Source organism: Lynx canadensis, chromosome X (assembly GCF_007474595.2).
Source record: "Lynx canadensis isolate LIC74 chromosome X, mLynCan4.pri.v2, whole genome shotgun sequence".
Classification (NCBI taxonomy): domain Eukaryota; kingdom Metazoa; phylum Chordata; class Mammalia; order Carnivora; family Felidae; genus Lynx; species Lynx canadensis.
In genome coordinates, this window is record NC_044321.2 from 121935865 (window position 1) to 122080043 (window position 144179).

The following is a 144179-nucleotide window of genomic DNA, read 5'->3' on the forward strand; positions in this document are numbered from 1 at the left end:
GACTATAAGTGTTTTCTTTACCATTGGCAATAGACTCATTAGTAACTTTAAAACTAATGAGACCAGAGAACAAATTCCAGAAACTCCAGAACCAAATTTAGAAAATTCATTCTTAAGATTCTGTTGCTTTAGGACTTTTCTTACTATCAAAATCTGCATTAGTCAAAATTCACCAAAGAAACAGAAACAAGGGTGTGTCTGTGTGAGTGTGTGTGTATGTGTGTGTGTGGAGGGGGGGGGTTGGTTCAATCAATATTGAATCAATGAATCAATGGTTCACAGTATCATTGAATCAATGGTTGAATCAATATTGGTTCACAGTATTGTGAAGGATGGCAAGACCAAAATTTCCAGGCTGGGGTACAATGCTGGAGACTTAAGGAAGAGTTGATGTTGCAGTTCAAGTCCCAAGAAAGTCCACTGACAAAATTCTCTCTTCCTTGGCAGACGTCAGTTTTTTTTTCCAGTTTTTTTTCCTTCAACTGATTAGATGAGAAGCACCCACATTATGGGGAATAATCTGTTTCACTGCAACTCTATTAATATACATATTAATCTCACGTAAAAGTACCTAACACCTAGAAAAGTGTTTGATAAAATAACTGGGTACCATGGGATAGTCAAGTTGACACATAAAGTTAACCACCAGAGTTCCTTAGCTAGGGCAGCAAAAGCACAGCCACAAAAGAAGGGGGGTGGTGCAAAGAGGATAAGTTGTACACCATCCAAACCAAAAACTTTTGTGCATGAAAGGACTCTGTCTAGAAGGTGAAAGGACAAAACGCACAGGATGGGAGAAGCATTTGCAAATCACACATGGGATAAGGGTGTATTTTCCAGAATGCATAAAGAACACCTACAAGTCAACAATGAAAGCACGAACGAACAACCCAGTTAAAAAATGGGAAAGGACTGGGACAGACGTTCCTCCAAAGTGGATGTGCAAATGGCCAAGAGGCACATGAAAAGACGCTCAACATCATGCGCCAACAGGGCGATGCAAATCACAACCGCCATGAGGCACCACTTCGCAGCCAGTAGGCTGGCTCTTCTAGGCACAAGAAAGCAAAACAAAGGCAAAAAGACGAGTTCGGGCGAGGGTGCGCAAGGACCGGGACTCACACACTGCTGCTGGGAACGCAAAGCTGCTGTGGGAATCCGCTGGGCGGCTCCTCAGTAAGTTACCGGCAGAATTAGCACCCGACCCCTCAATCGCAGTCCCAGTGCAATTTCCTACCCTAGGGAATCAGAAACAGGTGCTCAAACAGAACCCTGTGCAGGAAATGTTCGGCGCAGCGCTGTTCACATCTGCCGCAAGGTGGGAATGGCGGAGCTGCCTGTCAACCCATGAACTGGGATAGGCCGCCACGCACGGTGTGTCCCTGCGGTGGAATATTACTCAGCCGTGAAAAGGCTTGAAGCGCTGACTCACGCTCCCACGCGGACGAACGAACCCTAGTGACAACGCTGCGCTACGGGAAAGCAACCAGGCACAGAAAGCCGCCTATTCGCCCAGCGATCCCGCGTGCAGAAAGAAGTAAGTGTCCGGGACAGGCGAACCCCTATGGGCAGCAAGCCGACTAGCGGTTGCCTGGGGGCTCCCGAGGACGGGGGTGGGGGGGAGGGGGGTGCGGTGAGGACTGGCTGCCTGACACGTACAGGGGTTTCTTTGAGGGGTGCTGCCACGGTTTGGAACTAGACGGTCGTGGTGGTCGCCCGACCCCTCTAGTGTATACTCGGGGCCGCTGGCTCCTACACGGGTGTTGGGTGTGCACAATGCGCCCGCCCAGCCAAAAGCCAGCGTTCCTTCAAACAGGGGTTCCAGGGAGCAGGCTCCCGCCCAGCACTGCTTCTCTGCAGCGGGGGCCCATGGGAAAGCAGTGACTTCACCGGATGTACGTGTCCCAAAACGCGCACCCGACCAATGATGGGGTCGGTCTGTGATCTCTAGGATACAGAGTAGCGGCTTTGGAACCCTGCCGGTCGGAAACTTCGGGCCAACTGGCCTTTTACACCGCTTCCCGCCACATCGCACCATATCCAGCCCCATCCGACCGCATCCAGCCACACCCGACCGCATCCAGCCCTGTCCGACCGCATCCAGCCGCACCCGACCGCTTCCCGCAGCGCACGCCAGACCGAGGCCCGTCCGAGAAAGCGCAGCCGAGGCCCAGCATGCCTGTGAGGAGGAGCCGTCGAGGGTCGTCCAGTGGCCAGAGCCGGGTCCGCTCCCGCACTGCCCGAGCCGAGTTGACGTTCTCCGTGAGCCACGTGGAGCGCCTCCTGCGGGAGGGCCGCTACTCGCAGCGCCTGGGCGCGTCCGCCCCGATCTTCCTAGCGGCCGTCATCCAGTCCCTGACGGCCAAGGTCCTGGAGCTGGCCGGCATCGAGGCCCGGAACAGAGGCAGGAGGCTCATCACCCCGGATGTCGTGGACATGGTGGTCCACAGCCACCCGCCGCTCAGCGCCTTCTTCCAGTCCACCATCATCTCCCAGGCGGTCCCGGGCTGGAACTAGCTGTCCCACGCGACGTGGGGTCCGGCAGGCGCCAGGCCTACTCATGGCCGGGGTGGGCCCCGGCCGGCCTGGTGCCTCAGGCAGTCGCTGAAAGCCAATAAAGTGTTTGGAGAAACCCGTGTGAGCGCTTCTGTCGCTGGTGTGTGGGGCGTGGTCGTGGGACGTCCCTCGTCGGGGGTGGGGGGGGGGGGGTGGGGGCGTGGGGCGGGGGGCGTGGTCGGGGAAGACCCAGCAGAGCAGCTTGTCTCGGGGATCATGCAGGCGGTGGCCCTGGGCGGGAGAGGCTGGCTCGGGTGGAGGCTTTGACGGGAGGGGTGACGAGTGACCGGGGCGGGGGGACCTGGCGAGCGAGAACCCTGCCAGGTTGGAATTGGGGTCACGCGGGACGGCGAGCTGGGTTTCGGGCCGGTTCGGTTGCAGATTCTGGGAGACGCCTTCGGCCACGCGGGTAAACAGGCCGTCACCCAGCCCCAGGGGGCACCTGGCCAGGCCCCGCCCCAGGGTCCACGATTTGCACACACGACCCGCGCGGGGCGAGGCCTCTCCTGCGGGCCCCGTCGCTCGCGTATCACCGGGGCAACGGGGCGCCTGGCTGCCCGAGCGCGGACGCAGGGCACGTCGCCGCCGGGCGCCCGCACGTCCGACCGTCCGCGTCCGCGTCTGCGTCTGCGTGTGGCGGCGAACATGGCGGCGTCCGCGCCCGGCCTGGGCGGCGCTGCGGGCCCGGGCCCCGAGGCCGGGGACTTCTTGGCGCGGTACCGCCAGGTGTCGAGCAAGCTGAAGAAGCGGTTCCTGCGGAAGCCCAACGTGGCGGAGGCGGGCGAGCAGTTCGGGCAGCTGGGCCGGGAGCTGCGCGCCCAGGAGTGCCTGCCCTACGCGGCCTGGTGCCAGCTGGCGGTGGCGCGCTGCCAGCAGGCGCTCTTCCACGGGCCTGGGGAGGCGCTGGCGCTCACCGAGGCCGCCCGCCTCTTCCTGCGGCAGGAGCGCGACGCGCGCCAGCGACTCGCCTGCCCGGCGGCCTACGGGGAGCCGCTGCAGGCCGCCGCCAACGCCCTGGGCGCCGCCGTGCGCCTGCACCTCGAGCTGGGCCAGCCGGCCGCCGCCGCCGCCCTCTGCCTGGAGCTGGCCGCCGCCCTGCGCGACCTGGGCCAGCCGGCCGCCGCCGCCGGCCACTTCCAGCGCGCCGCCCACCTGCAGCTCCCGCAGCTGCCCCTGGCCGCGCTGCAGGCGCTTGGCGACGCCGCCTCCTGCCAGCTGCTGGCGCGCGACTACAACGGCGCCCTGGCGGTCTTCACGCGCATGCAGCGCCTGGCGCGGGAGCACGGCAGCCACCCGGTGCCACCGCCGCCGCCGCCGCCGCCCCCGCCGCCGCCTCCGGGGCCACAGGTCGGGCCCGGCGCGGCCCCGGCCCTGCCCGCCGCGCTGCTCCCTGCGAACGGCGGCCCTGCGCCCGCGCCCTCTCCCGCCACGCTGGGCGCCTTCTCCGACGTGCTGGTCCGCTGCGAGGTGTCCCGCGTGCTGCTGCTGCTGCTGCTGCAACCGCCGCCCGCCAAGCTCCTGCCGGAGCACGCCCACACTCTGGAGAAGTACTCCTGGGAGGCTTTCGACGGCCACGGGCAGGAGAGCGGCGGCCAGCTTCCTGACGAGCTGTTCCTGCTGCTGCAGTCCTTGGTCATGGCCACCCACGAAAAGGACACGGAAGCCGTCAAGTCGCTGCAAGTGGAGATGTGGCCACTGTTGAGTGCCGAGCAGAACCACCTCCTTCACCTGGTTCTGCAGGAAACCGTCTCCCCCTCGGGACAGGGCATCTGAGGACTCACGTGAACGAAGGCACTCGTTGCTTGCTACCAAACGTCGTGCGTCTCCCTTGGCGTTTCGGGGGGGAAATACAAGTCGTGGATGCCGGCAAAGTTCTACCTTGGTTTCTCGTACTCCTCTGGCCACTGTAGCAATATAGTTCACTGGGAGGTACCTGTGTCCCAAAGACTGACTTCCATAACGGAGGGAGGGAAAAACAACCAGGACAACGTGATAGAATCAGAGTGGAAGACAGGGCTCTCTTCCCCAAGGCTGCAACATAAGAATGAGAACCCTCTTGCGGCGCCTGGGGTGGCTCAGTCCGGGGTCTGATTTCAGCTCAGGTCATGATCTCGCTGTTAGTGAGTCCGAGACCTCCCCCCACCACCTTGGGGCCCTGCGCTGACAGCTGGGAGCCTGCTTGGGATTCTCTGTCTCCCTCTCTGCCCCTCCCCTGCTGCACCCATGCTCTCTGTCTCAATAGAAGTAAAAAGAACCCCGTTTATCCCTTACTTCTTCCACCCAACTCCCCCTACATCTTTGTGGCAGAGGATTTCATGTTTCACAGTTCTGCCTAAATACTTAAGCTATAGGATTTTTTTTTTTTATCGTGATCTCATTTCTTAGCGTATATTGACGTCCATCTGTGGGATCACCCAAGTAGTTTCATCTGCCCCATGCATATTTGTGGGAATCATTTGATTAGTACATTGTTGTTGCTCCAGCCCTAAATCCACAATAAAGCCGTCCTGATGCCCCTAACCTGTGGTTTAGCTTTACTTCATCTATAACATGGGAATAGCTTCTCTGCCCATCCAGAAGCAGGAGGTAGAAAAACAGTTCTCCTTCAGGTCCATGATGCATTCATTCATTTGAAATGGACAGTGTGCCTGGGATTCAGGCTGTGCCCCGCAGTGAATCTACAGAGATCATTTGCGATGTGGTGCTTAAGTGGTCCTTACTTAAGAGAGCTACCATGCAAATGTGTCTGGTGCAAGGTTGGGGGTGGGGCGGGAATGTTCTAACAAATGTGTTTAGCAAATGTGTCGGTGTGCATTGGAATTCACAGTTCTGGTTCCAGGTTCTATTCTGAGAGGTATGCCTAATCCACGTGACAATCCTGTATTTGTAGTAGGGACCTTTCTGTACCTCTTATTTAACTCCAATGTGTAAAACCAGCACGGTTCTTTGGTATTGTGTGGTCATGTATGTGAAAGACAGTGTCTTTGTTCCACAAGAGCAGGGTGGTATCCCATTTCAAAATACTGCATTTCCAAAGCTTTTTGGTCCAAATGTTACATGCAGACATTACAGTCTGGGGGCTTTTTCAATTCCATTTTATTTTCTTCGCGGTGTTGGGAGCGATAACGAGAAGTCTTCAGAATAGAATCTTCTCAATCATTCAGGTTTGGGAAAATGCATCCTTTACGCTGAAGTTGTGTACGGTACTAATATTTTGGAGTGAGATTTAAGGGCACAGCTTGGCGGTAGATTTGCCTTATTTTGTGTGCATTGCAGGGGATATGTACAGGTTGTCACCATGAGTTAAGTGCCGCAAAAGGGGCGGGACTTTTAGCGTATTCTTTCCTACTTCTGTTTCAACAATGTGGGAGCAATAGGTAAGGAAATGTGGGACAGGCCCATCTGAGACAGACTCAGCCAGCATTCCTGTGCTCTCAGTTGTCTGCCAGGAAGGGTCTTTCGGAGCCCTAAAAACCTCATCCAATTTTTTGCAAAAGTGGCTAGGGTATCAGACACATGGCAAGATGCTCAACATCGCTCATCATCAGGGAAATGCAAGTCAAAACCACAGTGAGATAGCCCCTCACACCTGTCAGAATGGTTAAAATCAAGAGCACAAGAAACAACATGTTGGCGAGGATGTAGAGAAAAGGGAACCCTCTTGCACTGTTGGTGGGAATAAAAACTAGTGCAGCCACTCTGGAAAACTGTGGAGTTTCCTCAGAAAGTTAAAAATAGAGCTGCCCTTCAACCCAGCAATTGTGCTAGTAGGTATTTACACAAAGAAAATGAAAATACTAATTTGAATAGATATATGCACCCCTATGTTTATTGTGGCATTATTTATAATCGTCAAAATATGGAAGCAATCCAAGTGTCCATCCATAGATGAATGGAAAAAAAAGATCTATGTATAGAAGCACACATATGCACACACACACACACACACACACACACACACACTGGAATATTAGCCATAAAAAGAATGAAATCTTGCCATTTCCAACAACATGGATGCATCTAGAAGGTATAATGCTCTGTGAAATAAGCCAGTCTTAAACTGGAATTTACAAAGAAAGTTGTTAGGTTGCATGCTCTTTCCTGCTTTTGCTTTTCCTGGTGTATTCCTCTCCATCTGTGCTACGGGCCTGGCTGGCTGCCTTACTGTTTTATGACAAAAATGTTTAGGAGTTATGGAATGTGGCAGGTGATAGTATTTGGATTTGGGCTCCAGGAAAAGCCTCCTTAGGCCTCTGGTCTAACTCCTTGCCTTGAGGAAGTGGCAGGGAAGGATTACTAGAAAGCTTGGTGTTGGATGTATGAACAACATTAGAGTTCTCCAGAGAAATAAAATGAATAGAATCTATGTATATGTGTGTGGATACTTACATATGTTTATATACACATACATATACACATATATATATGTTTGTATGTACAAACAGAAAGATTGGTTTTAAGGTATTGGTTCACAAGACTGTGGAGGCTTGAAAAACCCCAAATCTTCAGGATAGGCCAGTAGCCTGGAGACCCAGAAAAGAGGTGCATTTGGAGTCCCAAGGCAGTTTGCAGGCTTAATGGCTGAATTCCTCTCTTCCAAGGAAGTCAGTCTTTTTCTGTTAAGGCTTTTTTTTTTTCAACGTTTATTTTTTTGGGGGGACCGAGAGAGACAGAGCATGAACGGGGGAGGGGCAGAGAGAGAGGGAGACACAGAATCGAAAACAGGCTCCAGGCTCTGAGCCATCAGCCCAGAGCCTGACGCGGGGCTCGAACTCACAGACCGCGAGATCGTGACCTGGCTGAAGTCGGACGCTTAACCGACTGCGCCACCCAGGCGCCCCAAGGCTTTTTAAAAAAAATGTTTATGAGAGAGAGAGAGAGCACAAGCAGGGGAGGGGCGGAGAGAGAGGGAGACACAGAATCAAAAGCAGACCCCAGGCTCTGCTCTGTCAGCACAGAGCCTGATGTGGGGCTTGAACTCATGAACCACTGGATCATGACCTGAGCCAAAGTTGGATGCCCAACAACTGAGCTACCCAGGTGCCCCTCTGTTAAGGCTTTTAATTGATTGGATGAGACCCATTGACATGTGGGGGGGGGGGGTAATCTGCTTTACTCAAGGTTCACTTATTTTTTTTAAATTTTTTTAATGTTTATTTTTGAGAGAGAGAGAGAGAGAGTGGGGGAGGGGCAGAGAGCGAGGGAAACACAGAATCCAAAGCAGGCTCCAGGCTCTGAGCTGTCGGCACAGAGCCTGACGCGGGGCTCCAACTCACAGACCATGAGATCATGACCTGAGCCAAAGTCGGGTGCATAACCGACTGAGCCACCCAGGCACCCCAAGGTCCACTTATTAAATGTTAATGTCAACTACAAAATACCCTCACAGAAACATCAAAAGTAATGTTTGACCAAATGTCTGGGTACAGTGGCCTAGTCAAGTTGACACATAAAATTAACCATCACAGGTACACCCTTTATCAACTTGGCACCAAGACCCATCTCCTTAAAACATTCTTAAACTCTTAATAAAGATAATAACAAGATTCTACTTAGACCTAATGTGGTACAACGATCCTGTGTACAACCAAAACTACAATACCCCTTTCCCCAGTAGAGGATGCACAGTCCTTCAGTAATATTTGCTCTTCTCCTTGGCATCCTGGAACTTCAGTACTATGATGTAAAGTTAATACTTAAATACTATGATATAAATTCAATGGACTCCATATTATAGGAGGATAAGTGAGGGAAGAAAGCACATTTTAGGCATACAAACTTACAAACATTGATAACAAGAGAAGAAAAATATTCATGTCAATTACAATCCCTGTTTCTGTAACTGATCACATAATCATAGCTGGTATTCATAATGCACAATTACACTGACATGAATAATCTAAAATAGTCAAATTGATCAATGGTAGTTACCAGGGCCTGAAGGGAGGGGGAAATGGAGAGTTACTAATCAACGGGCATAAAGCTTCAAATCAGCAAGATTAATAAGTTCTAGAGATCTGCCATATAACATTGTACCTATAATCCATAGTAATGTATTATACACTAAAGAAATTTATCAAGGGGGTAGATCTTTTAGGTCTATCCTAAATAGAATAAAATTTTATAAAGAGATACTCTTAAATATAAAGACACAAAGATTAAAAGTAGAACAATATTTTAAAAAGTCGAATACATAAATATATATTATAAAAACAGAAGGCATAGAAAGTTAGAATGGTTATTCAGATATTAGAAAAATTCCAATCATGTTAGAGATTTTAGCATCACTCTTGTGGCAAATTGAAATGTGCTCAATGATCTTTTATCATTAGTTAATTGCAAAATAAAGCCACGATGAGATATCACTATTTATCTACCTGATGTAGAATGGCCAAAACTAACCAGCTGGCAACATCAAATGTTGGCAAGGATATGGAACAACTGGGACCCTCACACATAGTGGGAGTATAAAAGGGTACAAAACTCTTTGGAAAACAGTTAAGCAGTTTCTTATAAAGCTAGATATACACCTAACCTATTACCTAACACTTCCACTTTTAGGAATTATCCAAGGGAAATGAAAGCATATTAGCACACAAAAACTTTAACACACATATTTATAGTAGGTCTTTTTGTAATAATAAAAAACTAAAAACAGGCCAGATGTCCATCAAAAGTTGAATGTATAGGGGCGCCTGGGTTGCTCGGTCGGTTGGGCATCCGACTTCCACTCGGGTCATGATCTTGCGGCTCGTGGGTTAGAGCCCCGCATTGGGCTCTGTGCTGGCAGCTTGGAGCCTGGAGCCTGCTTCAGTTTCTGTCTCCCCTTCTTTCTGTCTCTCTGCTGCTTGCTCTCTCTCTCTGTCAAATATGAATAAACAATTAAAAAAATTTTTAAAAGTTGAATGTATAAACATAGTGTGGTTTAATAATACAGCTGAATAACACTGATGAAAAGGAATGGATCATTAATACATGCAAAATATGGTTGAATCTCAAGCTTCACTGAAATTAGTTACACTTTTGACTCCATTTATCTGAAGTTCTAGAACTTCAAGACTAATATGGGGTAGGAAAAAATAAGATCAGTGGTTGCCTATAGGAAATGAGGATGAGACTAATTCGGAAGGGGCCCAAGAAAACTTTTCATGTGATTTATCAGTCCAACTCTTTAGTATTTAGCCTAGAGAAATGAAAATTTATATTTATACAAAAACATGTCCATAAATGTTTATAGCAGTTTATTCAAAATTTCCCAAACCTGGAAACCAGAATGTCCTGTAATAAGCAAATGATTAAACAAACTGTGATATACCCATATAATGGAATAATACTTGAACATAACACATAACTATTGATATATTCTAGTTGAACAATCTAGATAAACCTGGAAAGCAATATGTTGAATGATAGCAGCCAGTTTTAAAGGTGACATACTGTATGAATATATTTACAAGATGTTCTGGGAAAGGAAGTTCTACAGAGATGGAGAACAGAGCAGTGGTTATTCTCAAGATTAGGTCTGAGGAAAGGGTTTCGCTAATGTTGAGTTTAAACTCCTCCAAAATACAACTTCTTCAGCATTCATTTTATGTGGATAAGTGACATGCAGGGGTCTTGAGAAAACAAGAGCCTACCCTCAAGTGCATGCCCTAGATGACAACCAGCTGAGTCACAAGTAAGGGTAAGAACCTGACAAGACTTCCCCAATCACCCTAGTGTTAGTCTCTCCTGCCTCCCAGGTCCTCCCTTTGTGGGTCCCTTAGATAAGACTTCCACAGAGCTTAACAAAACACCATTCTTTTTTGTTTGTTTTGAATTGGTCAATCCAGCCTGAGCCTGGAAACCCAGAAAGATTTCACCTATGAACCTTAGTAAAGGCATATGCCCAGTTCCTGTTGCCCCCTCTCTGCTTATGCCCTGCCTTGACCTCCCCATGTGGCCCGCCAGGCACGCTGTGTACCTCTTCAGGAGCTACCAGTAATACACCTCTCCGTTTCACTTTCCCTTTCAGTCTCTGTTGAAACTTGGCTCACCATCGCACACACTTACCCTGGGTTCTCCTTAAATTTTTTAAGTGTATTTATTTTGACGGGGGGGGGGGGGGGGGGGGGGGAGAAGGCAGGGCAGGAGCAGAAAGAAGCCGAGAGAGGGAGAGAGAAAGACACTCGCACTGGGAGCTCAGAGACCCATGTGGGGCTCGATCTCATGTACCCTGAGATCATGACCTTAGCCAAAATCAAACTCCCACGCTCAACGAACTGAGCCACCCAGGCACCCCGGGGCTCTCCTTAAAAGCGTTAATTTAACAAAAATCACAACTAAAAAGGGACAGTAGTACCAAATCAGAAACTATTCTGTGTTGATGAAGCTGTTCCATAGCCTGACTGTGGTGGTGGATACACATATGTATACAAATGTTGAATTCATAGAACTGGGCTCCAAAAGAGGTTGATTTTTTGTATAATGTAAAACATAAAATAAAAAACAGAAAAGAAATAACAGCATCATGGATTGCATACAGTATCATCCCTAAGATTTAGTAAATTCTTACTTTAGCATAATTTTATATATATATGCATATAAAATTTTACACATTTAATTTTATTATATATATACATAGGTATGCATATAAAATTTTATACATTTAATTTCCTTTAACTCTTCTAATCACTGTTCTAAAATGGAGGGCAAGTATTATGCTCTCATTATAAAAATGAAGAAATTTAAGTTTCAGCGAAACACCAGTATCATAGCAGGAAAGCAGTAGGCATAAAATGTCTTACTGATCAAATTCAAACTACATAAAGCATAAAGAAATAACACTAAAAAATGTAGGACTCACACTTAGCCATTATTCTGGCCTTGAGACCCTATGGTCTAGTGCAAGATACTTATGCAAATTAACGGTTTTGGGGCAAGAACTTTTCCAGGGGCAAAGTTGATACATAAGAAAGCCAAGGAGTGAGGCCTTGCCTGGTGCCAGTCTTCTATGCAAATCGTGGACCCTGGGGCGGGGCCTGGCCAGGTGCCCCCTGGGGCTGGGTGACGGCCTGTTTACCCGCGTGGCCGAAGGCGTCTCCCAGAATCTGCAACCGAACCGGCCCGAAACCCAGCTCGCCGTCCCGCGTGACCCCAATTCCAACCTGGCAGGGTTCTCGCTCGCCAGGTCCCCCCGCCCCGGTCACTCGTCACCCCTCCCGTCAAAGCCTCCACCCGAGCCAGCCTCTCCCGCCCAGGGCCACCGCCTGCATGATCCCCGAGACAAGCTGCTCTGCTGGGTCTTCCCCGACCACGCCCCCCGCCCCACGCCCCCACCCCACCCCCCCACCCCCGACGAGGGACGTCCCACGACCACGCCCCACACACCAGCGACAGAAGCGCTCACACGGGTTTCTCCAAACACTTTATTGGCTTTCAGCGACTGCCTGAGGCACCAGGCCGGCCGGGGCCCACCCCGGCCATGAGTAGGCCTGGCGCCTGCCGGACCCCACGTCGCGTGGGACAGCTAGTTCCAGCCCGGGACCGCCTGGGAGATGATGGTGGACTGGAAGAAGGCGCTGAGCGGCGGGTGGCTGTGGACCACCATGTCCACGACATCCGGGGTGATGAGCCTCCTGCCTCTGTTCCGGGCCTCGATGCCGGCCAGCTCCAGGACCTTGGCCGTCAGGGACTGGATGACGGCCGCTAGGAAGATCGGGGCGGACGCGCCCAGGCGCTGCGAGTAGCGGCCCTCCCGCAGGAGGCGCTCCACGTGGCTCACGGAGAACGTCAACTCGGCTCGGGCAGTGCGGGAGCGGACCCGGCTCTGGCCACTGGACGACCCTCGACGGCTCCTCCTCACAGGCATGCTGGGCCTCGGCTGCGCTTTCTCGGACGGGCCTCGGTCTGGCGTGCGCTGCGGGAAGCGGTCGGGTGCGGCTGGATGCGGTCGGACAGGGCTGGATGCGGTCGGGTGTGGCTGGATGCGGTCGGATGGGGCTGGATATGGTGCGATGTGGCGGGAAGCGGTGTAAAAGGCCAGTTGGCCCGAAGTTTCCGACCGGCAGGGTTCCAAAGCCGCTACTCTGTATCCTAGAGATCACAGACCGACCCCATCATTGGTCGGGTGCGCGTTTTGGGACACGTACATCCGGTGAAGTCACTGCTTTCCCATGGGCCCCCGCTGCAGAGAAGCAGTGCTGGGCGGGAGCCTGCTCCCTGGAACCCCTGTTTGAAGGAACGCTGGCTTTTGGCTGGGCGGGCGCATTGTGCACACCCAACACCCGCGTAGGAGCCAGCGGCCCGAGTATACACTAGAGGGGTCGGGCGACCACCACGACCGTCTAGTTCCAAACCGTGGCAGCACCCCTCAAAGAAACCCCTGTACGTGTCAGGCAGCCAGTCCTCACCGCACCCCCCCCCCCCCCCACCCCCGTCCTCGGGAGCCCCCAGGCAACCGCTAGTCGGCTTGCTGCCCATAGGGGTTCGCCTGTCCCGGACACTTACTTCTTTCTGCACGCGGGATCGCTGGGCGAATAGGCGGCTTTCTGTGCCTGGTTGCTTTCCCGTAGCGCAGCGTTGTCACTAGGGTTCGTTCGTCCGCGTGGGAGCGTGAGTCAGCGCTTCAAGCCTTTTCACGGCTGAGTAATATTCCACCGCAGGGACACACCGTGCGTGGCGGCCTATCCCAGTTCATGGGTTGACAGGCAGCTCCGCCATTCCCACCTTGCGGCAGATGTGAACAGCGCTGCGCCGAACATTTCCTGCACAGGGTTCTGTTTGAGCACCTGTTTCTGATTCCCTAGGGTAGGAAATTGCACTGGGACTGCGATTGAGGGGTCGGGTGCTAATTCTGCCGGTAACTTACTGAGGAGCCGCCCAGCGGATTCCCACAGCAGCTTTGCGTTCCCAGCAGCAGTGTGTGAGTCCCGGTCCTTGCGCACCCTCGCCCGAACTCGTCTTTTTGCCTTTGTTTTGCTTTCTTGTGCCTAGAAGAGCCAGCCTACTGGCTGCGAAGTGGTGCCTCATGGCGGTTGTGATTTGCATCGCCCTGTTGGCGCATGATGTTGAGCGTCTTTTCATGTGCCTCTTGGCCATTTGCACATCCACTTTGGAGGAACGTCTGTCCCAGTCCTTTCCCATTTTTTAACTGGGTTGTTCGTTCGTGCTTTCATTGTTGACTTGTAGGTGTTCTTTATGCATTCTGGAAAATACACCCTTATCCCATGTGTGATTTGCAAATGCTTCTCCCATCCTGTGCGTTTTGTCCTTTCACCTTCTAGACAGAGTCCTTTCATGCACAAAAGTTTTTGGTTTGGATGGTGTACAACTTATCCTCTTTGCACCACCCCCCTTCTTTTGTGGCCGCGCTTTTGCTGCCATATGTAAGGAACTGTTGTGTAGTTAAAGCCAGGGGGATTTATATCTATGTTTTATTCCAAGAGTTTCATAGTTTCATCGCTTACGTTTGGGTTTGTGATCCGTTTTGGAATTCATTTTCACACGTGGTGTGGAACTGGAGCCCACGTTCATTCTTTTTTCTGTCAACATTCAGTTTTCCCAGCACCGTTTGTTGAAGAGATTGCTCATTTCTCCATTGAACGGTCTGGGCCCCCTTGTTGAATATCAACTATTCATAAATCTATGGGTTTATTTCTCACTGTAAATTCAAAAACATTGACTTACATGTCTACCCCTATGCCAGTACCACAGTTTACGATTGCTGTAGTTTTGAAGTAAGTTTTGAAAGTGGCACGTGTGGATCGCACAGCTTTGTTCTTCTTTTCCGGATTGTTTTGGCTGTCTCTGTCCCTTGCATTTCCATATAAATTTAGGATTGGCTTTCACGTCTGCAAAAGGTCACTGAAAAGGTTTTTTAAACGTTTTAAATGTTTATTTACTTTTGAGAGTGATAGACAGAGTTCAAGTGGGGTAGCAGCCGAGAGAGAGGGAGACACAGACTCTGAAGCAGGGTCCAGGTTCCGAACTGTCAGCACAGAGCCTGATGCAGGGCTCAAACCCACAAACTGTGAGATCCTGACCTGAGCTGAGGTTTGCCACCTAACCAACTAAACCACCCAGGCTCCCCGATCATTGAAATTTTGATAGAGACTGTATTGAATCTATATATTGCCTTCGAGATTATGGCCATCTTAACAATATTAAGTATTCATATCACTAAAATAGAATGGCTTTTCATTGATTTAGGCCCTCTTTAATTTCTTTCAGCAATGTTTTCCTTTTAGCAAATATAATCTTGCACATCTATTGTTAAATTTATTCCCCAGTATTTTATTATTTTCGATGATATTGTAAAAGGGATTCCTTTTAGCTTTTTGGTAAGTTTTTATTTAAATGTCAGTTAACATATGGTGTATAATTAGTTTCAGGTGTGCAATATAGAGATTCAACACTTCCATAAAACATCTGGTGCTCATCACTTGTGCACTCCTTAATCCCCATCACCTATTTAACCCATCCCCCCACCCATCTTCCCTCTGGTAACCATCAGTGTATTCTCCTTAGTTAAGAATTTGTTTCTTGGTTTCCCTCTCTTTTCCCATTCTATGCTTGTTTATTTTTTCTTTTTTTTAAACGTTTATTTATTTTTGAGACAGAGAGAGATTGAGCATGAATGGGGGAAGGTCAGAGAGGGAGGGAGACACAGAATCCGAAACAGGCTCCAGGCTCTGAGCTGTCAGCACAGAGCCCGATGCAGGGCTCGAACTTATGGGCCACGAGACCATGACCTGAGCTGAAGTCGGATGCTCAACTGACTGAGCCACCCAGGTGCCCCTATTTTTTTTCTTAAATTCCACATAAAAGCGAAATCATATGGTATTTATCTTTCTCTGACTAATTTTGCTTAGGATATTATTCTCTAGCTCCTTCCATGTCATTGCAAATGGCAAGATTTCATTCTTTTTTATGGCTCAGTAATGTTCCATTCTATTTATGTGCAAACCCCATCTTCATAATCCATTCACCAGTCGATGGACATTTGGGCTCTTTCCATAACTTGGCTATTGCAAAGAATGCTGCTATAAATATCAGGGTGCATGTATCCCTTGAAATCAGTATTTTTGTATTCTTTGGGTAAATACGTAGTAGTGCAATTGTGGGATGTAGGGTAGTTCTACTTTTATTTTTTGAGGATCCTCCACAATGTTTTCTAGAGTGGCCTCTCTGTTACCCCCATCAACAGTGCAAGAGGGTTTCCCTTTCTCTGCATCCTCTCCAACACCTGATGCTACTTCTGTTGTTAATTTTAGCCTTTCTGAGAGGTGTGAGTTGATCTCTCATTGTAGTTTGATTTGTATTTCCCTGATGATGAGTAATGTTGATCCTTTTTTCATGTAGCCATCTGTATGTCTTCTTTGGAAAAACATCTATTCATGTTTTCTGCCAATTTTTTAATTGGATGATTTGCTTTTTGGGTATTGAGATTTATAACTTCTTTATAGATTTTGGATACTAACCCTATATCAGGTATGTCGTTTGCAAGTATCTTCTCCTATTCTGAACACTTGCTTTTAGTTTTGTTGATGGTGTCCTTCACTGTGCAGAAGATTTTATTTTGATGAGGTCCCAGTAGTTTATTTTTGCTTTTGTTTCCCTTGCCTCAGGAAACATATCTAGTAAGAAGTTGCTATGGCCAGGGGCACCTGGGTGGCTCAGTCAGTTAAGCGTTCGGTCTTTGGTTTTGGCTCAGGTCATGATCTTGTGGTTTGTGAGTTTGAGCCCCACGGTGGGTTCCATGCTGGCAGCATGAGGCCTGCTTAGGAGTCTCTCTCTCTCTCCCTTTCTCTCTGCCCCTCTTCTCATCATGTTCTCTCCCTCTTTTAAAATAAATGAATAAACTTAAAAAAAAAAAAAGAAGTTACCATGGCCAATAAAAGTAGTTATTGCCAGTGTTCTCCTCTCAGATTTTGATGGTTTCCTGTCTCATATTTAGGTTGTTAAACAATTTGAATTTATTTTTGTGTATGGTGTAAGAAAGTGGTCCAGTTTCATTCTTTTGCATGTTGCTCTCCAGTTTACCCAACACTGTTGAAGAGATTGTCTTTTTCCCCTTGGATATTCTTTCTTGCTTTGTCAAAGATTAATTGACTATAGAGTGGTGGGTTGACTTCTGGGGTTTCTAATGTCTTCTATTGATCTATGTGTCTATTTTTGTCACAGTACCACATTGTCTTGATTACTACAGTTTTGTAATATTACTTGAAGTCAGGAATTATGGTGCCTCCAGCTTTTCTTTTCTTTTAAAAGGTTGCATTGATTATTCGGGGTCTTTTGTGGTTCCATACATGTTTTAGGATTGTTTGTTCTAGCTCTGTGAAAAGTGCTTTTAGTATTTTGATAGGGATTGCACTGAATGTGTAGATTGCTTTGGGTAGTATTGACATTTTACCAATATTTTTTCTTCCAATCAATGAGCATGGAGTGTTTTGCATTTCTTTGTGTCTTCTTCAATTCCTTTCATAAACTTTCTATAATTTTCAGAGTACAGATCTTTCACCCCTTTGGTTAGGTTTATTCCTAGGTATCTTATGGTTTTTGGTTAATTTGTGAATGGGATTGATTCCTTGAGTTCTCTTTCTCAGAAAGAGAGAGAGTTCATTATGAACTGCAACAGATTTCTGTGTGTTGATTTTATATCCTTTGACTTTACCGAATTCATGTATCAGCAGTTCTAGCAACTTTTTTGGTGGAATCTTTTGGGTTTTCTATGTAGAGTACCATGGCATCTGCAAAGAGTAAAAGTTTGACTTCCTCCTTGCATTTTGGGTGCCTTTTATTTCTTTCTGTTGTTTGATTGTTGTGGCTAGGACTTCTAGAACTATATTAAATAACAGTGGAGGAGCCAACATTCCTGTCTTGTCCCTGAACATAGAGAAAAAGCTCTCAGGTTTTCTCCATTGAGGATGATATTACCTGTGGGTTTTTCATATTTGGACTTTATTATTTTGAGGTACGTTCCCTCCAGACCTACTTTCTTGACAGCTTCTATCATGAATGGATGTCGTACTTTGTCAAATGCCTTTTCTACATTCACTGGAACGATCATATGGTTCTTATCCTTTCTGTTATTGATGTGATGTACCACATTGATTGATTTGCAAATACTGGACCAACCTTGCCTCCTAAGCAAATCCCAGTTGATTGTGGTGAATGATCTTTTAAAATGTATTCTTGGATTTGGTTTGCTAGTAGGATTTTTGCATCTATGTTCATCTGGGAAATGGGCCTGTAGTTTTCTTTTTTAGTGCAGTCTTTGGTTTGGGTATCAGGGTAATTCTGGCCTCCTAGAATTAATTTGGAAGTTTCCCTTCCATTTCTATTCTCTAGAATAGTTTGAGAAGAATAGGTATTAACTCTTCTTTAAATATTTGGTAGAGGGGGCACCTGGGTGGCGCAGTCGGTTAAGCGTCCGACTTCAGCCAGGTCATGATCTCACGGTCCGTGAGTTCGAGCCCCGCGTCAGGCTCTGGGCTGATGGCTCAGAGCCTGGAGCCTGTTTCTGATTCTGTGTCTCCCTCTCTCTCTGCCCCTCCCCCGTTCATGCTCTGTCTCTCTCTGTCCCCCCCAAAAAATAAATAAACGTTGAAAAAAAAAATTTAAAAAAAAATATTTGGTAGAATTCACCTGTGAAGCTATCTGGCCCTGGACTTTTGTTTTTTGGGAGATTTATTACTGATTGAATTTCTTTTCTGGTTACCAGTCTGTTCAAGTTTTCTAATTCTTCCTGTTTCAGTTTTGGTTGTTTATATGTTTCCAGGAATTAATCCATTTTTTCCAGGTTCTCCAAGTTGTTGGCATACATTTTCATGATATATTCTTATAATTGTATTTCTGTGGTGTTGGTTGTTATTTCTTCTCTCTCATTTGTGATTTTATTTATTTTGGGTCCTTTCACTTTCCTTTTCAATAAGTATGGCTAGGGGGTTACCAATTTCATTATTTTTTTTCAAGGAACCAGCTCCTGGCCTCATTGATCTGTTCTAGTGCTTTTTTATTTTCTATATCCTTTATTTCTTCTCTAATCTTTATTATTTCCCTTCTGCTGGCTTTAGGCTTCATTTGTTGTTCTTTTTCTAGCTCCTTTAGGTATAAGGTTACATTGTTTATTTGAAATTTTTCTTGCTTTTTAAGGTAGGCCAATATTGTTATACACTTCCCATCTTGGGACTGCTTTTGCTGCATCCTTAAGGTTTTGGATTGTTATGTTTTTTCATTCGTTTCCATGTATTTTTTTAATTTCTTTGATTTCCTGGTTGACCCATTCATTCTTTAGTACTATATTATTTAACCTCTATGTATTTGTGGTCTTTCCATTTTATTTTCTTGTGGTTGAATTCAAGTTTCACAGCATTTTGGTCAGAAAAATATGCATGGTATTATCTCAATCTTTTTGTAGTTTTTGAGGTCTGATTTGTGACCTAGTGTGTGATGTATTTTGGCAAGTGTCCCATGTGCACTTGAAAAGAATGTGTATTCTGCTGTTTTAGGATGGAATGTTCTGAATATATGTTAAGTCCATCTTGTCCAGTGTGTCATTCAAAGTCATTGTGTTCTTGTTGATTTTCTGCTTAGATGATCTGTCCATTGATGTAAGTGGGGTGTTAAAGTCTCCTACTATTATTGTATTATTATCAATGAGTTTACTTATGTTTGTTATTAATTGTTTTGTATGTTTGGGACCTTCCAAATTGGGTGTATAAATATTTACAATTATTAGGTCTTCTTGTTGGATTGTCCCCTTTATTGTGATATAGTGCCCCCTTCATCTCTGTTACAGTCTTGGTTTAAAGTGTAATTTATCTAAGTATTGCTACTCTGGCTTTCAAAAGAAAGCCATTTGTATGATATATGTTTCTCCATCCCCTAATTTCAATCTGCAGGTGTCTTTAGGTCTAAAATTTATCTCTTGTAGGCAGCATTTCGATGGGTCTTATTTTTTTTTAATCCATTCTGACACCCTATGTCTTTTGATTGGGGCATTTACATTCAGAGTAATTTTGATAGATATGTACTTAGTGCCATTTTATTACATGTTTTGCCATTGTTTCTGGAGATTTTCTCTGATCTTTCCTTGTCTTTGTCACTTTTGGTTTCTCCTTTGCATTCAGAGAATCTCCTTTTTGCAGGGCTGGTTGAGTGTTCATGATCTCTTTTAGTTTTTGTTTGTCTGGGAAAGTGTTAATCTCTCCTATTCTGTAAGATAGCCTTACTTGATAGAGTTTCTTGGCTGTGGATTTTTCCCATTCAGCACGTTGAATGTATCATGTTAAGTCCTTCCTGGCTTGCTGAGTTTCATTGTGAAATCTCCAGCTAGTCTTATGGGTTTTTCCTTGTAAGTTAAGGAATTATTTTGTCTTGCTGCCTTTAGGATTTTTCTTTATTGCTATATTTTGCAAATTTAATTACAATATGTCTTGATGTTGGTCTGCTTTTGTTGATTTTGATAGGAATTCTCTGTGCCTCCTGGATCTGGATGTCTGTTTCTTTCCCCAGATTAGGGAGGGTTTCAGCTATTATTTCCTCAAATAAATGTTCTGCTCCATTTTCTCTCTATTCTTCTTCTGGGACTCCTATAATATGAATGTTACTATGCTTGGTTGAGTCTCTGAGTTTCCTAAATCTATTCTCATGTTCCATAATTCTCTCTTTTGTTCAGATTCATCATGTTCCATTATTTTATCTCTTATATCACTTCTTAATTCCTCTGCTTCTTCCATCTTGTGTTCATTGCATCAAGTCTGTTTTGAATCTCATTTATTGCATTTTTCAGTTCTGTTTTTTGCTCAAATGATATTGGTGATGATGATAAACAATTACTAAGTACTATTTATTGTGTACTGCTCACTATGGTACTCACTTTATACACATGACCTCATTTCATTCATCACAGCTTTATTAAGTAGATGACATTTTTAGCCCCACTTTGCAGATGAAGAAACAGAGGCTCAAGGAAGGAAAGTGGCTTCCCCAAATTTACCAGGTTAGTCAGAGGCAAAGATAGAATTCAAACCCAGTTTGGTTCAAGTCCATGCTCTTCCTATGACACTACTCTGCCTCAGTCAAGGCATCAGAGAGGGAGCTAGAAAGCAGAAGCTGAGAAGATACTGAATACCTGAATTGGATGGAGTGGCCATCATCAATGGGACAAAGGATCAACCATGGAGAAAGGTGGGGCTAGCAGAGAAAAACCTTCACTGACTTCACAGGTTCACCATAGCATTGACCCTTGTGATCTTCACTTGTGCATAGGATAAATTACTATGTTTATCTACCTATAAAAAAGTAGGTTAGAACACCACTATGAAACTAACATGGCTTACCTAACTTAAGCCACCAACATGGCTTAAGATGATTTTCACAATTGTTAAAGATGCCTTCCAGGAAGGAAGCTTGGATTCCACTAATCAAGCTAATACTTTATATTCTGGTCCAGAAGTGCTCTGAGCAAGATGGAGGACAAAAGCCAGACTCACTGCTTAAAGCCAAGGAGTAGGATAGAACTACCCACAAACCCACCAACCCCTGAATGTAAATCTGACAACAACGAAAGAGAACCAAAAAATAAACTACTATCATATCTGCCAGGGTCTTTGGCTGTGGTGAGCTGTAGGCTTAAGGAAGTGAGGGCACAGACATGGCCCAACTTTACAACTAAGCCACCAGCTGGCCCTGTGAGTAGATCTTCAATATGCCCTAGAGTTTCCTGGGGCAGTGATGGGAATATTTCCTGTAAAATGGTTTTGACCTAACAACTGACATATTTTGCACAGTGTAGAAAGAAGGAAAAAGTACTGAATGGATTGATTTCCTTCTATCATCAACCTTCTACCTTTGGAAGAAGTAAAATTAGAGAATGTGAAAAACACTTCTTTTTAAAAAGTGGGGGGGGGGGGTTGGATGTTTACAAACTATTTGTAAAACATCTAGATATTCTTATGGTTCTCTTAAGATTCTGTTGGAAGGAATTTAATAATGAAGATGATGATTACTATCTATGAATGATCAGCTAGACTGTAAATATGCACAAGGGAGAAGTAATTAATATTTATTTTGGAATATGGAATATTATTTTTTTTTGCTTTTTACAACTCACTTTTATTTATTTTTTATATTAAATATAATTTATTGTCAAATTGGTTTCCATGCAACACCCAGTGCTCATCCCAACGGGTGCCCTCCTCAATGCCCATCATCCACTTTCATGAATTAAAAGCAGTTTCTGTGGCCAGATTTTTGAGGTTCTAACAACCTCTGACACTTATTTAGCCATGTGATCTTGGGTAAACCACTTAATCTCTCATTGCCTCTATTTATTCATTTATAAAATAGGTTGCTATGGGGATTAAAAGCAGTTATAACAGTGTCTGGCACACGGAAAGCACTATGAAAGAGTTAGCTATTATTATTGGTCATCATTATATGCTGTAAACGTCTTATTTAATAATTACAAATTTGTTAGAAAAACCTGTGAGGTAGGTATTTTCCTTACTCTACTCATATGAGAAAACTTAAGCTATGAGAGGTCAAACAAAATTACAGAGTGACAGAGCCTTTAGATGTTGCCTAGTCCAAGGCCTCCCTCCATTTTAAAGTGAAGAAAAGGGGGTGTCCAGGTGGCTCAGTCAGTTGAGTATCCAGCTCTTGGTTTTGGCTCATGTCCGTGATCTCACGGTTTGTGGGCTCAAGCCCTGTGTTGGGCTCTGTGCTGGGTTGGAGCCTGCTTTGGATTCTCTCTTTCTCCCTCTCCCCTGTCCTCTCTAAAAATAAATAAATAAAGTAAAAAAATAAAGTGAAGAAGAGAAAACTGAAAAGCAAACTATAGCTAAAATAGAGCCTAGAACTCAACAACAAGGCTCTTCCCTTCAGTGATTCTCAAACTTTGATGGGCACCAGAATGCCCCAGAGGGCTTTCCAAAACGCAAACTGCTGGATTCTACCCCCACAGTTTTTGATTTAGTAAGTCCAGGGTGGGGACTGAGAATTTTCATTTCTAACAAGTGCTCAAATGATGCTGATGCTGCTGGTCTATTTTGGGAACCACCATAACACACCATAGTTTATCCATCTTTTTTCCTTTTCATCAAGGACTACACAGGTTGTGAGGGCACAGAGCACTCATACAGAAATGGGAACCAGTGATGAACCTAAGAAAAAGACATAGCTAGCAGCAAAAGGGTAGAGAGAACAATAGTCCTGGTTTGTGTGGTACTTTCCCAGTTTTAACACTAAGTTCCGAAGCCCAGGAAACCCCTCAGTCCTGAACCCTCCTTAATAGTTTGTTACTCTAGATGAAGGTAAACAAAAGTGCTGGTTAACTGCCAAACACAAAAGGACATATTTACTGAGAACATGGTAATTTCTGGTGAATTTATTTGAAAATGATTTATTAATTTATTCTTATTCCAACAAATTTGTATTATGTAGTGATTATGTTAGGTGCTATGGAACACTATGATAGGCGCAGTGCTCCTGACCCACGGATCCCATCCCACCTTAGCAAAAGGTAAAAGTAACTTCACACTGAGCTTGGTAGACAGAGACTCCATGCTTACATATTCAGGGACACAAGAAAGAGATGTAAAAAAGAAACATCTCACAAAGAAAGTTTTCAATGCACCATGGGCAATACTCAAATGATTACCTTCCTTCTTTCTTCCTGTGAAAAGAGTACATTGTAGAAAAGTATGGATTGAAAATTTAGGCAAGTGAGGGTGAAATAATTAATGAATCAAGGTCCTAGGTGAGACAGAAGGTAAAGGAAATCCTTTAGTGAGAAAGACTGATCTGTATCCCTGTCTCTCCAGAGCCCTGAATATGTGATTTGCTTGTTATAAATCAATGCTGACTGTAGTTAAAATATAATTTTCAAGGCTAAGTTAAGCAAGACTTCAAAAAAGGTAAATATCCTGATGAATACTAATGGTGACATATTTCAGGAGTATATAACAGTAGGGAGAATAGACTGCATGTTAAAGTGTTACTTCTGCTCTGATTGCTAACGGGTATATTCTTTAAAACCTAGACTTAATTATCAATCTTTTGACCTAAGGATGACAAATTTCATGAAGACCCTTAAAGATTCCTATATACTACAAATAAAATGGAGAAATATTTTGAGAACATACTTTAGGACACTGGATGAGTCAGTAAGATAATGCATAAATTACTAAATGTGAACTAGGGACTCTTTGTGAATATTAGATTAGACTCTACTCTCTATCAGAATATTGGTTTTGATTTGTGACTTCTATCCTCACTAATAATGCTTTTTTTCCTCTTGTGCACATAGTAGCCTGGATTCTCTTTCATCATTCTATAGTGGTCAATGAAGTTATTGTACAGCTTCACTTTCAATGAAACCTAGGGGAAAATAAGCCTCATACCCATCTCTCTGTCTCTCTACCCATATGTAAAGGAAGCCATTAAAAAAATAAAAGAAACAAGGTATTAAACTTAACCCTGTCAAATCTTAGCAATTAAAACGTGTAATATTTTAAGAGAAGAAAAAAAAGATCAGCAGAAATGGAGAAAACAGATTGCATCCTAAATTCCGTCAAAAGAAAAAATGCAAGTTTGGATAGTGATGTCCAATTCTTTGGAAGCACATTATCTATCATGATGAGTTCACTGAACAGTCTTACAGACTATCCCTCTGTACTCTCTTGTGGCGTATGTGTGTATATATGCATTATCATATGGAACCTCAGAAGTCTCTAAAAACTTTCTGTAATTATCCCTCACACAATTATTGAACTGATGGTTTTGTTCCACAGGAGCTATTGTGACTTCATAGTTTAACTCCTCAAGAGATGACGTGGATGGAGATAACTCTTCTTGTAAGATACAAACACGTGTTTGTATTTAGTTACTCCCTTATCACAGAGCTTGTGTTATGAAGCAATTTCTGTAGTATATGTAGTTATAGGACACTGTAGGTATAAATGTAGGGTTTCAGTTAAACTCTTTAATCCACAGGTCTATGTAAAGGACTGTCCTAAGGTATCCTTCAGCTCACTGGTTCTTAAAGAGTGGTCTGAAAACACCTGTAAGGATCCTTGAGACCCTTTTAGTGGGCCTGTAGTTTAAAAACTATTTTTATGATAACACTAAGGTGATATTTGCCTTTTTAACTCCCATTATCTCATAAATGTACAGAGGCTTTTCCAAAGGCTACCTGATGTGTGATGATGTCATCTCTCTGATACTGAGAGGGATGTGTGATTTTGTGTTCTTGAATTTTAAACATTTCTCAGTCTTAATATCTAATACAGTTAGTATCAATAGATATAATCCACATCCAAGAACTTTTTGGGGTCCTCAATGACTTTTAATAGTGTTAACGTGTCCTAAGACCGAACATTTTGCTTTATCCTGCTTTATAAAGGCTTTGGTATTCCTAAAATGCTTTCCTTTCTAACTGATCTAGTTGCAACTTCTGTTTTGTGTGATGAGATAAAGAGACAATTTGAAGTAGATATTGACACAATATTATTCTGCTGATATGAAATTCTGGTAGGCAGGGTGTCGGGTGTGTTCATAATCCTAATGCTGTCAATTTTAAGCCTGAAGCCCCAAGAGACGAGCAGTGTTTAATACATCATCCCTTGTTAAATAGCAGCCACAGAGTTGGCGATAGCCAGTGAAGGATTCCCTGCCATGTAGGACACGCCAGTTGTCTATAAATAGAACCTGTGAATGGGCAAAAACAGAGAATAAAACACCATCAGAACAAGGGCAGACCAAAGGAACTCTAAATCAGAAGAGATCACTTAAAAAAAGCTTTAGGTTGTTCTCTGACTACATTTGATGACATGTTTTTCTTTTTGAGATTAAACAAACATTTGGAACTTAGGATGTGCATGGCCCTGCAGCAGGCTGGGTGGAAGTTACAAAGATAAGTTACAGTAGGTAATAGGTCCTGCACTTGACAAACTTGTTTCTTGAGTATTCTTTTACTCAAGAATACTTGAGTATCTATTGAGTATCTACACTGGCTTCATTTTATTGTTATTTGACATCTTTAAATCAAAATTATTTGACATCTTTAAATCAAAATTATTTGACATCTTTAGAGTTTGGCACCCACCCTGCCAGGCTTTAGTTTGACCCAAAACTCATTCTCAGGTCTCCTCAACTCTACTGTCAGAGTCCGGTGTGCTGTATACCAACGATGGACAACATCATAAGGCACAGTATTGATGACAGCTCTGTCATAGTTGTTGTATCTAAGATGAAATCACAAGAAGAAAAGATATCCTCAAACACATGTTAAAGACACCTTTTGCTTATTGAACAATTCTATATAAGGCCTTTTCTATATTCATTACTTGTCCTAGATAAGGTGAGAATAAGTCAACGTTTTCTTAGGAATATAGGACTGTAGAGAGGAGCTCCACTGCCTATTGACCATATATATATTTTTTCTTTGGAGAATCTGGGGGTAGGAGATAGAAGTAAGTTCTAGCTGGTTTCTCTTCTTAGGATATGATGTTTTATCTAAAGTACATTCTCTTGGCCAAATTTTACAGAAGCACTGGGGAAATATCTGAGCTTTCTATTCATCAAGCTGAGGTGGGCAAGAGAGGTGATACTAACATGGCTTTATTTTTAACAGAATGACTTAGAACTTCTAAGTGTTTCCCTTTGGGGGGAAAAGCCAAGCTATAGCTTAGTGGACAGTTTACCCAGGGATCTTCATTAATTCATTCATGTAACTCTAACATTTATATGAGCAGCTCCTATGTGCTAGGCGATGTCAGGTGTTAAAGACACAATGATGAACATAGCAGATGTGACCCCAGCCTTTGGGGAGTTTGCATTCTATTAAGAAAGACAAATGAAGGGGCGCCTGGGTGGCGCAGTCGGTTAAGCGTCCGACTTCAGCCAGGTCACGATCTCGCGGTCTGTGAGTTCGAGCCCCGCGTCGGGCTCTGGGCTGATGGCTCAGAGCCTGGAGCCTGTTTCCGATTCTGTGTCTCCCTCTCTCTCTGCCCCTCCCCCGTTCATGCTCTGTCTCTCTCTGTCCCAAAAATAAATAAACGTTGAAAGAAAGACAAATGAAGAACAAGTAATAAATACATAGATAGTTACAGATGCTATAAAGAAAAAATACCGTAATGTAATAAAAAGTGATTGGGAAGTCTATTTCAGATGGAGTGTTAAGTGAGGACTTTTTTGAAGAAGTGATATTTAAGCTGGTACCTGTATGATAAGAAACCAACAATGTGACATGCTGAGGGAAGAGTGTTCCAGGAAAGAGGAATAGCAAGTAAAAAGCATTAGGATGGAAAGGAGTTTTATTATGTTTGAAGAACAGCAAGAGGGCCATGTGGCTGGAGCTAAGTAAGCAAGGGGAATAATAGGAAGGAATAATGTGGAGGAGATGGCCATAGGCCAGATCATGTATAACCTTTTAGGCCATGGTAAGGACTTTGGGTTTTATTCTGAGTACTATGGGAAGCCACTGAAAAGCCTTTGCTAAAAATATTGGATTTTTTTCTGTCTTTTTTTTTTTTTTTTTTACTTAAGTCAAATTAACCTTTTACTGAAGTATAGTACATATACACGAAAGTACATAAATCATAAGCCTGATGAATTTTCATGATGTGAACACATTCCTTCCCCTAGCATCCAACTCAATAAACAGATCATTACCCATATCCCAGAACACTCCCTTGTCCCCCTTTCCCATCTTGTCTCTCCCCTAACTCAAGGATAACTACCATCATGACTTCTGTCACCAAAGATTAGTTTTGCTTGTTTATAAACTTTATATAACAAAAAATACTACAGAATGTACTCTGCTGTGTCTGGCTTATTTCATTTAATATATTTGGGAGATTTATCATTGTTGTGTTATAGAGAAGTAGATCATTTATCCTTCATGCTGTATAGAATTTTATTTTGTGACTATACCATAATTTATTCATACATTCTACTGTTGATCGATATTTGAGTAGTTTCCAGTTTGGCACTTTACAAATAGTGCTGGTGGTGGGGCGCCTGGGTGGCGCAGTCGGTTAAGCGTCCGACTTCAGCCAGGTCACGATCTCGCGGTCTGTGAGTTCGAGCCCCGCGTCAGGCTCTGGGCTGATGGCTCAGAGCCTGGAGCCTGTTTCTGATACTGTGTCTCCCTCTCTCTCTGCCCCTCCCCTGTTCATGCTCTGTCTCTCTCTGTCCCAAAAATAAATACACGTTGAAAAAAAAAATTTAAAAAAAACAAATAGTGCTGGTGGTGTTGATCCTTGATGGCAACATAGGAAACTCCCAAACTCACCTCCCCCCATGCACATACCAAATCTATAGCTACACATGGCGAAACTTCCTATGAAAGAAATCCAGAAACTAGCTGAGTGACTCCTAAACATTGGGCAAATGAAAAAAAAAAAAAAAAACTCACATCAAAATGGGTGGAAGATGCTGAGACACAATCTTACTATAAACCCCACCCCTGGTGCAGTAATTAGGAGGGAACTCAATTCCAAGCTTCTCTCTGAGGACTGAAGAGTTAAAAGTTTCTTAATTGGCTGTCTACCCAAAGGCTTAGTGCAAGGGAGCATACAGATATGCTCAGATCCTGGTCCTGCCTAGAAAGAAATCTACTTGTATACTTTAAAAGCTGCTAACCAAGAGTCTGGCTTCTAATTAGTTTGCATCTAGGTGCTGACTGAGATCCTCCCTTTTGGGAGACTGACAGGTCTTGACACGCCATCAACTACTGGGAGGCACTAAGAACAAAAAAAAGTGGCTTAGACAATCATATAAGTTTGAGAAACAACCAAGAGCTAAGGCTGAGCTGATTTATGAGATCCATCTCCTACACAAGACCACTCTGTCAAGAGTGGGAGAGGTGGCTGTTTTATGTTATATGCAGGAACCAACACAGAGTGAAAAAAAATGAAGAAACAGAAGAATATGTTCTAGCAAAAGAACAAGGTAAAACTCCAGAAACAGACCTTAATAAAATGGAGATAAATGGTATATTTGACAAAGGGTTTTTAAAAATGGCCAAAAGATGCTCACCAAGGTCAGGGGACCAATGCATGACAAAGTGAGAATTTTAACAAAGAGATAGAAAATGTTAAAAAGTAACAAACACAAATACACGCTGAAAAATACAATAACTGAATTTACAAAGTTAATAGAGCAGACTAGATAAAGTGGAAGAAAATATCAGCAAACTCAAAGGCAGAAAAGTAGAATTCATTCAGAGGCACAGAGACCCCTTCCCCCTCCAAATCAACTCAAGGAAGTCCACACCAAGATACATAGTAATTAAAATGGCAAAAAAAAAAAAGAGTGATAAAGAAATTTTAAAGCAGCAAAAGAAAAAAGACAGTTAAATACAAAAGAAACTCCATAAGACTATCAGCTGATTTTTCAGGAGAAACTTTGCAGGAAAGAGGGAGTGGAACGATATATTCAAAGTGTGAAAAGGAAGAAATCTGCAGCCAAGAATACTCTATCCAGCAAGGCTGTCATTCAGAATAGAAGGAGAGAGAAAGTTTCCCAGATAGACAAAAACAAAAGGGGTTCATGACCACTAAATCAGCCCTACAAGAAACATTAAAAGGGGCTTTTTGAACAGAAAGGAAAGACCAAAAGTGAGAGTACGAAAGTAAAAAATAAAAGCATTAAAAATAAGTATTTCTCTAAAAATCAGTCAAGGGATTCATAAAAGAATGTAAAATATGACACCATATATCCAAAACATGGGGAAAAGAGGGGTAAAGAATTGGTTCAAACATAGATGGCCATCAACTTAATATAGACTTCAATATGCAGAAAATGTTATATACAACAAAATCATAACCACAAATCAAAAACCAGTAATAAATATGCAAAGAATAAAGAGAAAGGAATACAAGTGTATCATGAAAGGAAACCAATAAAGCATGAAAGATTGTTGTCTGATTGCTGAGGCTAAGACTTCCAGTACTATATTAAATAGTAATGGTAAGAGTGGATATCGCTGTCTTCTTCATGACCATAGAGGAAAAGTTTAATTAGTTCTTCCCCATTGAGGATGATACTATCTGTGAGTATTTCATATATGGCCTTTTGATGTTGAGTTATGTTCCCTCTCAACCTACTTTGTTGTGGGTTTTTATCAATAATGGATGCTGTATTTTGTCAAAGGATTTTTCTGTATCTATTGAGAGGATCATATGGTTCTTATCCTTTCTTTCATTAATGTGGTATATCACATTGATTGCTTTACAAATATTTAACCACTCCTGCAGCCCAGGAATAAATCCCACTTGGTCGTGGTGAAGAAGTCTTTTAATATACTGTTGGATTCAATTTGCTAGTATCTTGTTGAGAATTTTTGCATCCATGTTCATCAGGATATTGGCCTATAATTCTCCTTTTTAGTGGGGTCTTTGGCTTTGGAATCAAGGTAATGCTGGCCTTGTAGAATGAGTTTGGAAGTTTTCCATCCATTTTTTTTTGGACCAGGTTGAAAAGAATAGGTATTAATTCTTTATTTTTTAAAAAAAATTTTAATGTTTATTTTATTTTTGAGAGAGAGAGAGAGAGAGAGAGAGAGAGAGAGCGCAAGCAGGGAGAGGCAGAGAGAGAGGGAGACACAGAATCCAAAGCAGGCTCCAGGCTCTGAGCTGTCAGCACAGAGCCCAACATGGGACACGAACCCACAAACTGCAAGATCATGATCTGAGCCGAAGTTGGACGCTTACCTGAATGAGTCACCCAGGCCCCCCTTAACTCTTCTTTAAATATTTGATAGAATTCACCTGTGAAGCTATCTGGCCCTGGACTTTTGTTTTTTGGGAGATTTATATATATATAAAATTATAAATTTTTAAATAACATTTATATAATTTTATAAAAATTATAAAAATATATAAAATTATATATAATATAAAATTATAATTTTACAAAAATTTTAAAATAAAATTTATATAATTTTATAAAAAATTATAAAAATATATAATTATATATAATATAATATATATATATATGTAAAATTTATTGTCAAATTGGTTACCATACAACACCCAGTGCTTATCCCAACAGGCGCCCCCCTCAATGCCCATAACCCACTTTCCCCTCTCCCCCACCCCCATCAACCCTCAGTTTGTTCTCAGTATTTAAGAGTCTCTTATGGTGTGCCTCCTTTCCTCTCTATAACTTTTTCCCCCTTCCCCTTCCCCATCATCTTCTGCTAAGTTTCTCAGGATCCACATATGAGTGAAAACATATGGTATCTGTCTTTCTCTGCCTGACTTATTTCACTTAGCATAATACCCTCCAGTTCCATCCACCTCGCTGCAAATGGCCAGATTTCATTGTTTCTCATTGCCAAGTAGTATTCCATTGTATATATAAACCACAACTTCTTTATACATTTGTCAGTTGATGGACATTTAGGCTCTTTCCAAAATTTGGCTGTTGTTGAAAGTGCTGCTATAAACATTGGGGTACAAGTGCCCCTATGCATCAGCACTCCTGTATCCCTTGGGTAAATTCCTAGCAGTGCTATTGCTGGGTCATAAGGTAGGTCTATTTTTAATTTTTTGAGGAACCTCCACACTGTTTTTCAGGGTGGCTTTTTGGGAGATTTTTGATTACTGATTCAGTTTCTTTGCTGGTTATGGGTCTGTTCAAATTATCTATTTCTTCCTGTTTTAATTTCAGTAGTTTGTATGTTTCTAGGAATTTGTCCATTTCTTCCAGATAGCCCAGTTCGTTGGCATATAATTTTTCATAATATTATCTTATAACTCTGTATTTCTGTGGTGTTGATTGTGATCTCTCCTCTACCATTCATGATTTTATTTTTTGAAACTGTTCTCTTTTATTTTTGATAAACCTGGTTAGGGGTTTATCCATTTTATTAATTCTTTTGAAGAACCAGCTTTTAGTTTCGTTGATCTGTTCTGTTTTTTGTTTGCTTGTTTGTTTCCATATCATTTATTTCTGTTCCAATCTTTATTATTTACCTTCTTCTGATGGTTTTAGGCTTTATTTGGTGTTCCTTTTCTAGATGCTTTAGGCATAAAGTTACGTTGTATATTCGAGATTTTTCTTGCTCCTTAAGGTAGGCTTGTATTGCAACATACTTCCTTCTTAGGATGGCCTTTGCTGCATCCCAAAAGTTTTGGACTGTTGTGTTTTCATTTTCATTTGCTTCCATGTACTTTTTAAAATTTCTTCTTTAATTTCCTGATTAACCCATTCATTCTCTTTTTTGAATTTAAATTCAAGTTAGTTAACATACAGTGCAGTATTGGTTTCAGGAGTAGAACCCAGTGATTCATCACTTCCATAATACACCCAGTGCTCATCCCAACAAGTGCCCTCCTAATGCCCATCACCCATTTATTCTTTAGTAGGATGTTCTTTAACCTCCATGTATTTGCAATCTTTCCAATTTTTTTTCTTGTGATTGACTTCAAGTTTCATACAATTGTGGTCCTAAAATATGCATGGTATGATCTCAGTCTTTTTTGGTACTTGTTGAGGGCTGATTTGTGACCCAGTATGTGGTCTATTCCGGTGAATGTTCCATGTGCCCTAGAAAAGAACGTGTATTCTGCTGCTTTAGGATGAAATGTTCTGAATATATCTGTTAAGTCCATCCGATTGAATATGTCTTTCAAAGCCATTGTTTCCTTGTTGATTTTCTTAGATGATCTGTCCATTGATGTAAGTGGGGTGTTAAAGTCCCCTACTAGTATTGTATTATTATCAGTGAGTTTTTTTATGTTTGTTATTCATTGATTTATATATTTGGGTTCTTTCAAGTTTGAGGCATAAATATTTACAATTGTTAGATCTCTTGAAGGATAGGTGCCTTAATTATGATGTAATGCCCTTCTTCATATCTTGTGACAGTCTTTGGTTTAAAATACAGTTTTTTCTGAAAAAAGTTATGGCTATTCTGGCTTTCTTTGACATCCATTAGCAAGATAGATGGCTCTCCATCCCTTCATTTTCAATCTGCAGGTGTCTTTAGGTCTAAAATGAGTCTCGTGTAGGCAGCATATAGATGGATGTTTTTTAATCCTTTCTGACACCCTATATCTTTTGATTGGAGCATTTAGTCTATTTATACTCAGAGTGATTACTGAAAGATAGTAATTTAGTGCCTTTGTGTTACCTGTAAAGTTGGGTATTTCTGGTGATGTTCTCTGTTCCTTTCTAGTCTTTGTTGCTTTTGGTCCTTTTTTCCCCAAAGAGGCTCCTATAATATTTCTTGTAGGGCTGGTCTAGTGGTCATGAACTCCTTTAGTTTTTGTTTTCCTGAGAAACTATCTTTCCTTCTATTCTGAATGACAGCCTTCCTGGATAAAGTATTCCTGACTGCATATTTTTCCCATTCAGCACATTGAATATATCCTGCCACTCCCTTCTGGCCTGCCACATTTCTGTGGACAGGTCTGCTGTGAACCTGATCTGTCTTCCCTCATAGTTTAAGGACTTTTTTCCCCTTGCTGCTTTCACACTTCTTTGTGTATTTTGTGAATTTGACTATGATATGTCTTGGTGATGGCTGGCTTTTGTTGAATTTAACAGAAATCCTCTGTGCTTCTTGTATTTCCATGTCTTCTGTTCCCTTCCCCAGGTTAGGTAAGTTTTCAGCTATAATTTACTCAAATAATCCTTCTGCTCCTTTTCCTCTCTCTTCATCTTCTGGGACTCCCATTATATGAATGTTATTATACTTTAAGGAGTTGCTGAATTCCCTAAGTCTAAATTTGTGATCCAATACCTTTTATTCCCTCTTCTTTTCAGTTTCATTATTTTCCATAATTTTATCTTCTATATCATGCATACATTCCTCTGCTTTGTCCACACTTGTTGTCTTGGCATACATCTGGGTTTGCATCTTGGTTATAGCATTTTTAACTTTGGACTGACTAGTTTTTGGTTCTTTTATCTCTTCAGTAAGTGATTCTCTAGTGTCTTCTATGCTTTTTTCAAGTCCAGCTAGTATCCTTATAATTATTGTTTTATATTCTAGTTCAGACATCTTACTTATATCTGTATTGATTAAATCCATGGCCATTGCTTCTTCCTGTTCTTTCTTTTAGGGTGAATTCCTCTGTCTTATCATACTTTCAAGATATAAAAAGGAAACTAGATTATAGATGTGCTTTGGTATGCTTGTTAAAAGAAACTAGATTAAAAAAAAGGTTTTTCTAATTGCTTTTTTTGTATCCCAAGGGCAGGGGGAACCAAAGGAAGCTAGATCGTATTCCCTCTAGAACTGATGCTTTGTAGCACTCTATGATCAGTACACCTGGTGCCTGTGAGGGTTTGTGCTGGTCTGCTGGGGGTGGGGCCTTCTGCGCTAATTCTTAGATGGATTTGCCCTAGTGAGGATGTACCTGTAGGTTGCAGGGGGGTGGGGCTTGGTGTAAGTGGCTCTGGCCTCCACTTGGTGGCACTGTTTTGCTCATTGAAGTAGGTCAGTGCTGATGGGTGGGGTGAAAATGGCATCGCCCTATTTTCATCCCTGGATTGGGGAATTCACACCCACCTCTCTTCAGGAGGCCCTCACAGAAGAACAATCACCTCTCTTGTGTCTCTGGCTTCCACCAGATCTCCGCATTAACCCTGCTTGCATCTGAGCTGTCTGCCTACCAGGCAGCACAGCACTCCTGTGTTTTATCTCAGGCACACAGCTGGGTTTCAAAACTCCGTATTTTAGGGGCGCCTGGGTGGCTCAGTCGGTTAAGCGGCCGACTTCCGCTCAGGTCATGATCTCGCGGTCCGTGAGTTCCAGCCCTGCGTGGGGCTCTGTGCTGACAGCTGGGAGCCTGGAGCCTGTTTCAAATTCTGTGTCTCTCTCTCTCTGACCCTCCCCCGTTCATGCTCTGTCTCTCTCTGTCTCAAAAATAAATAAGCGTTAAAAAAAAAACAACTCCGTATTTTAGAGATCTGCATGGCGGGGACCCATGCTGACCCTCTGGGGGAGGTTCTTGCTGTGCTGTGGCCAGTGCTGGCTTGTCCCAGAAACCGGTTGCACAACCATGCAGTAGTTCAGAGTTTTTGGTAAAGCGTAGCAGAAAGCCAGCACAAAGGCTTGTTGCCCTCAGCCAGTGTTCCTGTTCCTATGTTAGTGAACAGGGTAGGTCAGTGGCGTCTGCCAGGTCTTTTGCCCCTAAAGAGGCTGTGCAATCTCTCCCAAATGCGCTCCAAGCAGGGTAACTGCTTCTCCCTGTGAAACCCAGGAGATCCTCAGACCACGAATTTTTACTCTCAGTCCTTAGATTTATTTCTTCAGTGTTCAAAATGATTTTCATTGATGACTGACATGAATATAAAGGATTTATTAAAATTTAGTACCCATTTATGATGTAAAAAAATCTCAGGAAACTTGGAAGTGAAATTCATCCAGAATATAAAAGACATCACCAGCACTTAAAAAAAAATTTTTTTTAAACATTTATTTATTTTTGAGAGTGAGAGAGACAGTGTGAGCAGGAAAAGGGCAGAGTGAGAGAGAGGGAGACACAGAATCTGAAGCAGGCTCCAGGCCCTGAGCTGTCAGCACAGAACCCGACATGGGGCTTGAACCCATGGACCGTGAGATCATGACCCAAGCTGAAGCTGGACGCCTAACCGACTGAGCCACCCAAGTGCCCCTAGACATCACCAACACTCTTATAGCTAATATCATACCGGGCAAAACACTGAACACTTTCATCCTAAGGATGTCTGCTCTTGCCACCCTTATTTAACATAGTGCTGGAGGTGCTAGCCAGTGCAATAAGGTAAGAAAAACAAATGAATAAGCATATAAATTGCAAAGGAAGAAATAAAACTATCCCTACAACATGATTTTGTATATAGAAAAATTTTAAGAAACCCCAAAAAACACAAACTTAGAACTAATGAATTACTTTAGCAAGTATATAGAATAAAAGGCTAATTTAAAAAGAAATCAAAGGATTTAGGGAAGATGGCGGCGTAGGAGGACGCTGGGCTCACCGCGCGTCCTGCTGATCACTTAGATTCCACCTACATCTGCCTAAATAACCCAGAAAACCGCCAGAGGATTAGCAGAACGGAGTCACCAGACCCAAGGGCAGACGAGAGGCCCACGGAAGAGGGTAGGAAGGGCGGCGAGGCGGTGCGCGCTCCACGGACTGGCGGGAGGGAGCCGGGGCGGAGGGGCGGCTCGCTGGCCAAGCTGAGTCTGGCTGGCAAAAGCGGAGGGGCCTGACGGACTGTGTTCCGACAGCAAGCGCGACTGAGCGTCTGGGAGGTCATAAGTTAACAGCTCTGCTCGGAAAGCGGGAAGGCTGGAGGACAAAGGGAGGGTGAGCTGCGGAGCCCCCGGACGACAGAGCTCAGTTTGGTGGGGAACAAAGGTGCTCGCCAGCGCCATCTCCCCCCCCCCCCATCCCCCAGCCAAAATCCCAAAGGGAACCGGTTCCTGCCAGGGAAATTGCTCGCTCTGCGCAAACACCCAACTCTGTGCTTCTGCGGAGCCAAACCTCCGGCAGCGGATCTGACTCCCTCCGGCTGCCACAGGGCCCCTCCTGAAGTGGATCACCTAAGGAGAAGCGAGCTAAGCCTGCCCCCCCTCCCGCCGTGCACCTTGCCTTCCCACCCCAGCTAATACGTCAGATCCCCAGCACCACAAGCCTGGCAGTGTGCAAATAGCCCAGACGGGCCACGCCACCCCACAGTGAATCCCGCCCCTAGGAGAGGGGAAGAGAAGGCACACACCAGTCTGACTGTGGCCCCAGCGGTGGGCTGGGGGCAGACATCAGGACTGACTGCGGCCCCGCCCACCAACTCCAGTTATACACCACAGCACAGGGGAAGTGCCCTGCAGGTCCTCACCACTCCAGGGACTATCCAAAATGACCAAGCGGAAGAATTCCCCTCAGAAGAATCTCCAGGAAATAACAACAGCTAATGAGCTGATCAAAAAGGATTTAAATAATATAACAGAAAGTGAATTTAGAATAATAGTCATAAAATTAATCGCTGGGCTGGAAAACAGTATACAGGACAGCAGAGAATCTCTTGCTACAGAGATCAAGGGACTAAGGAACAGTCACGAGGAGCTGAAAAACGCTTTAAAGGAAATGCAAAACAAAATGCAAACCACCACAGCTCGGATGGAAGAGGCAGAGGAGAGAATAGGTGAACTAGAAGATAAAGTTATGGAAAAAGAGGAAGCTGAGAAAAAGAGAGATAAAAAAATCCAGGAGTATGAGGGGAAAATTAGAGAACTAAGTGATACACTAAAAAGAAATAATATACGCATAATTGGTATCCCAGAGGAGGAAGAGAGAGGGAAAGGTGCTGAAGGGGTACTTGAAGAAATAATAGCTGAGAACTTCCCTGAACTGGGGAAGGAAAAAGGCATTGAAATCCAAGAGGCACAGAGAACTCCCTTCAGACGTAACTTGAATCGATCTTCTGCACGACATATCATAGTGAAACTGGCAAAATACAAGGATAAAGAGAAAATTCTGAAAGCAGCAAGGGGTAAACGTGCCCTCACATATAAAGGGAGACCTATAAGACTCGTGACTGATCTCTCTTTTGAAACTTGGCAGGCCAGAAAGAATTGGCACGAGATTTTCAGGGTGCTAGACAGCAAAAATATGCAGCCGAGAATCCTTTATCCAGCAAGTCTGTCATTTAGAATAGAAGGAGAGATAAAGGTCTTCCCAAACAAACAAAAACTGAAGGAATTTGTCACCACTAAACCAGCCCTACAAGAGATCCTAAGGGGGACCCTGTGAGACAAAGTACCAGAGACATCACTACAAGCATAAAACATACAGACATCACAATGACTCTAAACCCGTATCTTTCTATAATAACACTGAATGTAAACGGATTAAATGCGCCAACCAAAAGACATAGGGTATCAGAATGGATAAAAAAAAGAGACCCATCTATTTGCTGTCTACAAGAGACTCATTTTAGACCTGAGGACACCTTTAGATTCAGAGTGAGGGGATGGAGAACTATTTATCATGCTACTGGAAGCCAAAAGAAAGCTGGAGTAGCCATACTTATATCAGACAAACTAGACTTTAAATTAAAGGCTGTAACAAGAGATGAAGAAGGACATTATGTAATAGTTACAGGGTCTATCCATCAGGAAGAGCTAACAATTATCAATGTCTATGCGCCGAATACCAGAGCCCCCAAATATATAAAACAATTACTCATAAACATAAGCAACCTTATTGATAAGAATATGGTAATTGCAGGGGACTTTAACACCCCACTTACAGAAATGGATAGATCATCTAGACACACGGTCAATAAAGAAACAAGGGCCCTGAATGAGACATTGGATCAGATGGACTTGACAGATCTATTTAGAACTCTGCATCCCAAAGCAACAGAATATACTTTCTTCTCGAGTGCACATGGAACATTCTCCAAGATAGATCATATACTGAGTCACAAAACAGCCCTTCATAAGTTTACAAGAATTGAAATTATACCATGCATACTTTCAGACCACAATGCTATGAAGCTTGAAATCAACCACAGGAAAAAGTCTGGAAAACCTCCAAAAGCATGGAGGATAAAGAACACCCTACTAACGAATGAGTGGGTCAACCAGGCAATTAGAGAAGAAATTAAAAAATATATGGAAACAAACGGAAATGAAAATACAACAATCCAAACGCTTTGGGACTCAGCGAAGGCAGTCCTGAAAGGAAAATACATTGCAATCCAGGCCTATCTCAAGAAACAAGAAAAATCCCAAATACAAAATCTAACAGCACACCTAAAGGAAATAGAAGCAGAACAGCAAAGGCAGCCTAAATCCAGCAGAAGAAGAGAAATAATAAAGATCAGAGCAGAAATAAACAATATAGAATCTAAAAAAACTGTAGAGCAGATCAATGAAACCAAGAGTTGGTTTTTTGAAAAAATAAACAAAATTGACAAACCGCTAGCCAGGCTTCTCAAAAAGAAAAGGGAGATGACCCAAATAGATAAAATCATGAATGAAAATGGAATTATTACAACCAATCCCTCAGAGATACAAACAATTATCAGGGAATACTATGAAAAATTATATGCCAACAAATTGGACAACCTGGAAGAAATGGACACATTCCTGAACACCCACACTCTTCCAAAACTCAATCAGGAGGAAATAGAAAGCTTGAACAGACCCATAACCAGCGAAGAAATTGAATCGGTTATCAAAAATCTCCCAACAAATAAGAGTCCAGGACCAGATGGCTTCCCAGGGGAGTTCTACCAGACGTTTAAAGCAGAGATAATACCTATCCTTCTCAAGCTGTTCCAAGAAATAGAAAGGGAAGGAAAACTTCCAGACTCATTCTATGAAGCCAGTATTACTTTGATTCCTAAACCAGACAGAAACCCAGTAAAAAAAGAGAACTACAGGCCAATATCCCTGATGAATATGGATGCAAAAATTCTCAATAAGATACTAGCAAATCGAATTCAACAGCATATAAAAAGAATTATTCACCATGATCAAGTGGGATTCATTCCTGGGATGCAGGGCTGGTTCAACATTCGCAAATCAATCAACGTGATACATTACATTAACAAAAAAAAAGAGAAGAACCATATGATCCTGTCAATCGATGCAGAAAAGGCCTTTGACAAAATCCAGCACCCTTTCTTAATAAAAACCCTTGAGAAAGTCGGGATAGAAGGAACATACTTAAAGATCATAAAAGCCATTTATGAAAAGCCCACAGCTAACATCATCCTCAACGGGGAAAAACTGAGAGCTTTTTCCCTGAGATCAGGAACACGACAGGGATGCCCACTCTCACCGCTGTTGTTTAACATAGTGCTGGAAGTTCTAGCATCAGCAATCAGACAACAAAAGGAAATCAAAGGCATCAAAATTGGCAAAGATGAAGTCAAGCTTTCGCTTTTTGCAGATGACATGATATTATACATGGAAAACCCGATAGACTCCACCAAAAGTCTGCTAGAACTGATACATGAATTCAGCAAAGTTGCAGGATACAAAATCAATGTACAGAAATCAGTTGCATTCTTATACACTAACAACGAAGCAACAGAAAGACAAATAAAGAAACTGATCCCATTCACAATTGCACCAAGAAGCATAAAATACCTAGGAATAAATCTAACCAAAGATGTAAAGGATCTGTATGCTGAAAACTATAGAAAGCTTATGAAGGTAATTGAAGAAGATTTAAAGAAATGGAAAGACATTCCCTGCTCATGGATTGGAAAAATAAATATTGTCAAAATGTCAATACTACCCAAAGCTATCTACACATTCAATGCAATCCCAATCAAAATTGCACCAGCATTCTTCTCGAAATTAGAACAAGCAATCCTAAAATTCATATGGAACCACAAAAGGCCCCGAATAGCCAAAGGAATTTTGAAGAAGAAGACCAAAGCAGGAGGCATCACAATCCCAGACTTTAGCCTCTACTACAAAGCTGTCATCATCAAGACAGCATGGTATTGGCACAAAAACAGACACACAGACCAATGGAATAGAATAGAAACCCCAGAACTAGACCCACAAACGTATGGCCAACTCATCTTTGACAAAGCAGGAAAGAACACCCAATGGAAAAAAGACAGCCTCTTTAACAAATGGTGCTGGGAGAACTGGACAGCAACATGCAGAAGGTTGAAACTAGACCACTTTCTCACACCATTTACAAAAATAAACTCAAAATGGATAAAGGACCTGAATGTGAGACAGGAAACCATCAAAACCTTAGAGGAGAAAGCAGGAAAAGATCTCTCTGACCTCAGCCGTAGCAATCTCTTACTCGACACATCCCCAAAGGCAAGGGAATTAAAAGCAAAAGTGAATTACTGGGACCTTATGAAGATAAAAAGCTTCTGCACAGCAAAGGAAACAACCAACAAAACTAAAAGGCAACCAACGGAATGGGAAAAGATATTTGCAAATGACATATCGGACAAAGGGCTAGTATCTAAAATCTATAAAGAGCTCACCAAACTCCACACCCGAAAAACAAATAACCCAGTGAAGAAATGGGCAGAAAACATGAATAGACACTGCTCTAAAGAAGACATCCAGATGGCCAACAGGCACATGAAAAGATGTTCAGCGTCGCTCCTTATCAGGGAAATACAAATCAAAACCACACTCAGGTATCACCTCACGCCAGTCAGAGTGGCCAAAATGAACCAATCAGGAGACTATAGATGCTGGAGAGGATGTGGAGAAACGGGAACCCTCTTGCACTGTTGGTGGGAATGCAAATTGGTGCAACCGCTCTGGAAAGCAGTGTGGAGGTTCCTCAGAAAATTAAAAATAGACCTACCCTATGACCCAGCAATAGCACTGCTAGGAATTTACCCAAGGGATACAGGAGTACTGATGCATAGGGGCACTTGTACCCCAATGTTCATAGCAGCACTGTCAACAATAGCCAAATTATGGAAAGAGCCTAAATGTCCATCAACTGATGAATGGATAAAGAAATTGTGGTTTATATACACAATGGAATACTACGTGGCAATGAGAAAAAATGAAATATGGCCCTTTGTAGCAACGTGGATGGAACTGGAGAGTGTGATGCTAAGTGAAATAAGCCATACAGAGAAAGACAGATACCATATGGTTTCACTCTTATGTGGATCCTGAGAAACTTAACAGGAACCCATGGGGGAGGGGAAGGAAAAAAAAAAAAAAGAGGTTAGAGTGGGAGAGAGCCAAAGCATAAGAGACTGTTAAAAACTGAGAACAAACTGAGGGTTGATGGGGGGTGGGAGGGAGGGGAGGGTGGGTGATGGGTATTGAGGAGGGCACCTTTTGGGATGAGCACTGGGTGTTGTATGGAAACCAATTTGTCAATAAATTTCATATATATAAAAAAAATAAAAAATAAAAAATAAAAAAATAAATAAAAATAAAAATAAAAAGAAATCAATTTTTAATATAATGCAGCAGATAATTTGAAAATAATATTAAAATTTTATTTTATAATACCATCAAAATATAAAAATACTTAGGAATAAAATTAACAAAAGAAATATAAGATCTGTATATTCAATACTACACAACACTGCTAAGAGAAATTAAAGAAGACCTAAATAAATAGAAAGATAAATCAGGTTCATGGATTGGGAGACTCAAAACTGTTAGGTTGTTAGTTATCGCCAAAATGATCTATAGATTCAAAGCAATCCCAATCATAACCCTAACAGGCTTTTTCCTAGAAATTGACAGGCTGATTTAAAAATCTGTATGGAAATATAAAGAATCTAGAACGAGGGTTGGCAAACTATGGTCTGTGGGCCAAATCCAGACCACTGACCACTTTTGTAAATAATATTTATTAGAACAGTCACACTCATTCATTTATATGTTGTTTATGGCTGCTGTTGTACATCCACAACAGTATTGAGTAGTTGCAATAAAGACCATATATGTCACAAGCCTAAAATATTTACTATCTAGCCCTTTACAAACAAAATCTGTAGACCCCCGATCTAAAATATCCACAATAATGTTAAAAAAGAACAAAGTTAACAAACATATTATCTGACTTCAAGAATTACTGTAAACTTAAAATGAAGTACTGGGACCTCATCAAAATAAAAAGCTTCTGCACAGTGAAGGAAACAATCAGCAAAACTAAAAGGCAACCAACGGAATGGGAGAAGATATTTGCAAATGACATATCAGGCAAAGGGTTAGTTTCCAAAATCTATAAAGAACTTATCAAACTCAACACCCAAAAAACAAATAATACAGTGAAGAAATGGGCAAAAGATATGAATAGACACTTCTCCAAAGAAGACATCCAGATGGCCAACCGACACGTGAAAAACTGCTCAACATCACTCATCATCAGGGAAATACAAATCAAAACTACAATGAGATACTACCTCACACCTGTCAGAATGGCTGACATTAACAACTCAGGCAACAACAGATGTTGGCGAGGATGGGGAGAAAGAGGATCTCTTTTGCACTGCTGGTGGGAATGCAAACTGGTGCAGCCACTCTGGAAAACAGTATGGAGGTTCCTCAAAAAAATTAAAAATAGAACTACCTTATGACACAGCAATTGCATTACTAGATATTTATCCAAGGGATCCAGGTATGCTGTTTTGAAGGGGCACATGCACTCTGATGTTTATAGCAGCACTATCAACAATAGCCAAAGTATGGAAGGAGCCCAAATGTTCAATGATGGATGAATGGATAAAGAAGATGTGGTATGTATATATATATATATATATATATACACACACAATGGAGTATTATTCGACAATCAAAAAGAATAAAATCTTGCCATTTGCAACTATGTGGATGGAACTAGAGGGTAGTATGCTAAGCGAAATGAGACAGTCAGAGAAAGACAAATATATAACTTCACTCATATGAGGACTTTAAGATATAAAACAGATGAACATAAGGGAGGGGAAGCAAAACTAATATAAAAACAGGGAAGGGGACAAAACATAAGAGACTCTTAAATATGGAAAAAAAACAGAGGGTTACTGGAAAGGTTCTGGGAGGGCGGATGGGCTAAATGGGTAAGGGGCATTAAGGGATCTACTCCTGAAATCATTGTTGCACCATATGCTAGCTAACTTGGATGTAAATTTAAAAAAAAATAAAGAAAAAAATTAGTATAAACTTGCACTAGCTGAGACAGTGTGGAACTGTCATAAGGATCCACCAATACATAATGGAATCAAATAGAGGTCCCAGAGACAAACCCCCATTTACATGGCCATTTGATTTTTGACAGAGTTGCAAAGGCAATTCAATGAGGCTACAACACCTGGATACCTATATGTAAAAACTATGAACTTCTACCTATACCTCACCACATAGAAAAAATTAATTTGAGATAGATCACAGATTTAAATGTAAAAATAAAACTATAATACTTTTAGAAAGCATAGGAGAATGTCATCATGTCATAGGGGTAGTTAAAGATTTCTTATGCAGGTCATAGAAACAATGACTGTTAAAGAAAAAAATAATCAATTATATTTTATTAAACTTAAAATTCTCTCCCCATTAAAAGACACTGTTAAAAAATAAATAGGTAAGTTACAGCATAGAAAATAATATTCCTAAAACATATATTCAGTAAGAAATAGTGACCAGCATATATAAAGAACTCCTACAGCTCAATAATGAAAAGACAACTCAATGAAAAAATGGGCAAAAGATTTAACCAGATATTTCAGAAGATATATAAATGGCCAATAAGCACATGGAAAGATGCTCAACATCATCAGTCATCAAAAAAATGCAAATTAAATCCCAAAGAGATAACCTCCATAATGGCTAAAACTAATGGGACTGACAACAGCAAGTAGTGGCAAAGATGTGGAGCAGCTACAATCCTCATACACTGCTGATGACAATATAAAATCAAACAACTACTTTAGTAAAAGTTCTGGCAGTTACTTATGAAACTAAACACTCACCTACTCTATGATGCAGTATTCCACTTGTAGCTATTGACCTGAGTGGAATGAAGACACATATCTACAAAAATACTTTTCTATGAATGCTCATGGCAGTTTTATTCATAATAACCCCAAATTAGAAACAGCCCAGGTGTTTGTTAATAAAAGCATTTATTCTATGGTATGAATTTCTAGAACAGGCCAAACTAATCATTGGTGGCAAAAATCAAAACCATGATCTCCTCTGGGGTGGCTGTGCAGGGTTGGACTAGGAAAGAGTATAAGGGACTTTCTGCAGTGACAGGAACATTCTATATCTTGATAGGTGTTTGGTTTACATAGGTATATGCATTTGTCCAAATTCAGCAAGTGTATATTTGATATTTTAAAACATAATTTTATGTAAGTTTTATTTCAAAATTAAAAATTTGTAAACAAATATTGAACTTTACTTAAAGATATAAATGCTGAAGCATTTAGGGGGATATGTAGTCATATCTGCAATGTACTTTGAGATGCATCAAAAATGAGATTAATAGATAGATAGGCAGGCAGATAGGCAGACAGATAAGAAAACAAGCACATAGCAATACCTTCCTGGTAGAATCTAGGTGGTGAGTCTATGGGTTTTACTGTAAATGCTTACAACTTTTCTATATGTTTAAAAATGTTTCTCGTCAAATGTTGGAAAAAATACTGATTACCTGCTCACTGTTCTAAGCAACGGGGATACAAGAGAGGACTAAGAGAGAGTTTTCTAGAGGAGGTTATCCGATGGCAGTGAATTAGTATTTATGCAGCTCCTATTAAAATCCAGGGGCAAAGGCAGGAGAAACAGTTTATTTTTATATTTACAACTGGGTGTGGAGGAGCAGACTGAAATGAGTGGAGATGATGGGTTCAATTTTGAATATGATGTGCTTTATGATGCTATAAGATACCTAAGTGGCACTATCTAGTAGACTGTTGGATATACAGGTCAGGGGGTTTGCATAAATGTGGGCTACAGACAAGTGTGGTCATGATGCCTTTGGGTACTCTAGCTGTTTGGTCACTGAGCACAATTTAATCACTTTTTTGATTTTAATAATGTTTTCATTTTAAAATCTAGTATTCTTTACCTGTTGGCCTATTTATTATTCCATGGGAAGTATAATAACAGAAATTGTTAATAAAGAGACTTAAAATGGCAAGATTAAAATGTGGTCAGTATAAGGATTTTAGGGATTTTCATTACATTTGAAGGCTAATAATGGGTAAGTACATTACAGTGGGGGATAGTTCTTTGGTGCTCACCTGATCAAATACAGCTCTTTATTCCATGGGTAGGTATTTAAGACGGGCCCAACCCCAATCATGTGGTTGTGACATTCGCCAACATTTTCAATATATTCATGCCTCAGTGGCACTTTGGTGAGGAGTTCAAATTCCTCAGGTGCCTTTTGAAGTACCTGATCTGCTGCATAGAATCCATCTACCAGCAGTGTCCTGCCACCTGTTCCTTCATGCTTAAGACAGTGAAACACTTGAATGCTGAAAAGGGAAAAATTAGAGTCTTCTGTTCAGTGGCAAAAAGAGAACATATCAAAATTTTAGAAAATTATATACGAAATAATTACTGAATCTACTTGTGTCATTTTCATTTCCTAACTATCTTTCCATATAGCCAGTTGTACTTTTTTGTGCTTTGAAATACTAATACTATTACAGGTTTCTTCTAAACATATTCAATATGAATTAAAGCCTATATGTGACAGACCCTGGAAATACAGACATGAATAAGATATAGTCTCTGTTTTAAAGAAGCCCGAAATTAAAAAAATATGTATCAAAAATAAACATTAAAAATTATAAAAACTCAAAAATAAACATTAAAAGAATTTTTTAAAAATCTCAAAAATAAACATTAAAAAGTTTCTTATCTCAAAAAATAAACATTAAAAATTTTAAAAAATAAAAAATAAAGAAGCCTGTAGTTTAGTAGGAAAAGATGAAGCATAGAAATACCAATAAGATTATGATAGGAACTATAATACAGTTATATACAAGATATAGAGGGGCCACAAAGAAAGGACATTTTTTACAAGGTATATTCAAGGAAGAGAGCAAGAAGTGTATATCAGCATAGAACAGAGAATCACAAAAGGCTTTTAAACTGGGAAGCTCTATGGTCACATTAACATTTTTAAGACTTGATTAGGATGATAGTATGGGAGATGGACTTGTGGGAAGCAAGATGACAAAAAATGTAGAGAACAACTTGATGACTGAAATAGACAAAAATACTGAGGGCTTGAGCTTAAAGAAAGGTGTAGAAAAGACACACCAAAGAGATACTATAGTAGATTTGATGACTAATTAAATGTGGTGGACAAAGAACAAGCAAAAATCTAGAATGACTTCAGGTTTTTCACTTGAGTAACTTGTCATATGCAAAGATGGAGAATTGTAATTGGATTATAATGAGGGAGTATGAGGGGTTGAAGTTCAGTTTAGGGGCCATGTTGAAATAGTTGAGTCATTTGTGGCTGAAAATGTTAACAGGGAAAGGAAAAGTGACTTAATGGGCTAGAAAGCTCAACTAGAATTCCCAAATTAACAAGGGGAAGATAAAATTAATAAAAATTTAGTAAAATAATAAACACAAAAGTAAATAACAAAGTAAAATAAGTAATAAATATGAATGCAGATAGAAGGAATAAAATCAAGGAGAATCTAATATAAACACAATTAAAATGAGAAAGGTCAGGGGTGCCTGGGTGGCTCAGTCGGATAAGGGTCCAACTTCGGCTCAGGTCATGATCTCACGGTTCATGAGTTCGAGCCCTGCGTCAGGCTCTGTGCTGATGGCTCAGAGCCTGGAGCCTGCTTCGGATTCTGTGTCTCCTCTCTCTCTGTGCCTTCTCCACTCATTCTCTCTCTCTCCTCTCTCTCTCTCTCTCTCTCTCTCTCTCTCTCAAAAATAAATAAATATTAAAAAAATCAAATGAGAGAGTTCAGTTCTGGTTTTTGAGCTTTCTGTGAAACATCTAGGTCAAGATTGTTTAGTAGCTAGTTGAAGTTATTTAACTCAGAAGAGAGGTGGATTTTGTAGTTGTTGGTAGGTGAGAGCCAAAGCCAAGATCATGGAAGAAGTCATTTAGAGAGATCATTTCAAGTAAGAAATGGACCGAGGAAAAAAAGGCAGCACAGGATGCTGAGGAAAAGTGGTCAGATATAGGAGGAAAACTAAAAAAAGAAAGGATATTTAAGAAGAGGTAGTGGTTAATGGCATTCGCCAGGGGTCAAGTAAGATGTAGACTGAAAGGTACACCCTGGGTATGGCAATAAGTTTCTGGTGACTTTGGAGAGAGTAATTTTAATTGGGAGGGGGTTGGATGAACTAGCTGACTATGAATTTGAGGAATGAATGGGAAATGAAAATAAAAAGATATTGAAGGTAGATGATTCTTTTAATAAGTTTAGATGTGAAGGGGAGGAATAAGGCAGGGCTGTAACTAGAGGGAGACAGAGTCCAAAGAAGATATGAGAAGCTGATAGGAAGGATTCAATAGGTATGAAAAGGGTGAATATGTAGGAGAGAGAAATCTCCAAGGAGGCCGGAAAATATGAGATCCAGAGCAAAGGTAGCTTCAGAAAGGACAAGGCATATAACAATGTTGATGATGATGATGACAATGGCTAAAGTGATAATAATCATAGCTAGCATTTCATGACCACTTAATATGTTTCAGGCAGTATGCCAAGTGCTTTAAATACATTATGTAATTTAATCCCTGAGCAATACTAATGAATAGGTTTTATTACTAGTTTCATTTTACCAACGAGGAAACTGAGGCACAGAGAAGTTATTTGTCCAAAATCACAAAGCTAACATATGTGCCAGCTGGGATGCAGATCCAGATTTGTTGATGACATGGCCTGAACTCTCAACCACTCTTACTATACTGCTAATGTACTTGGTCCTTGTCATTGAATAGAAAGGGTTAAATTAAAGGCACAGACAACTAACTGCTTATCTTTGGTAGTGAGTTGCTCAAATTTGAGAAAAGGGTTTTTCAGTATTTGAATGTCAACCTCTGTCTAGTTGTTTCTCATCCCATTTCCTCTTTCTTCCTTCTGCACCCCCTAGAATGAGGATGCAGGCTGTTGGGATCTTCATATATTGATAACATTGACAAGGACCCTCTAAAAGCTGCTTTATTCTTCCTCTCCTGAACCAAATATTCTTAAGTTCCAAACTCTTTAAGAAAATCTATGTAGCCACAATCAATTGCATATTATCACCCGCTCATATGCTCTTTATAAATGCATATGTACACTCACTTTAGTAGTATCTTTGTGCCTCAGGCTTATCATCTATATATGCAGGAGCAAGATCAATAACAACAAAATAACTACAAAGTTACCTCTAATAAGTGGCAAATAGTAGATAAGTTCAGTATGGTATTTATTCATCATGTCACATAATTATCATTTTATTTCTGTGGTGAGAACATTTAAGATCTACTGTTAGCTACAATGATAATCAGATTACAATATATAACCACTATACACTTTAAGTGTATATAATGTTTTATATCAGCTATTAATTTATATAATGTTTTATGTCAACTATATATCAATAAAGGGGAAAAAGTATGGTATATCTTTGGCTCAGCAACTTCTGGTTCTATGTGAAAAAATTTTCATTAATTCCTCCTCTGCACCTTCTTATAAATTGGATTCAAATTCCTGTTAACACCACCCAAAGCAGCTGTGTCTAGAATATTGACCTCTTTGCAATATAACTAAATATAAGAAAACTGTGCAATTTCCAAATTAATGGTTAGGCAATACTTTTTTTATGTTATTTGTAATTACTTTGACAAAATGTAAATTAAGCAAAATTAAGATCCACTTATGTAGTAAGGTGTGTTTTCAATCATTTCAAAAAACTTATTCTTGTAAGTTCTAAGACTGAGCAAGGGTATTTAAAAATGACCATGTTGCTAAGAGAATAAAAAGAAATAGTCATAAACGTCAGCAGCAGATATGATATTGGTTCAAATAGAATGGAAAATGATTAAGAAATTATTCAAGACCATCACATGTAAAGATCCTAATATGGAAAATTCGAATCCACTTACCCACAGGGCTCCTGAAAATAGGCAGTGTCAGTGTGTCGATCCAAAGCCAGCTTGGTGTATGCAGTGTCACCCCTGGAGAAGTCTGAAGTGAAATACCACATCCTCCCATAGATGGTTTCTCTGTCAGATGAAATGAAGAAAGATTTTTAACTATTTGAAATTTTTAATTTTGTCTTTTACAACTCTAATAACTTCTTTAGTTATTCACAAATAACATTAGTTTTTTGGCTCCAGATTTCTGTCCGTAAGGTGTAGATGACCTTTGAACACACCACCAGTCTTAACAATTCTGTAACTGATTAATATTTTAGGAAGTTGGGGGGAAAACTGAAAGAACAGTTGATCCTTGACCAACACAGGTTTGAACTGCATGGATCCACTCGTACATGGATGTTTTTTCAATAAATACATTATTGTAAATATATTTTCTCTTCCTTATGGTTTTCTTTTTTTTTCAAAAAATTTCTTAATGTTTATTTATTTTTGAGAAAGAGAGAGTGCAAGTGGGGAAGGAGCAGACAGAGAGGGAGACACAGAATCTGAAGCAGGCTCCAGGCTCTGAGCTGTCAGCATAGAGCCTGACGCGGGGCTCAAACCCATGAACTGTGAGATCATGACCTGAGCCAAAGTCGGATGCTTAACCAAATGAGCCACCCAAGCTCCCCATGATTTTCTTATTAACATTTTATTTTCTCTAGCTTCCTTTATTGTAAGAATACAGTATATAATACGTATAACATATAGAATACGTGTTAATTGTTATTGGTAAAGCTTCGGGTCAACAGTAGGCTATTAGCAGTTAAGTTTTTGGGGAGTCAAAAAGTTATACATGAATTTTCAACATGTGGTGTGGGTGGGGGGTCAGTTCCCCTAAGCCCCCGCATTGTTCAAGGGTCAACTGTATATTGTTGTTTCAAAGCTTAGGGAACCATTCCTCTTTGTTTATATGCCTACTTTTAATAGCTTTCACATTCAAGGTTCTTTCCTATGCTCACTTTCCTTACATAGAAAAAGATGTCTTTATGCGGATGCTTTTAGAAGTGGTTAATGTAGGTCCTCACCCATCTTTTGGACAGGGAGGAATAAGAAAAAGAGAAGATAGTTTCTGTTAGCAAGTATTTAGTGAGATGCTGTATCACTGTTGCTGTATCTTTCCTTGAGATATACATCATGGGTTTTGATTTTACAATTATTTTCCTGGTGGCTCACATCTGACCAAAGGTCACTTTAATTCTTTACTTTTCAGTGTTCATCTTATTTGCTGAACCCTCAAAGGCCAAACAGGAAACATCCTTTCTCATGGACTATAATCCCTAAAGCCCTCTCAATTTATTTACAGCACAGGTTCATTACTTGAAAGTTCTTAAAATGTGTTTATAACTAAATGGTTCAAAATGTTGATTATGCTGTACAAGGATAGGGCAAATGACCCAGCACACTATCTGCTACATAATGAGCTATATCTAGCCCTTATCAAGTAAAAGGAAAGTACTAATTATAACAAAGTATGCTTACATCACATTTAATACTACACAAGATCAATCCAAGTACTACATAGAAATGCAGACTGGCAAGTGGAAACAACACTGTATTTAGGATCAGGAAGCCTGACCTATCTGAATTCTAGTATTTTTTAATTAATTACTGAATTGTTATTAGTGAACATATTCTGGTAGCACTGTTATATATACATCACACTATTTTTTTAATTTTTAAATTAAAAATTAAATTAAAAATTTAAATTTAAATTTAATTTAAATTCCAGTTGGTTAACATACAGTGTAATATTAGTTTTAGGTGTACACTAGAGTGATTCAACACTTCCATACAACACCCACAGCTCATCATGACAAGTGAACTCCTTAATCACCACCACCTATTTAACCCTTCCCCCTTCACCTCCCGTCTGGTAACCATCAGTTTGTTCTCTAGAGTTTTTTTCTTCGTTTGCCTCTCTCTCTTTTTACACCTTTGCTCATTCGTCTTGTTTCTTAAATTCCACATATAAGTAAAGTCATATGGCATTTGTCTTTCTCTGACTGACTTATGTAGCTTAGTATTACACTCTCTAATTCCATGCATGTCATCACAAATGGCAGGATTTCATTCTTTTTTTTAATTTAAATTCAAGTTAACATACAGTGTAGTCTTGGCTTCAGGAGTAGAACCCAGTGATTCATCACTTGCATATGACACCCAGTGCTCATCCCAAAAAGGGCCCTCCTTAATGCCCATCATCCATTTAACCCATCCCTCCACCCACCTCCCCTCCACCAACCCTCAGCTTGTTCTCTATAGTTAAGCATGTATTTCTTGGTTTGCCTATCTTTTCCCCCTATGTTCACCTGTTTTGTTTCTTAAATTCCACGTATGAGTTAAATCATATGGTATCTTTCTCTGACTTATTTCGTTTAGCATAAAACACTCTAGCCCCATCCATGTCATTGCAAATGGCAAGATTTCATTCTTTCTGATGGCTGAGTAATATCCCATTGTATGTACATACCACATTGTTATCCATTCATAAGTTGATGGACATTTGGGGTCTTTCCATAATTTGGCTATATTGGTAATGCTGTTATAAACATCAGGGTGCATGTGTCCCTTTGAGTCAGTATTTTTGTGTCCTTTGGGTAAATACCTAGCAGTGCAATTGCTGGGTCATAGGGTAGTTCTATTTTTAATTTTTTTGAGGAACCTCCATACTGTTTTCCAGAGTGCCTGTACCAGTTTGCATTCCCACCAACAGTGCAAAAGGGTTCTCCTTTCTCTGTATTCTCACCAACATTTGTTGTTTCATGTGTTGTTAGTTTCATCCATTCATTCCAACAGATGTGAGGTGATATCTCATTGTAGTTTTGATTTGCATTTCCCTGTTGATGAGTGATGTTGAGCAACTTTTCAAGTCTCTGTTAGCCAGCTGCACGTTTGCTTTGGAAAAATGTCTACTCGGGGCGCCTGGGTGGCGCAGTCGGTTAAGCGTCCGACTTCAGCCAGGTCACGATCTCGCGGTCCGTGAGTTCGAGCCCCGCGTCAGGCTCTGGGCTGATGGCTCAGAGCCTGGAGCCTGTTTCCGATTCTGTGTCTCCCTCTCTCTCTGCCCCTCCCCCATTCATGCTCTGTCTCTCTCTGTCCCAAAAATAAATAAACGTTGGAAAAAAAAAAAAAAAGAAAAATGTCTACTCATGTCTTCTGCCCATTTCTTGACAAGATTATTTGGTTTTTGTGTGTTGAGTTTGATAAGTTCTTTCTACATTTTTGACACTAACCCCTGATCAGAAATGCCATTTGCAAATATCTTGTCCCATTCTGAACACTGCCTTTTAGTTTTGTTGATCATTTCCTTCACTGTGCAGAAGATTTTTATCTTGATGAAGTCACAATAGTTCATTTTTGCTTTCATTTCCCTTGCCTCTGGAGACATGTCTAGTAAGAAGTTCCTATGGCTGAGGTCAAAGAAGTTGCTGCCTCTGTTCTTCTGTAGGATTTTGATGGTTTTCCTGTCTTACATTGAAGTCTTTCATCTATTTTGAATTTATTTTTGTGTATGGTATAAGAAAGTGGTCCAGTTTTATTCTGCATGTTGCCGTCCAGTTTGCCCAACACTATTTGTTGAAGATTAATTGACCATAGAGATGTGGGTTACTTTCTGGGTTTTGTATTCTGTTCTATTGACCTATGTGTTTGTTTTTGTGCCATTACTATACTGTCATGATCACCTCAGCTTTGTAATAGAACTTGAAGCCCAGAATTATGATGCCTCCAGCTTTGCTTTTCTTTTTTAAGACTGCTTTCTAATCCCAATAGCTTTGGCTACTTGGGATCTTTTGTGGCTCCATAAAAATTTTAGGATTGTTTGTTCTAGCTCTGTGAAAGATGCTAGTGGTATTTTGATAGGGATTGCATTAAAGGTGTATAATATAGACATTTTAACAATATTTGTTCTTCCAATCCTTAAGCATGGAATGTTTTTCCATTTCTTTGTGTCATCTTCAATTTCTTTCACCAGTGTTTCCTAGTTTTCAGAATAGAGATCTTTTACCTCTTTGGGTAGGCTTATTCCTAGGTATCTTACCTTTTTTTGTGTGCAATTTTAAATGGGATTGATTCCTTGATTTCTCTTTCTGTTGCTTCATTATTGGAGTATAGAAATGTAACACATTTCTGTATGTTGATTTTATATCCTGTCACTTTACTGAACTTGTGTATCAGTTTTAGCAAATTTTTTGGTGGAATCTTCTGGGTTTTCTATAATAGAGTATCAGGTCATCTGCAAATAGTGAAAGTTTGACTTCTTCCTTGTCTATTTGGATGCCTTTTATTTTTTTATGTTTTCTGATTGCTGAAGCTAAGACTTCCAGTATTATGTTAAGTAACAGTGGTGAGATTGGACATACCTATCTTGTTCCTGACCATAGAGGAAAAGCTCTCAGTTTTTCCCTATTGACGATATTTGCTCTGGGTTTTTCATATATGGCTTTTATTATGTTGATGTATGTTCCCTCTATCCCTACTTTGTTGAGGGTTTTTTTTTATTTATCATGAATGGATGTTGTATTTTGTCAAATGCTTTCTCTGCATCTAATGAGAGGGTCATATGGTTCTTATCCTATCTTTTATTAATGTGGTGTCACGTTCATTTATTTGTAAACATCGAACCACCCCTGAAGCCTAGGCATAAATCCCACTTGACCATGGTGAATGATTCTTTTAATGTACTGTTGGATTCGATTTGCTAGTAGTTTGTTGAGAATTTTTGCATCCATATTCATCAGGGAAATTTGCCTGTAGTTCTGTTTTTTAGTGGAGTCTTTGGTTTTGGAATCAGGGTAATGCTGGTCTTATAGAATGAGTTTGGAAGTTTTCCTTCCATTGCTATCTCTTGGAACAGTTTGAAAAGAATAGGTTTTAACCCTTCTTTAAATGAATGTTAGATTTCACCCGTGAAGCCATCTGGCTCTGGACTTTTGTTTGTTGGGAGATTTATTACTGATTCAATTTCTTTTCTGATTATCAGTCTGTTCAAGTTTTCTATTTCTTCCTGTTTCAGTTTTGGTTGTTTATGTTTCTAGGAGTTAATCCATTTCTTACAGGTTGTCCAATTTGTTGGCATATGGTCTTTCATAATATTTTCTTATAATTGTATTTATGTGGTGTTGGTTGTTATTTCTCCTCCCTAATTTTGATTTAATTTATTTGAGACCAATCTATTTTCTTTTGATAAGACTCGCTAAGTGTGGGGAATAAGTTTTGGAATTCCCTGAGCTTGTGCCAATGGGTTAACAAGGCTTACAATGAAAGCATCCAAGATTAGGCAAATAGGGCGAAAGTGCTCCCAGCATAGAACAAAACAGAAAGCTGCTGTCACAGGACTTAAGGTCCAGAATAGGTAAACAGGTAAACAGGGCTATGGACTGCAGCACAGTGAAATTGCCCAGAGCGGAGCTAATTAGCAAAAGAAAAGTGCCTTGTTGATCCTAAGGTAGCCTGCTCTATCTCTCTTATCCAGTAGGCAAGCTAAGATAAACAGACGTGGCGCCTTGTGCCTGCTGTAAACCATCTGCTTGGCACCGTGAGTTTGTTTTGTATTGACCCAAACCCCTAACACTGCACATCTTCGAAACCCCTTTTCTATCACACACGAGTTAATGTTTACTGTTTCATTGTCTCTTTCTGCACGTCCATCACGTTTGTAAGCCTTCTGATCCTAATAAAAACTGAGCAAGGACCCTTATTCGAGGCTCTTGTCACCTCCCGGACATTAGCCTCTCTCATATTCAATTCTGCATCCACTCTCTTGCTGGACAAGAGAGAACTCCAGACTCAAAGTCTGCAACAGCTAGGGGGTTATCAATTTTATTAATTTTTTCAAAAAATCAGCTCCTGGTTTCACTGATCTGTTCTACTGTTTTGTTTTGTTTTTTTAGTTTCTATATCATTTATTTCTGGTCTAATATTTATTATGTCCCTTTATCTGCTGGCTTTAGGCTTCATTTGTTGTTGTTTTATTGCTGCTTTAGGTGTAAGTTTAGGTTGTTTGAGATTTTTCTTGCTTCTTGATGTAGGCTTGTATTGCTATATATTTCCTTCTTAGGACCACTTTTGCTGAGTTCCAAAGATTTTAGAGCATCATGTTTTCATTTTTCATTTGTTTCCATGTATTTTTAAATTTCTTCTTTGATTTCCTGATTAACCCACTCATTGTTTAGTAGCATGCTGTTTAACCCTCATGTGTTTGTGGTCTTTCCAATTTTTTTCTTGTGGCTGACTTCAAGTTTCATAGTGTTGTGGTCATAAAACATACATGGTATGATAAAAGTCTTTTTGTACTTGTTGAGGTCTGTTTTTTGACCTAGTAAGTGGTCTATTCTGGAGAATGTCCCATGTGCATTTGAAAAAACTGTATTGTGCTGCTTTGGGATGAAATGTTCTGAATATATCTATTAAGTCCATCTGATCCAGTGTATCATTCAAAGCCATTGTTTCCTTGTTTATTTTTTGCTTAATTTGTCCATTGGTGTAAGTGGGGTGTTAAAGTCCCCTACTATTATTGTATTATTATCAATTAGTTCCTTTATATATGCTATTGTTTATATATTTGCATGCTTCAAGTTGGGGGCATAAATATTTATGATTGTTATATCTTTCTATGGGATAGTCACCTTTATTTTGATATAGTGCCCTTCTTCATTTCTTCTTACAAAGACTTGTTTAAAATCAAGTTTGCCTCATAGAAGTTTGGCTATTAGGGCTTTCTTTTGATGTCCATTGGCATGATAAATATTTCTCATGTTCAATCTGCAGATGTCTTTAGGTCTAAAATGAATCTCTTATATGTAGCATGCAGATGTGTCTTCTTTTTTTATCCATTCTGACACCCTATGTCTTTTGATTGGAGTGTTTAGTCCACTTACATTCAGAGTGATTACTTATAGATCTGTACTCAATACCATTTTATTACTTGCTTTGTCATTGTGGAGATTTTCTTTGATCCTTTGTTGTCCTTGTCAATTTTGTTCTCTCCTTTCCACTCAAAGAGCCCCCTTTAAGGGGCGCCTGGGTGGCGCAGTCGGTTAAGCGTCCGACTTCAGCCAGGTCACGATCTCGCGGTCCGTGAGTTCGAGCCCCGCGTCAGGCTCTGGGCTGATGGCTCAGAGCCTGGAGCCTGTTTCCGATTCTGTGTCTCCCTCTCTCTCTGCCCCTCCCCCGTTCATGCTCTGTCTCTCTCTGTCCCAAAAATAAATAAAAAACGTTGAAAAAAAAATTAAAAAAAAAAAAAGAGCCCCCTTTAATATTTCTTGCAGGGTTGGTTTAATGATCACGAACTCCTTTAGTTTTTGTTTGTCTGGGAAAGTCTTTATCTCTCCTCATATTCTGAATGATAGCCTTGCTGGATAGAGTATTCTTGGCTGCAGGTTTTTCCCATTCAGTACTTTGAACAAATCATGCCATTCCCTCTGGCCTGCCAAATTTCTGTTGAGAAATCTCCAGCTAGCCTTATGGGTCTTCCCTTATAAGTTAGGGACTTCTTTTGTCTTGCTGCTTTTGGGATTTTTTTATCACTATATTTTGCAAATTTAACTACAATATATCTTGCTGGCCTGCTTTTTTTTTTTTCATTTTTATGGGAGTTCTCCGTGCCTCCTGATTCTGGATGTCTCTTTCCTTCTCCAGATTAGGGAAGTGTTCAGCCATTATTTCCTCAAATAAATCTTCCCCCTTTCTCTCTCTTCTTCTGGGACTCCTATGATACAAATATTATTACATTTAATGGAGTCACTGAGTTCCCTAAGTCTATTCTTGTGATCCATCATTCTTCTCTCTTTTGTTCAAATTCATTATTTTCCATAATTCTATCTTGTATATTACTTATTCATTCTTCTGCTTCTTCCATCCTTGTGGTCATTACAACCAGTTGGTTTTGAATCTCAGTTATCACATTTTTCATTTCTGATGAATTGTTTTTTAACTCTTTTATTTTGTGGTAAGGGTCTCCCTGATGTCTCCCATACTTTTCCAACCAGCAAGTATCTTTATGATTGTTGCTTTAAATTCTCCATCAGGCATATTAAATTATGTCTGTCTGTTTCAATTAGACCCCTGGCCATGACCTCTTCTTGTTCTTTCTTTGGAGATGAATTCTTGTCTTGGCATTCTGTCTAGGTCTCTGTCTTCTTCTTTGTGTTAGAAAAGTCTGTTAGTTTCTGCTCCTGAGTGTAAATGGCTGTATGAAGAGGTCATATAGCATCCAGAGCCTGGTGCTTTAGGGAGTGTCTTTGATGTGTGTTGTGTGATTCTGCTGCTGTGTTTTGGCTGCTCTATCCCTCAGGTCAGTTCCTGCAGAGGCTCTTCTTGCATGCAGTGGGGAGTGTTTGCACCTTAGCCAAAGTGTGGTGCATTTTAACTAGGTGTGCTCTGGTCTGCTTGTTAAAAGGGACCTGATGCTACTTCCACTAGAACTGAAGCCTTGAACAACTCTCTGGTTGGGAGACATGGTGTCGGCAGGGGTTTGTGCTGATCTTCTGGGGGAAGGGGCCTGCTGTGCTGATCCTAGGCACGCTTGCCTGAGAAAAGCAGTACCAGCAGCACAAAGTGTGACTTCATGTAAGCAGGTTAGTCAGTTTGTGTTGGCACTGTGCTGTTTTCCTGAAGTTGGTTTATGCTGAGAGGCGAGGGAGGAAAATTGTGCCAGCCCGCTCCTTTGTCCCTGTAGAAGGGAGTCCATGCTTCCTGCTCTGAGAAAAGCACCCCCAGAGGAGCAAATAATTTTCCGTTGTGTGTCCTATGTGTTTTTCAGATCACCGTTTTAACACTGTCTCTGAGTCATATGCCTGCTTGGAGCAGCACAGTATACTCTGGGATCTATCTCAGCCAAGCCTGCTGACTTTTAGAACTCCAAAATTTAGGGACCTGCTGTGGCAGGGGCCTGTGCTGGTCCTCTGGAAAAGGGTTTTGCCACACTGAAATGGATACAGTTTGACATGGAAGGGTAGGTGTACCAGAGCACGTGGGTGTGGGATTTGGAGCAAGAAGGCTAAACAGCTAATTTCCCGGTTAGCTACCCTCTGCAGGTATCTCTATGCCTATGCCGAGGGGCGGGAGAGGAAAATGGTGTCGTCTTTTGTCCTCAGAAAGGCAATGTCACCTCTCACAGATGTGCTCCAAGAAGAGCGAATAGTCTCTTCTCGTGTGCCTTACTTAGTAGTTCCTCATATCGAGCCATCTATCCCCAGGTTGTTTGCCTGCCTTCTCTCTAGGAGTCAGGCAGTGTCCTCAGGTTTCTATCCCAGTCAAGTCTGGGGACCTCTAAAATTCCAGTCTTTGAGCCCCATTGGTTGCAAAAACTCATGAAAATCAGCCCCTCTTGTTTTCCCAGCCAGTGGCTGTGCAGAAGTGATCTCCTTGTGCTTATCCCTGTCTGCTCCACTCTCTCTCACATTTCTCTGCAACCAGGGCTCTCTTCCTCCCACAGCACCTACAGTACGTTTCTCCCCCAAATTGCGTCTCTGCACTTCCTACCTTCCTTGATGTGGCCTCTTCTCTCCCTCTAGTTGTGGTTTGTTCTATCACTCCTCAGGTCAATTTCTTGGGTATTAAGAATGATTTGATAGTTATCTATCTGTGTTCGAGGGACAAGGCAAAGCTAGGGTCCTCCCAGTACACCACCATCTCAGCTCTACCCCAAATCCCAGTTCTACTACCTACTAGCAGAACAATACTGGGCAAGCCACCTACTTAATATATGTGGGTCTCAAGTGGCTCAGCAGAACAGGAGATAAAATATACACTTATCATGATTTCTATAATGACCAAAAGAAAATAATGGTGTAAATTTGTTGGTTACGTGCTATATTGTGTAAGGCAGTATTATTAACAACTAGTCTCTGAATCAAGCCTTAGCAATCATAGTAGGTCAAAACTGGATGATCTTTAGACACCATTTTATTCAATCCTCTAATTGTTCAGATGGGAAAATCAAGGCCAAGGGGGTAGAGGTGGAGGTGGAGGGTACAGGTGTGAGTGTAATGGAGTTGCCTATGTTCACACAATCCCCTGATGGTGGAACTCAGAATACTACCTGATTCTCTTTATTCAAAGTTAGTCCTCCTCCTAGTGTACAATGGTACCTGTCACTTTGAGGACCACTAAGCTGAAAAATTTTACAGTGACTTTGAAGTCTTCATCATATTTAACATGTAAGTGTCTTTAGAGATTAGAAATCTGGGCCTCAAATAAAGCACTATAAATGGGAATCACTTTATTCAGACCACAAAATATTCATGATTAAAAACAAGGTGACCATACCCTGTTGTTATTTTACTGGTATTAATGCTCTGGAAATTATTACTATAGATATTAGAAACTAATAAGTTACCTGATCAAGCTGATCCTTTCAGCCAACTTCTCTGTGTGTTCTTGAGTGGGAGGGACATTTTCTACAAATGCAATTCCATACAGCAGAAAATTTTGCAGAAAGTTCTTTAATCCATCATTTGTTTCTAGGAAGCTCTGGAAATCTACAGATGGAACTTGGGCTTGCTGGTAGATTTCAGCATTCCATAAGATTCTAGGCTGGATGACCTTTTGTTTCTGCCCTTCATAGCTGTTTTTCACCAGCCAATCCAAATCATATTTAGTCACATGACCATCTGGCCCTTTTAAGGGAAAAATAAAAGACATTAAAATAATAGTTATAAGTACTGCCAATAATTTACTGGTTAAGAATGTTATTTTTAGCCACCAATTACCCAGTGCTATATTGTTTATGGAACAAAATTAAAACAAGTGCCTAGAATGTTCCTGAGAACAGAAATATTTGTAGGTTGAGTAGTATGAATTAATAAGTGAATGAATGAACAAATACATCTTACCAACTAGAATGGACTAAATGAATTAGGGTAGTTTGACCTAATGATATGACATCAATATAACAGGATAATGATTTCATAAGTGACTTTGCCCACTGTGTCAAAAAAAAAACCCAAAAAGTAAAAAAAAAATCCCCCCCCAAATGCTTTAGAAAATCTTCAGGATATGCAAAGGGTATAGCAAGGGGAGTAAAAGGCTTTGCTGGCATCTTATCTTTTCTCTTACTTCTTTTTACTTCTCTTTCTGTCTCTGTTTCTCTCTGTTTGGCTTCCCACCCCATGACAATAAAAGTATCATAAAGAATTTGTAAAGCATAAAACATATGAGAAAGATTTTAAAAATTACCTATATTTACCATTCTACCATGCAGATGAAACCACTGTTAACAGCCTGGCATCATTCCTTCCACTTTTTTCCCATCTACCCTGCCTTTGTAACTTAATATTTTAAGAGTGATTTTATCAATAAAAATTTAAATCTTTGGGGCACCTGGGTAGCTCAGTCAGTTGAGCATCCAGCTCTTGATTTCGGCTCAGGACATGATCTCATTCATGCTAATGGGATCGATCCCACGACAGACTCTGTGCTGGCAGTGTGCAGACTACTTGGGATTCTCTCTCTCTTCCCCTCCTTTGCTTGTGCTCTCTCTTTCTCACAAAATAAATGAATAAACATTTTAAAATTTTTAAATCTTCATCCTATGATTGTTTCATAAATTCATAGACTCTTAACTATAGAGAAGAAACTGATGGTTCCCAGAAGGGAGGTGGGTGGAGGGATGGGTGAAATAGGTCATGGGGATTAAGAGGGCACTTGTGATGAGCAGCGGGTGTTTTATGGAAGCGCTGAATCACTAAATTCTACACCAGAAACTAATATTACACTTTTATGTGAACTAACTGGGATAAAAATAAAACTTAAAAAATGAAATCTTCATAAAAATTCTTATAATTTGCAGAATATGGACTACCAAGATTTACCTAACCAATTTTCTCTGGAGCATGTAGGGTTTTTTTCTTTCATTTCCTTATTATTTAATAGTGACATCCTTGTTTATAATTCTGATAATTTTCTTAAAATAGGAACACAGAAGGTGGAATTGTTAAATCTGAAGATCTAAACTTTTACGAGTCTTGGTGCATTTAAGTTACTTTATTAGAAAGTCTACCAATTTCAGAGTGCCTGGGTGGCTTAGTCAGTTAAGCGCCCAACTCTTTATTTTGGCTCAGGTTATGATCTTACAGTTTGTGAGATTAAGCCCTGCATCGGGCCCTGCACTGACAGTGTGGTGCCTGCTTGTGATTCTCTCTCTCTCTGTCTCTCTCTGCCCCTGCCCTGCTCCTGCTCTTTCTTTCTCAAAATAAATATTTAAAAAATGTTCCCACAGTATTTTTAAAAAGTATACCAATTTCCATTCTCTACAGCAATATATATGTACCTATCAAAATAGAGTATGCTTATTTTTTAAAGATAGTTTTTCCAATTTGGTAGGTAAAGCTCTTATTGTAATAATTTTAATTTATTCATTTACTAATAAGGCTAATAACATTTGTTAGACATTTATATTTGTTAGACATACATCTTTTATTTTTATTTTTAAATTATTATTACTTTATTTCAAGTTTTTATTTAAATTCCAGTTAATTAACATATAATGTAATATTGGTTTCAGGAGTAGAATTTAGTGATCCATCACTTACATACAACACCCAGTGCTCATTGCAATAAGTGCTCTCCTTAATGTCCATTACCCATTTAACCTATCCCCCCATCCACCTCCCCTCCAGCAACCCTCAGTTTGTTGTCTATAGTTAACAATCTAGCTCTTGGTTTGTTTTTCTCTCTCTTTTTCCCTTTGCTTATTTATTTTGTTTCTTAATTTTCACACATGAGTGAAATCATATAGTATTTGTCTTTCTCTGTCTACTTATTTCATTTAGCATAATACTCTCTAGCTCCATCTGTATCATTGCAAATGGCAAGATTTCATTCTTTCTGATGGCTGAGTAATATTCCAGTGTGTGTGTGTGTGTGTGTGTGTGTGTGTGTATACACATCTTCTTTGTCCATTCATCAGTCAATGGGCATTTGAGGTCTTTCTATAATTTGGCTATTGTTGATAGTGCTGCTGTAAACATTGGGATGCATGTGTCCCTTCAAGTCAGTATTTTTGTGTCCTTTGGGTAAATTCCTAAGTGCAAATGCTGGGTCATAGGATAGTTCTATTTTTAATTTTTTTGAGGAACCTCCATACTGTTTTCCAGAGTGGCTACACCAGTTTGCATTCCCACCAACAGTGTAAGAAGGTTCCTCTTTCTCCACATCCTCGCCAGTACCTGTTGTTTCTTGTGTTGTTGATTTTAGCCATTCTGACAGGTGTGAGGTGGTATCTCATTGTAGTCTTGATTTGCATCTCCCTGATGATGAGTGATGTTCAGCATCTTTTAATGTGTCTGTTAGCCATCTGTATAGACATATTTTTTAAATGCAAGGGTTACCAAACTATGGCCCACAGGCCAAATCTGCCTGGCAGTTGTCTTTATCACGCCTGTTTTGGAACACATGATACTCACTTGGTTACATATTGAGTATGTCTGCTTTCACCCTACTACTGAAGAATTGAATAGCTGAACAGTTGTGACAGAGACTGTACAGCTAGCAAAACCTAAAAGTTTTTACTATCTGGCCTTTTACAGAATATTTGCTGACTCATGCTCTAACGATCTGCCTGTTCACTTCTTTCTCACATTTTTCTATTGAAATACTAGTGCTTTTCTTTACAAACTGGCAATAAAATACCTTATACATTAATAGGTTTTCAGTCTCTGTAATGCATGTTGCAAATGTTTTGCATAGAAATAAACCTTTCTATGGCATGGGTTTTTTTTTTTTACTATAGAGAAATCAGTAGTCAAAAGTATTGATTGTAAATATTGTTTCCTCCAAAGCTTTTTTCTTTTCACTTTTTATTTTGAAATAATTATAGATTCACAGGAAGTTGCAAAGAAATGCTTTTATTCAGTAAATAAATTCAGTAGTTGCAGGATACAAAATTAATATACAGAAATCTATTGTGTATCTATACATTAATAATAAAGTAGCAGAAAGAAAAGTTAAGAAAAAATCCCATTTACAATTGAACTGAAAAGAATGAAATACTCAGGAATCAATTTATCCAATGAGATGAAAGGCCTATACTGTGAAAAGTATGAGACATGAATGAAAGAAATTGAACAACAACAAAAACTGGAAAGTAATCCAATACTCATGGATTGGAAGAATTAATATTGTTAAAATGTCGATACTACCCAAACCAATCTACAGATTCAATGTAATCCCTATCAAAATACCAACAGTATTTTTCACAGAACTAGAACAAATAATCCTAAAGTTTGTATGAAACCACAAAAGACCCTGAATAGCCAAAGTAATCCTGAGAAAGAAGAGCAAAACTGGAGGTATCACAATCCCAGATTTCAAGATATACTACAAAGTTGTAATAATCAAAACAGTGTGGTACTGGCACAAAATAGACATTTAGATCAATGGAACAGAATAGAGAGCCCAGAAATAAGCTCATGAATATATGGTTAATTAATCTTCAACAAAGGAGGCAAGAATATGCAATGGGAAAAAGACAGTTTCTTTAACAAATGATGTTGGGAAAATTGGAGAGCAACGTGCAAAAAAATGAAACTGGACCACTTTCTTACACCATACACACACACACACACACACACACACACACACACACACCAAACTCAGGATGGATTAAAGACCTAAATGTAAGACCTGAAACCATAAAAATCCTAGAAGAGAACAGAGGGAGTAACTTCTTTGTCATCGGCCATAGCAACCTTCTTCTAGATATGTCTCCCAAGGCAAAGGAAATAAAAGCAAAAGTAAACTATTGGGACTACATAAAAATAAAAAGCTTCTGCACAGCAAAGGAAACCATCATCAAAACAAAAAGGCAATCTGGTGAATAGAAGATATTTGCAAATGATATGTCCTATAAGGGGTTAATATCCAAAATATATTAAGAACTAACAAAATTCAACATCAAAAAGCAAATAATCTGATTAAAAACAGAGAACCTGAATAAACATTTTTCCAAGAAGACATCCAGATGGTCAAAAGACACATGAAAAGATGCTCAAAACCTCTCATCATCAAGGAAATGCAAATGAAAACCACAAGGAGATATCACCTACACATGTCAGAATGGCTAGCATCAAAAAGATAAGAAATAACAAGTGTTGTCAAAGATGTGGAGAAAAGGGATCACTTATGCAGTGTTGGCAGGAATGTAAATTGATGCAGCCACTGTGGAAAACAGCTTTGTGGTTCCTCAAATAATTAAAAATAGAAATACCATCCCACCTAATAATTCCACTGTTGGGTATTTACTCAAAGAAAACACTAATTTGAAAAGATACATGCACCCCTATATTTGTTGCAGCATTATTTACAATAGCCAAGATAGGGAGGCAGCCCAAGTGACCACTGATAGATGAATGGATAAAGAAGATGAGATATATATACACACAATAGAATGTTATTCAGCCATAAAAAATGAGATCTTGCCATTTGCAACAACATGGATGGACCCAGAAGGTATTTGTTAAGTGGAATAAGTCAGACAGAAAAAGACAAATACCATATAATTTCACTTATATGTGGAATCTAAAAAACAAAACAAACGAACAAAAAACCAGTTTCTCAAATACAAGATAGAAAATACAAACTGGTGGCTGCCAAGGGGGAGGAGGAGGGGCAAAGTAGGTGAAGGGGATTAAGAGGTACAAACTTCAGTTATAAAGTCAACAAGCCACAGAGATGAAAGGTATGGCATAGGGAATATACAGTCAATAATACGGTAATAACGTTGTATGGTCTTGGATGGTGATTACATGTATGGTGAGCACTGAGTAATGTACAGAATTGTCAAATCAATGTTATACACCTGAAACTAAGAAGATATTTTATGTTAATTATACGTCAATAAAAAAATAGAATTCTCTGTTTTGGAATGAGGCAAACCAGTTTTTGCAAAATAATTGTTCCTTAGAAGAATACTCCAATGAAGGCAAAGTCTGTTGTCTACTCACAAGTGAAAAAGAGTGTGGTCTCATCCAGACGAATGGTCTTTGGCTTGATGCATAAATCTACACTGGCAGTGTCCAGGCTGCGCTGGTGGGTCTTGGAGTTGTAGCAAGATGCTGAGCGGCAGTGGTCTCGAAGCCACACATAATCAAAGCGCATCACGGTGTTTGCATACTGCAGTTCTAGGGGAAAGCATTCTTTCAGATTATTTAATGTATTATTTTACAAAAAGAGATAATTATTTATTGAGGAAAACTTAAAAACAATCAATAGTCAGAAAACTTCCTTCAAAAAGTTTTCTACCAAGAAACAAGCAAGAGCAATGAGAGGAACACGAGCCTCTCAGATAGAAAACATCCTATACAATCTCTAGAATTCAAACAGTGACGTTGGGATAGGCAGAGCAGATAAAACAACACATGCATATAAAATGTCCAAAAATACACCTAAATATAGGAACTTGGTATCTAATAAACTGATAGTTATACACTGGGGAAATAATGACTTTTAAAATAAATGGCGTTTGGACAACTAGGTAGCCATTTGGAAAAAAAGACAATATTGGGTCCATAACCATATTGTCACCAGTCTCCAAGATAAACTCAAAACATATCAGAGTTCTAAATTTGGAAAAGGAGGAGAGGAGAGAAGATGGTGGCATAGGAGGACGCTGGGCCCACCTCGTCCTGCTGATCCCTTAGATTCCACCCACATCTGCCTAAATAACCCAGAAAACTGCCGGAAGACTAGCAGAACGGACTCTATGGAGCCAAGCGTAGACGAGAGGCCCACGGAAGAGGGTAGGAAGGGTGGAGAGGCGGTGCGTGCTACAGGGACTGGCGGGAGGGAGCCGGGAGGTGGAGGGGCAGCCCCCCCCCCCCGGCAAGGCAGAGCCCCCAAGTCTGGCTTGCAAAAGCAGAGGGACCAGAATCTGTGAGTTTTGACAGCCAGCAGGACTTAACATGTGGAATGTTAAAAGTCAGCAGCTCTGCTCGGAGAGCAGGAGAGCGAGAGGACATGGGGAGGGAGAGTTGTTGAGCCCCGGAAGACAGAGCTCAGCTCGGCAGGGAACAAAGGTGCTGGCAAGCGCTATATCCCTCTCCCATCCCCCAGCCAAAATTCCAAAGGGAACCAGTTCCTGTCACCAAACTTGCTGGCACCGCGCAAATGCCCAACGCTGTGCTTCTGTGGACCCATCCCTCCGACAGGTCTGCCTCCCTCCCGGTGCTGCAGGGCCTCTCCCACAGGGGACCACCTATGGAAAAGTAAGCTAAGCCTGCCCCTCCTGCCCCTGTGCACCTTGTGGATCCACCCCGGCTAATACGCCAGATCCCATCAAAGCAGCACCACAAGCCTGGCTGTGTGCAAATAGCCCCGACAGGGGCCACACCACTCCACAGTGAGTCCTGCCCCTGGGAGAGGGGAAGATAAGGTACACACCAGTCTGATTGTGGCCCCAGCGGTGGGCTGGGGCCAGATATGGGGTCTGACTGCAGCCCTACCCACCAACACAAGTTTCTCAGGACAGCACAGGGGATGTGACCTGCAGTTTGCAGCCACCCCAGGGACTACCCAAAATGACAAATGGAAGAATTCTCCTCAAAAGAAACTAGAGGAAGTAGCCACAGCTAACTAATTGATCAAAAACGATTTAAGCAATACAATGGAACAAGAATTTAGAATAATAGTCATAAAATTAATTGCTGGGCTTGAAAAAAGCATAGAGGACAGCAGAGAATCTATTGCTACAGAGATCAAGGGCCTAAGAAATAGTCATGAGGAGCTAAAAAATGCTATAAATGAGGTGCAAAATAAAATGGAGGCGACCACAGCATGGATTGAAGAGGCAGAGAGAATAGTTAAATTAGAAGATAAAATTATGGAAAAAGAGGAAGCTGACAAAAAGAGAGATAAAAAAAAAATTCAGGAGTATGAGGGGAGATTCAGAGAAATAAGTGATGCAATCAAGCAGAACAATATCCGTATAATAGGAATTCCAGAAGAGGAAGAGAGAGAGAAAGGGGCTGAAGATGTACTTGAACAAATCATAGCTGAGAACTTCCTTGATCTGGGGAAGGAAAAGGCATTGAAATCCAATAGGCACAGAGAACTCCCTTGAGGCATAGCTTGAATCGATCTTCTGCATGACATATCATAGTGAAACTGGCAAAATACAAGGATAAAGAGAAAATTCTGAAAGCAGCTAGGGATAAACAGGGTCTAACCTACAAAGGGAGACCCATAAGACTAGTGGCAGACCTATCTACTGAAACTTGGCAGGCCAGAAAGGAATGGCAGGAAATCTTCAATGTGATGATGAACAGAAAAAACATGCAGCTGAGAGTCCTTTATCCAGCAAGTCTGTCACTCAGAATAGAAGGAGAGATAAAGGTCTTCCCAAACAAACAAAAACTGAAGGAATTCATCACCACTAAACCAGCCCTACAAGAGATCCTAAGGGGGATTCTGTGAGTAAAATGATGCAACGACCACAATGTACCAGAGATATCACTACAAGCATGGAACCTACAGACATCACAATGACTCTAAACCCATATCTTTCAATAATAACACTGAATGTAATGTAAATGGACTAAATCTTCCAATCAAAAGACATAGGGTATCAGAATGGATAAAGAAACAAGACCCATCTATTTGCTGTCTACAAGAGACTCATTTTAGACCTGAGGACACCTTCAGATTGAAAGTGAGGGATGGAGAACTATTTATCATGCCACTGGAAGTCAAAAGAAAGCTGGAGGAGCCGTACTTATATCAGACAAACTAGACTTTAAATTAAAGGCTGTAACAAGAGATGAAGAAGGGCATTATATAATAATCACAGGGTCTATCCATCAGGAAGAGCTAACAATTATAAACGTCTATGCGCCAAATACAGGAGCCCCCAAATATATAAAACAATTAATCACAAACATAAGCGACCTTATGGGTAAGAATGTGGTAATTGAAGGGGACTTTAATACTCCACTTACACTAATAGATAGATCATCTAGACACAGGATCAATAAAGAAACAAGGGCCCTGAATGATATCAGATGGACTTGACAGATATATTTAGAACTGTGCATCTCAAAGTAACAATATACTTTCTTCTCGAGAGCACATGGAACATTCTCCAAGATAGATCACATACGGGTCACAAAACAGCCCTTAATAAGTATAAAAGAATTGAGATCATACCATGCACACCTTCAGACCACAATGCTATGAAACTTGAAATCAACCACAGGAAAAACTCTGGAAAACCTCCAAAAGCATGGAGGCTAAAGAACACCCTACTAAAGAATGAATGGATCAACCAGGCAATTAGAGAAGAAATTAAAAAACATATGGAAATAAATGAAAATGAAAATACAACAATCCAAATGCTTTGGGATGCAGTGAAGGCAATCCTGAGAGGAAAATACATTGCAATCCAGGCCTATCTCAAGAAACAAGAAAAATCCCAAATACAAAATCTAACAGCACACCTAAAGGAAATAGAAGCAGAACAGCAAAGGCAGCCTAAACCCAGCAGAAGAAGAGAAATAATAAAGATCAGAGCAGAAATAAACAATATAGAATCTAAAAAAACTGTAGAGCAGATCAATGAAACCAAGAGTTGGTTTTTTGAAAAAATAAACAAAATTGAAAACCCCCTAGCCAGAATTCTCTAAAAGAAAAGGGAGAGGACCCAAATAGATAAAATCATGAATGAAAATGGAATTATTACAACCAATCCCTCAGAAATACAAGCAATTATCAGGGAATACTATGAAAAATTATATGCCAACAAACTGGACAACCTGGAAGAAATGGACAAATTCCTAAACTCCCACACACTTCCAAAACTCAAATGGGAAGAAATAGAAAATTTGAACAGACCCATAACCAGCGAAGAAATTGAATCAGTTATCAAAAATCTCTCAACAAATAAGAGTCCAGGACCAGATGGCTTCCCTGGGGAATTCTACCAGACATTTAAAGCAGAGATAATACCTATCCTTCTCAAGCTGTTCCAGAAAATAGATAGGGAAGGAAAACTTCCAGACTCATTCTATGAAGCCAGCATTACTTTGATTCCTAAACCAGACAGAGATCCAGCAAAAAAAGAGAATTACAGGCCAATATCCCTGATGAATATGGATGGAAAAATTCTCAATAAGATACTAGCAAATCAAATTCAACAGCATATAAAAATAATTATTCACCACGATCAAGTGGGATTCATTCCTGGGCTGCAGAGCTTTTTCAACATTTGCAAATCAATCAATGTGATACATCATATTAATAAAAGAAAAGAAAAGAACCATATGATGCTTTCAATCGATGCAGAAAAAGCATTTGGCCAAATTCAGCATCCTTTGTTAATAAAAACTGTCAAGAAAGTCGGGATAGAAGGAATATACTTAAACATCATAAAAGCCATTTATGAAAAGCCCACAGCTAATATCATCCTCAATGGGGAAAAACTGAGAGCTTTCCCCCTGAGATCAGGAACACAACAGGGATATCCACTCTCACCACTGTTGTTTAACACAGTGTTGGAAGTTCTAGTATCAGCAATAAGACAACAAAATGAAACCAAAGGCATCAAAATTGGCAAAAATGAAGTCAAGCTTTCATTTTTTGTAGATGACATGGTATTATACATGGAAAACCCGATAGACTCCACCAAAAGTCTGCTAGAACTGATACATGAATTGAGCAAAGTCGCAGGAAACAAATCAATGTACAGAAATCAGTTGCATTCTTAATGAAGCAACAGAAAGACAAATAAAGAAATTGATCCCATTCACAACTTCACCAAGAATCATAAAATACCTAGGAATAAACCTAACCAAAGATGTAAAAGATCTGTATGCTGAAAACTATAGAAAGCCTTTGAAGGAAACTGAAGAAGATACAAAGAAATGGAAAAACATTCCGTGCTCATTGATTGGAAGAATAAATATTGTTAAAATGTCAACACTACCCAAAGCCATCTACACATTCAATGCAATCCCAATAAAAATTGCACCAGCATTCTTCTAGAAGCTAGAAAAAGTAATCCTAAAATTTGTATCGAATCACAGAAGACCCTGAATAGCCAAAGTAATATTGAAGAAGAAGACCAAAGCAGGAGGCATCACAATCCCAGACTTCAGTCTCTACTACAAAGCTGTAATCATCAAGACAGTATGGTATTGGCACAAAAACAGACACACAGACCAACGGAATAGAATAGAGACTCCAGAAATGCAGTTGCATGGCCAACTAATGTATGGCCAACTAATCTTTGACAAAGCAGGAAAGAGTATCCAACGGAAAAAAGACAGTCTCTTTAACAAATGGTGTTGAGAGAACTGGACAGAAACATGCAGAAGAATGAAACTAGACCAGTTTCCTACAACCATTCACAAAAATAAACTCAAAATGGATAAAGGACCTGAATGTGAGACAGGAAACCATCAAAACCCTAGAGGAGAAAGCAGGAAAAAAAACCTCTCTGACCTCAGCTGCAGCAATTTCCTACTTGACACATCTCCAAAGGCAAGGGAATTAAAAGCAAAAATGAACTATTGGGACGTCATGAAGATAAAAAGCTTCTGCACTGCAAAGGAAACAATCAACAAAACTAAAAGGCAACCAATGGAATGGGAAAAGATATTTGCAAATGACATATCAGACAAAGGGCTAGTATCCAAAATCTATACAGAACTCACCAAACCCTACACCCGAAAAACTAATAACCCAGTGAAGAAATGGGCAGAAAACATGAATAGACACTTCTCTAAAGAAGATATCCAAGGGGAGGGTGGGTGACGGGTATTGAGTAGGGCACCTTTTGGGATGAGCACTGGGTGCTGTATGGAAACCAATTTGACAATAAATTTCATATATTGAAAAAAAAATAAAGTCTTATAGGAGAGGAAAAAAAGAAGATATCCAGATGGCCAAGAGGCACACGAAAAGATGCTCAACGTCACTCCTCATCAGGGAAATACAAATCAAAACCACACTCAGATACCACCTCACGCCAGTCAGAGTGGCTCAAATGAACAAATCAGGAGACTATAGATGCTGGCGAGGATGTGGAAAAACGGGAACCCTCTTGCACTGTTGGTGGGAATGCTAACTGGTGCAGCCGCTCTGGAAAACAGTGTGGAGGTACTTCAAGAAATTAAAAATAGATCTACCCTATGACCCAGCAATAACACTGCTAGGAATTTATCCAAGGGATACAGGAGTGCTGATGCATAGGGGCACTTGTACCCCAATGTTTATAGCAGCACTTTCAACAATAGCCAAATTATGGAAAGAACCTAAATGTCCATCAACTAATGAATGGATAAAGAAATTGTGGTTTATATATACAATGGAATACTACATGGCAATGAGAAAGAATGAAATGAAAATACTACATGGCAATGAGAAAGAATGGTCTTTTGTAGCAACGTGGATGGAACTGGAGAGTGTTATGCAAGTGAAATAAGTCATACAGAGAAAGACAGATACCATATGTTTTCACTCTTATGTGGATCCTGAGAAACTTAACAGAAGACCATGGGGGAGGGGAGGGGGGAAAAAAAAGTTAGAGAGGGAGGGAGCCAAACCATAAGAGACTCTTACAAACTGAGAATAAACTGAGGGTTGATGGGGGTTAGGAGGGAGGGGAAAGTGGGTGATGGGCATTGAGGAGGGCACCTGTTGGGATGAGCACTGGGTGTTGTATGGAAACCAAGTTGACAATAAATTTCATATTAAAAACAATAAATAAATAAAAATTAAAAAAATTTAAGAAAAAATATTGGATAAGGAAACCACTGAAGTATTTTAAAAGGAAACACAGGTGGGTAGAGGTTATAAAGGAGGTACTTATACTATTCTTTCAACTTTTCTGTCAGTTTGAAGTTATACCAAAATAAAAAGTTGCCAAAAAATTAAAGACTTTCCTATATACTGGGTTACTAATATAGGAAAGGTAAATGAAAACGAGATCAAATTTGTTAGAGGAACAAAAAGTATAATGCAGCTGGAAATAAGCAAAAATGTGGAAGACCGCTTACAGAGAAATATGCTCAAAGAGAGGCAGATTCAATAATGAAAAGATACAAATTCTCCAACAAATTAATGCACAAAATTCCATGTACTTCCAGTCCAAATTCACATGGAAATTTTCATGTACTGGACAGGCTAATTCCAAAATTCATATTCAGGATTAATAAACTTATAATTTTGAAAAAGAAGAAAGGCAAGGGGGTAACTGTCTTACAAAATACAAAAAACATATATAAAGCTACAGTCATGTAAAAAGTATGATATTTGAAAAAAAAAACAAAGAGGGAGGGAAACCATAAGCGACTCTTAACTCTTATAGAGAACAAGCTGAGGGCTGCTGGAGGGAAGGTGGGTAGGGGATGCACTAGATTTGGGATGGGGATTAAGGAGGGCACTTGTAATGAGTACTGGGTGTTGTATGTAAGTGATGAATCACTAAATTCTACTGCTGAAACCAATATTACACTATATGTTGACTAACTAGAATAAAAAAAAAGTATGGTATTTGTGCAGAATAGATGAACAGGTTAAGGGAACATAATAGAGTTTCAAAACAGCCCCAAGTATACATGGAAATATGTTTATGTTAAAGGTGTCATTTCATAACAGTAGAGAAAAGATATATTATTCAATAACTAGTTTTGGAGAAAAAGAATATTTGACAAATTTGACTCTGGATTCATAATATTCAAAACAGTAAATTACTGATAGATCAAAATATAAAAAATAAAATTATTATACAGTGACAATCTTGAGGTAGGAATGGCCATTTTAATATATATGAAAATCATAAAAGATAAATTTGTCTATATGAAAAGAAACCTGTTTTGCAAACAATATAAAAAAACAATGTTAAGTGGCAAGTTCCTGACCTACCTAGGATCCATGGAATAATAAAATTGTGTGTATGTGTGGGTAGTCCTACATTTTTCCATTGAGAGGATCCATAGCTTTCTATAGAATTCCTATGCAATTCATAAGCTAAAAATATTGAGAACCCTGTCCTTGAAGTGACAAAAGTGATTAACTTCATTCAGATGGGTCATTACACAGCTAATCCAGGATGTGACAAGTAGCCTGGGGGTCACATAGAGCCTGTAGCCTGTTTTCATACAGCTTGCAAGATAAGAATGGTTTTTACATTCTAAAAATGTTGTAAGACAAAAACAAAACAAAGAAGACCATGAAACAGATATGTACACGACCCATAAAGCCAAAAATATTTACTATCTGGCCCTTTACAGAAAGTGTTTGTTGGCTCCCAAAATAATTCATAGCCATAAAATCGTTTATCACCTTCTCTTCCACTTCTGGTGATTTCACAGGACTTGCTAATATCACCAACTCAATAACTTTTTAAACATTTTCTCTCAACCAACCCTTCCTTGTATTCTATGCGACAGTCCATATAGGCCAATATGCCATCTTCTCTGCAGCCTTTAAGTTCTTGTACATGCAGCTCCCTCTGACTGGAACATTTATCCTCACCTTCTCACCCCTCTTTCCTTGCCTAAATCATATTCCGTATTCGTGACTCAGTTCACAGGTTATATCTTATAAGCAGTCATATGTAACTCCTCAGTTTGGGTCAGGTACTTCTCCTCTTTGTTCTTACAGCACCCTATATATCGCCTAAAAGCATTTATCATGCTGTCTTATAATGGTCTACAGGTTTGTCTTTACCAAAGACTAGGAGCACCTTTAAGATACTGAATGTGCCTTCTTCATCACTGCATGCTTAGCACTTATCACAACGTCTAGCTTCTAGACGTTGTGCCCATTAAATGTCTGTTGAGGAAATCGATAAGCAGTGCTGAAGCTGCCTTACTGGTAACTCCAATATAGGTTACACATCAGAAATGAGAAGGATCCTCTCATTGAAATGACCTCTATGAATGACCTTCTCTTGCTCTGTTCAACATCTAGTAATCTTGACTACTACCTGCCATACATATACTGTTTTCAGTTCAGGAGTTGCTAGGCACATACAGTATGGTAGTAGAATCCTATGTCCTATGTGGCTAGACTTCTCTCTTGCAAGCTCCAGAACATCCCCTACATTTTAGTTTAATTGCTGTGCTTATTGTCCATCTTCCCATGACTGAGTTCATTCTCATCTTTGCCCTTGCCATTTATCTCCTTGAAATTATAAGCTCCCCTAATTAAATGACCATCTTTTCCTTCAAAATCTGGCTACAAATTCATTTATTCAAGGAAGCTTCCTTGAACAACCCTACATTTTCTTTGAAATTAAGTATTTGGTAGGTAACAACTTAATGTGCATTTGCATATGGCATAAGGTATTCATACTTCTTATATTTATTTACTTATGTTTCTTGGATACCACATCTTACATCTTGGGTCTCTAGAAATTCTCAGCTATACACAAAATTGACACTAAACAAATGTTTCTTAACTAGGCCAAAATGTCAATACAGAAAAGAAACTTGGGATTCATTTTAACTCATCTTTCTCATAATCTGCATTTGATCGATCACCAAGGTGTGCTGCTTCTACCTCCTAAATCTTTTTAAAATCTATATGACCTTTCCACTCCTTTCTCATGCCACATTTAGGCAACCACTGTCTTTCACTGTGGGCCTCCACAAAGAGATTTTTAAAATCGGAGTTGTGAAATCAGATTGTATTTTGGAAAGAGTGTTCTAGTTTTTGCTCAACAGGGCAAGACAATGCTGTAATCATACTGGTAGGATAGTTGTTCCCTTGCTCTTCTGAAACTCATGCTGTCCTATATGACTCTACCCTTCTTCATTACTCTAGTCAAATATCTCCTGAGCCCCTCTATTTTTAAATGAATAAATAAAGATCAGTTTATTGCCATCCCTCTCCTGTCAGCATTCTTAACAACTTCATCACCATTAATTGTAATACCTTTATTAATTTTCATTTTTAACATCCTATCCTACATCTTGTTCCTTTTCAGTTCAATTATTTGTGCACTCCTCACTCTGATACTCTTTCAACCCCACAAAGAACTCTAATCCATTGACCACAACCTCCTTTTTGTCATCCATCATCTTGTCTTCTTTAATGTTTTCATTTCTCTCCTTATGGAGCCCAGATGCAATGGTCCTTCATTTTAATCAATTCCCTGAAAACACCCTAACTCCCGTTCCCTTCTCTCTCCTTCCACCATACTTCCCTGAAAAAGCCCCACTCCTTTTTTTCTAAGCCCCACTCCTAAAAAACTCAAGTCCCTACTTTGTCTGTGCCTGTAGCCAAGCAGCTGAACATTGTCAGAGAAAATTTTCTAAACCACAATGACTATTCTCATTTTAAAATCATCACCAAAAATCTCAAATGAGTACTCACCACTGCCAAACAATCCTTGCATAATTTCCTGGGAAAGTCACTCACTCACTCTCCAAGAAGACTATTTCACACTGTCTCCTCTCTCCTAACTGCTAGCACCGCCTCTCCCTTCCCATTTTCAACTGATAACTTTGCTTTACTCCTTCAAAGAGAATATGGAAGCAATTAGAAGAGAATCTCCACAAACTCATGTTCCTTCCACATCTGCCCACTTACCTGCACCTGTGCACATTCTACCTTCCTTCCTGTTACTATGGTTGAGACATCTGTGCACTTAACTAAGGCTAACACTTCCATTTAGGAATTAGACCCTATCTCTTCTCTCCCACACAGGTACTACACTTCTGAAATTGCTCCACCCCCTTCTTTACATTATCAAAGTTTCCCTCCCTACTGGATCATTCTCATCAGCAAACATGTTGTAATATCCCACCATCTTAAAACGATGTTCCCCTTCACTCTGTGTACCCCTCCCATTACCACCCCACCTCAATCATATTTCCTTTCATAGTGAAACTTATGGCTTGATGTTTCCACTACCTTCTCCAATTTCCTCTTACTAAACTTGTTTTAAGTTTTAGAATGGTTTTAGATTTACAGAAAAGGTACAAACAGTTCCGATAAAGTCCTTACCCAGTTTCCTCTATTATGAATATCTTATATTAGTTTGGTAAATTTGCCACAACTAATGAATAAATATTGATACACAATTTATTAACAAAATCCCATACTTTATTTGAATTTTGTTAGTTTCCCCCTAGTGTCCTTTTTCTATTCCAGAATCCCATCTAGGTCCCACCGTACACTTAATCATGTCTCTTTAGGCTTCTCTGGGCTGTGACTTTCCTTGTTTTTGATGACCCTGACAATTTTGAGAGGGATTTTGTTATTAGAGTGCTCCCCAATTTGGGTTTGTATGATGATTTTCTCATGGTTGAAGTGGGGTTATAGTATAACCTATAGTATAGGTTTTTGGGAGAATGGCTACACAAGTGAAGTGCCCTTTTCAACACATCATATCAATGGTACATGCTAGTAATAGGACTTATTACTGATGGTGTTATCCTTTAACACCAGGCCAAGATAGAGCTTGCCAGATTCCCTACTTAGAGTTATTCCTTCTCCTTCCATATTCTATTCTTTGGCAGCAAATCACTAAATGCAGCCTACATGCTAGGACTGGGGAGTTAAGATTGACCTTCATAGTGGGAGGAGGAGAAATGACTACATAAACTATTTGAAATTCTCCTGTATGGGAGATTTGTCTCTACTCTCCCCATTTATTTGATCATTTGTTTATATCAACATGGACTCAAGGATATTTATTTTTTATCTCGGGTTAGAATCCAATATATATTATTTATTTTCTTGCTCAAATTGTTCCAGCTTCGGCCATTGGCAACTCTTTTAGTTGGCTCCTGTGTCCCTTTAACATCGTTTCATTTTTTTTTTTAGCACTTCCTTATTTTCTGGCACTTCAAGTTTCTCCAGGTTTATCTTGTATTTTCCCTGACCAAGCCCTAGAATAAGTCATTTCACCCAGGAGGCTTGGTTCCTTTTATTGGAGAACAGCATTAGAAATCAAGATCTGGGGAGGCGCAGGAAGATGGCGGCGTAGGAGGACGCTGGGCTCACCGCGCGTCCTGCTGATCACTTAGATTCCACCTACACCTGCCTAAATAACCCAGAAAACCGCCAGAGGATTAGCAGAACGGAGTCACCGGACCCAAGTGCCGACGAGAGGCCCACGGAAGAGGGTAGGAAGGGCGGCGAGGCGGTGCGCGCTCCACGGACTGGCGGGAGGGAGCCGAGGCGGAGGGGCGGCTCGCCGGCCAAGCAGAGCCCCCGAGTCCGGCTTGCAAAAGCGGAGGGGCCTGACGGACTGTGTTCCGACAGCAAGCGCGACTTAGCGTCTGGGAGGTCATAAGTTAACAGCTCTGCTCGGAAAGCGGGAAGGCTGGAGGACAAAGGGAGGGTGAGCTGCGGAGCCCCCGGACGACAGAGCTCAGTTTGGCGGGGAACAAAGGCGCTCGCCAGCGCCATCTCCCCCGCCCATCCCCCAGCCAAAATCCCAAAGGGAACCGGTTCCGGCCAGGGAAATTGCTCGCTCCGCGCAAACACCCAACTCTGTGCTTCTGCGGAGCCAAACCTCCGGCAGCGGATCTGACTCCCTCCGGCTGCCACAGGGCCCCTCCTGAAGTGGATCACCTAAGGAGAAGCGAGCTAAGCCTGCCCCCCCTCCCGCCGTGCACCTTGCCTTCCCACCCCAGCTAATACGCCAGATCCCCAGCATCACAAGCCTGGCAGTGTGCAAGTAGCCCAGACGGGCCACGCCACCCCACAGTGAATCCCGCCCCTAGGAGAGGGGAAGAGAAGGCACACACCAGTCTGACTGTGGCCCCAGCGGTGGGCTGGGGGCAGACATCAGGACTGACTGCGGCCCCGCCCACCAACTCCAGTTATACACCACAGCACAGGGGAAGTGCCCTGCAGGTCCTCACCACACCAGGGACTATCCAAAATGACCAAGCGGAAGAATTCCCCTCAGAAGAATCTCCAGGAAATAACAACAGCTAATGAGCTGATCAAAAAGGATTTAAATAATATAACAGAAAGTGAATTTAGAATAATAGTCATAAAATTAATCGCTGGGCTGGAAAACAGTATACAGGACAGCAGAGAATCTCTTGCTACAGAGATCAAGGGACTAAGGAACAGTCACGAGGAGCTGAAAAACGCTTTAAAGGAAATGCAAAACAAAATGCAAACCACCACAGCTCGGATGGAAGAGGCAGAGGAGAGAATAGGTGAACTAGAAGATAAAGTTATGGAAAAAGAGGAAGCTGAGAAAAAGAGAGATAAAAAAATCCAGGAGTATGAGGGGAAAATTAGAGAACTAAGTGATACACTAAAAAGAAATAATATACGCATAATTGGTATCCCAGAGGAGGAAGAGAGAGGGAAAGGTGCTGAAGGGGTACTTGAAGAAATAATAGCTGAGAACTTCCCTGAACTGGGGAAGGAAAAAGGCATTGAAATCCAAGAGGCACAGAGAACTCCCTTCAGACGTAACTTGAATCGATCTTCTGCACGACATATCATAGTGAAACTGGCAAAATACAAGGATAAAGAGAAAATTCTGAAAGCAGCAAGGGGTAAACGTGCCCTCACATATAAAGGGAGACCTATAAGACTCGTGACTGATCTCTCTTTTGAAACTTGGCAGGCCAGAAAGAATTGGCACGAGATTTTCAGGGTGCTAGACAGCAAAAATATGCAGCCGAGAATCCTTTATCCAGCAAGTCTGTCATTTAGAATAGAAGGAGAGATAAAGGTCTTCCCAAACAAACAAAAACTGAAGGAATTTGTCACCACTAAACCAGCCCTACAAGAGATCCTAAGGGGGACCCTGTGAGACAAAGTACCAGAGACATCACTACAAGCATAAAACATACAGACATCACAATGACTCTAAACCCGTATCTTTCTATAATAACACTGAATGTAAACGGATTAAATGCGCCAACCAAAAGACATAGGGTATCAGAATGGATAAAAAAACAAGACCCATCTATTTGCTGTCTACAAGAGACTCATTTTAGACCTGAGGACACCTTTAGATTCAGAGTGAGGGGATGGAGAACTATTTATCATGCTACTGGAAGCCAAAAGAAAGCTGGAGTAGCCATACTTATATCAGACAAACTAGACTTTAAATTAAAGGCTGTAACAAGAGATGAAGAAGGACATTATGTAATAGTTACAGGGTCTATCCATCAGGAAGAGCTAACAATTATAAATGTCTATGCGCCGAATACCGGAGCCCCCAAGTATATAAAACAATTACTCATAAACAGAAGCAACCTTATTGATAAGAATGTGGTAATTGCAGGGGACTTTAACACCCCACTTACAGAAATGGATAGATCATCTAGACACACAGTCAATAAAGAAACAAGGGCCCTGAATGAGACATTGGATCAGATGGACTTGACAGATATATTTAGAACTCTGCATCCCAAAGCAACAGAATATACTTTCTTCTCGAGTGCACATGGAACATTCTCCAAGATAGATCATATACTGGGTCACAAAACAGCCCTTCATAACTATACAAGAATTGAAATTATACCATGCATACTTTCAGACCACAATGCTATGAAGCTTGAAATCAACCACAGGAAAAAGTCTGGAAAACCTCCAAAAGCGTGGAGGTTAAAGAACACCCTACTAACGAATGAGTGGGTCAACCAGGCAATTAGAGAAGAAATCAAAAAATATATGGAAACAAACGAAAATGAAAATACAACAATCCAAACGCTTTGGGACGCAGCGAAGGCAGTCCTGAGAGGAAAATACATTGCAATCCAGGCCTATCTCAAGAAACAAGAAAAATCCCAAATACAAAATCTAACAGCACACCTAAAGGAAATAGAAGCAGAACAGCAAAGGCAGCCTAAACCCAGCAGAAGAAGAGAAATAATAAAGATCAGAGCAGAAATAAACAATATAGAATCTAAAAAAACTGTAGAGCAGATCAATGAAACCAAGAGTTGGTTTTTTGAAAAAATAAACAAAATTGACAAACCTCTAGCCAGGCTTCTCAAAAAGAAAAGGGAGATGACCCAAATAGATAAAATCATGAATGAAAATGGAATTATTACAACCAATCCCTCAGAGATAGAAACAATTATCAGGGAATACTATGAAAAATTATATGCCAACAAATTGGACAACCTGGAAGAAATGGACACATTCCTGAACACCCACACTCTTCCAAAACTCAATCAGGAGGAAATAGAAAGCTTGAACAGACCCATAACCAGCGAAGAAATTGAATCGGTTATCAAAAATCTCCCAACAAATAAGAGTCCAGGACCAGATGGCTTCCCAGGGGAGTTCTACCAGACATTTAAAGCAGAGATAATACCTATCCTTCTCAAGCTATTCCAAGAAATAGAAAGGGAAGGAAAACTTCCAGACTCATTCTATGAAGCCAGTATTACTTTGATTCCTAAACCAGACAGAGACCCAGTAAAAAAAGAGAACTACAGGCCAATATCCCTGATGAATATGGATGCAAAAATTCTCAATAAGATACTAGCAAATCGAATTCAACGGCATATAAAAAGAATTATTCACCATGATCAAGTGGGATTCATTCCTGGGATGCAGGGCTGGTTCAACATTCGCAAATCAATCAACGTGATACATCACATTAACAAAAAAAAGAGAAGAACCATATGATCCTGTCAATCGATGCAGAAAAGGCCTTTGACAAAATCCAGCACCCTTTCTTAATAAAAACCCTTGAGAAAGTCGGGATAGAAGGAACATACTTAAAGATCATAAAAGCCATTTATGAAAAGCCCACAGCTAACATCATCCTCAACGGGGAAAAACTGAGAGCTTTTTCCCTGAGATCAGGAACACGACAGGGATGCCCACTCTCACCGCTGTTGTTTAACATAGTGCTGGAAGTTCTAGCATCAGCAATCAGACAACAAAAGGAAATCAAAGGCATCAAAATTGGCAAAGATGAAGTCAAGCTTTCGCTTTTTGCAGATGACATGATATTATACATGGAAAATCCGATAGACTCCACCAAAAGTCTGCTAGAACTGATACATGAATTCAGCAAAGTTGCAGGATACAAAATCAATGTACAGAAATCAGTTGCATTCTTATACACTAACAACGAAGCAACAGAAAGACAAATAAAGAAACTGATCCCATTCACAATTGCACCAAGAAGCATAAAATACCTAGGAATAAATCTAACCAAAGATGTAAAGGATCTGTATGCTGAAAACTATAGAAAGCTTATGAAGGTAATTGAAGAAGACTTAAAGAAATGGAAAGACATTCCCTGCTCATGGATTGGAAAAATAAATATTGTCAAAATGTCAATACTACCCAAAGCTATCTACACATTCAATGCAATCCCAATCAAAATTGCACCAGCATTCTTCTCGAAATTAGAACAAGCAATCCTAAAATTCATATGGAACCACAAAAGGCCCCGAATAGCCAAAGGAATTTTGAAGAAGAAGACCAAAGCAGGAGGCATCACAATCCCAGACTTTAGCCTCTACTACAAAGCTGTCATCATCAAGACAGCATGGTATTGGCACAAAAACAGACACACAGACCAATGGAATAGAATAGAAACCCCAGAACTAGAGCCACAAACGTATGGCCAACTCATCTTTGACAAAGCAGGAAAGAACATCCAATGGAAAAAAGACAGCCTCTTTAACAAATGGTGCTGGGAGAACTGGACAGCAACATGCAGAAGGTTGAAACTAGACCACTTTCTCACACCATTTACAAAAATAAACTCAAAATGGATAAAGGACCTAAATGTGAGACAGGAAACCATCAAAACCTTAGAGGAGAAAGCAGGAAAAGACCTCTCTGACCTCAGCCGTAGCAATCTCTTACTCGACACATCCCCAAAGGCAAGGGAATTAAAAGCAAAAGTGAATTACTGGGACCTTATGAAGATTAAAAGCTTCTGCACAGCAAAGGAAACAACCAACAAAACTAAAAGGCAACCAACGGAATGGGAAAAGATATTTGCAAAGGACATATCGGACAAAGGGCTAGTATCTAAAATCTATAAAGAGCTCACCAAACTCCACACCCGAAAAACAAATAACCCAGTGAAGAAATGGGCAGAAAACATGAATGGACACTTCTCTAAAGAAGACATCCAAATGGCCAACAGGCACATGAAAAGATGTTCAGCGTCGCTCCTTATCAGGGAAATACAAATCAAAACCACACTCAGGTATCACCTCACGCCAGTCAGAGTGGCCAAAATGAACAAATCAGGAGACTATAGATGCTGGAGAGGATGTGGAGAAACGGGAACCCTCTTGCACTGTTGGTGGGAATGCAAATTGGTGCAGCCGCTCTGGAAAGCAGTGTGGAGGTTCCTCAGAAAATTAAAAATAGACCTACCCTATGACCCAGCAATAGCACTGCTAGGAATTTATCCAAGGGATACAGGAGTACTGATGCATAGGGGCACTTGTACCCCAATGTTCATAGCAGCACTCTCAACAATAGCCAAATTATGGAAAGAGCCTAAATGTCCATCAACTGATGAATGGATAAAGAAATTGTGGTTTATATACACAATGGAATACTATGTGGCAATGAGAAAAAATGAAATATGGCCCTTTGTAGCAACGTGGATGGAACTGGAGAGTGTGATGCTAAGTGAAATAAGCCATACAGAGAAAGACAGATACCATATGGTTTCACTCTTATGTGGATCCTGAGAAACTTAACAGGAACCCATGGGGGAGGGGAAGGAAAAAAAAAAAAAAAGAGGTTAGAGTGGGAGAGAGCCAAAGCATAAGAGACTGTTAAAAACTGAGAACAAACTGAGGGTTGATGGGGGGTGGGAGGGAGGGGAGGGTGGGTGATGAGTATTGAGGAGGGCACCTTTTGGGATGAGCACTGGGTGTTGTATGGAAACCAATTTGTCAATAAATTTCATAAAAATAAATAAATAAATAAATAAACAAACAAACAAACAAACAAAAAAAGAAATCAAGATCTGGTCACTGAATGCACTCACTGCTACTGAGATATCACTGCTTCTAGGCTCTCGCAACGGACAGAGCTAGGAAATACACTATCTATGTGAAAAAACATCTATAATGATTTCTGCATGTATCCACCTGTATCTATATTAAGCTACACATGAGTTCATATTGATATCTCCAACTCTAATCCAGAACCACACGATTCATTCTAGCATTTCCCCTGTGCTTATTTGTAACCACACTCTCTGATGCTGAGAAACCTGGTTCCCACTGTCTGCCATGCTCTTATGTGTTTAATCCTGACACATATACAGCAGTTTTAGAATTGTAAATCTGTTTTCATATAAGAAACAACTTTAAAAACTAGAGTATAGTGTTTATGTATAGCTCCTTTTGTCTTTAGCCTTACGGTTTCCAGTCAAAGCACTGTTTTCCAACATTATATAGGCCACCACCTTTCCGTCCATTCCCTTCAATAGTTACATATTTATAATACAGTTGGATTCATTTATCACAGGATGTATTCCATCCTCAGATCTGACTTCCTGGTTGATTTTCTAAAATTTGTATACATTTAAATTTGTATACTTTCACTTTTTGCTATAAACGTCTATAGATTTTTTTTTCAAATGTAGTTATTGCTACTATATTTCCATACAGATTGTTTCTACCGGCCTAAAAATATCCCGTATTACACTACCTCCTCCCAACCCCCTGGCAACCACTGATTTGTTTTCTGTCCCTATAGTTTTGCCTTTAACAGAATGTTATATGAATGAAATCATACAGTATGTAGCCTTTAATGGTCAGGCTTCTTTCAGGTAGCAGAATGCATTTACGATTCATGCTGTTGTGTGAATTAATAGCTCATTAATTGTGTGAATTAATAGCTCATTACCTTTTATTGTTGAACAGTATTCCATTGTATGGATGTACTACGGTTTATTAATCAACCTTTGGAAGGATATCTTGGCAGCTTCCCCCTTTTGACAATTATGAATAAAGCTGTTATTCATGTGCGGGGTTTAATTTTAGAGGAAACTGCCAAACTGTCTTCCAGAGTGGACATACCATTTCTGTATAATCACCAGCAATGTACAGGACTTTCTGCACCCTTGCCAGCATTTAGTACTGTCAGCTTTTTATCGGGGGGTGGGGGGGGGTTAGTTATTCCAGTATGTGTGCATGATATCTCGTTTTGGCTTTAATTTGCATTTACATAAAGAAAATAATGTTGAGCATCTTTTCACATGTTTATTTACCATACTTACATCCTCTTTAATGAAATGCCTGTTCATATCTTCCCACCCTTTTATTTTTTTAAATTTAATGTTTATTTATTTTTGGGAGAGAGATAGACAGACTGTGAGTGGGGGAGGAGCAGAAAGAGAAGGAAACACAGAATCTGAAGCAGGCTCCAGGCTCTGAGCTGTCAGCATAGAGCCTGATGTGGTGCTTGAACTCCTGAATCATGAGATCATGACCTAAGCCAAAGTCAGACACTTAACCGACTGAGCCACCCAGGTGCCCCAAGATCTTCCCACCCTTTTAAAAAGTGGGTTGTTTTCTTACTAAGTTTAAGAGGTCTTTATATATTCTGCATGCAAGTCTTTACTCAGATATGTGGTTTGCAAAAATTATCTCCAAGTCTGTGGCTTTTCTTTTCATTCTCTTAAAAGTGTCTGCCAGAGAGAAAATGTTTTGAATTTTGATAGAGGCCAATTTATCATTTTTCCCTTAACGGGTTATACTTTTAAAGTTGCATCTAAGAACTCTGTTTAATCAAAGGTAATACTTTGTTCTGTTTTCTTACACAACTTTTATAGTTTTGCATTTTACATTTAGACCCATAATCAACTTTGAGTTAATAGTTACACCAAGTATGAGGTAAGTGTCAGCATTTTGATTTGATTTGTTTTGTTTTGTTTGCACATGGATATCTAATTGTTCCAGCACCACTTTTTGGAAAAAAAATATTCATAGAATTGGCTTTGTATTTTTGTCAAAAATGAGTTGACCATATTTGTATGGGTCTATTTCTGGGTTTTCTCCATCTTGTTCCACTAATCTGTGTATCTATCCTTTTGCCAACACCACACTGTCTTGATTATTATAGCTTTACAGTAAGTCCTAAAATCAGGTAGTTTGAGTCCTTTGACTTTTTTTTTCAGAATTGTATTGGCCAGTCTGGTACCTTTGCCTTTCCACATACATTTTATAACCAGTTTGTTGATATCTATAAAAAAAGCTTGAGTGGGATTGCATTGAATCTATAGATCATATTGAGAATTCTCATTTTAACAATACTGAGTCTTCTAATCCATGATCATGGAATGCCTTTCCAGTGATTTCGTTCTTTCATTTCTTCCATCAGTGTTCCACAGTTTCCTGAATACAGATTCTAAAATATTTATTTAAACTAAGTACTTATTTTTGGTGCTATTATAAATGGTATTGCTTTCTTAATTTCAAATTGCAGTTGTTAGTTGTTATAGGAAAACAAATGACTTTTGTATATTAACCTTGTATTATGCAACTTCATTAAACTTACTCTCATGATTTTTTTGTAGATCCTTTGGGGATTTCTACATAGATAATCATATCATTTGCAAAAAAAAAAAGTTTTATTTCTTCCTTTCTAATATGCATGCCTTTATTTTTCTTGCTTTATTGCACTAGTTAGGATTTCCAAAAACAATGTTGAATACAAGTGGTGAAAAAGGATATCCTTCTCTTATTCCTGATCTTAGGAGGAAAGAATTCAATCTCTTGACATTAAGTATGATGTTCGTTGTATGTTTTTCATATATGTCCTTTATTGGGTTAAGAAAGTTCCTTTCTATTACCAATTTGTTTAGCTTTTATAATAAATGGGTATTGAGTTTTGTTAAACTGTTTTTCTGAACCTAATGAGATGATCATATAGTGTTTCTTAGCCTATTCATATGGTGGATTACACTGATTTTTTTTTTTTTTAATGTTGAAAGAGCCTTGTATTCCTGGGATGAATCCTAGCTGGCCTTGATCCTTTTTATATATCATTGGATTTGATTTGTTAATATTCTGGCATGATTTTTATGTTTATGTTCATGAAATACTCATCTATAGTTTTTCTTTCTTTTACTGTCTTTGTCTAACTTTGGTATTAGGGTAATGATGACCTCAAAAAATAAGTTGTGAAATGTCCTTTATTCTTCTATTTTCTGGAGGAGAATGTATAGAATTGGTGATATTTCTTTCTGAAATGTTTGGTAGAATTCATGAGTGAAACCATCTTGGCCAGGTGTTTTCTTTTTTCAAAGTTTTTTTATTACTATTTCTTTAAAAGATTTGGGACTATTCAAGTTATGTAATTTTTCTTAAGTTTTGGTATTTTGTGTCTGCTCAGGTCGCCATAACAAAATGCATAGACTGGTTGGCTTAAACAATGTAAGTTTATTTTCTAATGGTTCTGGAGGCTAGAAGTCCAGGATCAAGGCACCAACTGATTTGGTTCCTGGTGACAGCTCTCTTCCTGGTTTATATAGATGGCTACCTTCTTACTACATCCTCATGAGAGAAAGAAGGCTGGGGGGGCAGTGGGTAGGGAGATATCACTGGAAAATATCACTACTCTTCCTCTTTTATAAGGATAGTGCATTTGGGCCAAGGTTCTATCCTCATCATGTCATTTAATCACCCCCTTAAAGACCATCTTTCTAATACAGTAATATGGGGAGTTAGGGCTTCAACATGAATTTTGGTGGGAGGGAACAATTCAGTCCATAGTAGTGTATTTGTAGGAATTGGTCCATTTCATCTGAATTATCAAATCTATGGGCATAATGTTGTTTCTGGTATTCCTCTTATTGTCCTTTTAGTATCTGTAGGATCAGTGATAAAAATTCTTGACATTGGTAATCTTTCTCTCTTCCCTTCTTTTCTTGGTTAGTCTGGCTAGAGGCTTATCTGTTTTATTGATATTTTCAAATAAACAGTTTTGGGTTTATTGATATTCTTGGTTTTTTCTCCCCATTTTCTATATCATGGATTTCTGCTCTAATTTTTACTATTTCCTTCCTTTTGTTTGCTTTAGGTTTAATTTGCTCTTCCTTATCCAATTTCCTAATGTAGAAGTATAGGTTATTGATTTTTGACCTTTATTCTTTTCTAATATATACATTTATTGCTACATATTTCCCTCCAACCACTGCTTTAGCTGCTTACCATAAATTTTGATAAGTTCTATATTCATTTTCATTTAGTTCAAAATATTTTTAACTTTGAGACTTTATACCGATATATTTTTTGGAATACAGCTTAATTTCCAAATATTAGAGACTTCTATCTTTTTGTTATTGATTTCTAGTTGATTCCATTATGGTCAGAGTACATAATCTATGCTTTTAGATTCTTTCAAATTTGTTGAGCTTTTTTATGGCCCAGAATGTGGTCTGTCTTGGTGGATGTTTCATTTACATTTCAGAACAATATGTACTTTACTTTTCCTGGATGGACTGTTCTATAAATGTCAATTAGGTCAAGTTGGTTGATAGTGCCATTCAGGTTATTTATATCCTTACTGATTTTCTGGCTGCTTAATATATCAATAACGGTGAAGAAGGAGATTTTAACATTTCCAAGGACAATTGTGGATTTGTTTATTTCTAATTTTATATCAGTGTTTGCTTTATGTACTTTGATGGTCTCTTGTTAGGTTCTACATTTTTAAAATGGTTACATGTTCTCTTAAAGAACTGATCCCTTTATCACTATGTCATGTGCCTTTTTATCACTAATAATCTTCCTTGTTCTGTAGACTGCTTTGTCTGAAATATAGCTACTATTTGATTATCATTTGCATGGTGCTTCTTTCTCCATCCCTTAGTATCGTCCCACAGTGCGTGAATACTGTATGTTTTTGTCTCTTCTCCCTGTCTCTCTCTCTCTCTCTCTCTTGCATTTCAGTATGGGTAATTTCTACTGACCTATTTTTTACATCTACTGATTATATCTTTGAATATGTCAAGTCTACTGATGAACCCATTAATGTCATCCTTCAATTCTGTTGCTATGATTTTGATTTTAAAAATTCTTTCTTATATTTTTCATCACTCTGCTGACATTATCCATCTGGTCTTTATTTTGTCTCCCATCTCCATTATCCATTAGAGTCCTCAACATATTAGCCGTTAATTTCCTGACTGATAATTTCCACACCTGTGTCACATGTGAGTCTAGTTCTCATTGTGCTTTGTCTCTTCAAATTGTTATTTGTTGCCTTTTAGCATGCTTTGTAATTTTGTTGTTGTTGAAAGGCACATGTGTTGTATAAAGCAGTAGCCGCTGAGGTAAATAGGACTTTAAGGTGAGTATTTATACCAATCTGGCCAAGAGAGGGGCTAGAGCTGATGTTTTTGTCTCTATGGGTACCAAAGGCATTGAATTCCTCTAGTGACCTTGTTTTTGTCTCTCTTCTTGGCCTTGGCCCTTCTCTTTGTGCTGTATCTCAGAAACTGCCTGTCTGTTGCAGCTCTCCCAGCTATAATCCACTGTTATTTTAACTGGGGGCTTATTATCAGGTTATAATGCATAATGCATAATGTATAATGTATGGAGGAGAAGGGCACTATCTAATATTTGGATTAAGTCTCAGTCTTTGGAGTAAACAGTGGGCCTATGTCTTTGGGTATAGCCTTCACAATTGTTTTTGTCCCTTTTCAGGGTTATAGGTTGAACAGTATTCCCCCAAAAGATGTTGAACCCATAATTTCTAGCTCCTGTGAATGAGACTTTATTTGGAAATAGGGTCTTTGAAGATGATCAAGATATGATGAGGTCATATGGTACTAGGTCATATTACACTATTGACCCTAAATCCCACAGCTGGTACCCTTATAAGGAGAGATATTTGAAGACACAGAGGACACACAGGGAAGAAGCCATGTGATGACAGGCAGAGAGTGAAGTGATGTTGCCATAAGTCAAGGAACACCAGGGATTGTCAGCAACTACCAGAATGTTGAGGAGGCAAGAAAGAGTTCTTTTTTAGAGTCTTTGGAGGGAATATATCCCTACCTGCCTTGGATTCAGGCTTCTATCTTCTAGAACTGTGAAAAAATAAATGTCTCTTTTTGCTGTTTAACTTTTTTAAAAAGTTATTTATTTTGAGACAGAGAAAGCACGAGTGGGGAGGAGCAAAGAGAGAGGAGGGACAGAGAATCCCAAGTAGTCTCTGCACTCTCAGTACAGAGCCTGGCAAGGGGCTCAAAATCATGAACTGTGAGATCATGACCTTAGCCGAAGTCAAATGTTCAACTGACAGAGCCACCCAGGCTCCCCAGATTCTGTTGTTTCAAGCCAACTAGTTTACGGTAATTTGTTATAGCAGTGTCAGGAAACTAATAGACAGGGTAAAGCTTTTTTCCCCTCTGCCACCTAATAACTTACCTGGCTGTAGCATTCCCAGTCTATGCCTTTGAAACCCTCTTCCCTATATACTGAGGCTTTCTTTTATTTTATTTTTCCCAATATATGAGAGAGAGAGACAGAGCGGGACTGGAGTAGAGCAATGTTCCCTTCTCTTTTGCTAGGATGAGATTATACTGTTGCTGTATATTATTCTTGTCTTTCTTGCAACCTGTAGGATAATCTTGGAAATAAATGGCTAGAGGCCCTTACAACTGCACAGAAAATATTTTCAGTCCACATGAGAAGTATCTGATATTGAACAACAATGTGAATATAGTTAACACTTGAACTGTACACTCAAACATGGGTTAGATGTTACATTTCATTTCTGTGGGATACATCCAGTGGAATGCCACTTGGCGATCAAAAAGAATGAAATCTTGCCATTTGCAACGATGTGGATGGAGCTAGAGTGTACATTATTCTAAGCAAAATAAGTCAGTCAGAGAAAGGCAAATACCATATGATTTCACTCATGTGCAATTTAAAAAATAAAACAAACAAGCAAAGGGAAAAAAAAATAGAGTCAACCCAAGAAACAGACTTTACTATAGGGAACAAACTGATGGTTCCCAGAGGGGAGGTGGATGGGGAGATGGGTTGAACAGGTGATGGGCATTAAGGAGTGCACTTGTTGTCATGTGCACCAGGTGTTGTATGGAAGTGTTGAATCAATTCTACACCTGAAACTAATATTACACTATATGTTAACTGACTGGAATGAAAATAAAACTTAAAGAAAATGAAGTATCTGTCTCCATATATCTTACCAAAATGATCTTCGTGTTGCTGCCAAGCACAGTTCAGAGACTTGGAGGCCGTATGGTGCCAACGGATGGCTAATGGAAACAAGCTTTTGAAGTTGGGCTGTTGGAAGGCTGAGCATGTGACTCCTCTGCTCAGCAGGTTCTGGAGCCTGCCGTGTAGATGGGACAGCCTGAAGCACCACATCTTAGAAAATCTGACAGAAGAGAGAGTTAGTAACAGTATTAAATAACCTTTATGAAGCTGTAGGAATAACACTACAGATGTAACTATATGAAAGAATAGATTTAATTATCTCAATTCAGGATTAAACAAAGGAAAAATTCTGAAAAGCTAAGCATAAGTGGTCTATAACCATTACTTCCATTTTCTCACTACATAGTCTTTTTGTATGTCTTGTAATCTTGCTTCTAACATACTATTTAACTGAAATCGTTCTTTAAAAATTCACTAATTAAACAAATTTTTTAAATGTTTATTTATTTTTGAGAGAGAGAGACATAGTGCAAACGAGGGAAGGGCAGAGAGGGAGACACAGAATCTGAAGCAGGCTCCAGGCTCTTAGCTGCCAGCACAGAGCCTGATGTGGTGCTTGAACTCCTGAATCATGAGATCATGACCTAAGCCAAAGTCAGACACTTAACCGACTGAGCCACCCAGGCACTCCCGAAATTCAGTAATTTTAACGTTACCACCACATAGAAGAATTGCTTTACAGGTCTAATCCTTTTGGCCCTCTCCACGTGTGACACTATTTATTGATCACTCTCACTTGACTTCTTGAAACTTTTTTTCCCCACTGATTATGCATGATTGTGGGCAAGTTACTTAAACTCTCAGTCACTCTGGTTTCCTGTTTTGTAAAATGAGGATATAATAATAATACTTATTTAATTTGTCTAATATAAAGACTAAAGTACTTAGAATTGTGTCTGTCCCATATTATTATCATCATTATCATTTTTATAATGATTATTGTTAGGGATAAAATATATCTGTTGGTAAAACTACCTTGACAAACCTGCTTAGAGTTGGTGACTCCCTGAGTGTCATGGTTTCAGAAAGAATAATAAAAAAACTTCATTTGCATAATACTTTAAAAGAATTAATTTGTTCTGTGAGAAAAGAGGGAGAAAACCATCCAACTACAGAGAAGCTGTATGGTGCTTGATGTGAACCTTTTCAATAACCCCTTAAGGTCACTAAACCCATAGAATGATTGCTTTCAGTGGTATGTGCATGTGTGTGTGTGTCTGTGTGTGTGGTGTAAGCTGAGGAAGGAACTGAATGTCACGTTGATGTGGGACGACATCAATGATAAACACAAAGGCCATAGCTAGAGATGTAACTGCATATTCTGATGACTTGGGGTGATGACTTGGGCATATTCTGATGACAGGCTAGGAAATGAGGAACTAAAGTCAAATTTATTGATATTTTATGGGTGTAAGCAAGGAGCAGAGCATGGCAAGGCCTCTGCTGGTGTCTTGGTTACATTTATGTTCTCTACTGTCTCTTGTTTCTCAACCTCCTACCTACAGAGGCTGGCAAATTATAGTCCGTGCCTAGTTTTATATGTCCCACAAGCTAAGAATGGATTTTATATTTTTAAAGGATTGTAGGGGTTCCTGGGTGGCTCAGTAACTTGAGCATCTGACTCTTGACTTCAGGTCAAGTCATGATAACAGGATCATGAAATCAAGCCCCATGTCAGGCCCCATGCTGACTGTGGGGCCTGGTTAAGATTCTCTCTCTCCCCCTCCACCCCTCTCCCTTGCTCATCTCACTCCCTCTCTCTCAAAAATAAATAAAAAATAAAAGGTTGTAAACAAGAACAAAAAATAATATGAGGCCAAGACCATATGTGGCCTGTAAAGTCTACAATATTTGCTATTTGGTCCTTCAAAGTACAATTTTTCCAACCCCTGGTTTAGTGCTCAGTTCTTTTTTTTAAGTTTATTTATTTTGACAGCAAGAGAGATGTGGTTGGTGGTGGGGGGAGCAGAGAGAGAGGGAGAGAGGGAATCTCAAGCAAGCTCTACATTATCAGCATAGAGCCCGATACGGGGCTTTCGTGAGATCATGACCTGCTGAAACCAAGAGGTGGATTCTTAACACACTGAGCCACCCCTAGTTGACACTAATTCTTAAACGAATACTCTTCTCCCTTTACATTGGATTGCTCCCCCAGAAAACCACTCTTAAGCAAGTATATGTATTCCTTTCTTCATTATTTCACTCAACAAATATTACTGAGCATGTGTATAACAGGTTCTCTCTCTCTCTCTCTCTCTCTCTCTCTCTCTCTCTATATATATATATATATATATTCACATCTTTTTAAATGTTTATTTATTTTTAATAGAGAGAGAGCATGAGCGGGGAAGGGGCAGACAGAGAGGGAGACACAGAATCCGAAGCAAGCTTCAGGGTTCTAGCTGTCAGCACAGAGCCCAATGCAGGGCTTGAAGTCACAAACTGTGAGATCATGACCTGAGGTGAAGTCAGATGCTTGACTGACCCACTCAGGCACCCCTAGCAGGTACTTTCTTAAGTACTGGGAAGAGAAACATAAATAAGTCAGCAATCTCGGCCACCATTCAAGAAGCTCACAATCTAGTGGGGAAGAAAGACAAATATAGGGTGATAACTACCGCTACTTGTGACATTTTTAAACACAGAATACAGTGAAAAACTGCAAAAGAGAAAGCAGTTAACTATGCCTGGTAAAACTGGGAGGACTCCACTTGATCTATATGATTTGAAAAAGTGTTTCATTGTTTTGTATTTACTTACAAAGTAAAATTTGCTCACATGTAAAAAGAAAAAAAAGTCTAAACAACCCATAAATATAGAAGAAAATAAAAAGTGAAACCTCCTGTCTTCAATATTTGTCATTCCCATTCGTCAACAATCAACAATCAACAGTTTGGAGAACCAAATTCCAGATCACACGCATGTGAAGTCTCCACACCTTCTATTCTCACATACAAAAATACATTTTGCATTTTATAGTTTTCCGATCACTTAAGTAAATACTTAAGAGTGCAATTCATGGGGGGTTCCTGGGTGGCTCAATTGGTTAAGCATCCGACTCTTGGTTTTGGCTCAGGTCATGATCTCACGGTTCCATGGTGCTGAGCCCCACTTCAGGCTTTGCGCTGGCAGCACAGAGTTGGCTTGGGATTATCTCTTTCCCTCTATCTCTGCCCCTCCCACTTGTTCATGCTGTCTCTCTCTCTCTCTCTCTCTCTCTCTCTCTCTCTCTCTCTCAAAAATTAATTAATTAAAGCAATAAATAAAAAACTGACAATACCAAGTTATAACAAGGATGTGGAGGATCAGGAGTTCTGATTCATTGCTGGTGGAATGCAAAACAGTCTAGCTACTTTGGATGACAGTTTCAGTTTCTTATAATGTCAAATATAGATTTAGCATGTGACCCATCAATAGCACTCTTTTTTTAAAAAAGAGTGTATTTTTGAGAGAGAGGGTGTGAGCAGGGGAGGGACAAAGAGAGAGGGTGACAGAGGATCCGAAGAAGGCTCTGTGCTGACAGCAGAGAACCCAATGCAGGGTTCAAACTCATGAACTGTGAGATCATGACCTGAGCTAAAATTGGACGCTCAACCAACTGAACCACCCAGGTGCACCGTCAGTTTTTTAAATTTAGCTATTCTAATGGTTGTGCATGACACCTCATTATTTTAATTTGCATTTCCCTAATTATATATGATGTTGTGCATCTTTTCATAGTCTTAATTGCTATTTGTATATCTTCTTTGGCCAAGTATCTGTTCAGATCTTTTGCCCACTGAACATTTTTTAAATTAAGATTTTATTTCTTTAGACAAGTCTTAGGTTCACAGCAAAATTGAGGGAAAGATACAGAGATTTCCCCAGACGTGCATAGGCTGCACCCTTATATCAACATCCCCATCAGAGTGGTACATTTGTTATAACTGATGAACCTATAATTGACACATCTGTATCACCCAAAGTCAATAGTTTACATTAGGGTTCACTCTTGGTGGCCTACATTTTATGGGTTTGCACATGTATAATGACATGTACCATCATTATAGGATCATACAGATTAATTTCACTTTTTGACTGCCATAAAAATCCTCCCCGCCATGGATTTAATATGCAATGTTCCATTTTTCAGTTCATTTAAATGTTTTCTAATTTACATTGTGATTTTTAAAATTTGGCCAACAGGTTATTTAGAAGTATACTACATATTTTAGGGAGATTTTCTAGTTTTTTTAAATGTTTATTTATTTTGAGGAAGAGAGAGACAGAGTGCGAGCCAGGGAGGGGCAGAGAGAGAGGGAGACAGAATCTGAAGAGGGCTCCAGGCTCTGAGCTGTCAGCACAGAGCCTGATGTGGGGCTCGAACCCATGCACTGCGAGATCATGACCTGAGCTGAAGTTGGACGGTTAACTGACTGAGCCACCCAGGCACCCCTCTAGATTTTTCATTATTATATTCTAACTTCATTTCGCTCTGAAGTGAACAAAAGCAAGCAAACAAACAAACAGCTAGTATAAATGACTGTAATTGTTTCAAGTTTTTGAGACTTACTTTATGGCCCAGGATTACCATCTATTTTTCTGTGTGCATAAAAATGACATTACAAAATCTCTCTATGTCTAGTAAATATTCCTATCTTAAAGTCAACTTTGAGCATTTCTTCACTAACTGACTTTAGAGCCTGAGATTTCCACATTAATTCAATCTTTGGATTTAGGCAACACAGGGATCCTGTTACCATGTGTTCTGGGTACCGGTACTTTTATAGATGTAGTGTGTCAGATTGGTTCAAATCCTCAGTAGGATTGACATTTGATGAAGAAACCAAGATACATCCCAGGTAGGTCTGCTTGTTGAGGGTGGCTTCAGTAAACTGCCACTGAACAGGATCCCAGGTGGCTATGGAAAGACCCCTAATGAGGGGAGCTCTGAAAATGGAGTGGCTATACTCTTTCCTAGAAAAAAAAAACCTTCAACTTTGTCTGTTATTAATATATCTCCATCTGTTGTCTTTTGGATGGTGTTGGCATTGTATATTTCTTCCACCCTTTAACTTTCAATTTTCCTGTATTTGTACATTTAACTTGTGTCTCTTATAAATAGCACGTAGTTATATTTTGTTTTTTAAACAGTTTAATATTCTTTGTTGTTTAATTAATGTGTTCCGTTCATTTACATTTAACACAATTATTGATATATTTGAACTTAACTCTAGTATATCAATATTTGCTTTCTATTTCTCGTGCCTGTTTTGTTACCTTTTCTCTGTTGTTTTCTTCTATACTTATTAGGTAATTTATATTATCCAATTTCCTCCTTTGTTTACTTGTTTATTATACATTCTTTTACTGGTTTTTAAAAAGGAGTTATTCTAGGACTTACAACATGTATCTTTGGCTTATTAAATTATAATGCAGATTAGAGAATTTATATTCACTCCATTTATATTCCTTCCTCAACTACTATTGTGTATTTTAATTAACACATATATATCCCACATGACATTACTATTTTTGTTTTATACAACCGAGGGGCATTCAAACCTACTCACATATTTAACCTCTCCATCACACTTCATTCCATCTTATAGCTCCCAGCTTTTATTTGGGATCATTTTACTTCTGCTTGAAGATCATTAATATTACCTTTGCAGTTGGTGGCAGATTCCCTAAGTTTTGAACCATCTAAAAACAGCTTTTACTTCCATTTTTTAAAAGTTTATTTATTTATTTTGAAAGAGAGAGAGAGCATTAGAAGGGGAGGGGCAGAGAAAGAGGGAGAGAGACAATCCCAAGCAGGCTCCACACTGCCAGCACAGAGCCTGACACAGGGCTTGATCCCACGAACCCTGAGATCATGACCCGAGCCAAGATCAAGAGTCAGATGCTTAACTGACTGAGCCACCCAGGCACCCCTACTTCCATTTTTGAAGGCTATTTTCACTGGATATAGAAATTTGGATTGGCAGTTACTTCCTCCAGCATTTTGAAGATGTCATTCCATTATCTTCATGTTGTTTCTGTCAAGAAGTCAAAGCCAATCTAACTGCTGCTCCATATTAGGTATTACATCTCTTTTCTCCAACTACTTTTACGTTTTTATCTTTTTCTTCATTTTTAGCAGTTTTTACAAAAACACCTAGATAAGGTTTTCTTTGTATTTATTCTTCTTTGAGTCACAGCACTTTTTGAATCCTTGACTTGATGTTTGTGATAGACAGAATTCTAAAGTGACTTCCAGTGATCCTTGTCAAATTATAATCCCTTCCCCTAGAGTATGAATATGATGGGATTTCACTTGAGTGATTAAGCAATGTATAATGCACAGATGACTTTTAGAAACATCCTTGGTTGGACTGTCCTTATCCAGCCATCCCTTAAAAGGGACAGGGATCTTTCTGGTGAGAGATGTGAAACCAGAGAGGGATTTGCTGTCAAGGAGATTCTCCATTGGCTTTGAAGATGGAGGGGACCACAGGGAAAGTCATGCAGGCAGTCTCAAGGAGAGGAGAGTGAGTAACAGATAGCATGCAAGAAGGAAACAACAACCTCAGTCCTACAGCCATGTGGAACTGAATTCAGCCAACAATCTGAATGAAGCTGAATGTGCATTCTTAGCCAGAGCCTTCAGAAAGGAATGCAGGCTGGCCAATACCCTCATTTTAGCCTTTAATATACTGGCCAGTAATGACAAATCTGGTATCCTGATCTATAGAACTGTGAACTAATAAGTGGGTGTTAGTTTAATCTATTAAGTGTCTGGTAAGTTGGTATGCAGCAATAGCAAAAGAATACAATGCTTTTGTTACTTTTAGAAAACCCTTAGTTACCATCTCTTCATGCTTCTGTACCATTCTATCTCTCCTCTCCCTCTAGGGCTCCTATTACAAATATATCAGACCTTTACATGTACTAGGTGCCAGGCATTGTTACAAGTGCTGGAAATGTATCAGTAAACACAACAAATATTCCTGTCCTCAGGCCTCATGAAGCACCTTTTAATGGCCTCCGGATATCTACTGTACCTAAACTGGCTCCTCCCACAGTGTTCTTCCTCACAGTCAATTCCAGTAACATCCAATCAGTCTGAAATCTGTGCTTCAAACTGATAACTCCTCTTTAAAATTTCTCCCCTATGGGGGTGCCTGGGTGGCTCAGTTGGTTGGGCGTCTGACTTCAGCTCAGGTCATGGTCTCACAGCTTGTGAGTTTGAGCCCCGCATCAGGCTCTGTGCTAGCAGCTTGGAGCCTGGAGCCTGGTTCGGATTCTGTGTCTCCTTCTCTCTCTGCTCCTCCCCGACTTGTGCTGTGTGTGTGTCTCTCTCTCAAAAATGAATAAACATTTTGAAAAATTTTGAAAAAATAAAATTTCTCTCTTATGGGCAATTATCAAATCATACCTTTTACTCTCTAAGAAATTCCCTAACCTGACCCACTGCATTATAGCTTTACTTGCCACCATCCCAGTCAAAGCCCACTGTTATTTCTCTCCCAAAGACTGTATGTAATAGTCTTCTAATTGATCTCTCCATATACACATTTGCCCTCCCTTCAAACCATTTTGCACACTATAGGAAGAGTGAACTAAAATAGACTTGTTGGTATGTAATTCTCTCTGAATGGATCCCTAAGGCCTTCAGGGTGAAGTCCATCCAAGTTTGTTATCATGTTACATAATGCCTTCTTTTACCTGGTCCTGAGTTACCTTTCAGCCTCACTTCCTCCTTGTACTTCATTGCTCATTGTTTGCCGGACTCACTATACTCTTTCCTGATTCTAAGAAATTCATGTTCATGCCCTTTGTTCTCTCAAACAGAGTAGGAAACCCTGCCTTTTATTCCTATTTCAAGAATCAGTAGAGATACCATTTCATTTAAGAATTCTTCCCTAAATTCCCAGAATGAAGCTTTCTTTTGTTCTCTCTTAATATTCTGTTTATGTCTCTATATTCCTTCTTTATACATTTTGATGAAACTATGTTTTTATGTCTCTCTTCCTAGTAATATTTGGATGCTCCTCAACAGGAAGATGTATGTCTCATTAATTTTTGTACTCTAACATCTAGCATGGTTCCTAGTGCTTTGTAAAACTCCATAAATGTTTGTGGGAATTCAATCGAATTACTTTTCTCCCAACTTCCTATTTTCTTTAAATCTGGTAAGATGTCTGTTGTAACTCTTCACTTTAGTCAGTAATGAAAATAGTCAGGTCAAACCAAAGGTAGGCTTTGCAGGAGGCCAACAGAAACTCTTCCTTTGCCTATGGTCTCTTAATCAGTTCCCTTTGAGTATGTAAATTTAATTAACTAATACATAATTATATTAATTATAAAACCCATCAAAATATAGATTTATAATTCTTGTTCATGAAGGTTTCATGAAAGAGTTGTTAAAATCTTAATGAAATTTCATTCATTAATTCACTTAATGCACATTATATCTGCCAAATTTCCATAAACTACCCCTAATAAGCTTTTTTTTAAAAAAAAATTACATTTGTGTGAGATGTCTTTGTTGATAACTTTGTAATTTTCTAAGTACACACTTACTTGAAAGCCTGTTCTAGAATCCGACCCAGGAGATACTTAGTTCACTGATTAATAGATTGAAAATTCTTCCTTCTTTGTCTTTGTTAGAAGTGGTAATATATTTACATAAATCCAGTCTTAAAGCACTTCTCCTATTCTCCATAATTCCTTTGATCATTGAGAGTAGTGTAATGATATCATCTGACTTATAGCTTTCCCATGCCAGGACACATACACATTGTTCTTGTTCTTTTTGCAAATATGTATTTCTACCAACCTGAGGTGATTTTTGGGCCTTATGTTTCCAAATACTGATGCTTGAGGCACATACCACCTGTTATATTCATCCTTCTTTTCATATTATTCTTTTAAAAAGGGAACTATGAGCTCACTGTAAAACTTCCTATGTAGCCCCATGGTTTCCCTCATTTCTCCTTTAATAGAATAATTTGCTGTTTCATAGTCAAAATTATGTTTTTGAGAGCTTCCCAATCTTTAGAGTCTAAAACTATCTTTTTTTTTTTAAACTATCTTAATGTAAATTAAGGTCCAACAAGTATCAATCACAATAACAGAAACTTTTGGAGAACAGCCATAGCTAGAAATTCTAGTCAGAGTAGGCAATTACATAATAGGTCAATTTGAATCTTTTCATGGTTATTACTAAGGAAGAAGCATTACCTCCTGAAAGGCTTAAAGCCAAGAATCCATTTAGCTCCTGTCAATTTTTCCTTCCAATGTCTCTCAGATTTGTCCTCCTTTTTCCATTCCTATAGAAGCCTTCATCACCTCATGCCTGGACTACTGCCATAGGCTAGATGGTTTCTTTGCCTCTAGTCCATCCACATTCCAATCCATTTTCCATACTATTGCCAGATTAATCTTCTTAAAACACTTTCATCATGTCACTCTCCAGCCTGAGATCTAGCTCAAATGTCACCTTCTTTGTAAAATCTTCCTAACTGCCCTAGGAAGAGGTAATAGCTGCCTAGTCAATGTTTTCATAGTTCTTTGTGCATACCCTTATTAGTGCACTTACAACATGTATAATAATCACCTGCTTAAATTATTATCTTTCTCTCCCCTTTTGCTAAGAGCTCCTTGAGGGAAGGCAAAAGGATTGAGTCATCTCTTTACAATGGCACTCAAGGTTTTACATAATTGGCCCCATCTTGCCCCACCACCTCAGGGGCTTTACCTATGTTTCCTCTGACTATCATGTTCTCCCTCTTATTCTTTCTACTCATTCTTCAGGTCTCAGATTAAATATCAATTCACTGAAGAAAACTTCCCTAACACTCTTAGCTAATTAATTAATCAACTCATTTAAAAAATATTTATTGGACGCCAACTTTGTTCCAGGCACTATTTTAGGCGCTTGGGATATATAAGTGAACAAAAAAGGCAAACACTCCTCTTTTCATGGAGTGTATCTTCCAGTGGGAGGAGGGAGATGATTAAAGATAAACACAATACATAAGTAAACTATATAACACATTATAAGATGATAAGAGCTATGAAAAAAATCCAGCATGAAAAAGGGGTAGGCTGGAGGTAGTAGGAGGTTTAAATATGGTGGTAAGGCTAAACCTCATTGAGAAAGATGACATTTGAACAAAGAGGAAGTTAGTCATGAAGATATCCAGTGTAAAGTAAGTTAGTGCAAAGGTTCTAAGCTGGGATTATATCAGATCTACTTTTATCCTCCTTTTAAAGATACTTTCTATTGATTTCCTTCATGAGTCATAATAAAATTTGCTAGTATCTTCTTTTTTCTCTCCCCTCCTTCTGACCCAGCCTCTAATTTAAACCTATATTTTCTTACTCCTGGTTAGTATCTATGTCCTCTTTCTACACCCATTTTTTGTTACTTGTGTAATATTTCAGAGTATAAAATATTTGCCTCTATTCTGTCATTTCATCTTCCTCACTTATTCTTAGCTTTACAAGTAAACATAGTTACAGCTCACCATTAAACATACGTCAAATGTCTCCTATGATTTCTAGGTTATCTGAAGCTTTTTTATTTCCATTAAATACCTTAGGAAAGCATCATGGAACTAATATTTCCTGAGTCTTGCACATTCATTATAGCTTGCATTTATGACTTAAAGTTAACTTAGTTGGATAGAAAAACCTTTGGCTCTCATCTTCCTGTTGTTTAGCTATCACATTTATAACAAGTAGTTTTCTAACATCACAACATTTGTAGATTTCTCCGAGGTTTCTTCTGGAGCTCTTTCCCTGGAAGAACTCTAAGACTACATTTAAATACATATAGATATTTATTATAGTTACTATATGTAATAAATATTTTTTACATGTTAATCAAATGCAGACTTTTATACATTTATTATATATAACCTTTTAATACATATTATATACATATAATTATATATAATATATAAAACATATTTATTCTATTTATATATGAAATTCATTTATGTTTACATATATGTATAAAACCCATTATATATACATATACATATATATACAGTTAGTATATATATGTATATAGTATATATACATATACTATATATGTATATAGTATATAGTATATAGTATATAGTATGTATACATATACTATATATATATAGTTAGTATATACACATATAGTAACCTTTTGGTGTGTATTCAGGAATCTGGTGTTCACGGGTGAGCAGACCCTTTGTGGAAGAAGTGCAACACTGGCCTGCTGCAGTGACCAGTTCTGTCCAGAGTCTTTCAGAACATGGAGATTCCTTGAGGAGCTAGGTGAGGCCACCACAGTGCACTCTGGGCTGCATTTCTTCCACTTTTCCACTTCCACTTTTGGTCTTTTTTATAGGCATTTGAACCCACATCCTAATTAAGGCTCATCTACAGCCTAGACTAAGACGGAAAAGTTTCTTTGATGTATCACTATTCTGTTGGTGGAGTTTTTGCTAAACTGTGTGTAGATCTTTGAGGTTCTCCGTCCCAATTCTATGACTTGTAAGGACCCAAGGCCTTCTCCTGCAAACATTGACACTCAAGCCAAGGTAGAGTACCTGACTAGACATTTTTGTGAAGACATCCAGATGGTCAACACACATGAAAAGATGCTCAACATCACTCACCATCAGGGACATGCAAATAGAAGCCACAATGAGATATCACCTTACACCTGTCAGAATGGCTAAAATCCAAAAGACAAGAAATAATAAGTGTTGGTGAGGATGCGTGTTGGTGGGAATGCAAATTGGTACAGCTGCTGTGGAAAACAATATGGAGGTTCCTCAAAAAATTAAAAATAGAACTAAACTATGGTCCAATAATTCCACTATTGGGTATTTACCCAAAGAAAACTAAAACACTAATTTGAAAAGATATATGTACCCCTATTTTGTTGCAGCATTATTTATAATAGCCAAAATATGGAAGCAACTTAAGTGTCCACTGATAGACAAATGGATAAGGAAGACGTGGTGTGTGTGTGTGTGTGTGTGTGTGTGTGTGTGTGTGTATAACAGAATATTGTGCAGCCACAAAAAAGATAAAATTTTGCCGTTTGGACAACATGAATGGACCTAGAAGGCATTATCCTAAGTGAAATAAATCAGACAGAGAAAGAAAAATACCATGTGACTTCACTCATATGTGGAATTTAAAAAGCAAAACAAACGAATAAACAAACAAACAAAAAGCAGAATCAGACCTATAAAAACCGAGAACAAATTGATGGCTGCCAAAGGGGAGGGGAGTGGGGGGATGGGCAAAATGGGTGAAGGGGAGTGAGAGATACAGGCTTGCAGTGATGGAGTGGATAAATCATGGGAATAAAGGGAACAGCACAGAGAATATAGTCAATGGTATTGTAATAGTGTTTTATGATGACAGATGGTAGCTGCACTTGGGGTAGGCACAGCATAATGTATGGAGATGTTGAATCACTACGTTGTACACCTGAAACTAATGTAACACTGAGTGTCAACTCTACTCAAATTAAAAGAAATTTAAAAGTCACTCAAGCCCTAGGCTTTTACTTCTGGTTAGGTTGAAGAAAGTTACAAAAGATTGTTTCACCAGCCCTAAAAGTGAGAATCAGCCAGATAAGCTACAAGATCATAGTTTAAAAACCTCATCAGACTTTGGGTTTAAGTTCTGACATGTAAAGAGCTTGGATCTTGTCATTCCCGTCCTAACAATAAGAAAAAGGTGATCAAATTGAGAAACAATGGCTCTTCTTAGATTTAGACAACTGAGGTTGCAGGACAAACTGCCACCCAAAATCTGGAGAGACTGGCAAAGCCAGAGAAGCACAGCCAAGATCTATTTACCTGGAGGAGAAACTCCATTCACTTAAATGGTAATTTTGATGAACTGCTGGAGGCTGAGTGTGGTCCACCTTGAGAAGGAGAGACTTCTGGGATCATAGTCTTAAGGGGGAACCCACACTTTCATGGGTTTTTACCTCCCTGAATCCCACCAGGATCTTATGGTATAGGGTCCAAAACAATTCCTGCATGGTTCTGGCAGGCGAGAGGAGAGTAAACATTGCATTGTCCATAATAGAGTATTCTCCAAACAGAGCTGTCTCTATAACAAAGGCCTGCTCTCCAGGGGAAAAGACTTTAATCAGAGTCTTATCCCATCTGGGGAAAGGGCCCTTCTCTTACTTGAGCCTTCTTAAGCCTTTCCATGTTACCAAAAGGGAGGTGGTATGAAACACTGTTAAGGACACAGGCCCACTAAAAAACTAAGATTTAATCATAAGATTATAGAATGCATCCCCTATCTCACACCTTACCACCATGCCATCAGACTTCAGTATAATAAGAGTGGATTATTAAATGAAGGATCTGCAAGATGTAGACTCTATCTGATGAGTAGTACTTAAGGCATAGGAGGGACAAAAGGGAGACAAAAATCAAGGACACTAGGAAAATGTGAAGTCTTTGACACCTACAGCTACCACAAACATTACATACAGCCCAACTTCCAGCCAGATTAAAACAAAACCTCATATTAAAGACTATTTATGTCAGTACCATTACACAATACATTATGCCTGAATTTCAACAAAAAAATTATAAGGCACATTAAAAGCAAAACAAACAAACAAACAAACAAACAAAAAACCCAAACCAAGTCTTAAGATAAAACACAAGTATCAGAGCCAGACTCAGATATGACAGTTTTGAAAGAAAAGACATGATTAATACATTAAGGGCTCGACTGGAAAAAGCAGGCAATATTCAAGAACAGATGGGTAAATGTAAGCAGAGAGATGGAAATTCTACAAAAGTATCTAAAGGAAATGTTAGAAATTAAAAAACACTGTAACAAAAATAAAGAATGCCTTAGATGAGCTCATCAGTAGACTGGACATGGTCAAAGAAAGAATCAGTGAATGTAAGCATAAGTCAAGAGAAACCTCCCAAACTGAAATTCAAAGAGAAAAACAAATTTTAATAAAGCTCAGAACAGAATACCTATGAACTATGGGGCAATTTCAAGAGGTGTGACATACACTTAATTGATTAGCAGGAAGTAAAGAAAGGAGCTGAAGGAACATTTGAGGTAATAATGGCTGAGAATTTTCAAAAATTATTGACAAACACCAAACCACAGATCCAGGAAGGTCAGAGAATGAGCATGATAAATATCAAATAAAAAAATCTAGGGGTGTCTGGGTGGCTCAGTTGGTTAATCCAACTCTTGATTTCAGGTCAGGTCATGATGTCACTGTTCATGAAATCGAGCCCCACATCGGGCTCTGTGCTGTCAGCACAGAGCAGAGCCTGCTTTGGATTCTCTCTGCCCCTCCCCTACTCAGGCTCTCTCTCTTTCCGTCTCTCAAAATGAATAAATAAACAACAAAAAAAAGAAAAAGTCTATACAGAGGCATGTGATATTGAAGAACCCGGGGTGGGGGGAGAATACCTTAGACAGCAAGGATAAGAATTATGAGAACTTCTCTAAATATATTTAACAAAATTTGGAAGATGAAGTTTTTTTTTTTAAATGGATAAGTAAGTAAGTCACGGAGATGAAAAGCCCAGCATAGAGAATATAGCCAATAATAATACAATAACATTGTGTGTTGACAGATGGTGACTGCATTTATCTTGGTAAGTACCAAGTAATGTATAGGATTGCAGAATCAATATGTTGTACCCTTGAAACTAACATAACACTGTGTATCAATTCTATTTCAATGACAATAATTTTTTAATAAATGAATTTAAAAAACTATGTTGCTGGCTTGAAATTTGGAGTAGCAGTGGGGGCAAAGAGAAGTGGATAGGTTTAAAAATATTCAGGAAGCAGAAGTGAGAAGATTTTGTATTGATTCTATATTGGGAATCGGGAGGAGAGAGGACGCCTCCGACTTAGCGTGCTTAAAGTGGAATTGCTGTTCGCCTCCGAACTCACTGTCTTCCTTCACTGCTAATCTCAGTGAGTGGATCAGCATGCTGGCACAGACTAAGCATTCATTGATTGTCTTTGGAGTGAAAGAATAAACGAATAGAGTAGAAATACGGCCAAAGCATTCACCAGTGCCTGCCAAACAGCCAGTCCTAAACTCACCCTCAAGGTCAGCTCAGCAGAGGTCCATCACAGTTTCCCTCTCACTTTATCAACCGTTTGGAAAATCGCCATATCTCAGGTCCAGAAGAACACCCACCTTCACGTCAGACACTCCTTGCCTAGAACCTGTAGGTGTGGCACAGACCGGGTTTTGCCAGGAGCCTCTTCTGTAATTTCTTTACATGAGGCCAATGGCACAGCGTACAACCCTTAGGAGCACAGGGGATGTTTGGTGTTGTAGAAACAGGGCCACAATGGCACCCAACTGGTGGATCTGTGTTCACCTTGGCTTGGATCAGAGACTCTTCCCACCAAACGGGTTTCTTAATCCAGCCTCTCCCCCAGACCCTCGGGCTGGCAGGCAAAAAATACAACTGCCAGAAACACCACAGACATCAAGTGATCAGCTTGGATATTTTATTGCTTCTCCCAGCCAGGGCTGACAAGCAGAGATACAGAACTGCTTGTGGTTCCTGGTACAGAGACCAAAACCAGGAAGTGATCTGTCCCAGTGCAGATTTCCCAGAAATAAGAATGAGATGGGGTATGTGGACGATGCGCCTCAGACTCAACCAACCCAGTGACCGTTCCCTTCATCATATTGGTTATGAGATAGAACACATCTTTAAGTATGGTGACAAATACATTCATGTCTCACGGTTGTGAAGACTACAGGATTTTGCATAGTATATGGCTGTCATTATCATTATAAGCAGTTTCTTAATGAGATGGAATTGGAATGACACCAAAATGTTGGTCCATAGTGTTTATAATTCTATCTCTAGAGTTAATGTACAATAAACTGTATGTAAGTTTTACTATAATGATTCCTCAAAGGACAATGCCAGCTAAGAAGCAACTCTAATTTTTTTTTAATGTTTATCCATTTCTTGAGAGAGAGACAGAGTGTGAGTGGGGGAGGGGCAGAGAGACAGGCAGACACAGAATCGAAGCAGGCTCCAGGCTCTGAGCTGTTAGCACAGAGCGCGACGCGGGCCCGAACCCACCAACTGCGAGATCATGACGCAAGCCGAAGTCGGACACTTAACGGACTGAGCCACCCAGGCGCCCCAAGAAGCAACTCTAAACGACTGCTATGTGGGAATGGATTATGGAAGTGTTTCTCCATATGAGAGCTCAAGGTTTTTGTTTGTTTTTTGTTTTTGTTTTTGTTTTTGTTTTTTTTTTTTTTTTTGCAGCGATTGGGTAACAGGTAAACCACCCAAGTCTTTTATGAGGAGACTTTTGCTAGGCATTGTGTTACGTTCATTCAACTCATAATGTTTTGATCAATCATTTGGTTAAAAATCTTTAACAGTAAAGCATTCACAAAAGCATTCTTCCAGAGTGGACATCCACCTCTAGGGCATTGGATGAATGCTTTTTCCAGTTTTGGGGGCAGTCAGTAGTTAAAAACGTTGAAAAGGTTTTTCAGAATTGTTTTCGTAAGGGAGAGCACTTCCTCGCGTAAGTTCTCCGCTGCCCTGCCCTGCCACTCCCGACTCCTGCTAGGCATTCTTGCTCGGGAGGGGCAGAAGAAGGGTACAATGCGCAGACAACACTGGTGGATATTATAACGAAAGGAGTTCCACCTTCCTCTCTACCGCCGAACAAAGTGAGACATGGACAGGCTAGGGGCTCTCTGAAAGCTAGACACCAAGTCGGTGACAGACCCAGGGCGGGGAAGTCGGATCGAGTTTGAAACAATGTACACTGGGCGTCACTCCGAACCCGAGCTTCCTTCAGCTCTCCCAGCTCTTTCCGAGCGCTAGGCCCATCTGGCCCTGCGCTGATCTCCGGGCTTTGTCGCGCAACTGGCATAAACCGTGACGACAGCCCTGCGGAAATGCACGAGTGGCCTTCTCCTCAGCCAGGGTTAAGGTAAGTACCACCGCCCTGGTACCGAGCAGACGGGGTGGGAACCATTCCCCTCACCCCGCCTCCCGTGCCAGGCCTTCAATAGAGCGCCCGGGCTAACCCAGCCACTGCACCCACCAAAGACACCCCTTCCCGATCCGTGGGACGGGACCCACCTGTCCTGGAGGTCGCGACTCCCAACTCAGCAAAGCGGGAGGAAATGCAAGCAAGTAGAGCCTTGGGAGGCAGCCCTGCACCCGCCTTTTGCTTTTTCCCAGAGACCATCTGCCCCGCGCTCCCCTCCCCCAGTCCGTTCAGGCCCAACTGCCTAGAGGCCCCGCCCCACTTCTTCCGGCCTTGTGGGTGCGCGTCCTGTGCGCCCGGGACCGGGACTGCTGCGGGGGTGTGCTACAGCCTCTGGTCCAGAAGGGTGGCGACGGGGTGCCCTAGTCGATGGCCTTAGTTTGACAGATTTGGAGCCCCAGGCACAGAGAGGAGAATACACGGACTCATAAAAGTATACTGGGTGTAACACCTAGGTTTCCTTGTTTGCCTTTTCTGTGCCCCTCCTGACTCTCCCCACTAATGAGGTTGCTTATCGAGGTTTGCTGGAACAAAAATTCTTCCACTTCCTTGCACCACTTTCTTGAACTTAAGCCACATACCACTCACTCCTGGACTCCCAGGAGTTCATTTGAGCTACTTGAATCCAGGGCCCCTGTACAGTGCTAAATACAATGAACATTAGAATGGAAGGAGCCATCACGAATGCACAGCTTATGCACTTAAAAATTTAAGAACAACACATATTACAAAAAGACCAAAAACTGCACTGAAATAGTATATACAATGAAAATGAAATCCAGAACAAAGGGAAAAAAAAATCTAGAGCAAGAACAAACAAATATAACGTACAGACATTGAAAAATAAACTGACCGGTATTGCACTTATTACAGATGAAAAATAATTCGTCTGATATCAAAGGGTAATAAAGGAAATGGTTTGTAACAGCACCAATAAAAGAAGGAAATGACTTCGTAATTTTGTCCTGAAAATCTTTCTGCCACACGCTCTACCCCTACTTGTTCTTTAGGAAAATTGCTACTCCTTATTTTGACTCAGTTTAGATATTACCTCCTCTATGAATCAGTCTCTCTCTTTCCAGATAAATTTCTATTCTTTCCCATGGGTTCGATATGCCCAATGGATCCAGTACAGGCCTTCGGTATAGCAAATATCACTCTGTATTATTACTTCTACCTTTGCATGCCTGTGTCTTTCAATGAACAAGTGGCCTCTTGAGATGGTAAGAAAAATATATATTTTTAAATAAATTTTAAATAATAAATTATAAAATTTATTTTCTAAGACCCTAGCACAGAACCTAACATATAGTATGTATTTACTGAATATTTGTTGAAAATTGTCTAGAACCAGTGATTAGACAGAAGAAAAGGCTCTAGCTAGTCTAGGATGTGAATTCATATACAGAGGAATAGCTGAATGTAGTGACTCTAGACTCAGGCTGGTTTTCATGCCAGTATTAATGAGTGCCTAGTGTACAGCAGGTACGATAGCAAGCTCTTGGTGTAAAATGGTAAACACAAACCAGATAGTGTCCATGCTCTTATGGAGCTTAATGAACTGATAGGAATTGGCCAGGCAAACAGGAAAAGGAACATTCTACACAGAAGGGACAGCCTGATCAAAGGTCCTATAATAGGAAGGAGCATGACAGTATTAATTAGAGTGAGTAAGATCAGTAAAGGTAAGGTGAAATCAACAGATAGTAAGTACCCAGAAAGAGGCAAGAGGTTGGTAGATAAAGCCTGTTTAACAGTTGGAAAAAGAAGTCATTTGCCCTAGTAATATAACCAACATTTATTAAACCTGCCTTATATGCCAAATGCTGGGCCAAGTTTTTTTTTTTTTTATAACAAACACTAATGTAGACAACATTATTATCTCTGCTTTAAGGATAATGGAACAGGGTTACAGACCACTTAAGTGATTTCATCAGAATCGCAGAATAGTTAAGTTTCAGGGCTGAGATTCAAACCTAGGTAATCTGGCTCCAAACCTGAGGACAGGAACTATAATAAAAGCACAAGTAAAAACTACAAAGAACTCTTTCACAAAATATGTTCATTGTTCCCAGATATAGGACATCTATGAGAAACAATAACCTGGAGTCAAACATTAATGCTCTAGACAGAAGAATTTGGTATAGACATTGGTTGGTATTGGCAGGGGTAGTGGTGCCTTTGGTAGGTGATACCATCAAGCAGCAATGATCATAACATTAGGCATCAGCAGCAAGCCAGAGTAGATGAGGAAGAAAATAGTAGATGTCCTGAGTGCTACTTTGTGAGACACACATGAGACCTTGGTCTCTGACCCTCAGTTTCTGATTTTACGAATGAGCATAATAATAGTCTCTATATTACAGGGTTGTGATGATTAAATAAAACAATGTGTATAAAGTACCCAGCCGTGTCTGACACACAGTAACTGCTCAGTGAGTACTGGCTGCTATGATTATGATTATTAATGTTATAATGATGCGTTTTAGTGAATGAAGGAAGGGAGCTATGACCAACCAGATAAGATGTGGTTCAGGTATAATCTGAGGAAGGTACCTTGGAATATCAGATAAGTATTGAGTGGGCGGTGAAACAAAAGTTAATTTCCTCCTTTTGGCATCAATTGCATTTTTAGTTAGTGCTTACTATTCTGTGTTGCGATTGTTTACTTGCTGCTTTCCCTTATTACAATTCTATGTGCTTGTGTGTGTGAAGTAGCTAACACTGTCTAGCACAGAGTGGGAACTTAAAGAACATTTGTTGAGTGAGTGAATTAATGTCTCAAAAATCAATAGGTACAAATGTGCTAAAAAAATACACAATAGTATGTGGGTCCTTTATGTTTCAACCACACTGGTCTTCCTTGTGTTCTAGAATACACCAGGCTTGTTCCTGCTCTGCTTCTAAAAATATAATCTGCTCATCTGTTCATCTCCACATGTACTGATAATACTTGAGGCTGAGGGTTGGCATTTTTTTTTCTGTAAAGGGTCGATAGTAAGTATTTTAGGTGTTGTGGGGCACATCCAGTCTCCGTTACTACTTGATTCTACCTTCATTGAGCAAAAGCAGCCACAAACAACACTTAAATGATGAGTGTGAATGTATTCCATTAAACTTTATTTACAAAAACAAGAAAGAGGTAGAATTTGGCCTGTGGGCTATAAGTTGACAGCCCTGCCCCAGACCAAATCAGCACCATTCTTGCATGAATGTTCTAGAAGGGTGATGTGTAGGAGCTCTCATCTTTGGCCAACTTCTATATCTTACTTTTGTCAGCATCTGAATGAAGCTTTCATACTCTCTAAATTGGTCACAACCTTAAGAGTTGTTGAAAAGTGATTCAAACTGTATATTGTGATTTTTGAATTTTGATTTATCAAAGTGGTCCTTAAAGGAAGCTACTAGTGACCTTTGAAAAGCTTAAAAATAATTAAGAAAAGAAAGAAAAAATTCATATTAAAACTAACCTTTATTATATGATTAAAAGTGACTTTTAATCAGAAAATAAATATTCTGGACAAAGTGCAATGTCGAATTTGGCTGAGGCTTTGGTCTATGACAACAATTCTATATATTCTATACAGAAATAAGTAAATGCTAAAACATCTCAGAAATCATGTAGGCCATGCAAAATTTTCCTCATCTACCAATGAACAAAAACATGGTAAACCTTAAAAGTGTTGTATTAATTTATGCCTGAGGATATGAGCAGGGTATGAACATTTCTGACTTAACAGAAATATGACTCAGCACAAAATCAGTAGCGTGTATAATAACTTTTGCAGTGAAGAGGTATTTCATTAGTTGAAAGGGACACAAATCTACCTGAAACTAACTTAAGTGAGAGAGAAATCTGTGGAAAGATATGGAGTTTGTCACAAAATTTAAGGAGTGGAACAATCAAAATTTGGAAAGGGCAAGATACAGTTAGGCCTCAAGAATGGTCAAATGGCAATTATTCAAATGCCATTATAGCTCTATCATTCTTTTATCCATATTCTTCCCTACACATTTGTGCTCACACTCTCTCCCTGTCTCTGTCCTCTCTCTCCTCTCTCTCCTTCCCTCTCCCTTTCTTTCTCTCTCCTTCCCCCATCTCCTTTAAAATCTTCCTTTGTTTCTCAAGTTCATGCAATAAGAAATATGGTTACTGATACCTTCCCAAATTTTCATCTTACAGCTTCAACCACTGGAGAGAGACATTATGCCACATTGGGTCCTCTGAAAAGCAGATGCCAAGATGGAGTTACAAGTCCAGAGATCTATTGTGGGTAATGATTAAGAAGATAAAGAGGAAGAGCAGGAGTAGGCAGGGGAGAATTCAGACCATAGTACAGGTCTGACACTTATTAAAGGAGAGGAAATTAAGGAGTAATGGGTACAAAATGCCTCAGACTGCAGTGCAACTCTGTGGAATTTCCAGCCAGCCCAACTGGGAACTCTAGAGCAAAGGTTACTAATTATAAGAATCCCACATTGAGCATAAATGTTCCTAATATCCCTTCTGTGCTCAGAAATTGCCTGGAGATGCCTGGGATGGGTATGGCCTTGGGTAAAATGATGCAAAAATATCCCCAAAGTGCTACAGCTGGAGGCTGTTGTCTAACTCCACTGCCCACAGTAGACTTTCTCTTGAAAGAAAATCTGAAAGGCACCTGCCACAGACACTGGGAGAGGGATTCATCATCAAGCTTTAAGTCATCAAGACCAATTAACTGTAGTTAAGTGACTGATGTCATATTATAGTAAAGGACAGTTTTCAAGGGTGACCAACCATCCCAGTTTGCCTGAGACTGAGAGATTCCCTAAAGATTTTCCTAAAACTATGATACTCCAAGGTAAACTGGGATGGTTGCTTTTCCTAGTGTTAATAGGCATGGGAAGGGCATTTAAGATAATCTTATAGGATTTTAAACTGTATGAACAATTGCATCTTACTGCATTTTATGGAGGAAATTCTCTGGTATAGTGGTTTTATTAGATTAGGGGAACTTATGAAGGTCTCAGAACTATTCCCATGAAAATGCCAAAGGTTTCATATTTTATTTCTTGTCATGTTCACTCTCTTGTGCATTTATACATGCCTAGTCCATCTAGAAAGTTTCTCTCACTGAAACCTGCTTACCCTTCTTACCACTGTTAGAGAGAAATGCCTCTTCCCCAATGCTTTGTTTTCTACAAGGAAGGATTTCCCCAAATAAGGATTAAGTCACATAATAAATTCTAAGCAACTATCATAGAGCATGACATAAAGTAACAGCTTGCATCAGTCAGGACTCTTAGCTGCATGCAACAGAAGCTGAATCTGCATGATTTAAACAAAGGAAAGTTTAATAAATCTATATTGTTAATGGCACAAGACTAGCACTCATGCTATTACAGAAATCATAAAACTGCATAATATATGCAAAGAAACTGTTTACAGGCATTAACTGCATAATATATGCCAAGAAACTGTTTATAGGTATTGAACAATAGTCAGCACATGACTGTGATTTACATTAGAAGAGAAACTCACAAGGTAAGCCCCCAGGATCACTCCATTCTTTGCCTGGTGTCAATTTTCTGATGCCAACATAGAAAGCTGCATTCCAAGATGAGTTTAGCATTCTCACTAAGCTCAGGAGGCAAGGATCAGAGTTCAGAGCAGCTAACCAAATTAAATCCATGGAACAAGACATTAGAGAAGACAAAGCTGTGAAGATGTTTCAATGTCTTGGGGTTTCCAACAAATCTTTAAAAATAGGGAAAATAGAACTTACACTTCTTGGTTTCAAGACTTCTGTAAAACTACACTTACCAAAACAGTATGATATTGTAGACAAATAAGTCAATGGAACAGATTAGAATCCAGTAATATACCTACACATATATGGCCATTCATTCATTCATTCATTTATTTTGGGGGGTTTGTTCAACCATTAACCAAAGAACATCTGGGCTGTTTCCAGTATTTTTCTACTGTGAATAAAGTTGCTATGAACATTCATGTACAGGTTTTTGTGTAAACACAAGTTCTAATTATTCTGGGCTAAATATCCCTGAGTGTGATTGCTGGGTTATGTGGTAGTTACATGTTTAATATTTTAAGATACAACCAAAGTGTTTTCCAGAGTGGGTAAAACATTTTACATTCTCACCAGTGATGCATGAGAGATCCATTTTCTGTGCAACCTTTCCAACACTTTATATTGCCAGTATTTTTCATTTCAGCTTTTCTGATAGGTCTATAATGATATCTCATTGTGGTTTTAATTTGCATTTCCCTGATGACTAATGATATTGAGCAAATTTTCATGTGCTTACTTACTATATGTGTATTATCTTCAGTGAAATGTCTCTTCATGTTTTTTGCTTGGATTTTTTTTATGGTTGAATTTTGAGAGCTCTTTATATGTTTAAGATACTAATCCTTTGTTGGGTACTTGAGTTACAAATATTTTCTCCCCTTTCTGTTCTTGTCTCTTTCATTCTGTTGAGTATTCTATAGAGTAAAAGTTTTGAATTTCAATGAGGTCTAATTTGTCAGTATTTCTTTTGTTGCCTATGCTTTAGGTGTTAAAGTTTAAGAACTCTTTGCCCAGGCCTATATCCCAAATATTATCACATGTTTTATCTGAAAGTTTTATAGTTTCATGTTTTGCATTAAAGTTCATGATCCATTTTGAGTAATTTTTGTAAGGTGTAAGTTAAGTTGAGGTTCATATTTTTGCCTATGGATGTCCAGTTGCCCCAGGACAATTGCTTGAAAGTCTGTCCCTTGCAGTGCTGGTTCAATATACACAAATCAATCAATGTGACACATCACATTAATAAAAGAAAGGACAAGAACCACATGATCCTCTCAATAGATGCAGAGAAAGCATTTGACAAAATACAGCATCCTTTCTTGATAAAAACTTTCAAGAAAGTAAGGATAAAAGGATCATACCTCAAGATCATAAAATCCATATATGAAAGACCCAATGTTAATATCATCCTCAATGGGGAAAAACTGAGCGCTTTCCCCCTAAGGTCAGGAACACGGCAGGGATGTCCACTCTCACCACTGTTGTTCAACATAGTATTGGAAGTCCTAGCCTCAGAAATCAGAAAACACAAAAAATAAAAAGTATCCAAATCGACAAGGAGGAAGTCAAACTTTCACTCTTTGCAGGTGACATGATACTCTATATGGAAAACCCAAAAGATTCTACCAAAAAACTGCTAGAAATATTCCATGAATTCAGCAAAGTTGCAGGATATAAAAGCAATGCACAGAAATTGGTTGCTTTTCTATACACCAATAATGAAGCAACAGAAAGAGAAATCAAGGAATTGATCCCAATTACAGTTGCACCAAAACCCATAAAATACCTAGGAATAAACCTAACCAAAGAGGTGGAAAATCTATACACTGAAAACTGTAGAAAGATTATGAAAGAAATTAAAGAAGACACAAAGAAATGGAAAAAGATTCTATGCTCCTGTATTCAAAGGACAGATATTGTTAAAATGTAGATACTATCCAAGGCAATCTACACATTCAATGCAATCCCTATCAAAATAACAGCAGCATTCTTCACAGAGCTAGAACAAACACTCCTAAAATTTGTATGGAACCAGAAAAGACCCTGAATAACCAAAACAATCCTGAAAAAGAAAACCAAAGCTGGAGGCATCACAATCCCGGGCTTTAAGCTGTATTACAAAGCTGTAATCATCAAGACAGTATAATACTGGCACAAAAACAGACACTCAGATCAATGGAACAGAATAGAGAACCCAGAAATGGACCCAAAAACGTATGGCCAACTAATCTTTGACAAAGCAGGAAAGAATATCCAATGAAATACAGTCTCTTCAGCAAATGGTGCTGGGAAAACTGGACAGTGGCATGCAGAAGAATGAACCTGGACCACTTTCTTACACCATACACAAAAATAAACTCAAAATGGATGAAAGACCTAAACACAAGACAGGAAGCCATCAAAATTCTTGAGGAGAAAGCAGGCAAAAGCCTCTTTGACCTTGGCTGCAGCAACTTCTTACTCAACACATCTCCAGAGGCAAGGGAAACAAAAGCAAAAATGAAAGCAAAATTGGGACCTCATCAAAATAAAAAGTGTAAGCATGGCAAAGGAAACAATCAACAAAACTAAAAGGCAACTGATGGAATGGGAGAAGATATTTTCAAATGATATATCAGATAAAGGGTTAGTATCCAAAATTTATAAAGAACTTATCAAATTCCACACCCAAAAACCAAGTAATCCAGTGAAGAAATGGGCAAAAGACATGAATAGACATTTCTCCAAAGAAGACATCCAGATGGCTAGCAGACACATGATAAATTTTCAGCATCACACACCATCAAGGAAATACAAATCAAAACCACAATGAGATACCACCTCACACCAGTCAGAGTGGCTAAAATTAACAACTCAGGCAACAACAGATGTTGGTGAGGATGCGGAAAAAGAGGATCTCTTTTGCACTGCTGGTGGAAATGCAAACTGGTGCAGTCACTCTGGAAAACAGTATGGAGGTTCCTAAAAAAAATTGAAAATAGAACTAGCTTATGACCCAGCAATCACACTACTAGGTATTTATCCAAGGGATCCAGGTGTGCTGTTTCAAAGGGGCACATGCACCCCAATGTTTATAACAGCGCTATTGACAATAGCCAAAGAATGGAAAGAGCCTAAATGTCCATTGACTGATGAGTGAATGAAGAAGATGTGGCATATATATATACATATATATATATATATATACACACACATAAATATATATATATGCACATACATACATATATATATACACACACATACATACAGTGGACTATTAGCAATCAAAGAGAATGAAACCTTGCCATTTGCAACAACGTGGATGGAACTAGAGAGTATTACGCTAAGCAAAATTAGTCAAAGACAAATATATGACTTCACTCGTATGTGAATTTAAGATACGAAACGGATGAACATAAGGGAAGGGAAGCAAAAATAATATAAAAAACAAGGAAGGGGACAAAACATAAGAGACTCTTAAATATAGAGAACAAAATGAAGGTTGCTGGAGGGGTTGTGAGTGGGGGATGCACTAAATGGATAAGGTGCATTATAAGGAAGACACTTGTTAGGATGAGCACTCGGTGTTATACATAAGGGATGAATTACTGGATTCACTCCTGAAATCATGATTGCAGTATGTGCTAACTTATATTTAAATAAATAAATAAATAAATAAATAAATAAATAAAGTGTACAGGGGCACCTGGGTGGCTCAGTCAGTTGAGCGTCTGACTTAAGCTCAGGTCATGATCTTGCAGTTCGTGATTTTGAGCCCCGCGTCAGACTCACTGCTGTCAGCCTGTCAGTGCAGAACCAGCTTCAGATCCTCTGTCTCCCTCTCTCTGTCCTTTCCCCACTTTCACTCTCCCCAAAAATAAATAAATACATAAAGTGTACAAGTTCAGTGGTTTAATATATTCACATTGTTGTACATCCATTAGTACAATCAACTTTAGAAATTTTTCATTAACTTGAAAAGAAACGTAACCCTCCTTACTCCCTATTCACTCCCATCTCTCCCATCCCTGGGTATCCACTAACCTATGTCTGTCTCTACATATTTGTTTATTTTGAATAAATGGAAAATTTATATATATTCCATTCCAATGGAATATATATATATATATATATATATATATAAAGGCTACTCTTACTGTATTGAATTACTTTTACAAAAATCATTTGGACATATTTGAATGGGTCTATTTCTTACTTTTAAATTCAATTCCATTGTTGTGTCTATCCTTCTGCCACCACCACACTGGCTTGATAACTTCAATTAACTTTTTCTAAAGTTACCAATGCCATTAAATAAGGAAAGGAAGTGTCATAAACCACTGATTATTGAAGAAAATTAACCTTAAACTCTACCTCATGCCATACACAAAATTTAATTTAGGATGAATCATAGACATAAACATAAATACTAAAACTATGAAGCATAAAGAAGAAAACATGGATGAATATCTTAATAATTTTGAGATAGGCAAATATTTCCTAAAACAGAAGAAAAACATAAAATAAAAAATTGATAAATTGACCTTCATCAACATTAAAAACTTTTGCACATCAAAGATATTATGAAAATGAAAATATAAGCCATGGACTAGGGAGAAAATAGTCATAATGCGTACACATTACAAAGATCAGATAATTAGAATACATAAAGAACTCTTAAAGGTAAAAAGTGAAAACACAGGGACACCTGGGTAACTCAGTCAGTTAAGCATCCTACTCTTGATTTTGGCTCAGGTCACGATCTCATGGCTGGTGAGATTGAGTCCCACATTGGGCTCCATGCTGGCAGTTCAGAGCCTGCTTGGGATTCTCTCTCTCCCTTTTTCTCTTCCCCTACACTGCTCTCATGCATGCTCTCCCTCTCTCAAAATAAATAAATAAACTTAAAAAAATAAAAACACAAAAAAACCCAATTAGAAATAGGCAAAATACTTGAACACATACTTTACAAAAGAAAATATAAATGACTAATAACACATGAAAAGAAGTTCAATGTCATTTACCCCTTAGATTAAGGGGGGGAAGTCACAAAACAACACACCAACTAAAATATATAAAAATTTTAAATAATGATGCTACCAAATGTTAGTGAGAGTGTGGAACAGTTTGAGCTCTCATAACTTGCTGATGGCAAAATAAAATGCACAATTGCTTTAGAAAACTATTATAAATTTAAACACATACTCTTTTTATCAGGTTTTAAGTTAAATTCCAGTTAGCTAACATACAGTGTAGTATTAGTTTCATGTGTACAATATAGTGATTCAACACATCCATACAACACCCAGTGCTCGTCACAAGTGCACTCCTTAATCCCCATCACCTACTTCATCCATCTCTTCACCCACCTCCCTTCTGGTAACCATCAGTGTGTTCTTTATAGTTAAGAGTATGTTTCTTGGTTGGGCTCTTTGTTTCTTCTTATTTTCCCCCTTTGCTTGTTTGGTTTCTTTAATTCCACATATGAGTGAAATCATATGTTATTTGTCTTTATGTGACTGACTTATTTTGCTTAGAATAATACTCTCTAGCTCCATCCATGTCATTGCAAATGGCAAGATTTCATTCTTATGGCTGAGTAATGCTCCATTGTGTATATATACCAAATCTTTTTTTCCCTGCAGGTCTAATATTAGGGTTTGATTTAGAGTGACTATATGTGCCTATTGTCCTGAAGTTCAGAGACCTTTTCAGAAAGACAAGTTTATGGTTATGGTTATGGTTAGGTTTAGGAGTTACTGGTTAGCAGTTAGGGGTTTGGGTTAGGGTTAGATTTAGAAATAAGGTTACTGTTAAAGAGTATGTGCCTCATATCCTGCCATTCAGAGACCTCTCCACAGGTTAGATTCAGGGTTACAGCTAGGGTTATGGGCAGATTTTATGGGTGACTGGTTAGAGGTAGCATTAGGTTTAGGGTCAGGATTAAGGTTAGGGTTAGGGTTTGTATTTGGCATCTTGCAATTCAGAGACTCGGCAGAGAATAAAACCTCAGACTTCTGTTGTGATGGAATAAACATGGCAACCATCCACCGAGCTGAGGTAAAGAGGGGATTTGGCACTCTAAATACTCTTTAACTGGATATTGATCTCTCTCTTTGGATCTCTATCTTCACACCTATTTTCATAAATACCACAAATTCCTTTTTTAAGTGTTTATTTTTATTCCAGTTAGTTAACATGCAGTGTAATATTAGTTTCAGGTATACAATATAGTAATTCACCACTTCATACCATACCTGCTGCTCATCACAACAAATGCACTCCTTAATCTCCATTACCTATGTAACCCATTCCCCACCATCCTCCTCTCTGCTAACCATCATTTCATTCTCTATAGTTAATAGTCTGATTTTTTGTTTGTTTCTGTTTCAGTTTTTTTTCCATTTGCTCATTTGTTTTGTTTTGTTTTGTTTTGTTTCCATTTGCACATTTGCAGAATCAGAAGGTTCTGCAAGGCCTCAGTTCTGGTGGAAGTAGTGACAGGTCTCATTTCACAAGCATACCAGAGCATACTTAGTTAAAACTCACCACATTCAGGCAACGGACCAAACACTGCCCACTGCAGGCAAGGAGAGCCTCTGCCCATGACTGACCTGAAGGATAGAGCAGCCAAAAACACAGCAGCAGAGTGCACACTGCACACACCAGAGACACTATCTGAAGTCTCAGGCCCTGGAAATTATATGACCTCTTCTTCATAGCCATTAGCAGGAAACATAACTGGCTTTTCTAACACAGAGAAGAGGACAGAGACTTAGACAAAATTCAAAAATGGTGGAATTTGTCTCAAATGAAAAAACAAGATAAGGCCATGGCTAAAGATCTAAGCAAAACAGATATAAGTAACATGCTTGATAGATAATTTTAAAAAGTGTCAATCATAAGGATACTCACTGGGCTTGAGAAAAGAATAGAAGGTATCAGTGAGACCCTTACCACAGAGATAGAAAGTTAAAAAAAATCAGTCAGAGACGAAGAATGCAATAAAAGAGATTGGAAACAGACATGATGTAATGAACAGCAGGCTGGAAGAAACAGCAGAATGAATTAGTGACAAAGGACAAAATAATAGAAAATAATGAAGCTGAACAAAAGAGAGAAAGAAGAATTATGGAACACAAGAATAGACTTAGGGAACTCAGTGACTCCATCAAATGTAATGACATTTGTATTATAGGAGTCCCAGAAGAAGAGGAGAGAGAAAAAAGGGACAGAACATTTATTTAAGGAAATAATAGCTGAAAACTTCCCTAATCTCAGGGAAGGAAACAGACATCAAAATATAGCAATAAAGAAAAATCCTAAAAACAGCAAGAAAAAAGAAGCCCTTAACTTACAAGGAAACCCTATAACACTAGCTGGAGATTTCTCAACAGAAACTTGGCAAACCAGGAGGGAGTGTGATATATTCAATATGTTGAGAGGGAAAAATTTGCAGCCAGGAAACTCTATCCAGTAAAGCCATCATTCAGAATAAAAGGAAAGGTAAAGCGTTTCCCAGTCAAATGAAAACCAAAGGAAATCATGATCACTAAACCAGCCCTGCATAAAATATTAATGGGGAACAAGTGCCCCTATGCATCAGTACTCCTGTATCCCTTGGATAAATTCCTAGCAGTGCTATTGCTGGGTCATAGGGTAGGTCTATTTTTAATTTTCTGAGGAACCTCCACACTGCTTTCCAGAGCGGCTGCACCAATTTGCATTCCCACCAACAGTGCAAGAGGGTTCCCGTTTCTCCACATCCTCTCCAGCATCTATAGTCTCCTGATTTGTTCATTTTGGCCACTCTGACTGGCGTGAGGTGATACCTGAGTGTGGTTTTGATTTGTATTTCCCTGATAAGGAGCGACGCTGAACATCTTTTCATGTGCCTGTTGGCCATCTGGATGTCTTCTTTAGAGAAGTGTCTATTCATGTTTTCTGCCCATTTCTTCCAATGTTCATAGCAGCACTCTCAACAATAGCCAAATTATGGAAAGAGCCTAAATGTCCATCAACTGATGAATGGATAAAGAAATTGTGGTATATATACACAATGGAATACTATGTGGCAATGAGAAAAAATGAAATATGGCCTTTTGTAGCAACGTGGATGGAACTGGAGAGTGTAATGCTAAGTGAAATAAGCCATACAGAGAAAGACAGATACCATATGGTTTCACTCTTATGTGGATCCTGAGAAACTTAACAGGAACCCATGGGGGAGGGGAAGGAAAAAAAAAAAAAAAGGACGTTAGAGTGGGAGAGAGCCAAAGCATAAGAGACTGTTAAAAACTGAGAACAAACTGAGGGTTGATGGGGGGTGGGAGGGAGGGGAGGGTGGGTGATGGGTATTGAGGAGGGCGCCTTTTGGGATGAGCACTGGGTGTTGTATGGAAACCAATTTATCAATAAATTTCATATATAAAAAAATATTAATGGGGACTCTTTGAATGCAAAGGAGAGACAAAAAGTGACAAAGACAACAAAGGATCAGAGAAAATCTCGAGAAATGATAAAACAAGTAATAAGTGGCAATAAATATATATCTATCAATAATTACTTTGAATGTAAATGGACTAAATGCTTCAATCAAAAGACATAGTGTGTCAGAATGGATTAAAAAAAAACCAAGACTCATCTATATACCGCCTACAAGAGACTCATTTTAGACCTAAAGACACCTGTAGATTGAAAGTGAGGGGATGGAGAAATATTTATTATACAAATGGATTTCAAAGAAAGCTTGAGTAGAAACATTTTTATCAGAGAAACTAGACTTTAAAACAAAGACTGTAAAAAGGGACAAAGAAGGACATTATATAATCATAAAAATAACAACCCAACAAGAAGATATAACAAATGTAAATATTTATGCACCCAACACGAAAGCATACAAATGCACAAAACAATTAATAATGAACAAAAGGAACTCATTGATAATATCACAATAATAGTAGGAGACTTTAACACCCCTCTTACATCAATGGACAGATCATCTAAACAGAAAATCAACAAGGAAACAATGGCTTTGAATGACACACTAGACCAGATGGACTTAACAGATATATTCAGAATATTCCATCCTAAAGCATTATAATACACATTCTTTTCAAGTGCACATGGGAAATTCTCCAGAATAGATCACATACTAGGTCACAAATCATGCCTCAACAAACACAAAAAGATTGAAATCATACAATGCATTTTTTCTGACCACAACACTATGAAACCTGAAGTCAACCATAAGACAAATTTGGGAAGACCACAAATATATGCTGCTTAAACAACATGCTACTAATCAATGATTGGGTCAACCATTGAATCAAAGAAGAAATTTTGAAAATACATGGAAATAAACGAAAATGAAAGCACAACAGATGAAGCTGTTGGAGTGCAGCAAAAGTGGTCCTAAGAGGGAAGTATGTAGCTATACAAGTCTACCTTAAGAAGCAAGAAAAATCTCAAATAAACAAGCTAAACTTACACCTAAAGGCACTAGAGAAAGAACAACAAATGAAGCCTAAAACCAGCAGAAGGGAAATAAATATTATAGTATAAATAAATAAGATACAAACTTAAAATACCCAATAGAACAGATCAATGAAATGAGGAGCTGGTTTGTTAAAAAAATTAACAAAATCGATAAACCTCTAGCCAGACTTAATAAAAAGAAAAGAAAAAAGACCCAAATAAATAAAATCACAAATGATAGAGGAGAAATAGCAACCAACACCACAGAAATACAAATGATTATAAGAGAATATTATGACAAACCATATGCCAACAAATTGGACAAACTAGAATTAATGGATAAATCCCTAGAAACATACAAGCTACCAAAACTGAAGCAGGAAGAAATAAAACTTGAACAGACCAATAACTAGCAAAGAAATTGAATCTGTACTCAAAAAGCTCCCAAAAACAAAAATTGAGGGCCAGATGGCTTCATAGGAATTCTACCAAACATTTAAAGAAGGGTTAAAACCTATTCTTCTCAAACTGTTCCAAAAGACGGAAAAGGAAGGAAAACTTACAAACTCATTCTATGAGGCCAGATTTACCCTGATACCAAAACCGGAAAAAGACCCCACTAAAAAAAAAGGAAATACAGGCTAATTTCCCTGATGATTATGGATGCAAAAATTCTCAACAAAATATTAGCAAACCAAATCCAACAGTACATTAAAGAATCATTCATCATGATCAAGTGGGATTTATCCCTGGGCTGCAAGGGTGGTTCAATATTCACAAATCAATCAACATGATACACCAACCTAAATATAAGATAGGATAAGAACCGTATGATCCTGTCAATAGATGCAGAAAAAGCATCTTTTGGCAAAGTACAACATCCATTCATGATAAAAACCCTCAACAAAGTAGGTTTAGAGGGAACATACCTCAACATGATAAAGGTCATATAGGAAAAACGCACAGCTAATATCATCCTCAATGAGGAAAAATTAAGAGCCTTTCCTCAGACAACACAAAGAAATAAAAGGCATCCAAATCTGCAATGAAGAAGTTAAACTTTCACCAGTTGCAGATGACATGATATTCTATGTAGAAAACCTGAAAGACTCCACCAAAAAATTGCTAGAAATGATACCCAAATTCAGTAAAATCATAGGATATGAAATCAACATGTGAAAGAAATGTGTTGCATTTTCTTTAAAATTTTTTAGCCTTTATTTATATGAGAGAGAGAGAGAGGCAGATCGTGAGAAGGAGAGGGTCAGAGAGAAAGGGAGACACAGAATCCAAAGGAGGCTCTGAGCTGTCAGCACAGAGCCTGACGTGAGGCTCAAACTCACGGACTGTGAGATCACGACCTGAACTGAAGTCGGACGCTTAACTGACTGAGCCACCCAGGTTCCTCGTGCATTTCTTTTTTTTAATGTTTAATTTATTTTTTGAGAGGGAGAGGGTGCAAGTGGGGGAGGCGCTAAGAAAGAGGGGGACAGAGTGGGGATAGAGGATTCAAAGCGGGCTCCATGCTGACAGGCTGATGCCAGTGAGCCCAATGTGGGGTTTGAACTCACCAATGTGAGATCATGACCTGAGCCGCAGTTGGATGCTCAACCGACTGAGCCACCCAGGCACCCCAAATGTGTTACATTTCTATACACCAATAATAAAGCAGAATAAAGAGAATTTAAGGAATCAATACCATTGTTATAATTTCACCAAAACCCATAAAACAGCTAGGAATATACATAACCAAAGAGGTAAAAGATAACATTGATGAAAGAAATTGAAGATTACACAAAGAACTAGAAAAACGTTCCATGCTCATAGATTGGAAAAACAAATGTTGTTAAAATGTGCACATTACTCCAAGCAGTCTACACATTTAATGAAATTCCTATCAAAATAGCACCAGCATTTTTTACAGAGCTAGAACAAACAATCCTAAAATCTGCATTGAATGATGAAAGACCCTGAGTAGCCAATGTAACCTTGACAAAGAAAAGTAAAGCTGAAAGCATCACAATTTTGGACTTCAAGGTATATTACAAACCTGTAGTGATCAAAACAGTATGGTACTGGTACAAAAATAGACACATAGATCAATAGAACAGAATACAAAACCCAGAAATTAACCCACAACTGTATGGCCAATTAATCTTCAACAGAGCAGGAAAGAATATCCAATGGGAAAACGACAACCTCTTCAACAAATGGTATTGGGAAAACTGGATAGCAACACGCAAAAGGATGAAACTGGATGATTTCCTTACACCACACACAAAAATAAATTCTAAATGTATGAAAGACCTAAATGTGAGACAGGAAGCCATAAAAATCCTAGAAGAGAGCACAGGCAATCACCTCTTTGATATCGACTATAGCAGCTTCTTTCCAGATATGTCCCCTGAGGCAAGGGAAACAAAAGCACAAATAAACTATTGGGACCTTATCAAAACAAAAACCTTCTGCAGAGGGAAGAAAAAAAAAATCAACAAAACTGAAAGGCAACCTACAGAGTGGGAGAAGATATTTGCAAATGATATATCTGATAAAGGGTTATTATCCAAAATCTATAAAGAACTTATAAAACTCAATACCCCCAAAACAAATAATCCAGTTAAAAAATGGGCAGAACAGATGAATAGACATTTTTCCCTGGAAGACGTACAGATAGTCAACAGACACATAAAAAGATGTTCAACACCACTCATCCTCAGGGAAATGCAAATCAAAATTACAATGAGATATCACCACACACTTGTCAAAATGGCTAAAATCAAACAACGGAAGAAACAAGTGTTGGTGAGGATGTGGAGAAAGGGGAACCCTCTTGCACTGTTGGGGGGAATACAAAGTGGCACAGCCGCTGTGGAAAACAGTATGGACATTCCTCAAAAAGTAAAAAATAGAACTACCCTAGGATTCAGCAATTGCACTACTGGATATTTACCCAAAGAATACAAAAATAGTAACTCAAATGGGTACATGCACCCCAGTGTTTATAGCATAATTATCTACAATTATGAAAACAGCTCAAGTATCCATTGTCTGATGATGAATGGATAAAGAAGTGGTATATACATACAATGGAATATTACTCAGACATAAAAAAGAATGAAATCATCCCATTTTTAACGACCTGCACTGAACTAGAGAGTATAATGATAAGTGAAATAAATCAGTCATAGAAAGACAAATACCATATGATTTCACTCATATGTGGAATTTAAGGAATAAAGCAAATGAGCAAAGGGGAAAAAAGAGAGAGAGAGACAAACAAAGAAACAGACTCTTAACTATAGAGAACAAATTGATGGTTACCAGAGGGGGGAGGTGGGTGAGGGATATGTTAAATAGGTGATGGGGATTAAGCAGTGCACTTGTTGTGATGAGCAGTGAATGTTGTAAGGAAGTGTTGAATTACTAGATTGTACACCTGAAACTAATATTACACTGTATGTTAACTAACTAGAATTTAAATAAAAACTTGGAGGAAAAAAAAACTTAAAAAAATATGTTTTCCCTTTTTATAGCTATATAATATTCCATTATGTATCACATATCTTGGCTATTATAAATAATGCTTTAATATAATGGTGGTACAGATATGTTTTTGAATTAGTGTTGTATTCTTTGGATAAATGCCCAGAGGTGGAATTGCTGGATATATAATAGTTCTATTTTTAATTTTTTAGGAATATCCATACTATTTTCCATAGATGCAGCACTAATTTACATTCCCAAGAATGGCACACAAGAGTTTCTTTTCTTCCAAATCCTTGCCAACACTTAATTCTTACCTTTTTGATAATAGCCATTCTTACAGGTGTGAGGTGATATCTCATGGTTTTGATTTGCTTAAAAACATTTAAAAAATTATTTTTAATGTTTATTATTTGAGAAAGAGACAGAGAGAAACAGGGGAGGGGCAGAGAGAGAGAGAGGGAGACACAGGATCAGAAGCAGGTTCCGGGCTCTGAGCTGCCAGCACAGAGCCTGACGCGAGGCTCAAACCCACAGGCCGCGAGATCATGACCTGAGCTAAAGTCGGCAGCCTAACCGTCTGAGCCACCTAGGCGCCCCACCCTTTTTTTTAATTTGCTTAAAAACATTTTTAATTTGAATGTAACACAAGTACAGAAAACTGGGCATAGTATAAGTATGCAATTCAGTTGATATTCACAAAATGAAACCACCTGTGTCGACACAAATTCAGTCAAGAACTAGAATGTTGCCAGTACTCCAGGAGGCTTCCTCAGAAAAATAAATATCCTGACTTATCAACATAAATAAGTTTTGCCTGTTTTGACTTTATTTATTTGTTTGTTTGTTTGTTTATGTATTTATGTATGTATGTGTGTATTTATTTATTTATTTATTTATTTATTTAGTACAAGCAGGGAGAGGTAGAGGGAGAGGAAGAGAATCTTAAGCAGGCTCCATGCTCATCATGGACGTTCTTGGCTCGATCTTATGCCCATGAGATCATGACTTGAGCCAAAATAAGAGTTGGACATTTAACCAACTGAGCTACCTAAGTGCCCCTGTTTTGAACTTTATATAAATGAAACCATGTGTGTGTGTGTGTGTGTGTGTGTCTGTGTGTGTGTCTATTTGTGTTGTTTTGTCTCCATTCCCAAAATATCATGTTTATGAAATTCATTATTAATTTTGTGTACAGCAACAACTCATTCATCCTCATTGCTGTGTAGAATTCCATTGTGTGACCATACCACAATTTATTCATCCATTCTACTCTTGATGGGCATTGAGGTTGTTTCCAATTTGGGAATGTGAAGTATAATACTGCTATTAACACTCTTGTACGTGTCTTTTGTAGTATACGTGCATAAATTTTTGTTAGGTACATCCCTAGGGATAGAATTGCTGGGTCATAGAATATACATACATTCAACTTTAGGAGATACTGTCAAATTGTTTTTCAATGTTGCCTTGCAAAGGGATGTCTATTCTTCTCAAGATCTACTGTCCTACTACTTTTTGCCACTAGACTTGTAACTAGGATCAGATCTCAATGTGCTGATGGGCAAATGCAATCTGACTCAAGAGGAAATAATTTATACTTGGTCAAAATTTAAAGATTTTCTAAGTTATAATACCATAAACCTGAGGGAATGTATACTGAAATGGATTCTAAAAGTGTTTTACCAAGAAAGATGGAATCTAACATTGTATCAGGCCAAATGTATTGATATAAGTATACTTACCAGAGATTCTGGATTTAATGCATTAGCTTTTGCAGAAGGAAGTAGCTTTAGCATCTTAATGTGGACTGAATGATGGCCTATATTTAATGAGGTTACGATGCTAGAACTTCCATGGCATAATGTAGAGAAAATAATCCAGAACCTTAGGAGGACAGAAAAGATGGAGTGAATTTATCACATAAAGTTTCTACACTCACCAGCACCACTACCACAGCCAACTGTCAACACTTAACTATAGGAGAAGATGAGAATAAATACCATAATTGGAAATGAGGACAAAGCAATGATCATAGTGCTTTAGCCCTCAAGGATCTTTGATGATAGCTAATTCATCAATGTCCTTAGGAATACAATAGATGAACATACTATTAAAATGATACTTTAAATAACAAGAAAGCTCCAGTGTGAGAGAAACTTTACTGGAATTACTAAAACGGAAATCCGTGTTCTCTAAGAACCCAGTTCCAAGACCTAAGAAGTTCCCAGACAGACCCAGAGCTCTGTGATTGAAGGAGAGGCTAGGTCCCTTGGGGACAAACCCTACAGCATTGCTATACATACTGTACTGTAAATCTTATCCCAAACTTTACCCAAAGGGACCTGTGGCCATTCACCATAGTGACACCACTGGGGAAAAGGAAATATTCATACACGTTGGGGGATACTAGACACTGTCTTTGAATTAATGTTAACTTCTAAGGACCCAAGTCATTATTCTGGTCCACAAATCTAAATGTGAGCTTGTGGCAGTAAGATAGTAAGTGGAGTTTTGACCTATGTTTTAATGACAGTGACTAAATAGGTAGGATAACACACTCTGTGGTTGTTTCCCCTAGTTCTTGAATATACAATTGACATAGATACATTCAGACAATGACAGAATCTCCATATTTGCTATTTGATCTATGAAATGAGAGCTATTGTTGTAAGAAGAGTCAAGTATAAACCTCAGGAACTTTCCCTTCATACCAGGATAGTAAACCAAAAGGAAAACTTAAATGCTTGTGGAAACCATAGGAATTAGTAACACCATCAGATACTTAAAAGAAGAGGGGTATTGATACATATCACATTCTCATTTAACTCTCCTGTTTGGACTGTGCAGACATAGGATGGAACTTGGAGAATGACTGTGAACTTTTATAAACTTCATCAGATGGTAACAGCTGCATTCTAGATGTGCTTTATTTACTAGAGCAAATCAACACATCCCCTGACATATGCAGCCATTGACCTAGAAAATGCTTTTTCTTTATATAAGTTTGCAAGGATCACAAGAATCCGTTTAGTTTTACCTGACTGGGCTGACAGTACACCTTCACAATCTGGCCTCATGGCTATATCAACAATTTTCCTCTGGGCCATAATATATAAATATGCTAACTCTCGTTGTATTCCACAAAATATTATACTGGTTATCTACATTGATAGCATTACAGTGATTTTACCTGATGAGGGGAAAAGTAGCACAGACTTTAAATGCCTTATTTAAATATGAGAATCAGAAAATGAGAAACAAATACCATAAAATTGAGAACACAAGATCTCAGTGAAATTTCTGGTGGTCAACTGGTCAAAAGCATTTTGAGATATCTTCTCACAGGATTATAGGGGTATTGTTGCTACTGAGTGCCTGACATGCCAGGAGAAAAGCAGAACGCTTAGCTCCACTCCCTTAGAAGGGACAAGCCATCCACCTGGTGGCATAGGGTTGCTTCTGTCAAAGGAGGGGGAAGCCATTGTCCTCACTGGAGTAAACATTCACCCTGGGTATGATTTACTATAATGCTTCTGCTAGCTCTACCATGTGTGCACTTGTGAAATGCCTTACTCACTATCATGGTATTTTAATGACATTGATTTTGGACAATAAACTCATTTCATAGCAAAAGAAGTACATAAATGGGCTCATGCCATGGAATTTGTCTTACCATATGCCATATCACCTAGAAGCAGCTGGACTGATTAAACAGTGGGTAGACTACTGAAGACTCAGTTGTGGCATCAGTTGGAAGATAGTACCCTAAGTGCACGTACCCATGTACTTAGGAATCAAGGAATGAATGTGGAAGTGGCTCCCCAGTAACCCACTTGCAGAATTTTTGCTTCTTGTCCTTGTCACTTTGAGCTCTGCTGGCTTGGAGGTCTTATCTACCAAGGGAGGGTTGTTTTCAGCAGGGACCACAACAATGGTTTTATGAGATCGGAATTTGAGACTGCCACCTGCTATTGCATATTTGGAGGTTCTTATGCCAACTGAACCAACAATTAGGAAAGGGGGTTACTCTACTGGCTGGAGTGATTGATCCTGATCTTCAAGGGAAACTGGGTTGCTGGCACACAACAGGGTCAGGGAGGACTATGGCTGGTGCCCAGGAGATTCTCTGGGGCACCTCTATAGTATGTCTGTGCCCAATAGTAAAAGTTAATGGAAAACTACATCAAATAGAAAATAGGTAAGACCATTAAAGGTTCAAACCTTTTAGAAATAAAACTGTGTATCTCCCCACAAGGTGGCACAAGTTGGGGCAAGGAATATTTGAATAAGTAGTGAAAAAAGAATGCTTTAGATACTAACTCAGAACCAGAGGATATATAAATGGAAAGGAAACATCATTTTTACTTGTTTTTTTTAAATGTATGTATTGTATATAAAATATATGTGTATTTGACTAATTTCTTTTTCTCTGCTTTCTCATTATTTTTTTATAAAGATTGTTGTTAGAGGTTAACTTTACAACTTAGCCTTTAGGTAACTGAAATTTCAGATGAGCTGTGCCTGAATTTAAGGAGAAATCAACATAGTCCAGAGATGTATACAATGACTATTGGAATTTTGTCACTCCTCACTTGGAGAGACTATGACACTGTCTTGTTTGCATGAAGGATAATTACATCTTGTTAATCAAATACAGAGAGTTATTCTGTTGGTGTATGGAATTGAAAATACATGTAGAAGGATATGAATGAATGCTTACTAGGCAAATCGGTTGACTGCTGGTTATTAAGAAATTTTCTCTTAAGATTCAAGCCCACATTCTGTATTTTGCTTTGTGAATATTGGGGCTAATGTTATGCAAACCACATTTATGTTTTGACTGCTGGGTCCCTGGTAGGCATTGCCAATAGGGAGTGCTAGAGCAGCATAAATTCCTGCATGTAGTAGCAGCTAAATCCAGTTTGCAGTTTTCCCAGTGTTTCCAGAACCAGCCTCATTACATCTCCTCAGACACTCCACCACCAGCTGGAAGCACCTCCTCCTCAGAAGTCTTTCACTGGGGACTGTCCTCTGCAATCAGAGACACAAGCATCAGCAGGCCTCAGAGATCTGAGTTTCACATCTCAGGATGTCTTCTCCTCATTTCTAGGACTTAATAATTCCAAACTTTCCTCTTAGTTTCCCAGCCCTAGGGGTGGTAGCTGCTTCCTATCATTATGATATCTACGATAACTTATTGTTCTCTTTTTGCTTTTTTATTTGTTCAATGTTTGGTCAATGTTTAGTGGTTTCTGTAGTTTCTGTCTCCTGACTGGACCCTGATTGATACAAGCAATTTATAGGCATAGCAGCAGGTGTAAAGAGTGCCCTTTATTCCACCAGCCTAACAACAGAATTAGTAGTCAATGATAGATTTTTTAAAATTTTAGCCTTTTTTGTAGGTGTGTAAGAGCTATTACATTGTGGTTTTTTGGATTTTTTTTTTGAGGGAGTGTGAGAGCATAAGTGGGTAGGATCAGAGGAAGGGAGAGAGAGAAAATCTTAAGGGAGCGATGCGGCGCTCACAATCTCACAACTGTGAGATCATGACCTGAGCCAAAATCAAGAGTCTTAAAAAAATTTAAAAAAAAAATCAAGAGGCTTAACTGACTGAGCCACCGGGTGCCCCTCATTCTGTTTTAACTTAAAATTTCCAGGTGATTTGGGGAACCTGGGTGGCTCAGTCGGTTAAGCGTCTGACTTCGGCTCAGGTCATGATCTCGTTCTTGGTGGGTTTGAGCCCTGAGTTGGGCTGTGTGCTGACAGCTTAGACCCTGGAGTCTACTTCAGATTCTGTATTTCCCTCTCTTTCAGCCCCTCCCCGACTCACACTCTGTCTATCTCAAAAATAAATAAACATTAAAAATTTTCCAGATGATTTATAAAGTCAATGCATCTTTTTTTTTTTTTTTTAGTGGCCATTTGAAAGCCCCTTTTAGGGGAAAGCATGACTTTTTTTTAGTTTGAATATAGTTGGCACACAATGTTATATTAGTTTCAGGTATACAACATAGGGAGTCAATGTCTCTATACCTTATGCTACACTCACCATAAGTGCAGCTACCATCTGTCATCATACAATGCTATTACAATACCATTGACTATATTCCCTATGCTGAATCTTTTATTTCTGTGACTTTTTCATTCTGTAACTGGAAGCCTATATTTCTCACTCCGTTTCACTTCTTTTTGCCCATCTCCCACCCCTCTCCTCTAGCAACCATCAGTTTTTTTCCCTGTATTTATAAGTATGATTCTGCTTTTTGTTTATTTATTCATTTTTTCTGGTTTTTGGATTCCACATATAAGTGAAATCATATGATATTTGTCTTTCTATAATTTATTTCACTTAGCATAATATCCTTGGGTCCATCCATGTTGTCACAAATGGCAAGATCTCATCCTTTTTTATGGCTGAGTAAATTTCCATTATATATGTGTGTGTATGTATATATACACACATACATATATTTATATATATATGTATGTATGCATATGTATATATATACGTAATCTTCTTTATTCATTCATCTATGGATGAATGCTTGGGTTGCTTCTATATCTTGGCTATTGTAAGTAATGATGAAATAAACATAGAAGTGCATATTTCTCTTTTTCCTTTTTATTTTTTTAAAGTTTTTATTTAATCTCCAGTCAGTTAATATACCCAGGTGCCCCTTGGATACTAACTCTTTATCAGATATGTTATTTGCAAATATCTTCTCCCACTCTGTAGGTTGCCTTTTAGTTTTATTAATTGTTTCCTTTTCTATGCAGAAGCTTTTTATCTTGATGAAGTCCCAATAGTTTATTTTTGCTTTTGTTTCCCTTGCCTCAGGAGACATATCTAGAAAGAAGTTGCTATGGCGAATGTCATAGAGATTGCTGCCTATGTTCTGCTCTAGGATTTTTATGGTTTAAAATCTTCATTTAGGTCATAAAGTCACTACTTTCATGAGCAGAAGACACAGCTGACTTTCTTAACACACAGAAACAGAGATAGAGGGGCAAACAAAATGAGGAGACAGAGAAATTTATCACAAATGAAAGAACAGGACAAAGCCATGGCCAGAGATCTAAATGAAACAAATATAAGTAACATGCTTGATAGAGAATTTAAAGCAATGATTATAAGAATACTCACTGCACTTGAGAAAAGAATGGAAGACATGAGTGAGAATCTTAACATAGAGATAAGGAATAACATAATGGAGATAAAGGGCTCAATAAACAAAATGAGAAAAACACTTGATGGAATGAACAGCAGGCTGGAAGAAGCACAGGAACAAATTAGTGACCTAGAAGACAGAGTAATGGAAAGTAATCAAGCTGAACAAAAGAGACAACAAAAAATAATGCAAAATGATAATGGACTTAGAGAATGCAGTAACTCCATCAAATGTAATAACATTATATTATAGGAGTCCAAGAAGAAAGAGAAAGAGAAAGGGGGGCATAAAATTTATTTGAAGAAATAAGAGCTGAAAATTCCCCTAATTTGTGGAAGGAAACAGATATCCAGATCCAGGAGGCATAGAGAACCCCCTATAAAATAAACAAAAGCAGACCCACACCAAGACAAATTGTAATTAAATTTGCAAAATATAATGATAAAGAAAAAAATTTAAAGCAGTAAGACAAAAGAAGTCATTAACTTACAATGGAAAGCTCATAAATTTAGTAAGAGATTTTTTAGCAGAAACTTTGCAAACTAGAAGGGAGTGGCATGATATATTCAAAGTGCTGAGTGGGAAAAATCTGCAGCCAAGAATACCCAGCAAGGCTATCATTCAGAATAGAATGAAAGATGAGTTTCCCAGACAAACAAAAACTAAAGAAGTTCATGACCACTAAACCAGTCCTGAAAAAAAAATACTAAAGGGGACTCTTTTAGTGAAGAGGAAAGACCAAAAGTGACAGTATACAGGTAGGAAACATACAAAGAGTAAAAATGAATATTTCCTTTTTAAAAATTTTTAATGATTATTTATTTTTGAGAGAGGCAGAGAGAATCCGAAGCAAACTCCTGGCTCCAAGCTGTCAGCACAGAGCCCGACATGGGGCTCAAACCCATGAACTGTGAGATCATGACCTGAGCCAAAGTCAGACGCTTAACTGACTGAGCCACCCAACCCGACATCCCCAAAATGAATATTTCTGTAAAAAATCAGTCAAGGAATTCAGAGAAAAAAGGATATAAAATATAATAGCACATACCTAAAATACGGGGATAAAAGGAGAAAAGAATGTGTTCAAACTTCAACTACCATAATCTTAATAGAGACTGCTATATGCAGAAGATGTTATATGTAAACCTAATGGTAACCATATGTCAAAACCCACTAATAAACATGCAAAGAATAAAGAAAAGAAATCCAAATACAACACTAGAGAAAATCAGTAAAACATGAAAAACCGAAAGGTAAGAAAGGATCAGAGAAAATCTTCAGGAACAACCACAAAACAAATAATAAGATGGCAATAAATAAATACATATCTGTCAGTAATTAATTGGCATGTAAATGGACTAAATACTCCAATCAAAAGACATAGGGTGGCAGAATAAATAAGAAACAAGACTCATCTATATACTGCCTACATGAGGCCCATTTTAGACCTAAAGACACCTGAAGACTGAAAGTGAGGGGATGGAGAAACCTTTGTCATATGAATGGATGTCAAAAGAAGGCCAGGGTAGCAATACTTGTATCAGATGAAGTCTAATTTAAAACACAGACTGTAAAAGGAGACAAAGAAGGACACCTTATAATAATAAAGGGGACAACCCAACCAGAAGATGTAACAACTGTAAATATTTATGCACCTAACATTGAAGCACACAAATACATAAAATGGTTAATAACAAATGTAAGGAGCTAATAGATTATAATACAATAATAGTAGGGGATTTTAACACCCCACTTACATCAATGGATTGATCATCTAAACAGAAAATCATCAAGGGAACAATAGCTTTGAATGACACAGTGGGCCAGATGGATTTAACAGATACATTCTGAACATTTCACCCTAAAACCACAGAATACACATTCTTTTCAAGTGCACACAGAATATTCCCCATAATATATCACATGTTAGTCCACAAGACAAACCTCAACAAATTCTAGAAGATTAAAATCATACCAAGCATCTTTTCTGACCACAGTGCTATGAAACTAGAAGTCAACCACAAGAAAAAAAATCTGGAAAGACCACAAATACATGGAAGTTAAATAACATGCTACTTAAAGAATGAATGGGTCAACCATGAAATCAAAGAAGAAATAAAAAAATACATGGAAACAAATGAGATGAGAACACAATAGCCCAAACCCTCTGGGATGAAGCAAAAAAAAAATATTACTCATCCATAAAAATGAATGAAATCTTGCCATTTGCAATTACATTGATGGAGCTAGAGAGTATTATTCTAAGCAATGTATTGAGCAAAAGTGCCAGACACAGCAAAGTACATACTATATTATTCCATTTATATCAATTTTTAGAAAAAGAAAATCTATGATAGCAAAAAGTCAGAATAGGGGTTACCTTCTGGGAAGGGACAAATGAAATATAGAATCAGAAAGCACCAGAGAAAATTTTGTGTGCTAGATATGCTCTGTATCTTTATCTACATAGGCATTACACAGGTATATATACATATGCACGATTTTATTTAGCTGTGCACTTCAGATTATTGCTCCTTATGCATTTTATACATCTTATATCTTGAGATACTGCGGTAATTCTTATATTAAATATCTCCTCACTCCTTTGTTTTGAGCCTTTTTAAAAAAAACCATGAAATGTAACACTACCTTGGGGCTTCCAGAATAACTACCTGTCCTTGGGCCCCATATTGTTCCTGTGTCTTCTCTGTTTAATTGCTGATCCTATTTTGCTTTTCTCTTTTGCTTGGGCTGATCTCACAGAATATTTCAGTCTCTATGTTCTAAGCCATACCTATCAGTTCTAGGATATTCTATTTCTGTCCTCTTCCCTATTCCATGATTTAGGATTGCCCGTATTATAAAGGCCCAAGGGCTCAGGGGTACTTGTAGAGGATTTTTTTTAAGTGTCTTTCAAATTTAAAAAATTAGGTCATCATAGACAGTGAGCCATTAGTAACCTTAATGCAATACTGGCTTCATTCCAATGATTTGCTTTAGGAGATAAACAACATAGATTAGGCAAGTAATAAAGGGATTATTTCTGGGCTTTAAGTACTGACTGAATAATTTCTAATGTGTCTCTAAATAATCATCAACGGCTTTTATAGAGTTACCTTTAGACTAATTCTCCTTTACCCTTTTTTCTCATCCTTCCTCTATCCTTCTCTTCCTATTCTGTCACATCATGCTATCCATTTATACTATTGTATTTCTCATTCATCTTCTACAAAGTTTTGTGTTTCTCATTCATCTTCTACAACGTTTTAAAATTTATCCTTGGAACTCTCACCCTCCACATTCTAAGCGTTAAAGTATTTAAGGTATACAATATGTATAATCCAAATTAATCTCCCACATTATTACCTGTATCTCTAAGAAACTGACTTTAAATTGAAAATATCACACCTTACAAAAAGATGTCATAAGCATTTTTATAATTCCTATGCTGATATATTATTTGCTAATTATAATACAGACCACAGTACTATTTCAATTAATAGCTAGACATGTTTAGGATTACAAAAACTTTGTTAAATTAAAATCCACAGAAAAATAATTAAATTTACAGTGACAATATCTAAACATTCCTCAGTAAATTTTATTGCAGTGTGAATGCAAATGTGTAGATTATCATTCTAAATTAATTAGACACCCCATGCTTGCAAGCTCAGTCAATTGAGTTCTGACATATACCAAGTTTGTGAAGGAGGTAAAAATGGTGTAGTGGAGAAAGCGCTTGACTAAGTCAGGAGAATGAGTTCTTATTTGGGCTCTGCTACTATCTGTATTTTTGAGCAAGTACCATAATATCTTTTGGCTTCAGAATTGTCTCTTCTGTAAAACAAAGAGGTTAGAGTAGAAAATTCCCTTTATTTGTATTTTGCTTTATAGTTTAAAATTATTTTATGAGAACTACCACATCTGACCTTATAACGACCTGTGAGTTAGGCAAAGTAGATATTATTTTTTTCTATTTAAAAAATTAGGCCCAGATTGGCAAAAGAACTTGTTCAAGGCCATGCAGAGTACAACCAGAACTAGAAACTTTCTATTTTAATGTTCTTTCTCTACTACCATACTAGCCTTTTAAAGTCTTTTAGGGGCCAGATTCACTGATCATCCTCAAATAGAGTTCCCTGAGGAAAGCCATACCGATTACCAGTCCATGATTTTTCCTTGTCCTCAGATGCAAGCTCATGGCAACCTTTTCCTTTTATGTAACACACTTGGCGTACTCTGTGCCATTTACCTCCATCTATATTCTGCTAAACCACTGTACTCCCACCGTCTGAGGTTTTGGAAGGTGCTAACACAATCTGCTAGGGTATGATACTTTATTTTAGAGGTGATGAGGAAGCTGAGGCCTTGGGAATGTAGAACTAAGAGACATAGGGGGAATTATAGGCTGAGAAGAGAAAGATAGTTACTTATTTTAAATTGTTTTCTTCTAGGATGCTCATGATTTAAACAGTAATCTTTTAGCCTGATAACATTTTTTGTTAATCACTCTCTTTCCTGAGTCATTCTGATCCCTGAGGCAAAGAGCCAGTTTTCTTCTGCAGGAAGGTTATTGCTTCTCCTAATGTCTGGGGGATGGGAATATTTTGAGGATTGGTATTTGGGCTTGGTGAGGAAGCAGGAAGGGCGTGCCAAGGGCTAGGACAAATCATTCTGTCTTCCTATGAGTGTCATTCCAAGTCTTAACGATTACCCAACTATTTCATTCAAACATTTGTTTTGAATAGACATCCATGATCCTCCCTCCCTCCCTCTCCCTTCCTTCCTCCCTACCTTCCTTCTTTCCTTCCTTCCTTCCATCTTTTATCTATCTATCTATCTATCTATCTATCTATCTATCATCTACCTAATCTATCATTTTAATATATCATCTATCCATCATGCTGTGCTCTATTGGGCACCAGAATGCAAATACAAAAGCTCAAGACCATTTCTTGCCTTCAATGACCTTATGTCATGAGCACAACACATGACTATGAGAATGATATGCTTTCAAACTACTACATGTATATAACATTGTTTTCTCCTTTGTTCACTAAATATTAAGTAGGTTTGAAATGATGTTGCTATCGCTTCTATGAAAAGCATTTGTTGGTTTTAGTAAATCTGCCTGGTATTCTCAAAAGGGGACAATGCAATGGGAGATGTTTCTGGCCACAGTTTGTCAGAAATGCTGCCAAAGTGTGGAAGTTTGTCAGAAAAGCTGCCAAAGTGTGAAATCAGCCAATGTTTCTTTGGTGCCCTTCCAACTTCCCTGACTACTGGCTCTCAAATTTCCAATGCCTTCAAACTGTCCCCCAGCTTTTCAGGCCCTCTTCTTATTGCATCTTAGCCAGATCAGCCTTCCTTGGACAGTTCCTTCTTGGAGTTTTCTATTTAGTCTTTTGCTGGTCAAAATGTATCTATACTCTTTTTCACAAGTCATGGACTTAGAAAGATTAACCCTTCAGAGGTAGGTACTTATTCAGGATACAATTAGAGGGCAGTCATATTTGCCTCTGGTCAATGCTATGATTAATACAGAAAGAATGGGACTTATCCTCCTAATACCAGACCGTTAGAGCTGTAGCCTATGTCCTTTATCTTCTCTGCCATCTTTCTCTAAGTCAGATTCACAGCAGCTATCTTATTTTGCTTCAATTCAAGATTCTATTGATATTTTACTCTAATTATGGGTTCTGTAATTGAGAAAAAACCCTGGACTAATTTCTAGTGACAATTCTAACTCTATATTGTACAATTTAGTCATCTTAGTTGAAAGGAACCAAGAACTCATTTTGGACTGTGGCTCCCATTCTTTTTCACATCATGACACAAAAAGAAAATAATATTTGTATATCTCACTGGGACAAAGAGGTAAGGCTGTTTGCAGCCAGAGACAACTGGCATGGAGATTCCAGCTACCCAAAGCTCTATCTGGTCACCATGAGAGTTGAAGGAATAAATATTTTATTGCATCCCTATAGTACATTTGTGGAGAAACACTTGTGCCAAAAACATACCAATTGGGAAATTTTGAGATTTATTTATTTTTCACCTATCCTGTCATGCTGAAGATGAATTTCTTGTACAAAATCTTTCCAAGTAGGGGCGCCTGGGTGGCGCAGTCGGTTAAGCGTCCGACTTCAGCCAGGTCACGATCTTGCGGTCCGTGAGTTCGAGCCCCGCGTCGGGCTCTGGGCTGATGGCTCAGAGCCTGGAGCCTGTTTCCGATTCTGTGTCTCCCTCTCTCTCTGCCCCTCCCCCGTTCATGCTCTGTCTCTCTCTGTCCCAAAAATAAATAAACATTGAAAAAAAAATTAAAAAAAAAAATCTTTCCAAGTAGATTTCCATTTTCTCTTTGTACATGTCCAGTGTTGGGAAACTCACTGCCTGTCAAGGAAGGAAATCTCTTCCATTGTTGGCTAAGTCTAATGGTTATACAGTTCTACTTGTTATCAAACTAAAAATTGTCTCTCAAAATAGAGCACATCCCTTCAGGATGGATTTGGTCAGAGCAAATTTAAGTAGAAGTTTCACATCTTCCTTCCTCTGTATACTATACTTTTACTAACAAAGACTGATTTTAGTAGCTTTTATAGTAGCTTTTATTTTTGTAAATTGTTGATTCATAGGATTACTGTCAACTAAGACCTCTACACTTTTTTATTTTTTATTTTATTTATTATTTATTTTATTTATTTTTAATTTTTTTAACATTTATTTATTTTTGAGAGACAGAGAGACAGAGCATGAGCAGGGGAGGAGCAGACAGAGAGGGAGACACAGAATCCAAAGCAGCACCAGGCTCTGAGCTGTCAGCACAGAGCCCAACGCGGGGCTTGAACTCACAAACCATAAGATCATGACCTGAGCTGAAGTCGGATGCTTAACTGACTGAGCCACCCAGGCGCCCCTACACGTTTTTTAAACAACATTTTTAATGTTTATTTATTTTTGAGAGAGAAAGAGAGAGTGTGAGAGGGGAGGAACAGAGAGAGGGAGACACAGAATCTGAATCAGTCTCCAGATCTGAGCTGTCAGCACAGAGCCCAACGTGGGGCTTGAACTCATGAACCATGAGATTATGACCTGAGCCGAAGTTGGACACTTAAACGACTGAGTCACCCAGGTGCACCGTTACATTTTTTTTTTTTACATATGAAGCCCTTTTTTCATATATGAAGCTCTTCTTTTTTTGAATATGAAATTTATTGTCAAATTGGTTTCCATACAACACCCAGTGCTCATCCCAACAGGTGCCCTCCTCAATACCCATCACCCATCCTCCTTTCCCTCCCACCCCCCATCAACCCTCAGTTTTTTCCCAGTCTTTAAGAGTCTCTTATGTTTTGGCTCCCTCCCTCTCTAACCTTTTTTTTCCTTTCCCTCCCCCATGGTCTTCTGTTAAGTTTCTCAGGATCCACATAAGAGTGAAAACATGGTATCTCTCTTTCTCTGTATGACTTGTTTCACTTAGCATAACACTCTCCAGTTCCATCCAGATTGCTACAAAAGGCCATATTTCATTCTTTCTCATTCCCACATAGTATTCCATTGTGAATATAAACCACATTAGGGAAATACAAATCAAAACCACACTGAGATATCACCTCACGCCAGTCAGAGTGGCTAAAATGAACAAATCAGGAGACTATAGATGCTGGCGAGGATGTGGAGAAACGGGAACCCTCTTGCACTGTTGGTGGGAATGCAAACTGGTGCAGCTGCTCTGGAAAACAGTGTGGAGTTTCCTCAAAAAATTAAAAATAGATCTACCCTATGACCTAGCTGCTAGGGATTTACCCAAGGGATACAGGAGTGCTGATGCATAGGGGCACTTGCACTTACCCCAATGTTTATAGAAGCACTTTCAACAATAGCCAAATTATGGAAAGAGCCTAAATGTCTATCAACTGATGAATGCATATATGAAGCTCTTAAGCCAAGTCTGTTCTATCCCATGTATTTGAAGGATTTTTCCAATTATTGCATCTCATTTTTAAAAAAAAATCTCAGGTCCATTTCAGCTTTCTTCATCCCTATCCAAGTTATCCTCAAAAATATTGAACTACCAATCTCCCTGCATTTGATACTTTCTATCTCTTCACTTAACATTTCTAGAGCACCTTTTATGTGATGAACAAAACACCTACAGTTTCCTTCCTCATGGAGCTTATGATTAATTCAGTAAACAGAACTATTTTGGTGTAATTGTTCAATTAGTTGTGAGCACACCTAATTATGTTGTCACCTTTCCATTTTTTTCATAAACATCTCATGTGCAACTTTGTCAAATACTTGGATTATTCAATCCAGATACAGTATATATACAACATTCACCTTATCTACTAACTAGTAAACCTTCAGAAGGAAGTGCAACATGTCCATAAAAAGGTATGAAATTATAAATTGGAAGATTTAGCTGTCACCAATAAGTACACAGGAAGAGTTTGTGGGGATGCGTCCCTGGCTTGCTTGTGGAGAAAGGCTCCAAGGGCAGCCAGAAATATGTCTTTGCATGGAAAGAGAAGAGGAAAATTTGGGGGATCATGCAATGAGAAGGGAGATGTATCAGAGTAATTGAGAATGACCAGCACATAGCTTAAAGAAATGACAGTAACTCCAAAAGTAAGAAGTAAAGCAGTCAGTTGAGGCTCGCCAGGGTGGGAGGGACAAAATTTTAGGTGTTAGGAGACACACAGCCAAGATGGCCATTTTAAAACAGGAATGTTTTCTACAACTTTGGTCATTACAAGTGATACAAAGGACATCCAAAAGACTATGAATTAAGCAGTGTGGGAGAGATGTGTCTGGCCAGCTACACATGCCAGCTACTGACAATGTTGTTATATATTGTTTTCTGTTAATTGAGCTTCTTAATGTAACATTGTGCCAAGGGTGTACAATATGCAAAATATGATACTTAGGGGGAAAAGAAAGCTGCTTGGTTCAATACAACAGATATTTCTAGCTGTACTATATAACAAAATAGAGTTGTCATAGTACCTTAATTTGGGCCTTTTTTTCTATCAAAAATCAGCATGGAGTTTTCAGTAGGAAATTAGAATCTTCTGTCAAAACCATTGGTCACACATGTTAGTTCCTGGTGATCAGCACTTTTTTTTCTTCTCATCAATACTTACTTTTGGTAATCAGTTCTAAAGCCCTGACAAAACTTTACATTGAGATCACAGTTTATAAGTTTCAAAATTTTCCCCTTATTCTTTCGAAACTAAGGACTATATTATCCAGCCTCTATTTTTTAACAGACTTTATATTTTTTATAGAGGTTTCATATTCACAGCATGAATGAGCAGAAAGTACAGAGATTTTCCGTAAAATCTCTGTCCCACACAGGCACAGATTCCCCTGCTTTTAACATCCCACACTAAAGTGGTATGTTTGTTACAACTGATGAACCTACATTGACATATTGTTATCACCAAAAGTCCATAGTGCATATTAGGGTTCATTCTTGATTTTCTGCATTCTGTGGTTTAGACAAATGTATAATAACACCCATCTACCATTATAGCATCATATAGAATAGTTTCAATGCACTAAAAATCCTCTGTGCTCTGACTTTTTATTCCTCCCTCTCCCTGATCCCTGGCTACCACTGATCTTTTTACTGTCTCCATGGTTTTGCCTTTTCCAGAATGTCATATTGTTGTAATAATACAGTATGTAGACTTTTCAGATTGCCATCTTTCATTTAGTAATATGTATTTAAGTTTCCTCCATGTCTTTTCATGGTCTGATAACTCATTTCTTTTTAGTGCTGAATAATATTCCATTGTCTGGTTGGATCACAATTTATCCATCTACCTACTGAAGGACATCTTGGTTGCTTCCAAGTTTTGGAAATAATGAAAAAAATCTCTATAAACATTCATATGTAAGTTTTTGTGTAGAAAATTTTAACTCATCTGGGTAAATACCAAGGAGTGCAATTGATGGATCATATGGTAAGAGTATTTTTAGTTTTTAAGAAAATGCCAAAGTGTTTTTCAAAGTTACTGAACCATTTTTGCATTCCCATCAGCATGTCGTTATACATCCTTGTTGAATTTTCAACATTCTCATAGGTGTGTAGTGATATTTCTGCTATTTTAATATGCAATTAAATGGGTCTATTAAATGAACATCTTTTCATATGCTTATTTCCTATCAGTATATCTTCTTTGGTGAAGTGTCTGCTCATTTCTGTTGCCCATTTATTTTTTTAATGTTTATTTAATCTTGAAAGAGAGAGAGAGAGCATGAGTGGAGGAGGGACAGAGAGAGACACACACGGAGTCTGAAGCAGGCTTCAGGCTCTGAACTGTCAGCACAGAACCTGACACGGCTTGAACTCATGAACCGTGAGATCATGACCTGAGCCTAAGTCAGACACTTAACCGAATGAGCCACCCAGGCACCCCTTTTTTGCCCATTTAAAGAATTGTGGTAAGAACACAGAATGAAATCTACCCTCAACAAAAGTTTAAGTGTACAATACAGTATTTCTAACTATAGACACTATGTTGTGCAACAGATCTCTAAAACTTATTCATCTTGCATAACTTATCAGTTATGGGTTACCCCAGACCCTGGTAACCACCATTCTACACTCTGCTTCTGTGTGTTTGACTGTTTTAGATATCTCATATAAGTGGAATCATGCAATATTTGTCCTTCTGTGATTGCCTTATTTTACCTAGCATAAGTGGATCCTGTCCTCAGGATTCATCCATGTTGTCATATATGACAAGATTTCCTTCTATATAAGGCTGAATAATATTCCAGTGTACATATTTAGTGCATTTTCTTTTTTCATTCATCTGCCAGTGGACATTTAAGTTGTTTCCATGTCTTGGCTTTTGTGAATAATTCTGCATTGAAGATGCAAGTTCAGACACATTTTTGAGATCCTGATTTCAATTCTTTTAGATATATACCCAAAGTGGTATTGCTAGATCATATTGTAGTTTTATTTTTAATTTTTGAGAGGCCTCCATATGTTTTCCATAGTGGCTGCACCATTTTATATTCCCATCACAAGTTTACAAGGGTTCCAATTTCTCCACATTCTGAATAATACTTATCAGCATACTATAATACTTTGATACTTTGATCAACATACAATAATACTTTGATAACAGCAATCTTAACAGGTGTGAAGTGATGTCTTATTGTGTTTCAGATTTTCATTACCTTGATGATTCATGATGTTGGGCACCT

General features: G+C 39.2%; 2 protein-coding genes across 4 annotated transcripts; one reads left to right on the forward strand and one right to left on the reverse strand.

Moving 5' to 3' along the window:
* The first annotated feature begins 3196 nt into the window (after positions 1 to 3196).
* On the forward strand, positions 3197 to 4693 carry LOC115507580 (40-kDa huntingtin-associated protein). The gene has a single exon (XM_030306002.1). It carries the CDS (start codon positions 3202 to 3204, stop codon positions 4327 to 4329), a length of 1128 nt encoding a protein of 375 aa, XP_030161862.1. The 5' UTR covers positions 3197 to 3201; the 3' UTR covers positions 4330 to 4693.
* Positions 4694 to 22912: 18219 nt separating this feature from the next.
* Positions 22913 to 107508, reverse strand: TMLHE (trimethyllysine hydroxylase, epsilon). Of its 3 annotated transcripts, XM_030305544.1 has the most exons (8): positions 107362 to 107508; positions 90220 to 90410; positions 65072 to 65248; positions 59467 to 59746; positions 49092 to 49211; positions 45259 to 45495; positions 25646 to 25784; positions 22913 to 25248 (listed from the first exon to the last, which is right to left on the reverse strand). In XM_030305544.1, exons 2-8 carry the CDS (start codon positions 90398 to 90400, stop codon positions 25117 to 25119), a joined length of 1266 nt encoding a protein of 421 aa, XP_030161404.1. In that variant the 5' UTR covers positions 90401 to 90410; positions 107362 to 107508; the 3' UTR covers positions 22913 to 25116. The 3 variants fall into 3 exon arrangements, with proteins under 3 accessions (XP_030161404.1, XP_030161405.1, XP_030161406.1); XM_030305545.1 differs by lacking the exon at positions 65072 to 65248; XM_030305546.1 differs by lacking the exon at positions 45259 to 45495.
* Between the last annotated feature and the right edge of the window lie 36671 nt (positions 107509 to 144179).

Coding starts and splice junctions, on each gene's coding strand:
- TMLHE (XM_030305544.1), bottom strand. CDS start 90,400: ATGTGGTGCTTCAGGCTGTCCCATCTACACGGCAGGCTCCAGAACCTG. Junction 49,212..59,466: donor GAAAGGATCAGCTTGATCAG/GTAACTTATTAG, acceptor TTCATCTGACAG/AGAAACCATCTATGGGAGGA. Junction 45,496..49,091: donor TATTTTCAGGAGCCCTGTGG/GTAAGTGGATTC, acceptor TTCCCTTTTCAG/CATTCAAGTGTTTCACTGTC.
- LOC115507580 (XM_030306002.1), top strand. CDS start 3,202: ATGGCGGCGTCCGCGCCCGGCCTGGGCGGCGCTGCGGGCCCGGGCCCC.